The sequence below is a fragment of the Lithobates pipiens genome, unplaced genomic scaffold, assembly GCF_037356315.1.
Source record: "Lithobates pipiens isolate NorthernLeopardFrog02 unplaced genomic scaffold, aLitPip1_a1.2 Scaffold_27, whole genome shotgun sequence".
NCBI lineage: Eukaryota > Metazoa > Chordata > Amphibia > Anura > Ranidae > Lithobates > Lithobates pipiens.
Window position 1 is genome coordinate 138,258,249 of NW_027507788.1, and position 144,179 is coordinate 138,402,427.

At 43.7% G+C, this 144,179-nt stretch overlaps 1 protein-coding gene, 2 long non-coding RNA genes and 1 pseudogene across 4 annotated transcripts in view; 1 reads left to right on the plus strand and 3 right to left on the minus strand.

Moving 5' to 3' along the window:
- Positions 1 to 8,281, minus strand: part of CDC42EP5 (CDC42 effector protein 5) — a 53,051-nt gene extending 44,770 nt beyond the window's left edge. The window contains exons 1-2 of one of the 2 annotated variants that reach the window (XM_077457556.1): positions 8,086 to 8,281; positions 7,554 to 7,756 (exon numbers count right to left, since the gene is read on the minus strand). The gene's annotated coding sequence lies outside the window, so the exon portion shown is untranslated. Of the gene's footprint in view, positions 1 to 7,553; positions 7,787 to 8,085 lie in introns of both variants that reach the window. The other variant, XM_077457555.1, reaches the window with a different exon arrangement.
- Positions 8,282 to 28,506: 20,225 nt separating this feature from the next.
- LOC143933229 (uncharacterized) lies at positions 28,507 to 106,658 on the minus strand. The gene is made up of 2 exons (XR_013263064.1): positions 106,548 to 106,658; positions 28,507 to 28,798 (listed from the first exon to the last, which is right to left on the minus strand). It is a non-coding gene; the product is annotated as an uncharacterized LOC143933229 (long non-coding RNA).
- LOC143934668 (U2 spliceosomal RNA) lies at positions 29,048 to 29,129 on the minus strand (annotated as a pseudogene).
- On the plus strand, positions 71,939 to 72,795 carry LOC143933228 (uncharacterized). The gene is made up of 2 exons (XR_013263063.1): positions 71,939 to 72,126; positions 72,360 to 72,795. It is a non-coding gene; the product is annotated as an uncharacterized LOC143933228 (long non-coding RNA).
- Positions 106,659 to 144,179: the final 37,521 nt, after the last annotated feature.

Genomic DNA, 144,179 nt, shown 5'->3' on the forward strand with positions numbered 1-144,179 from the left:
GTTATTGATTGAACTGTTTCTTGTTAATTATATATTCAAAAATAAGATGTTATAAATAAAATAACGGTTTATTTATGACATCTGCCATTGAACGTAGAGCAACTTAAGCTTCATGTACACGGGACGTTTAACCTCTCCTGAATGATTTAACTTGACAGCTAGAAACCAGTGTCTAAAAGCATCCATTTAGCTGCATTCCTGTTCTAACATGACTGCTCACCAGTGCACAAAGCAAGGTCCATACTGCAAGCCAGGCCTTCTCGTCCACATCAGTGCCTGACCTCACAAATGCGCTTCTGTGCGTGTAGAGGCAGATGTCCTAATACTTTTGACAATATAGTGTGTCTAGATAGAGCTTTTAGTACCACTTTAGGAATACACACTTTAAAGCGGAGTTACACCAAGAAATGGAAATTCCGCGGATCAGATTCCTCCCCCCACTCCGATGCCACATTTGGCACCTTTCAGGGGGGAGAGGGGAGTGGATATCTGGCAAATCCAGATATCTGCTCCCAATTCCGGGGAAAGATCGCCGCACAAAGTATGCAATGTCGAGCCCCTTCTCACCCCCCCACCCCTGCCCCCTGCTGCCTTCTGACAGCAGGGACCATTCAGAACGCACAGCATGACTCATGCATGCGCAGTAGGAAACAAGCGGTGAAGCCGCAAGGAGCCGAGGGATGGGTCAGCTGGGATGGGTCGGCTTCGGTGCCGACATCGCAGCCTACCCAGACAGGCAAGTGTCCTTATATTAAAAGTCAGCCGCTACAGTAGTTGTAGCAGATGACTTTAAAAAAAAAAAAAAAAGTGTTTTTAAAACATTGAACTCCACTTTAATCTTTTTTTGTTGTTGTTTTTCTTTTTAGCAGAGTTTAGTGTAATTTTAAAGTTTTGCAGCTGCTTGTTTACTGTAAGCAGGAAATATTACAGCCACGTAATACATACTCACAGACAAAACAAAGTGACACAGTACACATTCAATACACTATCATAAAAGAATAGGTCTATTTCCCTATCAAGACTACCCACCCCCACCACATGGTAATCAGGGCCTTCACAGAGCCGGTTCCCAGGAAGGAGATCTGCATTTATTGGATTATTATAAGTAGAGGAATAATGACTGGTAAGAATAGCTTTCACCCCGTGTCCTGCTGAAAACACAAATGTCACAAACCAACTGGTAGAAATTAAAATGATGACATTAGTCTGCTTTCACATTTAATAAGATCCCCTATGGCTCTGGAAACACATCCTGTGTGTAATAATTCAAGGCTGAGCTGTTTACAACACACTCAATGACAGCTAGTCTAACTATGAGAATTGTTTATGGGGATGGAAAGCCCATGCAGGAAACGCCTTCCGATGACGCTCATACCTACATGTAATGTGAATATGTAATCCAGGCCAGACTCTATAAAAATCAATGTTGCAGGAACTGTACAATATAAAATATGGATTCCTATACACCATTTACATAAAAGTATATGACAACTCATGCATGATTTTGTATCAACCTTTAAAGCTGAACTCCAAGCAAACTGCTAAATACAAAGTTGTAACATATTATTCCAGAAGGGTTTTTGTTCAATTCAGCCAATCTTGTGGTCTAGAAACAAATGCAAAGACAGATCAGTGAGCGTACTTGTCTCTAATGCAGTTAATCAAACTTGGTCACTGCCCTAGCTTTTGAACTGAAAAATAATGCATCATTGTCACAAAAGTGAAATCATCATTCTGCTCTCTCCTCCTGTCAGCATTCACTCAGTGTTACAATGACAGCACTGTGCAAACAGAGCTGTGCCGTCCTCTTCCAATCCTGTGCAGGGAAATGCCTTGCTGAACCCCAACTTTAGCGCTCAACCCACCAATCTGATATTGCTTGTGTTAGAGCAAAGTAGAGTTTTGCTGTATTGTGGTATCAGATTTTTTTTTTCCCCCACAACGTGCAGCAACAAAATTAGCAGGTCAGGTATTTTTTCCTTTTATTTTATCGGTTGACACTTCTGCACCATTTTACAGAACGCAGAGAACCAAGTACATATCACTCTCAGACCCCTAAAGGAACTTATGGTCCTATGCTACGACCCCAGTCTTCCATAGAAATTTTGTAATATAAAAAGGTTTCCCAGAGCCCCATGGGTATTCTAAAAAGAGCAAACAAGAATAAGGGACCTAGACCTATAAGAATGTTAAATGTAGAATCTCTATATAAAAGCAAACGCTGGTCAGAAAAATGAAAAACATCAAAAATGATTGCTCCGATAGCATTGCTTGCAACAACCTTCAGACAACAAGTCAAAGTCAAACCCACATCCTATGAAACAGTGCCAAAAAAAAAACTTTTTTGTTTTTGATAGAGTGGAGAATAGTTAAAATTCCTCTGAGGGTTTTTTATCATTTCCATATGTGTCCCCACTGAGTTGTTTACCTTTCTACCTACCCCTACAACACTAGGCATGAAATGAGAAGAGCAGTCATAATCACCTGCACAGGATACAGACAGTGATAACCTTTGCTCATGCTAGGAGGTTTAACTGTTTGTGTCTCCCTTTTTGTCCTGACAGGTGAGGAGGAATCTCCCCCATAAGTACACAATAAAAACCTAACAGAGGCTCTAACCCTTCCAAACTATCAAAAACAAAAGAAAAGGTTTTGGTTGGAGTTTGGCTTTAAGGCAGCCAACCAGATGGTGATATTCCAAAAAGGTATCTATGACAGCTTGGAGTATGAAACAAACATCAACCTTCTGCACCAGCTGCTACATCTTCACAGATCCTATAATCCAACTCTGTGTTATTGGCCTCATTAACTAACATATATAGACTCTTCAGAACTTAATACCAAGGTTCGGGAATTTAATGTAATTAGTAACGTTTTAGGGTGTACTCATGATAGGTATTTTAACCGTGTCCTGGGCACAGTTCATCCCATTAGTTCAGCTAGTTTGTGTAGTATAAGTGCTCCAAAATGTGCCAGGGGCATTGTTAAGCATACTATGCTTGAGATCGTTAGAAAAATATGATCTGGGGCATGCTTCACTTGGAAGTCCAAAACCGTTTACTTCAAATATCTCTATAGATCACCAAGTACAGAAGCAGAGATCTGGCTGACAGGGGTGATGATCTAAGTGTGCCCAGGAACCCTTCCTTTCAAGCACAGACCAATGAGGGAGAGAGGATAAATCATAAATTGGGCATAGTTATGATCAAGCTTGCCCATTGTGAGCGTGCCCGTTAACTCCCAGGGTGCCCATAGACATCTGATGGCAACAAAAGTGTATATACAAAAGGCAACTGCTTTTGGCTGCCACACATGGAACCTTGACAACAGGACTCAGGCTACATTAACTTTTGTATATAACCAAAGAATATTTCTAAATTGAATTTAATCAATTTAATGTATTTGTGCTCAAATAGGCCCATCTAGTCAAAATTAAAAACCCACCACCCTCTATACCTAAACAGAATTTATTTGATAGAAACCCTATATGCAAGAAGTCCTGTATCCAGAAGTAAAATACACAGGCAGGACTGTAAGCTGCTTCTTCCTATAGTCACTGAGAAGAGCATTCCTATTGTCACAGAAGTTGATAAACGTCTCCAGGCCCGGCTAGGAGGAAAGCCCCCAGGCCGGGTAAGGAGGAAAGCTATACTGCTTACACTGCATGCTAATTAGGACACAATAGTCACCTTCTGGTTCACATGTTGCCCAGGCCATTGACTGTGATTCCATTACAATCCTAATTATCATCTGCTATTCCCAACACCACATGTCAGCACTGACTTCCTGTGTTAATGATCTCCCAGTCTGACACCCTGCGCTGGGCCCCAGCAGACTCCAGGGTTCAGGAAGCCTCTTGGCTAGAACTCAAAAAGGTCCAATAATTCAGCTTAGTCTCTAAGTAATACTGCGTTGATCTTTCCTAGTTGGCAGCAATCTGTTCGCTGTTAAACACATATTCTGGCTCAGGTTTATTATACATCGCTGTCCTGCATAGTCTCTTTGTACTAATTGCATAATTGAAAATGCTGACTTCTAGGAAACTATGTGTTTCCACATGATCTGACCAATTCAGAGGTGAAGCAAACTATCACATGCTTTAATCATTTTTCACCTATACTTCAACCAGACATTTTCAGTACCTTCTACATAAGCCACTTTCAACTAGGGTTTCCTCTCCATGTTCCTTGAGCTGTGGCCCATTGACCCGTTTTATGGTGTCTCTGTAGTTCCAGGGTCAATGCCACTTGGCAGAGCCACGAACATAACTCCAATGACCTTTTAAATGGTCTGTAAGGGGGCATCCTTCACACTGACCTCCAGGAAATAATTTCAGAAGGCACTCCCTGAAAATTATTTCAAGGGTTCCTCTGGGGTAAAATGGTTGAGAAAAGTTGATCTATATCATTGCCCTTTGTAGGTCTTTACTGTATGAACCAATATTTGTACAAATAAAATGTTTTTGGCCCCATTCAATCTTTAGTGTTTTTCCGCTCGATTCCCTCTGCCAATGCTGCAGAAGCAATGCTGTTTGTTAAGTTTTGAAAATGATAGATAGTAGCTGATTGGTTGCTATGCACAGATTAATATGCCACACGTGGGAAAAGTGGATTTTGTGCGATAGTTAAGAATCACAATGTGTGATGGCGAATTATCAATTGGAGCAGTTTTCACCACGTAATCCCATAATCTGTTTATGAATACAATTGTAATTTGATCAAAATTATCTCAGTGCTGCCTTTGAATGCAAAATAATTACAACTTTCCTCCCTGGCCTATTGACTGTTTGATTGAATCAGATCTAAATCAAGCCTGTGTCAACCAGATAAGACATTCAGATGAATAAGATACATGGTGGCTTATGCATGGGGCTCTCCTATGGTAGCCACTCACAAAGAGGAACTAAAGGCTAAAATAAATAAATAAATAAATAAAATTGCAACCAGACAGGCTCCTTATTGCAGAAGGCACACCAATCAGGCAAAATATTCTGACCACCCATCTAATATTGTGTAGGCCACCAAGGCATGACTTCACTAGACTTCTGAAGTTGTGCTGTGGTATCTGGCACCAAGCTGGCAGTAGCAGATCAAAGCCTCTGCCAGCTTACCTTCTTCCCATAGTGCATCCTGGTGCCATCTCTTCCCCAGGTAAGCAACAAACACGCACCCAGCCATCCACATCACATGATCCAACATCGTCATCTAACAGAAATACATGGCTCATCAAACCAGGCCACCTTCTTCCATTTCTCCATGGTCCAGTTCTAATGCTCATATGCCAATTATAGGTACATTTGGCTGTGGACACAGCTCAGCATGGGCACCCTGACCAGTCTGTGGCTCCGCAGCCCCATACACCACAAACCGCAATGCACTGTGTATTCTGACACCTATCAGAACCAGGATTAACTTTTTCAGGGATTTGAGCTAAGGCAGCTCTTCTATTGGCTCAGACTATATGAACCAGCCTTGGACCCCATGTGCATCAATGAGCCTTGACTGCCCATGACTCTGTCACCAATTTTCCTTCCTTGGACCAATTGGTAGATCCTGACCGAGGAACATCTGCAGTTTTGGAGATGCTTGGACCTACGCATCTAGCCATTACAGTGTGGCCCTTGTAAAAGTTGCTCAAATCCTTACACTTGCTATTTTTTTCTGCTATCAAACAGGACTTTAGAGACAACATGCTCACTTGTTGCCCAATACATCCCAGCCCCCTTTCAGATGCCATTGTAATGAGATAATCTATTCTTTTACTTTACCGGTCAGTGGTCATAATGTTATGACTGATCAATCTAAAAATAATTATTACAATTTGCCGACCACCCTATAGCGGTTTAGTGTGTGTGTGTGTGTGTGTATGTGTAATATATATATAGCACTGATTACTGTATTAGTGTCATTGGTCCCCAAAAAAAGGTGTCAGTTAGTATCCAATCGTCTGCCACAATCCCACTGCCATTACAAGTAAAAAATAAATTAAACATTCCATCAATATACGCTTATTGGGATTTTTTTTTTTCGCAAAAATATCTAGCAGATTACATATTGTAAAAAAATCGCATTTCTTCATCAATTTAGGACTTAATTTTAAATTGGATATGTTTTATGGCAAAAAGTAAAAAAACTTATTTTTTCAAATTTATGTTTATAGCACAGAAAATAAAATGGAGGTAATCAAATACCACTAAAAGAAAGCTCTATTTGTGGGTGGGGGGGGGACAAATTTTATTTGGGTACAGCATTGCATGACTGTATAATTGTCACTTAAAGTGGAGCTCCACTCAAAACGAGGAAGCTCTGCTTATTGCCTTCTGGTGGTACCCGATTTTGACAGATTCCCACTCTCACTTCTGGCTGACTTTGACTGAATTCATCCGAAAGTTCAGCCCCTTCCGCCAGGACATTCCCAAAGCACAGCGCAATAGAGAACCGGCTGTGTAGCTGCAAGGCTTCATTGCCGAATTCACTTACTCAAGGTGACAGCACCCTGAGAGCAGACTGGAAAAAAAATTAAAAATCAACTAGGGCGAGGACACTGCTGGATTTGTGGACAGGTAAAGTGTCCTAATATTAAAAGTTAGCAGGCTACAGGATTTGTAGCTGCTGACTTATTTTTTTCTGAAGGAGCCTAGAGCTCCGCTTTAAAGAGGAAACAGCAGTCTGCTCACATAATTTGTAATAAAAACCATCTTTGCCATTCTGCAGCTTCCCTCCAACCACTTTGAATATTTTAAATATACTGTTATTCTGTACTTGCCAAATATGCTGCAGAAATCTCCCTCCACTAAATCAGTCTGCATCTATTTGAACTGGGGGCAACTGAAGCTGCTGCCTGTTCACTTCTTGGATTGACACACACACACACACACACACACACCTCTCCAGCTATGCAGCTCTCATTGGCCCTCTTCTGACTCATCCCCCCTCCCTTCCTGGCAAACTCTCACCAGAGTGAGAGAACTGTGCATGATGTCATAAGCCTAAGCTTTTTTTATCAGACAAGAAGCAGGAAGTGGGCTGTATATGGTATTTACTGACAGAAAAAAATATTTTACTATTCAAAGTTAAATCAACAAGGGCAGAGGATTTAATAGATGGAAAGATGAAAAAAAAAATTACAGAAGGTCCGCTTTAAAGTAGTGCGGTGCTGTGTTGCAAAAAAAAAAAAAAAAAAAAAAAAAAGGAAGAAGAAAAAGTATAATATTAGAAATTAGATATATATATATATATACACACACACACACACACACACATTATATATATATATCTAATGTTATACTTTTTCCTTTTTTTTTTTTTACAACTTCAGCTCTTTTTTGCAACACAGCACTGCACTACTTTAAAGAGGATATATATATATATATATATATATATATATATATATATATATATATATATATATATATAAACAGTAAGTGCTGCACATTCCTATTCAACGGTTTGCAGATTCAATCGCTTTGATCGATCAGCCAATAAACTCATAGCAAAGAAGTTCCCATTTAATGGAGTGACAAAGGCACGTCTAGGAGTTGAGAAGTCACTCACCTTGTAGAAGTTGATGACAATAATCCAGAAATTCCTTTTATCCCAAACTGCTATATAATCCAAGTTTTTAACAATCCAGCAGAGTGTAGTGTCCCCTGGGGGGTGATCCGGGTGTCACCCAGCACAGGCTCCGGGCTCCTTGTCCTCTGATCCGGACTCCTTGTCCTCTGATCCTCTGGCTGATATCACTCTGGATAGGGGGACTTCAAAAGAGAACTCCAGATCAGCGAGGACTATGGAATAAAACAATGCAGGCTCAACAATCACACAACACAACACAGCCCCCCCCCCCCCCCCCCCCCAGACAATGGACACTGCTGATTACAAAACAATGCTTTTAAAAATAATCAACACTATTATTATTGTCGATCTCTATAGAACAAGCAGCTAAACTCGCCAACTCGCCCTGATCACACATAGGGAACACATAGGGATTACACAGGGAAGTTTAATAATAAATCATTTGTACAGCAGAGGAATCGTGCTGTGTATTCTGACATATGTGTGTAGACAATGCATAGTGCTGACTTACCTGGCAGAGATCAGGGCTCGCAGTCCATGATGGCAGGCTGGGATGGATGGATGGGGTAATAGACTAGCCCGGCTCTCGCACACTCTCATAGGAAAGACTGGAGCCGCGTTCAGCACACAGCAAGCTAAACTTCATCCGCCCCGCCCCCTTCCTGCTCTGGATTCACTGGGGCGGGTGACGTCACACATCCCGAAAGTTTCCCAAGTGTTGTGTGTGAGGAGAGGGAGCCGTCCATGGCCGGGCGGGAGGGCGAACAAATGGCTGCTTGTGTGTGTGAGGGGCTGGGATGGAGGACTGTGATGTGTGAGACAAATATGTGTGTAAATCTATGGAGGAGAAGAGGTCTATAGAGGAAGCCATGCTCCTTCCTCGGTGGGTTGGCCGACCCTTGGCCTCCAGACCATTGTTGGAATTTCCTGAAACTGTTTTTAGTGTAATTTCTTCCAGATTGAGAGATTTGCATTGTAATTGATGCCTGAGGGCTGTGAGCGAGGAGAGGCCTAGAAAGACACAAATACGTCCTAACAGAGCGAGGAGAGGCCTAGAAAGACACAAATACGTCCTAACTGAGTGAGGAGAGACCTAGAAAGACACAAATACGTCCTAACGGAGCGAGGAGAGACCTAGAGAGACACAAATATGTCCTAACGGAGCGAGGAGAGACCTAGAGAGACACAAATATGTCCTAACGGAGCGAGGAGAGACACAAATACGTCCTAACTGAGTGAGGAGAGACACAAATACATCCTAACGGAACAAGGAGAGGCCTAGAGAGACACAAATACGTCCTAACTGAGGAGAGACCTAGAGAGACACAAATACATCCTAACCGAGCGAAGAGAGACCTAGAGAGACACAAATACGTCCTAACCGAGCGAAGAGAGACCTAGAGAGACACAAATACGTCCTAACTGAGTGAGGAGAGACACAAATACATCCTAACGGAACGAGGAGAGGCCTAGAGAGACACAAATACGTCCTAACTGAGGAGAGACCTAGAGAGACACAAATACGTCCTAACGGAGCGAGGAGAGGCATAGAAAGACACATACATCCTAACGGAGCGAGGAGAGGCATAGAAACACACAAATACGTCCTAACAGAGCGAGGAGAGGCCTAGAAAGACACAAATACATCCTAACGGAGCGAGGAGAGGCATAGAAACGCACAAATACATCTCTAACGGAGCGAGGAGAGGCCGTCCACCTTCAAATACGTCCTACTTGTCTGACTTTTCTTTGTATTCCTTCCATAGGAATATATTCCTGTGTATTATAGACAGGATTAGGAGGACATTTATGAATCTTCACCCAACAGGGACATTGATATCGTTCTGAAGGGGGTTCAGCACATACGTTCTCACTAAAGCCCAACTCTGGGCTCAACCCCTCCCCCCCCCCCCCAAATATCTGTGCAGGGAGGGCAACCGCATTGTAAAGGGTTAAATCTGGATTTTTAGCCTTACTATTTTATTGACCTAACCTCCCTGTAATGAAGGATGTCCCATACCATGCAGGCAGCTTGGTCCTGGAGACATCTTCATGGCAGGGGTGCCCCGTCCTCTTCCTGTCTTTGAACTTTTGCCATGCAGGGGGTTAAAAATTGAGTTTCCAGACTGAATTCATCAGTAAAAGTTTTCTACATGGACCTGCCCCCGTCCTCCCCTCTCATATGTTCAGGAAAGTTCTTTAGCTTTGGTTCACATTGATGCTACTTTGAAATCGTGCTACTTGACTTGAAGTAGTAAGATTTCAGGTGCTACTTGAAAGACATCTGTGTAGCTTCATGCACAGATGTCTATTGAAGTCACACCCAAAATTGGCAAAAGTACTGCAGGAACTATATTTTCAAATCGGTATGGCGCTGCAAAGTCGGCGTTGCACCAATCGGAACGGTGCCATTGCTGGAAATAGGCTGCAACTTGTCATGTGATTTGACCTGTCAAATCTCCGAGGACTTTCACACCGGAATGGTGCGCTGGCAGGACGCTAAAAAAAGTCCTGCTAGCAGCATCTTTGGAGCGTTGTATACACCACTCCTTCACCACTCCTGCCTATTGAAATCAGTGGGGCGCCGGCATAGTGTTGCTGTAGCAGCTCTTTGGGGTGGTTTTTACCCCTTTCCTGGCCACTAGCAGGGGTTAAAACCACCCCGCTAGCAGCCGTATAGCGCTGCTAAAACGACAGTGAAGCAGCGCTAAAATGGCACCGGGTGCCAGCAGTGTGAAAGGGGCCTTACAGCCACCTCTGATTCAGAGGATAAGTATTTGAACAGAGTTAGGCATGCTGTGTCTCCAAGCATTGAACTTTCAAGTGAAATAGATAAAGGGCAGGCTGGTAAAGTGCACGATGCAAGCACTGACAGTGGGTGTTGCAATATCAGCCACAAACAATTAGAGAAAAATAGTCCCAGAAGAAATGTCAGATCCTTTATGGCCACCTTCTAATTCAGTAGTGCCTATCACCCCCCTATTTACAGCACAACCAGATATTAACCACTTGAGCCCTGGAAAGTTTTACCCCCTTGATGGGCACTTTTTGCGATATAGCAATGCGTTACTTAGGCTGACAATTGCACAGTCGTACGACCCAAATAAAATGTGTTCCCTGGGTGTGTTTACAAACTGTATAGGGGATGGGCCGCTTGGGACAACACACAGATCCATTTTCCTGCATAGCAGGAAGACAAGATCCTGTGTCATCCCCTGTCAGAACAGAGATCTGCCTTGTTTACATTCGGCAGATCCCCTTTCTGTCTCTGCAGGGAATGATCGCGGGCAACCATGGAGTTCCGCCCAACCCGCTGATTGGCTCCCTCGCTGGCCAATTGGTGCGTGTGTCCACAAGAGCGAGTGCACAAACCGCTGTACTGGTATGGTGATTCACGCAGCCGAGCCACCTTGCCGAAGTATAACTGCGGCAGGTGGTCAGCAAGTGGTTAATGTGGAAACAAAATATTTTACACCTATTTAATATTTTAATTTTTTCCACCAAAGAACTATTCATTGTAGAGTTGTCAGGGAAATAGGCGCATCCCTATGCGCAATTTCGCAAGGTTAGCGAATCAGCATAGGCAAGTTCGTGCTAACGCGTGTTACACAAAGGCGCAGTGTGTTTTCTAAACGTTGGCCTGGCGTTGCGATCAGGCGAACACACGATAATGTGTCTATACGAACGCAAATGCGCAACAATGTCGCGGTCATACGTACGCATGTGTGTAACGACGCACGTACGACGTGACACAGGCGCCTTGTCTGTTTAAACGCTCCTCTGACAATGCTGCATTGCTGGATTATCGTCAGCTTCTCCTGTATACCTGTGTTCGTGATTTCTGCTACCTGATCTTCTGTGTACCGACCCGGCTTGTTTGACCCGCTTCTGTTTGATCTCCTGGCTCTTATTACCGGCTTGCACCCGAATTCTCCTTGTTTGCTTCCTGTATTGACCCCGGCTTGGCTTACAGACTCCGAATACTCCTGTCTCCTGTTTTGGACTTCTGGCTTCGATCTATGGACTGACTTACCGTGTTTGACTCCTGGGCTGGCCTGGCCTTGACTCTGCTTCTGGACTCCCGTTGTCCTTCCTTTGGACATCCTAAGCACTCCAGAGACTTGCTCTACCCAGTTCCTGATACCAGCTGCTATTACCAGGCAACCCGTGCTTCTGTGGGCACTGCATCCCTGTGTCACCTTCAGGGTTGTGCTGCACTCGGCCACAAGGGGAGCCCTCTCAGCATCTCGGCCTCCCATCAAATCTCTGACAAGAGTAATGTAGTCTTTATGCCAGATAGTTCATTGCCAGGAATCCAGATTCTTCTTATGTCAGACCATTTGATTGGATGTCTATCACTGCTTCGGCTTATAAAAATTTCCAGGCCTGATTCTGAACATGGGAACCACAATTGAACTAAAATCACATTGGTTGACATAACCATGCCTATCTTTACTTCAGTCATGGCCAGTACACAATATCAAATCTTAATGGGATTTTTTTTCATTTTCGTGACAATTCTCTGTGCCTTCCAAAAAGTGAACCCGCATCTGATAGGCTCCACAGAATTAGGCCATTCATCAATTTCTTTTCGAAAAGTCTCACACCCCAGAAAAATATCAATGTTGACAAAGTAGAAATATAAGCAAAGCTTTTTTTCCATCTTGAATAGATTAAGGGAGCCAAGACAGGAAGTGCTGGTTGTCTCCAGAATCCCTGGAACTAGTGTCCATGTTGGAAGATTTCCTCCTTTTCCTGTTTTGATGACAACCCTAAATTTGGAATTTTCTTTCACTTTTTGGGGATATTAGGCTGGCCATACATTATACAATTTTCCTATACAACTTTCCTTTAGATTTACCAAAACCATATAAAATTAGGTCAAATCTAAACACTTTTAATTGGTATGCAATCAGGGAGACCTTTACACTAAATAGTTGAAGATAAATCTAAAGGAAATTGAATAAGAAAATTGTATAATGTATGGCCAGCTTAAGGCCGCGTACACACGGGCGGACTGTATGGCGTACTTAGTCCGTCGAAACACATTTCAGCGGACAGTCCGCTTGTGTGTGGGCTTCAGCGGACTTTTTCAGCGTGCAGTCTGGCGTACTAAGTATTTCTGATTTTTCGAAATTCTGTCCGTCGTACTTTGGTTTCAGCGGACAATCCGCTCGTCAGTAGGCTAGTTCGACGGACTAAGAATGGCGCATGCTCAGAAAGGATTTACACGGCGGAAGGGTGCTTTGCTGTGTATTGGACTTCCTATTTCTAGTCCCGTCGTACGTGCTGTACACGTCATCGCGCAAGCTTTCGACAGACTGTTTGTGCATCCGTGTGTGGTCAAGTCCGTTCAGTCGAAAGTATGACGGACTGTCCGTCGGATTGTATGACAGACTAAGTACACCATACAGTCCGCTCGTGTGTACGCGGCATTACAGTAAACATGAGAAAACGAGAGGGCGAATCTCCCTTACCGGGGTGCAAACACAGTGAGGACCTTTATATTACCCTTATTTCAATAGGCAAACCACCTCTATGTCGACAATTATAATTTCAAACATCTTTTTCTCAAACACACCATAATATGTGGTACAATGTGACCAAATAGCAAAGGCTTTCCTCAAAGACTTGTCCACACAAAGCTGGAAAGGGGGAGTCAGCAAGTTTGCGTAATGAGGGAAGGTAGGCATCTAAATGGAAAGATAAACTGAATGTTTATGTCCTTTCATCTATCCATCCAGATACCTCAGGAAAGTGCTGTGCAATCTACATATGGGGTTTAGATGTAGATTCCCAAACAACCAGATGATGAAACTCCACTTGGCCACCCAAAGATCAAGGTACTGATATTCATCTATTTATTTCAATTGGCTATATGCAGTCATGGGCAAAAATATTTGCGCCATTGCAATCCTGTCAGTTAATGCACCACTTCCGCAGAACATTGTTGCAATTACAAATGTTTAGGCAATCTCATGTTTATTTATTTTGTTTGTATTGGCATGACACAAAAGAGTGGAAAAGCCAAATCACATTTCCACGCAAATCTACAAACATGGACTGGACAAAATTATTGGCACCTTCTCAAAATTATAACAGTTGTATTCCAAGTTTGTGATGCTCCTGTAATTTTTAATTAAACTCGCCTGTTTTAATTAATAGTGCTGACAATATGGAAATCATGGCAGCAACCAGTTAAAATGATGAAAAATGTACTCAACCTTTCTGTTTATGTGTCTGTGTGCCACAGGGAGCATGGATAAGAGAAAGAGCAGCAAATAATTACCTGAAGATTTGAAAACAAAAATTGTGAAAAAGCATGGACAATCTCAAAGTTTCAAGTCCATCTTCAGAGATCTTAAAGTGGTTGTAAACTCAGAATGTTTTCATCTTAATGCATTAAAAAAAAAGAGAGACAAAAAGCCTTCTGTGTGTAGAAGCCCCCCTAATACTTACTTGAGCTCCATCTCTCTCCAGTGATGTCCACTAGTGCCTCAGCTGCCTGGGACTCTCCCTCCTGATTGGCAGTACCACTGCTGTATCTCAGACAATCAGGAGAGAGAGGGGGCAGGGCTGAACGACAGTTGCGCCATAGCAAGCTGCTTTCTTTGGGTGCACTCGACAGGAGGGAGGGACCCAAAAAGAGGAGGATCCGGGCTGCTCTGTGCAAAACCACTGCAACAGAGCAGATAAGTATGACATGTTTATTATCAGTGGCATTGTTAGGGGGTGGCTTTTGTGGCTATAGCCCCGAATCTGGGGCCCATAGCCCTGAGTCTCTGCAGGAGTCCCCGAGGGGAGGGGAGGCTCTCTGGGGACCCTGATGAAAAGGGGGAGGCTCTCTGGGGATACACACATGTATATTACTGTATATACATGTGTATGCCCACCCAAGCATATGACTTTCTTTACTACACTGCTATGGTCTCTAGTCCCAGATCTTTTGTAGACCTAGCAATGAAAATTGCATGGGCGTGCGACGCTGTACCCTAATAAAATAGATGTCATTTTTTCCCACAAATAGAGCATTCTTTTGGTGATATTTGATAACCTCTGCATTTTAAATTTTTTGCGCTATAAACAAAAAAGAGCAACTTTTTTTTTTTTTACTAGTAATGGTGGTGATCAGTGATTTTTAGTAGGACTGTGACATCACAGCAAACAAATCGAACACTTTTGACATTATTACAGTGATCAGAGCTAAAAATAGGTACTGTCACTGTAGAAATGACACTGGCAGGGAAGGGGTTAACACTAGGGGGCAATCAAAGGGTTACTGTAATTCATGTGCTCAGTGTCCTGCAAGGGGCCGGATAAGATGGACGGCGGCGGCATGGATAAGGGAGGCCGAGGACGGGTCGCCCCTGGTCTTAAGTTTTCATAATTGCACACATTAAAGCCTCGTTCATACCAGGGCACCCCATGCATCTTGCTAATGTGAACCTAAAAACACATGGTACCGCAGCACCATGCGTTTTGGACATTTCTCACGCATAGGGCAGCCAATGAAATTATTAAGCTGCACTAAACGTGACACATAGGAACACTTAGAAACTTGCAAAAATCTTGTGTGCCCTGTTTTACCTGCTTGTGTGAACGAAGCCTTGTTAATCTGCTTTATTTTGGACCCTTGTTTTTTTCCTCTCTGATTTATTTTTTTGTTTTTTTTTTATTTTTATTTTTTTTGCAGTTGTATTTTATAATACCACAGAGACAATGTTTAATGTTCCCAGCTTTTGATAGAGTGTTGTTTAGTTTTTGTGATACTCAAGATACAATGTTATAATCAGTCCAAACATTGAAAAAAATCTACATTCACCATACTCAGGAAGAGACGCAGAATTTGTTTTGGGATGTAGTTCTAAGTATACCTACAGTATCTCACAAAAGTGAGTCACATTTTTGTGAATATTTTATTATAGCTTTTCATGTGACAACACTGAAGAAATTACACTTTGTTACAATGTAAAGTGCAGCTTGTATAACAGTGTAAATTTGTTGTCCACTCAAAATAACTCAACACACAGCCATTAATGTCTAAACCGCTGGAAACAAAAGTGAGTACACCCCTAAGTGAAAATGGGCCCCAAGTGTAAATATTTTGTGTGGCCACCATTATTTTCCAGCACTGCCTTAACCCTCTTGGGCATGGAGTTCACCAGAGCTTCACAGGTTGTCATTGGAGACCTCTTCCACTCCTCCATGATGACATCACAGAGCTGGTGGATGTTAGCGAGCTTGCCCACCTCCACCTTTCATTTGAGGATGCCCCACAGATGCTGAATAGGGTTTAGGTCTGGAGACATGCTTGGCCAGTCCATCACTTTTACCTTCCGCTTCTTTGGCAAAGCAGTAGTTGTCTTGGAGGTGTGTTTGGGGTCATTATCATGTTGGAATACTACCCTGCGGTCCAGTCTCCAAAGGGAGGGGATCATGCTCTGCTTCATTATGTCACAGTACATGTTGGCATTCAACCTCTGGATATGACGCTGAGTACATGCACTCAACTTCTTTGGTCGACCATGGCAAGGACTGTTCTGAGTGGAACTTGTCCTGTTAAACCGCTGTATAGTCTTGTATAGTCTTGGCCACCGTGCTGCAGCTCAGTTTCAGGGTCTTGACAATCTTCTTATAGCCTAGGCCATCTTTATGTAGAACAACAATTCTTTTATTCAGATCCTCAGAGCGTTCTTTGCCATGAGGTGCCATGTTGAACTTCCAGTGACCAGTATTAGAGAGTGAGGGTGAATTTAACACACCTGCTCCCTATTCACACCTGAGACCTTGTAACACTCATATGACACCAGAGAGGGAAAATGGCTAATTGGGCCCAATTTTCACTTAGGGGTGTACTCACTTTTGTTGCCAGTGGTTTAGACATTAATGGTTGTGTGTTGAGTTATTTTGAGGGGACAGCAAATTTACACTGTTATACAATCTGTACGCTCACTACTTTACATTGTAGCAAAGTATCATTTCTTCAGTGTTGTCACATGAAATTATATAATATATTTACAAAAATGTGAGGGGTGTACTCACTTTTGTGAGATACTGTATGCCCTGAGAAACATATTATTTAAAGGGGAGTTCCACCCAATGCACAGTGCGCACCCGGCTGTGAAGCCGAAAGCTGTCACAGCTGGGTGCCCACACTTGTAATCCCGGTGCCGGAGAGAACTGAGGGCGAGAACCGAGGGTTCAGGTGACTACATCGCTGGATCGTGGGACAAGTGAGTGTGTGTTTATTACACTTTTTGTAGCTGCTGACTTTTAATAAACACAAAAACAGAATCTGGGTTCTCTGTACCTCTTAGCAAATACCTTGGAGTGTCTGCAGGTGTTTTTACCTTCCGGGCACTTCAGGACCTCCAAACATGTGATATATTGTCAGACAATCCGATCTGTCATTTATGTTCCTTGAAAGCCTGAAGGTGCTTTATATTTAGATTTTTATATACATACTCAGGAGAGGCAACAGAATGTGCTTTTGTAATTATGTCTATGTTATGTATGAGAAATTTGTTAAAATAACTACTGTACTTTGTGGGGGGGAAAAAGGGAATTTAATTAAAAACACTGTGGCAAGAAATGAGATCTTTAAAATACTTACCACACCTCTTACTAAATACTTTGGGGTATCTTCTTTCCAAAAAAATGTAATTTTGAGGATTATGGAACTAAAATTAGCAGTTAGATTTTACCATAATTGTAGACTCTGTAACATTCATACAAAAAGAACGTAGAAGAATACATTTGGCCTAAAATTATGAAGAAAATATTTGATATGTTTTATATATGTTAATATATGATATATAACATATACACACACACACACACACACACACACACACACACACACACACACACACATATATATATATATATATATATATATATATATATATATATATATATGTATATATATATATATATATATGTATATGTTAACAAAAGTAAAGGACACAGTTGTTTTTATTTTTATTTTTTTAAAGCTCTGTATATTTTCCTTTTTATGTAGTAAATAAAAAACAGTGTCACCAAAGGAAATATCTGTCTGTCTCAAAGTATATGAATTGAATATGGCTACAATGTTGTAAGATCAAGTAGCTGTCAGCCAAACTCTGAGTGCTGGAAACCTTAAAATGTAATGGTAATAAAGGGGGTGTACCATGCTGGCACTGAGGTTTGGTTTAAGAGACACTGTCAGTTGAATGAAAAGAATCCTGAAAAAAAAACAGCAATAGAAAGTGAAGCTGTGGTAGTTGCCACCTGCCTGTACATTGTATCAAACCTTCGCTCTCTTGCAGTGCTAAACCAATGCTAGAATCTTCAGCAGCTGAGACTGTGTTGGATGCATGTGTCTCCCGGCTGCCCACTGTAGCTCCCCCACCCCAACAACTAGAACACCAGAGAACTGCTGCTACGCTGTCAAGTGAGCAGGCTGGTGGCCTATGTACCCCAAAATAAAATAAAATAATAATGCAAATGTATATTGGGCTAGCTTCATATCACTGTGTGTGGGAAATGTCAGCAAAAATGTGTAGGGGTGCCTTTTAATTTTTCTTTCTTTTATTGAAATGCAAAAGATGAGCAGATGCCAAATTCCCACACAGGGTGCCTTAAATCTTTTATCCCCTTTACGTATTGGCAATTGCTGTGCACTTTTGCATGCTCCAAACCATGTGGTGCTGTGGCAACCTACAGTTCATTACAGTGCAATTTCACAAAAGGGCCATGGACATCTTTCCACAGGTTTCTTGGGTTAGGGCAGTCCATTTAAATAAATGGGCTGCCCTACATGTAACACGCAGCCCGTACAGATGCACAAAAAACGTAGGCCATTTGCATATTAGCATGCTCTTGAAAAATGCTGTGGAGTATATTTCTGTTGTAAGGCTTTCTAGACTTTGATATGATCTTTGACCTAACTGGCTGATTATAATTGCATTCAAAAAAATTGTGTATGTGTAGACGTACTTTGACTTCTGCAGGTGCTCACTGTCTGATCGATTTCTAGGTTTAAAATTCTTCTTTTAGGGTGTCTGCATAGTACACAAACACCTGTCTGCACGCCTTCATTTCGATGTGTCGGGATTATGAAACTTACTATTAAAAACTTTGAACAGTGATATTTTAAATACTTTGTACACTTTCAAATGTTTTAGTTGTTTTAACCGGTGTAGTTATATTACTTAACCACTACAATACAGGGCACTTTCACCCCCTTCCTTCCCAGCCCAATTTTCAGCTTTCAGCGCTCTAGCGCTTTCAGTGACAATTGCGCGGTCATGCTACACTGTACCCAAATGAAATTGTTATCATTTTGTTCGCACAAATAGAGCTTTATTTTGGTGTTATTTATTCACGACTCCGTTTTTTTTTTTTTTTTGCGATACAAGCGCAAAAAAAGCGGAAATTTGGAAAAAAAACAATATTTTCTTTTTTCTATTTGAAAAGAAATCCAATAAAATCAAATTTTGTCATAAATTTAAGCCAAAATGTATTCTGCTACATGTTTTTGGTAAAAAAAATTCCGTTAAGTGTATAATAATTGGTTTGTGTGATCACGGACATATGTACGCAAATGATCATGTACATATGTGTGCAGGTGATCACGTACATATGTGTGCAGATAATCATTGGGACATGTGATTTTAGTGGGACATATGTGGGGGACATGTTTTTATTATTAGGGACATGTGTTTTTATTATTTGGGGACATGTATGTTTTGGGGACATGTGTGTTTTGGGGACATATGTGGGGACTGTGTTTGTACTGTGTGGTGTGTTGTGTGTTTACACTACACTGATGATCAGTGAGTAAAAAGCTGTAAAAAGCAGCCCATACTCACTGATCATCAGCCGGCTGCAGCGTTCTGCTCTCCTCTCCTCAGCGGTGACTTCCGTGTGAGGAGAGGAGAGCCGGTTGCCTAGCAACCGGCTGTTTGTTTACATCACATGACGGCCGTGATTGGACACGGCCGTCATGTGATCAGGAGGGCCAATCACAGAGCCCTCCTGTCGATCTGAGATGTGCCGTGTCCGGGTGACACGAGCACATCGGGATCGCGCCGCTGCGCAGGCATGCGCGCGCGCGATCCCGCTACTCCTGAATGACGTTCCTGAACGTCCTATCAGGAGTAGACGGCTCCCACCCGGCCGTATATATGCATTGGCCGGGTGGGAAGTGGTTAAAGAGGAAGTAAACCCTGATGAGTTTACTTCCTCTTTCATTCCCTGCAAAGGCAAAGCATAATAGACTACTATGCATCGCATAGTAGTCCATTATGTATCACTTACCTGATACAGGAGCCAGCGATGTCACCGCTGTCCCCTGTAGTCCGGCGCATACATCTTCTCGGTGGGGTCTCGCTGCTCCGCTGTCATTCGGCGAAGCCGCGATGATGTCACTTTCGCACATGCGCACGGGAGCCGACACACGCGGCATCTTCGTTTGCCGCGCTCAGTGCGCCTGCGCGCCGCTGTCTACGGCGCATGCACTGTAGACAGCGGTGCCTGTCTTTCGGCAAATATCTCCTAAACCGTGTAGGTTTAGGAGATATTTCTTGGACCTACAGGTAAGCCTTAATCTAGGCTTACCTGTAGGTCAAAGTGTGTTGTAAGGGTTTACAACCACTTTAAGTTTGTTTGCATTACTTTGTAATGATGGGTACATATGTTGTGGCTGCAGTTTGTAGAGTCATGGCTGATCACTTCACCTATGTCCATGTATTCATTCATTTAGCTTGTCCCTAGGGAAAGGCAACTTCTTGTTCCAAATGAAACAGTGTCCAGAGCATGCCTTGCCATTTATTCTGTGTTGCATCACAAATGTGGGGGTGCTATTGCTAGAAATTCCAACGTCAAATTATTATGGCATATGACACAAAAAATGGCCTAGTAGAAATCCACTGGGAACCACTAAGTAGCTCCTGAATGTTTAGGCAGAAACAAAATTGTAAAACCAAATGCTTAATATGTGATGTCAAAGAAACAGTTTACCACTTAATAAACTCACAAAAAGAAAATGTAATATCACAAATCAGTATATAGTTAAAGTGTTACTAAACAGAAAAATCTGTCTATATATGCAGCAAAGCATGCTTGTTATACTCACTGTGGGACCTAAGGGGTTAATCCTCCGAATAGTGTAAAAAGGCTGTTTGATCCTGTCTTCTCTTAGATTTCTCCTGGGTTTAGTAAAATTTGAATACTCTAATGGAATCTGTTCAGTGGGTAGCCAACACCAGGGGGGTTGCTAGGCCTGCAAAAGATCTTTGGCTAGAGCCCATAACAGCGGTCACCAACGGGGGGAGGGGAGGGGGGCACCTGGGTGGTAAGCAATTTTTCATGGTCAATGGCTGGTGTCAGCACTTTAATCATCACGGCACCATGGTTAATATAGTGTCAGGGTAATTTAAGAGCATTCTTTCTATTGTTACATTGTAATATATAAAAGTGGTTCAACTCACCATAATGCAGGATTAATGGGAGCCCTGGGCGTGTCCCTTGCCATATCTCCAGCCACCAGATGCAGCTTGTGACTTGCCACTGTCGCCTGAAACCAGATGTGGGTTGTCACTTGCCCCGTCACCTGCCACCAGATGTGGGTTGTCACTTGCCCCGTCATCTGCCACCAGATGTGGATGATTGCTTGCCACGTGGCCTGCCACCAGATGTGGATGATCGCTTGCCGCGTCACCTGCCACCAGATGTGGATGATCACTTTGTACGTCGCCTGCCACAATGTTTAGATTGTCACTTGCCATGCCAGATAGTGCCACCAAGTGTGCATTAGTGGCAGGCTGGCAGCACTGGTCCATTTAGCACAGAGGCAGATGCAGTTGTCTGGCGCCACTGCCTTTGTTGGATCAGCTTTCTGGAATTTGTTGTTCCGAAGGGGCTCTGAAATACAACGAGGGTTGACTCCAGGTCCCAAGATCCTTTGCTTTGTTACAGGCCGGGGGGGGGGGATGCAGGTTTCAGTTGTTGTTTCAGGAGAGCGATGATGCGGGGCAGGCAGTGAGAGATGTCATCTCGCTGCTCCCTGCCCCACCTCCGACATTGACAAGGCCTGTGCTGTGAGAGTGGAAGAGCAGTGATGTGGGGCGAGCGGAGAGAGATGATGTCTCATGCGCCTGCTGGCTCTCTCATGCAGCCCGCCTGCCGCACCCACGGCCCGGATACAGAGAGGCCATGACATGTTGGTTAGGCAGGGACCCCTGCGGCAAGAGACCCTGGGCTATGGGCCCCAGATTTGGGGCTGTAGTCTCAATAGCCACCTCCTGGCGATGGCACTGGCCAACACAATTCAAATAAATGCTACGCTGACAGGTGGGCGCTGCAGCCCTCAAATTAGGATAGAATACTTCATCTAAGATGCACAGAAGGGGAGAGAGAAAAAACAGGCACAAAAGCCACCATTAAAAAACAAACACTTTATTAAAACATTGTAAGTTGCACTTACAAGAGCAAGTAGGAGACAGGCAGAAGTGACAAGATTTTCAGCACTGGGTCTCAGTCTCCGACATGATGCTGATGAAAAGGCAGTGGGAAATGCATTCATTGACTGTGCATGCTTCTAGAGTGAGGACATTCCCTGTCATCATGGCCAATTTCCGATTGGAGTCCTGGCTTCTATACAGTGACACCCAGCGCCCTATACCATCTCTTTGACTGTCACTTGTTGGCTTCCCTCATGGTCAGGCGCGGAACCCCCGGTGCTACGAATCTTAAATCTTCTGTCTCTGCTATTTGCTCTTGCGAGTACCTTTACAATGTTTTAATAAAGTGTTTCTCTCTCCCCTCAAATGATTGTGGCCTGGAAGAACAAAGTGTAGCCATTGGAGCACCTAATAGTGAAAGCATGGTTATTGATAAATACAGTTCTCTACTATGGCAAAACATTTTTAAATGGTGTTTTCCAGCTGTCAGTTCCTTAAAGTAGCCTTAAAGTGTGAACCTGACATTGGGGTAGGTTTGCTAGTGGCTCATGTAGTGCGCCGTGGCCAAATATGGAGCTAATGGTGCTGTGGTTTGAAAGTGACATGCCTACAGTAGATTAAATTATTTAGCAATATTGTACTAAAAACAGTACTGATGTAACAATACCAACTTGGGTGGGCGCAACAGTGGGCTGAGGCTTCTGGAGGGTGCTGAGGGACTTTATGGGATGGGGCATTGTGGGAGGCTTGTTGCGCTGTGCTGGGGGTCTTGTCATGGCTTTGTAAGCATTGTAGCTTGTTAGGAACTCTGCAAGTGGTTAGGGGGCTAAAGGTCACTGTGGCAGGTATGGGCTGTGGACTTCTCAGTAGAGGAGTGCAGGAAGGTGCACTTTTGAGGGTAGATAAGCACTCACCAGATAGTGAAACATCCCTTTCTTCTTGTCTCTGGTTATGTTATAGATAAGAATTCGATTTCACTTACCTGCAGGTTCCAATGTCACAGTAGGTCTGTGTCTTGCTCTGCATCAGGGAAAACATTGATTTCCAATTCTGGGCAGATTGTTGTGTCGAAAGGCAGAATAAATCTGGAGGAAACCCTTACCGCCTGGAGGCCTGACAGGGAAACTAGTCAGCCAGAGTCTCCAAGCCAGATCTGGAAAGTTCTCAGCTATGTTGTAAGGACAGGACAACAGAAAACCTCCCACTATTATCCTCTCCATAAGAGAGGGATGAGGTGCTTTGTAGTCCATGTTTTTCTGGTATTAAATAGATTGAGGAACAGTTAAAACCTCTATTAAGTTTAAGTAATATACCATACAAGGATATATTCCCCTCGCCTTCTATTCTATCTGCTACCCATTACCAGCACAGCATGTGAGCGAAAATCTATTGTCAGGGGACACAGACAGGAAATTAAAACTTTATTGAGATTCTTATCCTTCCCTGTACCTTTGAAAAAGTTTTTTTATTGCCACCCATGTCCCTTTTGAGAAGATATTCCACCACTCCCTGTCCAGGTACCTGTCAATTAGACAGGAAACAAGAATAAAGGATACAGTAAAAAAAAAAAAAAGACAGACTAAAGCCCTACACTACAGATTGCGTGAAAAAAAAAGACCGCTTCATACAAGGTTAGTGCAGCTATCTTCCCCGCTGAGCTTTTGTGTTCTGACAGGGAGATGCCCCCCCCCCCATCAGAACATTCTGATCAGTGTTGGCAGAGCCATTGGCTGAAAGTGCGGATCAGGAATCAGTCGGCTGCTGGTTTTCCAGCATGCACGTCCGACAGAAGGCGGCCGAAATTCTGCCCATGTGTACGGGGCTTAAACCTTCTTTCACACTATTCAAAATCCTTGACCCAAAGCTTGATTTATTTTTTGCTTTATATGCATTTGTTTAACTGTAGAGCTTATGCACTAAATCTCAGTGTGCAAATAACTCAAATTCGCAACTCCCATGGAGCAGGAGGGGGTGCTGGTTTAGCAGGAGGAGGGTAATAGTGATCATGGTAAGTTCTCGGATCGGATCTGCCTAATGAACTATTTATTCCATGTGAAAGTAGTTAGTCAGCCCCATTTCTATGCGGCCTACTCAATGAAACTAAATCACTGCCTGCTTGGATGCCAACTGTCATTGTCTTATCATAGACTATTACTAGCTATGCATGCACTAAATTTCTGGCTGTCTGAATACCTTATTTGCATCTGATTGAATGCAGTCACTGTTTGGCCAACAATTTTACACCAAGCTCATTTTGATTTCCCAGTAGAAGTGCCTTTAGGGCCACCCATGCATCACATTTACACTAAACTGTGTAAATAGACAAATCTCAAATTTTGGCATGAGTTGGCTACAATTTTACCTGTAGCTGTTTAGGTTGATTTACTAAAACTGGAGAGTGCAAAATCTGGCGCAGCTGTGCATGGTAGCCAATCAGCTTCTAACTTCAGCCTGTTCAATTAAGCCTTGACAACAAACCTGGAAGCTGCTTGGTTTCTATGCAGAACTGTACTAGATTTTGCACGCTTCAGTTTTAGTAAGTCAACCCATTGTGTAATGGCTGTAAAGATAGCGTAATATGCACTTACCAACCATATGTTAAGCTGTCATCACTGTCAACTACATAAGCTAATGCTAATTTTTCTGTTTTCCAAAAGTTTAGAAGTTCAAAAGTTCAGACGTACTTTGGTCTTTCTACATAAGCTATGAAATTAGGAATAGAAGCTTAAAGTTCTGTTGCATTGTTTTTCAAAATGTGGGTAAGGCATAACTACATTACACAACAAAGATTTGATCAAGATTGTACCAACATCTGATACCTCAGCTCCCGATCGTACCATTTGCAATGTATGTAAAATAAGTCATTGGGCAGGACCATAAAGTGCTCTATTAGAACCCTATTTTGTTATTTCATTGTTAGGCACTGCCAATGCTGCATGCCACTGTTTTGTACAAGTGGTCTATGAGATGTAGGGATCATTTTCTGTTACCACGAATGGTCTGGATCCGATAGAGGATTTGCAGTTTCACTTAAAATCACTTTGAAATAACAGATGTGTTCACCTTATATTAAACATATCATAAACACTGATGTGTGTTAAAAAATTAATTTCCAAATAATATGCAGAAGCTATATTACATAAAATATATACAGTAGCTGCATCTAAACAATTTAGTAAGCATTTCATTTGGCATTCTTCATAGAGTTAAATAACTGAAGGACAGGCATAGCTTTGTTTTCCCTTAAAACTTGGTGATACGGACAGTTTCACATAACTATTTTGGTTCCGCAGAAAACTCAAACAGATGTATTCATCTCACAATCTTTAAGCTTGTGACTTCATTTAAGTAGCTATTTTTTCTTATTATAAAAGTACAATAAGTTAATTCAGTGCCAGGAGCTTGTTGTGACTCTACTTCACAGTTTATAATTCTGTTATATGGATTTGCTTTCATTGAAAATAATATGTATGACACTAAACACATTTTTGTTGGGGTTATTGGAAATAAAAACTATGGATTAATTCATCTGTACGAATTTGAAATAACTGATTTTGTAGAGGCAGATAGTTAATACTTAAATGGGACCTGGTTTAAAGGAAAACCCTACATTCATTTAAAAATAACACATACAGTATACAGCAGTTGTTATGCATGTTATTTTTAAATCTAATATTAAGTCGCCTTTATATTTTTATTTTCAACTAGATCATTTTCCAAAACCAGCAAAAATATTAAATGTGGATTCCTTGTAAATAAAAAATTTTTTTTGAAGCATGTTAAAGAACATGTTCAAAAAAGGCGATTTCCTGATAACACAGAGGCTGGTCACAGCTAGCAGACTTTTACTACTTGGTAAGAAGTGACTGGATTCATGTGCAGGTTTAAACAGAACAGCAGCAGATACAACTTTTCAATTAAGTTTTCTAAACTCAATACAATGTATTTTATAGCCCCCTGGAGATAGTTGCTTTTTAAAACTAAAAGTTACATTTTAATAAGTGTTACTCTATGTAGCCAATGGGTTTCATGTATTATTGTGTCTGAAGTGGGACTATATCTAGCTTTTTAATGCCACTGAAAAATGCTACTAAATGTCACCTAATAAGATAAAGATAAATTAGCCCTGTACGCAGATGACACCCTGCTATGCTTAGACGATTGCTTCTTCTCGCTGCAAGCTGCACTTCATTTAGTTAATGAGTTCAGTAAATACTCTGGGATTAGGATCAACTGGGAAAAATCCATCCTCCTTCCCCTTGGTCAACTGCAATCTAGGTCTGACACTAATACGCTGCATAAGTGAGTTAATAAGTTTAAAGGAGTTGTAAAGGCAGAAGTTTTTTTTAACTTAATGCATTCTATGCATTAAGATAAAACAACTTCTGTGTGCAGCAGCCTCCCCAGCACCTCCTAATTACTTACCTGCGCCCCATCTCTCTCCAGCAATGTCTATGAGTGTCTTAGCTGTCTGAGACTCTCCTCCTTGGCTGAGACACAGCAGCGGCACCATTGGCTCCCATGGCTGTCAATCAAAGTCAGTTAGCCAATCAGCGGCAAGAGGGGGCGAGGGCAGGGATCTGTGTCTGAATAGACACACAGAGCTGTGACTTGGCTCGTGTGCCCCCATAGTAACCTGCTTGCTGTGAGGCACTCGACAGGAGGGAGGGGCCAGAAACAGCGAAGAGGCACCCAAGAAGAGGAGGATCCAGGCACTCTGTGCAAAACCAACTGCACGAAGGAGGTAAGTATAACATGTTTGTTATTGTTTTTTTTTTTAAACAAGTCTTTACAATCACTTTAAGTATTTGGGGATAAAAATTGGCAGAAACATCTAGTTCTTTCTTGATCTTACTGTCACCTCACTTACGATCCTTCTCTCAGAGATGTACAACATGGATAACTTTTTCTTGCCAAATTAGAATGCACTGCTCTTTTCTTTGTATGGGGCGAGAAAGACTCCTCGCCTCACTAAGAAGACCCTACCACTTGCCCAATGAGGTTTCTCTCTTGCAGTCTTTCCCTTATACTATTGGGCAACAGTCTCAGTCACCATAAGATGGTGGTTCCTCAGCCAAGGGACAACCCAGCAGTCACTTTGGAGCCACTCTTAGAATCTAGTTTTCCATGGCCTCCATACTTACTCTTCATTCACTTGTCAGCCGAGAATCACTATCATAGTTTGGAATCAGGTGAGGGAACAGTGCCGTACACCCCTGTCTGTCTCCCTTCACACTCCCCTGTGGCCTAATCTTACTCTTCCCCAATTGTGGGTTCTGCCTGATTCAAAAAATTCGGGCTACCCTAGGTGTTATAGCATTGGAACACATTTTCAAGGGCAGGTTGAAGAGTTTTGCTAAACTTAAGATGAAATAAAAACTCCCCACTTGGATATTGTTTAGATTCAAGAGCGATGAGGAAACCCTCAGTCAAATTGACCAGACTTTATCAGAAGTGGCAGACTGGTCTGCCGGATTTGTCAGAAAATGACTGTATACATCATTACACTACTAATATGGTTTCTGCCAAAGACGAGTTTATACAAACAAAATTTCTCCATAGTACAGTCCATGTACCCCTCACTGCCTAGCCACCATCTGCCCTACAATTAGTCCCTTATGTACTAGGTGTCAGCTGACCGAAGGCACATTTTTTAATGTGGTTTGGACCTGCCCTAAGAGTCGTCCCTTTAGGGAAGCTGTACTTGGGTTATTAATTTTTCTTTTTTTAAAGTCTGTGGTTTGTGAATGCACTCCAAAAACTCGACCAGGTGCAAAAAAAAAGTGCACACCAAAAAGTGCAGCACAAAGTGCACAGGGTGTACATAAGGTCCTCCAAAAGGAAGGGACCTTTGCCCTGATCCTCTGGGGCATTGGGCTCCAGACGGGGACTAAGGTACTTTACATGGACTATCTGGCCGAACCCAGACAGAACCCTTTCTCTGGGAGGTCTGCCGAAACAGATGACCCCAAGTACTAGGTGGTGCTCCTCTCGAAGGGAGACCCCATGAGAGAGGGCGAACCAAGCCAGAAGCCCATGTCCAACCCCTCCCAAGACGTTCAGGGGAGGCCCGAGGACCTACACCCTACTAATCAAATGTGAAACGTGTACAAACCCAACAACCCAAAAAAATGCATCAAGTGACAAACAAGACAATAATATAAAGATGGGGAAAAGGGAAGTGGAGAAGGTGCAATGGTGCCATTGTTATGGTGCAATGGCCGGCCCTGAGGCTATGAATAAAAATTCCTCTGTTCCTGGTCAAAAGGCCTCTCCGAAGAGGCAGGTGTGAAAAAAATGTGTGTGGTGCAGTGGTCAAGGTGCCGGTAAGACTTAAAGTGTCCCTTTCACAGTGAGTAATTATGGCACCCTGGACTGCTACTCCAGGAGCACATGCACTATGGGCTTTCTTCGGGACCCGGTCTTTGGCCAGACCCAGTGCCTCTCCATTCCTATCTGTCAGAAGCCATGAAATGAGACAGAAGTACAGTTAAATCACACTTGTTTAATAATAAAAGTAAATAGAACAAATGTAGTCAAAACATATTCAGAGTTCAGGAACCGGAACGAATAGTCAGACAAGCCAAAAGTCAGGGAGCCGGAGATGAGCGTGGTAAAACAGCAAGCAGGGTCTGGAGCCAGAAGGGATGTCGGCCAAGCAAGTCTTTTAACAGGAATGCACAAGAGCGTCTCTGTGATGTTGACTAAGGTGAAGGCAGAGATCCTCTGGGCTGGATGGCAGGACTGACGAGCAGGATATCATCAACAGCTGGGTACCTGTGGAGAGATAGGAGCTGGCAATTAGCTGACAGCTGAGTGGCCAGCTCAGAGAAGGAAGGGCTGAGCCCATCCCTGACACTATCAGCAGGTAACCCTTCCGGCTTTCTCTAGAGGAGACCTATTAACAGCCCTATGTTCATCGAGCAGTCTGGTTTCGGCTTTCCCCGATACTAACTGTCCAGGTTACCATTGCACCAAGTGGATTTGCATAGCCACCACCACCCCCAACCCACCGCCTTATGCTAGGGACAGTATCACAGCGCCACCACTTGGTAACTAATAAGAACAGATACTAAACTTGATCTTAGCCAAAAGGCTGAGAAGTGACTATTAATGCTACCTGTGATCTAGCCTTAAAGCAGAACTTTAGCAGAAATTTTTTTTTTCAGAAGAGTTGTCCAAGAGCCAAGGTCCACTTGTGGAGAGCTTCAGAAAGACCTGGAATTAGCAAGCACAATTGTTTTAAAGAAAACAATAAGTAATGCACTCAACCACCATGTGTATGCACACTCACCACGCAATACTCCATTGCTGAAGCTCATTTAAATTTTGCTGCACAACATTTAGACAAGCCTGTAAAATGCTGGGAGACTATAGTCTGGTTAGATGAGACCAAATTGAACTATTTTGATGCCACAATACACACCATGTTTGGAGGTCAAATGGCACTACACATCACCTCAAAAACACCATACCAACAGTGAAGTCTGGAGGTGGGAAACATCATTGTGTGGAGCTGTTTTTCCCCATACGGTACTGGTAAACTTCATATCTTGGAAGGAAGGATGAATGGGAAAATGTACGAAGACATTCTTGATAAAAATCTGCTGGTGGTGAAAATTTCATGTCAATAGCACCTTTAGAAATATATTTACCTAGAAAAATGGTGTCGTGTTCAATACTTATTTTACCCGCTCTAATATATACTATACATATACACTCACCGGCCACTTTATTACGTATACATTGCTAGTCCTGGATTGGCTCCCCTTTTGCTTTCAGAACTGTCTTACTGTCATAATTACTATGTAACTATGTAATTGTTCATGGCATAGATTCAACAAGGTGTTGAAAACATTCCTCAGAGATTTTGGTCCATATTGATATGATAGCATCACGCCGTTGCTGCAAATTTGTCAGCTGCTCATCCATGATGCAAATTTTTAATTCCACCACATTACAAAGCTCTATTGGATTGAAATCTGGTGAACTCCTTGTCATATGTAAGAAACCAGTTTGAGATGATTTGAGCTTTGTGACAGTGCATTCTCCTGCTGGAAGTAGCCATCAGAAGATGGGTACACCGAAGTCATAAAGGGATGGACATGGTCAGCAACAATATTCAGGTAGGCTGTGGCATTTATAGATGCTCAATTGGTATAAGGGGCCCAAAGTGTGAAGAAAGAAATTATCCCCCGAACCATTACACCCGGCAGGGTGAATCCATGCTTTCATATTGTTTATGCTAAACTCTAACCCAGCCATCTGAATGTTGCAGCTGAAATCGAGAATCATCAGACTAGGCAACGTTTTTCCAATCTTCTATTGTCCAATTTTGGTGAGCCTTTGCAAATTGTAGCTTCAGTTTCCTGTTCTTAGCTGAGCAGAGTGGCACCGGGTGTGGTTTTCTGCTGCTGTAGCCCAACTGTTGCAAGGTTCAATGTTTTGTGCTTTCAATGATGGTATTCTGCATATGTTGATTGTAACAAGTGGTTATTTGAGTTACTGTTGCCATTCTATCATCTCAAACCAGTCTGCCCATTCTCCTCTGACATTGAAAAGGCATTTCCATCCACACAGCTGCTGCTCACTGGATATTTTCTCTTTTTTCAGAAAACATTTTTTGTAAACCCTAGAGATGGTTGTGCGTAAAAAATCCCAGTAGATCAGCAGCTTTTTAAATACTCAGACTAACCCATCTGGCACCAACAACCATGCCACATTCAAAGTCCCTTAAATACCCTTTGTCCCCCATTCTGATGCTCAGTTTGAACTTCAACAAGTCTTCTTCACCACGTCATGAGCCAGCATGAAGTGATCTAGCTGGATTCAATTTTCTGACTAAAGTTCTACTTTAAGGGGGGTGTGGCCGGATGTTGATGGGAGTGGAAGTGTGTGAGGAGTGAGAGCATGGTGCCGCTCTGCCCCTTCGTTACCCTGCTTGCTCTGATGTCCTTGCTCTGATCCCCCTCGATTATCCGAACGGCGGTAGCTTGCTTGTGCGGTTCGTGCTGGAGCACGGGGATTGCTGGCGTTCGTGTGGAGCGATCGGAACGGGGGCCGAGAGTCTCGTGAGATCTCGAGCGGCTCCTGGACTCCCGCAACCCTGCAGAGCTCCTCCCTTCGCTCCGTTCGAGCTTGGTGCTCGACACGTGTGGCGTGTCCGGCACCTTAGGCTCTGGGCAGCGGGTTGGTTGGCGCATGGTGTGGAGGTGAGAGGGGACTCCTGTGTAGAGCTCCCTCTCCCCTGCCTTCCCCCGCTCTCCCCCCCCTGTTTACTGCTCTCGGTAGACTAGTTGGAGTGGCTGATGAGATAAGAGGCAGCGAATTGCAAGTTACACTTGCAGCACTGCATGTCTTTTGTTTCTTTTGGAGAGAGAGTGGAATACCCGGATAGCTTGGATGCCTTGCATGGACCTGTGGAACGCTATATGGCTATGAACCAGCAATTAAGATAAGTGCTTTTTCTCTTTCTTGTTCCCAGCTGCTCTTGAAGTAAACCACTGATTGGAACTGCGGTATTTTGAATATTATGCTGATATATACAAACAATAATAGTTTGCTATAGCACTGAATCCGTTGCTTGAGGACTGAGCAAGTGTCATCTACACAAAGAGGGACAATACAACAGCTCGGCTCCCTCCCTCTCCCCCTCTTTTTTTTTTTTTTATATTATTTCTTCCCTGTCTGTTCAGTTGATAAGTGGAAGTTGATTATTTGCATGGTGGGCTTACTCGTGGCTATTTAAGCTAATTATGTCTAGAAAAAGGTCCCCTGAGGACCAAATACCTGCAGAGGGTCAACAAATCACCCGTGCCGCTAAGGACAAAACCAACCAAATGTCGGCAGCAGCAGCGGCAGCGGCAAAACTGGAGCGCTATGCCCACTCTGGCCCAGCCTCACCCAGCAATTCAAGCTCTCAGCAGGGAAATTTATATAATAAAGACATCAAAAATTCTTCTACTGATAGAAGGAGTCAAGGCCAGTGTCTGGCCAACCCCATCTTACCAGCAGCTAAATCGGGGGGCAGTAGGGGAGGGGGAGGAGGAAAGCTTCCAATAGCAACAATAAATTTGGAAACAACGCTAAGTAGCTCCCATGCATTGATGCCGAGTAATGTGGATGAGGAACCCACATTAAGAGACATTTTGAACGCAATTAAGGAATGTAAGAACTCGATATCCAATTTTGATGAACAGCTAAGATATATAAAGGAGGAACTACTGTCCATGAGACAGGAATTGAATAGGACTATACTAAGAACTACCGAGCTCGAGGAACGCATGGGTGCGATGGAGGATGAGCTGAGGCCTATGAGGCTGGAAATTGAGTCATTTAAAAAAGAAGCTATCATACAAGCGGATAAACTTGACGAGATGGAGAATAGGAATCGGCGAAATAATATCAGGGTGCTAGGTCTCCCTGAACATTGTGAGGGGACTGATTTGATAGGCTTCCTTGAGGGGTGGTTCCGAGAACTCTTCGGGGCGGCAACATTTACTCCGATATTTGCAATAGAGCGGGCACATCGTACCCCGGGAAAAACCCGACATATTGGGGAGCGTCCTAGGCCTATAATGCTTAAGATTCTTAATTATCAGGATAAAGTGTCCCTACTGCGAGAGGCCAGAATGAGGGGAGACATCAGGTTTAAGGGAGCTAGGATTTCTTTGTATCCTGATTTTTCTCCTGACCTCCAGAAAAGAAGAGCCGAATTTATACCAGTCAAAAGAGAAATGGTTAAATATAAGTTAGAATATGCACTCCTCTATCCAGCCCGCCTAAGGGTAATCGCACTAGGAAAAACGCTCTTTTTCAACACGTCAAAGGAAGCATCCCAATGGCTAGATGAAATAAAAAAAGATTTATGAATATATGTTATAGGGCAGATAGATGGTTTTTAAGGGATTTGGGGGTATATACTTTTGGGGGGGTGGATAGGAATAAGGGGTAAACTTGTTGGAAGGGGTGTTTTTTTTTTTTTTTCTTTTTTCCCTTTGATATTATGCACAATATGGGTGGGGGGCAGGGGCCGAGCAGCAAGGGTGTGTGGAGTACAAGTGGAGATGTGTAGTGGGGGACAGAGGGTCCCTATGAGTGGGCAAAGATTGGGGGTGAAAGCACTTAGTAGGATTGGTATGAGTGAGTGGTGGGAGGGTTGTAAGAAGGCCACAAATGTACCCCTAGGGGGTAGCCCTAAGGGGCAAGGGGGGTGGGAGAGGGAGGTTGGTGAAAGGGGAGGGGGGAGAGTTGAGGTGGGAAGGAGGGGAAAGGGAACAACAATAAAAATAACACAAGGACACATACATTTGGGTGGGAGAGTTGGGAAGGGAGGGTGGGGTAAGGGAATGATAATAAAAGTAATACAAGGATATATAAATTTGGGTAAGAGAATGATAATAAAAATAATACAAAGATACATAAGTTTGGAGATGCACTATTTAGGAGGGGATGGGAGAAAATGGTATGCATTATATAGAGTATATGTATGTAAGATTAAGGGGAAGGGAAAGGGAGGGGAAGGTTTTCTCCTTTTTTTTTTTCTCTTTTCTGGTATTAATATATTTATACACTTTCTTCACCGTTTTTTTTTGTTATTTTCAAAACTGCCCAATTTTTAGGTTATTAAGTAGTGATGCAGGGGAAAAGAATTAGGATAGTATCATGGAATGTGCGGGGCCTGGGAGATCCGACCAAAAGAAAAGTGGTCTTGTCAGCTTTAGAGGGTAAAGGACCCGGATTATTATGCCTTCAGGAGACCCACTTAACGGGCGATACGATTCGGTGCCTACAAGGTCGGAAATTCCAGACCCAGTTCCACTCCATGTTCTCAACCTATGCAAGAGGGGTTAGCATCCTTGTTGACAGGGCGATTCGTTTCTCCTGCTATAATAGCCGTATAGATGTAGAGGGTAGGTATATTTTTTTATATTGCCAAATTGAAAATAGTCCCTACGTGATAGCCAACATATATGTCCCTCCTCCATCTAAATTGGAGATTTTATACAAGCTATTAGCCTTTGTAATAGATAAACCTGATATCCCGGTGATAGCAGTAGGGGACTTTAATGAGGTCTTGGATAAATCCTTGGACAGGTTTCCAACTGGAAAAACATCAACGGTGAAAGATGAAACGAGGTTAGCTCGTTTCCTAATTGAAGCTGGCCTATGCGATGCATGGCGCACTCGGTACCCGGGGGAGCGACAATACTCTTGTTACTCCGCAACTTTCTCTACACTATCAAGACTCGATATGGCTTTGGTTAACAACAGTGCGATGTTACGAGTGGATGAGGTAGAATATGGCCCGAGAGGAGTCTCGGACCATTCCCCCCTAATATTGACACTTTGCGTAGGCAAGAAACAATACTCTGGCCAATGGAAAATGGACCCCGTATGGTTGGAATTAATGAAGGATACGGATCGGGTGACAACCATGTTAAAGGAGTTCATTGAGGTCAATATGGGCACAGCATCAGTGGGGGTCATCTGGGACTCTTTAAAGGCCTTTTTAAGAGGTCTTTTTATTCAACAAATCGCTAGAAGTAGGGCCGAGATGAAAAAGCAGGAAGAGGAAGCCATAAAGGCGGTATTAGAGACAGAAAGACAGTACATTATGAATCCGAATCCTACTACACAGAAGGCTTGGCTGGATAAACAGCAAGAATTTAAGACAATTATTAGGTATAAGATGGACAATAGACGTATACTGCAGAAGCAAGCAAATTTCGGGGAGGGAGAAAGAGTGGGGCGAATGCTGTCATTCTTGGTTAAAGTAAATACGGCACCCTCAGCGATAATATCAATTAGAACCCTAGAGGGAGAGATTACTTCTGAACCATCCATTATCAATAATATATTCTATCATTACTATAGTTCACTGTATAAATCCCAAGGAGGAAGTGAAGGGGGAGCTATAGCGGCCTTTTTGGGGAATCTGAATATGCCAACAGTAATAGCAGAAGACTTAGCAGTTTTGGAGGCCCCAATTACTATCGAGGAACTCCAAAGAGCGGTGGCAGAGATGCCTAACTTAAAAGCACCAGGACCCGACGGTTTACCAATCGAGGTCTATAAGAGATATGGGGAGGTCCTGCTCCCACAACTATTGGAGACATCGAAGCAGTCCTTGCAGTGTGGAGACTTGCCTTCCTCGATGTTGGAAGCCACGATAGTGGTGATTCCTAAAGAGGATAAAGACCCAATGGACCCGGCCTCATATCGTCCGATCTCGCTTTTGGGATCCGATGTTAAAATATTAGCAAAAGTGCTCGCAACACGCCTAAAAAGAATTGTCCACAAGCTCATTCACCCTGACCAATCGGGTTTTATCCCGAATAGATCTACTAGTATCAATATCCGTAGACTGTTTTTGAATACCCAGATTCCAGTAGATAATGGAGGCCCCAGAGCAGTTTTGACTCTGGATGCAGCCAAAGCATTCGACAGCCTCGAATGGGAATATTTATTCAAAGTGCTTATCAGATTTGGGTTCGGACCAAATTTTCTTAAATGGATAAAACTGCTCTATACGGACCCAAGAGCGAAAATTAAAATTAATAATGAGCTGTCTGAGACTTTTCTATTGGAACGAGGTACAAGGCAGGGGTGCCCTCTCTCCCCCTTATTGTTTGTTTTGGCAGTGGAGCCATTAGCCATCGCTATTAGGGCTAGCCCTGATATACAGGGATTTAGGAGAGGACAGGTAGAGGAAAAAATTGCATTATTTGCTGATGACATTCTGCTTTTCCTGGGGGATGCTCAGGCCTCGGTGAAAACGGCAATGAAGATGATTAGAGAATTTGGTCTCATATCAGGATTGACCATTAACTGGGATAAGTCCGCTTTGTTGCCGCTGGAACCGGGGTTCATTTGCGCTCCCCAAGAGATTCAGAATTTGAAACAGGTTGAGAAGTTTAAATACTTAGTGGTGTGGATTACTAGGGACGTAAATTCTTACCTGGAAGATAATTTATCTCCTCTCCTAGTAAAATTAAAACAAAAGGCCGATATCTGGAGTCGCCTCCCCCTCTCGATGGCGGGCCGCTGCAATCTGGTCAAGATGGTATGGCTCCCTCAAATTTTGTACTTCCTTCATAACTCACCAATATGGATTGGGGAAGGATGGTTTAAGAAAATAGAATCCTTATTTAGACTTCTTATATGGAAAAAGGGCCCTTCGAGGATTAGCTTACGGACCTTGCAGCTCCCGTTGGAACAAGGGGGGTTGGCGATCCCATATCCTAGACTCTATTACTTAGCGGCCCAGCTACAGCATTTAGCTGGAGCGAGGGCAATAAGTGAAGCTAATCCCTGCCACAGGCTGTTAATGCTAGGCTGTCCGCACAAGATGCTTGTGGAGGCGTTAGAGGCAAATTCATTTAATATGCACTGCCCAACAATTACTCAGGCAGTTAAACTATGGAAAACAGTTAAGGCCTTACTAGGATATCAGAAGATATCCGTGTTGGCTCCCTTATGGGATAATAGAAACCTAGACGAGCTATTTAAAGTGGAAAGATGTAGGGAATGGGAAACTCAAGGGATACATAGGCTAGAGCAAATTGTCCAGGGTTCAGCTATTAGATCATTTTTTGACCTAAGATCTGAATTCTCTCTATCAAACCGCTCATTCTACAAATATCTCCAGATCAGACACGCAATTCAGGCCCAATTTAGATCGCAGGAGATACAGTTGATCCAGGTCCCGGTGATATCTCAAATTATGTCTCGAGATACGCTCAAAGGCTTGATTACGCTTATATACGCTAGGCTGGGGGACAAATTGTTAGATCAAAGCGATATGATTAAAAGTAAAATGAAATGGGAGAGTGATGTGGGTCCAGTGTCCATACCCGATTGGGAGTGGATAATGTAATAGGGAACCAAGGTTTCTATTTCTCCGGCACAGAAAGCTTCTCAACTCTTTTTTTTTCACCGGGTATATTATACACCTAGGAAAATGTTTAAAATGGGATGGAGGGATAATGATCAGTGCCCCAGATGCGGACAGATTGGAGATTTCATTCATATGTTCTGGAGGTGCCCGAAACTTTTTAGATACTGGACACGAGTTATAGATCATGTGAATGAGATTTTCGGGTTGACACTAGAGGCAACAGTGAGGACTTGCTTGTTGGCTATACCGGAGGGATATAATATCTCTAAAAATATATTTGCACCAGTTACTAGATGCCTTTTCCAGGCAAGGAAGTTAATTGCCCAGAACTGGCAAGCACACTCTAGCCCACTACCAGAAATATGGTTGGCCAATATAAGAAAAAATATTGGTAATGAAAGGGTTTTCTTTTTTAAGCAGGGTAATGGTAAGGAGTTCAAAAAGATATGGGGCTCTGGATTGGGAAAATTAGGGATCCCCCTATAAGTAATTGTGATAGAACAAGTGCTCTTTAGCTTGTATATTTTTACCACCTATTCTTATTATGTATTTTATTGTTTAGTATGTCTTCTTATGAGCTGGGGATAGGGGGGGGGGGGGGGGGGGGGAGTAGGGAGAGGGAAACCTGTATTAGATATGAGGTACCAGGATAATAGATACCGCCATGATGGGTAGTTTACAAACACTAGGGGATCTTTTTCTATCTTTGTATTTAAATTAAATGACACAAAATCTTTATGTGATTATACTAAGTCAAATATTTGTACAACTAAATACGCCACGATGATGTGGAATTGGGAATGAGACACGAGTGAGCGACAAGCTGAACCTAGTCTCTGGTATAGAAACACTGATGTGGCAAAAAAAAAAAAAAAAGTTCTACTTTAAGCTTGGATCCTAAGGTATTGCTCTTGGGTGTCCTGAATGATGCAGAACTGAGCCACTATGTGAAATTGTTTATCTTTTATACTACCTTTATGCTCGTAAGGAAAATCTTATAAAAGCAGAAGTCTCCCCTACCTCCTACTGTATCTTCCTGGTGTTCTACCATCAGCAGTTTTTTTGCCCCTTTATTAATTGCCATATGAAAGTCACAATTGTCCCCCAAAAATTGACAAAATTTGGTCAACCTGGATTGACTCATGAGGTGTGAATAATGCTGTATTTGACTAGGCTGTTTCCATATTATGTCTTTCTTTGGTCATTTCTCTCTTAGTTCCTGCCCACTCCCTCCTCTTTCTTTCCTTCATTGTCTGTATTTGATGCTCTTAACCATTAAATGTTTCAAAAAATCCTTCAATTGAGATGAACTTTTGTACTAGACACTCCTATGTATACATTTAAGAATTTACATAGTAGATCTAGAGGGATTTACTTTTATGAGGGTTTAATACAGCTGTAATTATTGTTCTTCCTAAAATGGCAGCCAATATACTTTTTAGAGCAAAGTTGCACAATAGCCAACACATTACAGCCATTTCTTTACCTGTATTTTCAGACACATATTTCTAAACATTATAATAGTTCTTTCGCATGTTTTTTTTCTTTAAGTCCACTGGGAAAAAAAGAAAAGAAAAAACTGACTTCATGTCATAATTTGCTTGTGCAATCTCTAGTTTTAGCAACAACTTTGTAAGTCAAGTGTCTTCCCGACTGGATCTAAAATCTAAAATATAAATAGATTTAGGTATACTTTTTACTACTGCACTGCTTGTAAATCTAAATGACCTTGTGCAATCAGACTGTAGCATGTGTGGCCAGCTTTAGCCCACCACAGTGTGGACATATATTTCTAAACATGTGACAAAAAGTTTTGACCACTTGAAATGTTGAGAGCTCATTAGTCAGCTTTTTTTCTGGGTGTCAAACTCACAATGACAGCCTGTGAATAGACCTATTTACATGATTCCCCCCAGACTTAGAACTCACTGCTGCAGGCACAGCTCTTTGACATAGGTCCACCCACTGTGCCTCTCTTGAAGACCTCCTATGTTCTCCTAATCTCCATTTATTTAATGGCTGATTAAAACGGCTTCTGTGAAGTCACCTCCCACTGAGAAGTACACAAGACTGTGTGTATTTTCAGGTGATTAAGTGAAATTTTAATTACATCACATTTTTGGTTTAAGAATGCTTTGTTGCTGATCGTGAAGAAAAAGGTGATTTATGAAATTCTGAAAAGGATCAGAAAAACAATACTGTATTATATTAAATAAAATATTTAAACAAATTAGATATGCAAGCACATTTAAAGAAAATATTATTGGCTGTCCTTGATAACTGCTTTGTTTTTGCTCCTTTTTTGTTTGCTCCGATCTGAATCTGGGGCAGGGACTGCCCGAGATTCAAACCATGTATGAGCAGGCTAATTGTACCCAAGCTGATCGATCAACTTGTGTACAAACAGCCTGTTGGATTTTTCATGTGATTATAACCATTCGCAATAATCTCTGTGTTCTCCCAGCAGGGATGGATCCCCACGTTCCCGCATCAGTAGAACCCAAAACCTTCACGGGAGGGATTTCCCCATCAGCAATGACTGATTCGTGTTTTCAGGAAAGAAAATTGCACAATCTATGGTTGGCTTAATTCCTTTTTTTTAGGAGGTAAAAATAAACGCCACGTGGTTAAAGAAGAATTCCAGATATGGATATGTTACAGTCACATTTGGCCAGCATGGACCAATGTAACTATACATATGTCATACCTGGCTGATGCCCCTGGGAGCTGATTTGTCAGTGACATTACGCTCCTCATCTTGTCCATTCACTGAATAGTGCCCCTGCCGAATTGTCAACCCTCCTGTGTTCACAATGAAGCAGGTCAGCCACTTGGCGTGGGACTCGGAAGCAAGTAAGATCACTGTAGTAGCACGGTCTACTTTAGTAAACGCCATCTTCCAGGGGCACCACCCAGGTATGGTATATGCATAGCCACTTTGGGCCAAGCTGGACCAGTGTAACTATGTCTAAAATATTCATACATGGAATTCCTCTTTAAAGATTTAGATTAATTAGGAAACTTCTCCTTGGACAAACATTAGTTGCCTAATAGGAAGAAAAGGATATCTCAGTGGATAGATCTTGACTGTCGGAAATAGCTGACACAGCAATCCACACACAGTGACACAGTCCATCCTAAGGGCTCAAACCAGTAAAAGCTTGTCCCTCTAGCCCTATAAGGAAAGCACTAAGCAGTCATTGTATACTGCAGAACTTGGGTATATTTTGGAATATTACTGGCCAGTTATTCGTTAACTGACAGCTAGTGTATATGTGGAATTTCTGTCACTATTGTGAAGCCGGGGATTGCTGTTACGTACCTAACAAATACATCATATCACAGCTGTTAATGATTATTGTTGGTCCCCAAGATCTGTGTAGCAAACTACAATAATTTCCCTGTTATAAAGATAGCACAGACAGGGAGGTAGCTTTATGGAATGTCATCAGAGGCTATCAACAGACAAAGGCCCAAACTCCCTGGGCCCTGCAAGGAGCAGGCAAAAGGTTTTCAAACTTGTCCGACTGTTCCCAAGTGTTTGCTGCTGACACAGACAAAAGACCATCCACAGATTAAATGACTGTGATCTCAAGACTGTGGTCTATAGTTATTTTGGCACAGCCTTTAGCACAACTATGTAATAGCACTCATGGCTTTTATAGGGAAAGCTGGACTATATATATTTATTTTACATTTAAAATGAATACACTGATGTTCTTTTATCCTTCTTTTCAATACTTGTTTTTACAATAAACATTTATAACAGGGTGCTTCAATGACAATGGCTTGCAGAACATGATAGTCTCAGCGCTTCATATTTTCTGCTACTGTGGACAGAAAATGAAAATAGATCTGCTAGGGGGGAGTAAAGGAGGTGTATCTTTCCCTCTAAAACTGTCCCATTCCTGCTGAATCAGCTGAAATTGGTTCCATGGGTGGCACTGTTGGCTTTTGTTAAAATTCTAAGGCAAACCATAAATTAATCGTTTTTCTTCCCTTCCATGGGTGCAGAGAAAGAAATTCCCCCATCAACACCGAATGCCTTCTGCAGCGCTATTGTATCCTGCTGAGAATGGGGGCACGAGGAGCCTTCCCGGCTGGCAGAATACAATGATTACTGCTAACTGCTATAGCTGCTGGCAGTAACCACATGTAGAAAAATCAGACAGACTGGCTACACTGGATTGATAGACTTGGGTACAATCACCTTGCCAATACTTAGATCGAATTTTGGCTGGTGCCTGCTGATCTGGCCAAATTTCGATCCACGTCTGGCCGACTTAGGCATCCAATCAAATGCAGGCATCGTTTGAGTATTCTGACCTCAGGAGGTAGCCAGTGATAATGCTATCAAACTGTAACCTCTTTATGGGTAGATAACAGGAGTGTGGAGCTAGAGTTCAGAAGGCTGCTTACTAATGCAGAGTGAGATCTTTATCAGGACATTGGATGCTCTAAATTAGCAGATGGGTACCACATGCCCCAAGCAACATTCCTCCCTGTTCACACCACTCTGAACGCTGTTTTCTATCGCTAATAGACAGGAGTTTTACTATGTCTCAGGCTGACCATCTCCCTACTAATTCCTTTTCAATTCACAATAGAAAGGACATTACTAAAACACAGGTTTATCAATGCTTCACTAACGCTGCTCCAGCTGCAGATAATTATCAACCACACTTTGAAGAATATTAACAGATCTGATCATCTTCTTCCTCAAATTCTCTCATTGTCATGCTGCTTCCTCCTAGACCTTAATCTCTGCACTTTTGGTCTCTCTCATTATTTAGTCATTGTGAATCCATTCCCTTTGCAATTGCCTACATTACATCAACCAAACACAAATAATGCAAATAATGACATTAGATATCAGTTTTAACTTTTTAAATTGTATACAATTGACCTTAAGGTTAAGGTTTACCTTTGGAACACACTACATGTTCCACCCATTTTTTGGGTGGAATATGTAATATGTTCCAGATCCTGCCCCCTCTCCCCCGAATGAGGTACAGGCTGAAAGCAGGAGGACATGCTTTCCAGAGCCCATGTCCTGCAAGAACATGCATTTATTATTTCTTCTGTAAAGGTGGGATTAGCCTTTAAAACAAATTGAGTTTTGTTTGATGGAAACTTGTCTAAGGAAAATAGGAGACTACCATTGTTTTAATAATCCAGATCAGTAGCTGAAGCATTAACACCGTGTGGTAAGCATGATAGTCACGCAACTATTACTTTCAAATGGAAATCAGCAATGGCAGCCCCATATTTGCATTACCATTTTTTAGTTTAGACATTTTGTAGATGATTCAGCATTGTATTTAGCAACCTGACTATTGTCCTTTAATGTATTAATATTGATGAGAATTTTATACTAATACGATCATGTTCATATCTACACTATATCTATCAATCTATGTCTAATGTATTAATAAATGCATTTTATCTTTCCTCCCTAGCATATCCATGACAAGTGTGAAACTGCACATTCAGAAAAAAACATTATAAGGTTAAACCAGCCTTTGACTGCCTGGCAAATGGTAATCAGTGACTCTTTGCCCCAGCAGCACAGGGTGATGAAATTTCGTAACAAGGGCTAAAATAAATACATAGTTCTTGTTTGTTATCTTAGTAATGATTTGGTTTTAATGGCAGAAAGAGAAAAGCTGCCAAAAAGTTTGAGTCTTGGAGCCAGTTATTTTCTTTGTTGCTATGTAATGAAGATATATAAGTAGAGGAAGTTTGATCAGTATGATGGAGAGAAGGGATTAGCCTGGCACAGCTGGAAACCTTCAGGATTACCTGAACCTGAGATACTAGAAGAATTAACCTTTTAGTTGCACAAGCCAAAAGGGAAATTATTTTCCCTTCACAATATGTGCTGCATGCTACTGTTAAAAGTCCAAGCCTCAGTGTACACCTCAGCACAATCTCTCTGTGCCCACCATTTCTAGGAGCCATTTAAAGGGAATGTCTACACCAGTGATGGCAATCCTTGGCACCCCAGATGTTTTGGAACTACATTTCCCATGATGCTCATGCACTCTGCAGTGTAGATGAGCATCATGGGAAATGTAGTTCCAAAACATCTGGGGTGCCAAGGTTCGCCATCACTGGTCTAGGCATTTTAATTGTATTTGCCAAATGCAATGTAAGGGATTAGTTGCATATAGCAAGAGAAAAAAAAACAATGAAAGTGACATCAAAATGTATATTGTATCAAAATGGCTCTTTATTGAGTGAACGGGGACTGCAATAACCTCAAAACAATTTAGGGCACTTTTATCCTCAAAGAGCCATAATGAAATTTTTATTTTGACATCCATTTCTATGACTTGGTACTCACACCATACTGACTGATTTATTAAAAAAAAAATGGAGAACAGGAAAATAATTGTCAGTTTTTGAAATGATCTGCTTATATTCCTTATTAAAACAGGTCCAGATGAATTGGTGTTTTTTTCCAACAAATCAAGTAAAGGACATTGAAGAGTGAGCAGTGTACACAAATTACAGAAGGCCTGTGAGTAAAGCCTCGTACACGCGATCAGAGTTTTGGGATGACCGTTTGTCTGTTTTTTGTTGCATGCTAGTCTCTGTTAGGGCTGGGCTCAGCCCTTCCTTCTCTGAGCTGGCCGCTTAGCTGTCGGCTAATTGCCGGCTCCTATCTCTCCACATTTACTCAGCTGTTGATAATATCCTGCTCGTCAGTCCTGCCTACTTAAGCTGTCCAGTCCAGAGGTTCTCTTGGTCCACATCGTAGAAACTATCTGCTGTGATACAGTTGAACACATGCTTTGCTGACGTCCCTTCTGGCTCCAGATCCTGCTTGCTGTTCCACTACATTGATCCCTGACTTCTGGCTTGGCTGACTATCCGTTCAGGTTACCGAACTTTGGCAATGTTTTGACTACATTTGTTCTTTTTACTTTTATTATTAAACACTTGCCAAATGGCACTTAAACTCCCCTCCTGCCCAGGCCAATTTTCAGCTTTCAGTGCTCTCTCATTTTGAATGACAATTACTCAGTCATGTAATACTGTACCCAAATTAATTTTTTGTCCCTTTTTCATATAAATAGAGATTTCTTTTGGTGGAATTTTCTCACCTCTGGGTTTTTTATTTTTTGCGCTATAAATGAAAAAAGACCGAACATTTTGAAAAAAAAAAACACATTTTTCTTAGTTTCTAGTTTTAAATAAATTTTGAAAATTATAAATTTTTCTTCATGAATTTTGGCCACAATTTATACTGCTACAGATCTTTGGTAAAAAATAATCCAAATTAGGGGATATTATTTGGTCTGTGTGAAAGTTAGAGAGTCTACAAGCTGTGGTGCAAATCATAAATCTCATCTAATTTCTTGCGACCCGAACAGGCCAGGAAAGTACAAATACCCCCCCAAATGACCCCTTTTTTTGAAAGTAGACATTCCAAGGTATTTAGTAAGATGCATGGTGATGTTTTTAATGTTGTCATTTTTTCCCACAACTCTTTGCAAAATGAAGATTTGTTTTTTCCCACAAAATTGTCATTGTAATAGGTTATTTCTCTCACATGGCATGTGTATACCACAAATGACGCCCCAAAAATACATTCTGCTACTCCTCCTAAGTATAGCACTACCACATATGTGGGACTTTTTCACAGCCTAGCCACATAGAGAGGCCCAGCATGCAGGGAGCACCAACAGGTGTTCTAGGAGCATAAATGACACATATAACTTGTTGACTACCTATTACACTTTTGAAGGCCCTGGAGCACCAGGACAATGGAAATGCCCACAAAGTGCCCCCATTTTGGAAGGCTAATACCCCAAGGTATAATCTGTGAGGCATAATGAGTCTTTTGAATGGTTCATTTTTTTCCAGAAGTTTTTGGAAATGTGGGAAAAAAATGAAACTGCATTTTTTTTTAAAGCAAAGTTGTCCATTAATAAGATATTTCCAACACATAGCATGTACATAGCACAGGGTAAACAAAAGATTACCTGTGGTTTTAGTAGCGCAGTTGTCCACAGGAGGATAGCAAAAGCAAACGCAATTGTCCAGTCAACAGGCAGGAATACTGATAGTCATTCATTTTATTCCTTTTGTGTTTACATTTTTACATAAATAATACAGTGACCAATGTAAGCACCCCTGTCGGTGTTAAATGGTTTTTCTCAACTCTCTAACTGCTACTTTGTCTGAAAAGCTTAGTCTGTTGAAGGATGTTGAAAAACAACAGATTTACTGGCTGTATCACAAGGTGAAAATAAAGGGAAAAAGCCTAAAAACAACTAATGCAGCCACCTCATGTACAGTGGTGTGAAAAAGTGTTTGCCCCCTTCCTCATTTCCTGTTCCTTTGCATGTTTGTCACACTTAAGTGTTTCGGAACATCAAACCAATTTAAACAATAGTCAAGGACAACACAAGTAAACACAAAATGCAATTTGTAAATGAAGGTGTTTATTATTAAAGGTGAAAAAAAATCCAAACCATCATGGCCCTGTGTGAAAAAGTGATTGCCCCCTAAACCTAATAACTGGTTGGGCCACCCTTAGCAGCAACAACTGCAACCAAGCGTTTGCGATAACGTGCAATGAGGCTTTTACAGCGTCCTGGAGGAATTTTGGCCCACTCATCTTTGCAGAATTGTCCTAATTCAGTTACATTGGAGGGTTTTCGAGCATGAACGGCCTTTTTAAGGTCATACCACAACATCTCAATAGGATTCAGGTCAGGACTTTGGCTAGGCCACTCCAAAGTCTTCATTTTGTTTTTCTTCAGCCATTCGGTGGTGGACTTGCTGGTGTGTTTAGGATCATTGTCCTGCTGCAGAACCCAAGTTCGTTTCAGCTTGAGTACACGAACAGATGGTTGGACATTCTCCTTCAGGATCTCTTGGTAGACAGCAGAATTCATAGTTCCTTTTATCACGGCAAGTCTTCCAGGTCCTGAAGCAGCAAAACAGCCCCAGACCATCACACTACCACCACCATATTTTACTGTTGGTATAATGTTCTTTTTATGAAATGCAGTGTTCCTTCTACGCCAGATATACTTGGACACACACCTTCCAAAGAGTTCCACTTTTGTCTCATCGGTCCACAGAATGTTGTCCCAAAAGTCTTGGGGATCATCAAGATGTGTTGTGGAGAAATTGAGACGAGCTTTGATGTTCTTTTTGCTCAGCAGTGGTTTTCTCCTTGGAACTCTGCCATGCAGGCCATTTTTGCCCAGTCTTTTCCTGATGGTGGAGGCATGAACGCTGACCTTAACTGAGGCAAGTGAGGCCTGCAGTTCCTTGGACGTTGTTGTGGGGTCTTTTGTGACCTCTTGGATGAGTCGTCGCTGCGCTCTTGGGGTAATTTTGGGCGGCCGGCCACTCCTGGGAAGGTTCACCACTGTTCCATGTCTTCGCCATTTGTGGATAATGGTTCTCACTGTGGTTCGCTGGATTCCCAAAGCTTTGGAAATGGCTTTATAACCCTTTCCAGACTGATAGATCTCAATTACTTTCTTTCTCAATTGTTCCTGAATTTCTTTGGGTCTCGGCATGATGTGTAGCTTTTAAGGATCTTCTGGTGGACCTTACTGTGTCAAGCAGCTCCTATTTAAGTGATGCCTTGATTGTGAACAGGTGTGGCAATAATCAGGCCTCTGGGTGTGGCTAGAGAAATTGAACTCAGGTGTAGACAACCACAGTTATAGTATGTTTTAACAAGGGGGGCAATCACTTTTTCACACAGGGCCATGATGGTTTGGATTTTTTTCACCTTTAATAATAAACACCTTCATTTACAAATTGCATTTTGTGTTTACTTGTGTTGTCCTTGACTATTGTTTAAATTGGTTTGATGTTCCGAAACACTTAAGTGTGACAAACATGCAAAGGAACAGGAAATGAGGAAGGGGGCAAACACTTTTTCACACCACTGTAGAAAGTTGTTGAACTGCAATGTAATATGTTTTTGGGTTTAATACATCTTTAAAGTGTATCTATGATCAAAATAAAAAATAAAATATTAATTTTCAAATTGTATTCCAGTTATTTCTAGCCTACTCCTATTACTCTGAACAATTATCTTAACATTTGTAAACTTACTTTTTAAAGATCCCCACACATTTACTTCCTTGAATTCTGTGACACCTATTCACTATGTATTATGAGAATTACCAAAGCTTGTTTTATTAACTATGTCCCTGATTTTAAGGGATTGTCCCTCATTTGGAACAAAGTCCCTCTGTCCCTCTGTCCCTCTTTCCTCCTCATTTGTCTCAAATTTTTTGTCTGCTCTGTATAGTTGTATATAAAATGTACTACTTATCTATTTAAAAGTGTTTAAGACCACTTTCACACTGGGGCTGCTTGTGCATTCGCAGTAAAGTGCCATTCATTTTAGCGGCACTTTACCGCTGTTTAAGAGACGCTTTTACGCCACAGTTCGGCTGCTAGCAGAGAGCTTTTAACCCCAAAATAGGGGTTAAAATCTCCCATGTTGTAGCGCTTCGGAAATGTTGCCCATTCATTGCAATGGGCTGGGGTGTTTTGGGAGCGCTGTGTACAGCACTCCCAAATCGCCCCAGAGATGCTGCTTGCAGGACTTTTTCTAACGTCCCATGAGAGTACCGCCCAGGTGTGAAAGAACCCATTGTAATGAAAGGGAGGCAGTTTTCAGGCGCTTTATAGGCGCTATTTCTAGCGCTAAAACGCCTGAAAACTTCCTCAGTGTGAAAGGGGTCTTACAGTGCTTACAATTCATCCATTTTCTAAATTACTGCATTTGTAAATTCCAAAAGCCAATATGAAGGAATAGTTGAGGTTAAAAAAACATTTTTGTTTAACCAATAATTTTTTTGTATAATTCTCCTTTTAAGGGGTGGTACATACATTTGCTTCTCATTTCAGAAAGTTGGGAAGCATGCTATAGAGTAGCCTTTCTCTACCTTTTCACCTTTTCAACACAGAGGAACCCTTGAAATAGTTCTCCAGTTTCGAGGAACCCCTGCTAAAAATTAGAAATCTACAACTCATGGTACATTAGTGTGATGGTCAGTGAGAGGAATGGTCCTTACACTTGTGGTCATTGGGATAATTACCTCCTTACAAATCGCTAAAAATATCAATGGTGTGAGTGGGAACTTATCTGAGAGGCAGAAATTGCCCAGTGCTAAAGGAACCCCTAGCAACCTCTGGAGGAACCCTAGGGTTCCACGGAACCCTGGTTGAGAATCACTGCTATAGAGGTTCAGATAGGAGTAGTTTCAGGAGACAAAATCAGAACAGGAATCACTGTTTGCAGGTGGCAAATTACCATGGGATATCTAGTCCTTAAAGATTGAAAGTAAATCTCAGAGGAGAAGCTACAAACCATGCAGGGAGTCCTGGAAGTTGTGAAATGAGATGACCAGCAGACAGGCAGATCCCACAACATGAAAGGAGATTTTTTTAAAGTAAGCTTTGTATTGCTATTAAAACGCTCATGTTATGAAATGAAAGATGTGCTCTAAAATCATGCACAGATGCAGTCACATAGTTATCAGCCTCCCATATTTTATTAAGGCACCTCATTATGGGCTCACTTCTTCTTTTGTACCTCTGTGTAGTAGTACAGGCTCTATATATGTTATATAGGTCCCTGGAGGGCATCTACTGGTACAGTGCAAAAATGTGAAGGAGGACCCTCTTCTATCCTGGCCAATATGCTTCCCATGGGTTACATACTCTATACAGTTGGAGTGTAAACCAATGATGAGATTCAAATATCTATGGGCATGTTAAAAATACATCATGTTTCAGCTTTAAGAAATAGTAAGCTGTTTTATTTATGTTTTTTTTTTTACAAATCGTGAACTGTTTGTAGACATGATTCCCATGTTATTCTCACTTTAGACAAAACCAACAATTCACCTTTGCCATTATATAATAAAACCTTATTGAGCATTGCAATATAATGATATAGGGAAAATCCTGCCAGACACTCTAACCTACAAATTAAATGTAATTAGTGGCAAAGAGCAGAGCTGACAACTGTGAATTACTCTCATGTGACTAAATGGAATTGAATGTATTTTAATTTAAAATGAGGGTTTCGACATTCTAATGCCCACTGCTCATCAGAGCTGCTCCAGGGTCATCAGGACCTAGACAAAGGTCCTTTTGTGCCTGGATTCACACATAGCCTGTAGGTGTTTTTGATAGTTTTCTTGTTAGCTCTGTGTATTCATGCGACTGGCATTGTTTACTTCTTTCTAGATAAAGAAAGTTTCCAGAGACAGACGCCATTGTTGGCTAGCTTTGCTGGCCAGGTATTCAGAGCAATACACACCTTCTATTATCAGAAGCTGTAATCATTAGAGAAAGGAAGGCTCTGATCCTAAACTCTGACGTGTGTCCTTCTGATACAGGTTATTCTACTTCACACCTCTTGGATGCCTTTTTGGTTTTGCAAATTGTCCCCTTTGTCCTTTCTTGCCATAATCAGGTGTCTGCCTGTAACTTTTTATCTACTCATAGCTTGCACTGTGCACCCAGAGTTCTGTATCCTAAAGCATAGTACACCCTGCTAGTTTTTTTTTTTTTTTCATTCAACCCAAAAAAAAACCTGACAGCTCAAGTTTGAGCAGATGTACTAATACTCCAAAGTTACTACCCTGCTGTCAGCCATTGTCTGAGAGCACTGATTGGGAACCGGTCAACAGACCTTTTTCGGTCATACCCCTGTGACAAAATGGACAACTTCTGTCACACCGGCTGCCGTACACACAGGACGAATGTCGGCCGGTTTCTGTTGACCTGGCCGATGCTGCCTGGTATTCAGCCCTTGCGTAAGGGGCTTAACCACACACTTCCAAGGATCTTGAAAGCAGACCTTTATTACATTAAAGCTGTAGAAAAAAAAAACACCCGTAGAAAAAAGTTAGAAAATATATATCCAGTACACCCCTCACATTTTTGTAAATATTTTATTATATCTTTTCATGTAACAACACTGAAGAAACACTTTGCTACAATGTAAAGTAGTGAGTCTACAGCTTGTATAACAGTGTAAATTTGCTGTCCCCTCAAAATAACTCAACACACAGCCATTAATGTCTAAACCGCTGGCAACAAAAGTGAGTACACCCCTAAGTGAAAATGTCCAAACTGAGCACAATTAGCCATTTTCCCTCCCCAGTGTCATGTCACTCATTAGTGTTGCAAGGTCTCTGGTGTGAATGGGGAGCAGGTGTGTTAAATTTGGTGTTATCACTCTCACTCTCTCATACTGGTCACTGGAAGTTCAACATGGCAAAGAACTCTCTGAGGATCTGAAAAAAAGAATTGTTGCTTTACATAAAGATGGCCTAGGTTATAAGAAGATTGCCAAGATGCTGAAACTGAGCTGCAGCACAGTGACCAAGACCATACAGTGGTTTAACAGGACAGGTTTCACCAAAGAAGTTGAGTGCATGTACTCAGCGTCATATCCAGAGGTTGTCTTGGGAAATCGACATATGAGCGTTGCCAGCATTGCTGCAGAGATTGAAAGGGGGGGGGGGGGGGCTGCATGTCTGTGGTCCCAGAAGGAAGCCTCTTCTAAAGATGATGCACAAGAAAGCCTGCAGACAGTTTGCTGAAGACAAGCAGACTAAGGATATGGATTACTGGAACCATGTCCTGTCCTGTGGTCTGATGAGACCAAGATAAACTTAATTGGTTCAGATGGTGCCAAGCGTGTGTAGTGGCAACCAGGTAAGGAGTACAAAGACAAGTGTGTCTTGCCTACAAGTGGTGGGAGTGTCATGGTCTGGGGCTGCATGAGTGCTGCCGGCACTGGGGAGCTACAGTTCATTAAGGGAACCATGGATACCAACATGTACTGTGACATACTGAAGCAAAGCATGATCCCCCTCCCTTCAGAGACTGGGCCGCAGGGCAGTATTCCAACATAACGACCCCAAAAACACCTCCACGACGACCACTGCCTTGCTAAAGAAGCTGAGGGTAAAGGTGATGGACTGGCCAAGCATGTCTCCAGACCTAAACCCTATTGAGCATCTGTGGGGCATCCTCAAACGGAAGGTAGAGGAGTGCAAGGTCTCTAACATCCACCAGGTCCATGATGTTGTCATGGAGGAGTGGAAGAGGACTCCAGTGGTAACCTGTGAAGCTCTGGCGAACTCCATGCTCAACAGGATTAAGGCAGTGCTGGAAAATAATAGTGACTACACAAAATATTGACACTTTGGGCCCAGTTTGGACATTTTCACTTAGGGGTGTACTCACTTTTGTTGCCAGCGGTTTAGACATTAATGGCTGTGTGTTGAGTTATTTTGAGGGGACAGCAAATTTACACTGTTGTACAAGGTGTACACTCACTACTTTACATTGTAGCAAAGTGTCGTTTCTTCAGTGTTGTCACATGAAAAGCTATAATAAAATATTTACAAAAATCTGTGGGGTGTACTCACTTTTGTGAGATACTGTACCTTACACCTGGGTTCTTCCTGCAGAGACTAGGCAGGTGTCATGATCCTTTCAGGAAGATTCAAGATTCTCTTGAGATCCCAAATCTCAAGCGAAGGCATTGCTGCATTGTGCTAAAGCAGTATTTCTCTATAATTTTTCAATCAAGGCACCCTTAAAGATTATGCACAATTTCAGGGCACCCCATTCTAAATGTGGAAAACTAAACTAAATATAATGCAACTAATCCACACATGTAGGACACCCAACATTAGAGGTGATGTATTCTTCAAAAGCAAATACAACTTTGCACACTGGTCCTGGCTAATATTCTAACAATTCTCTTCTCCCTCAGTTTCTCAATAGGGATGAGCTTCGTGTTCGAGTCGAACATCGGCTGTTTGTCCGTTCGACGAAGTCTGAATATTTTGGTCCGTTCGCGCCAAATTCATGTGGCGCTCACGGCCCACAATGCACTGCGATGGCGCAGTGCATTGCCGGCTCATGATTGGCCAAGCATGCACTGTGACCCTGCATGCTTTGCCAATCGCAGCGCCAGCAGCAAGGAGAGCCATGAATGATAGCTCAGGCTGTGTAGTGCACGCCCCACACTATATAAGGCCGCCAGCGCGGCGGCCTTGTGTAGTGTGTTGGCGTCTGAAGCAGTGGGTGTTCTGTGTACCTTCAACACAGTACACACCGATCGTTTTCGGCCGATTTTCGATCTTGCTGTTGTGTAGTGGTTGTTGTCTGCGTGCCCTGACCGCAGTATACACCGCTATATTCACCTCACCTATATAGCTAGTGATCTATCTTTTATAATAGAGCTTGCAGTCAGTAGTGTTAGGAGCTAGTGCGTGCTGTCTGCGTGCTCTGTACCCAGTACATACCGCTATATCCACCTACATAGCTGTTCTCTATTTGAGCCCACTTGCCATCTGCAGGAGTTATTGGAAGTTGTGTGTGCCTCGAGCACAGCACAGTATACATCTGTATATACCCCTTTATCTCTGGTGTTCTATAATAAAGGCATCTGCAGGAGTTAGTGGGTGTTCTGTGTACCTTCAACACAGTACACACCGATCGTTTTCGGACGATTTTCGATCTTGCTGTTGTGTAGTGGTTGTTGTCTGCGTGCCCTGACCGCAGTATACGCCGCTATATTCACCTCACCTATATAGCTAGTGATCTATCTTTTATAATAGAGCTTGCAGTCAGTAGTGTTAGGAGCTAGTGCGTGCTGTCTGCGTGCTCTGTACCCAGTACATACCGCTATATCCACCTACATAGCTCTTCTCTATTTGAGACCACTTGCCATCTGCAGGAGTTATTGGAAGTTGTGTGTGCCTCCAGCACAGCACAGTATACATCTGTATATACCCCTTTATCTCTGGTGTTCTATAATAAAGGCATCTGCAGGAGTTAGTGGGTGTTGTGTGCCTCTAGCACAATATACACTACCCAACTGCTTTTTTACCCAACTCCCTTCAGGCCATTACCATGTCTGGAAGGCCAGCAAGGAGAGGCAGACAGGCGCGAGCCGAAAAAAGAGGGCAAGCAGGCTCTGTGTCCAGAGACAACAGTGCTGGTCGTGGACGCAGTGCATTGTCATCAGCACGTGGCCATGGGGCATGCTTGTCCTTCTTTTCAGCAGCTGGACATGTTGAGCCGCAACATGCCAATGACTTGGTAGAGTGGATGACCAAGCCCTCTTCATCCTCCTCATCCTCTCTCACCCAGTCTCAGGGTACTAGCAAAGCAGCTGCCAACGCATCGTCTTCCCTCCTCTCAATGTCATCATCAATGACTCCTTCCCTAGACCCACCACGTCCTCCTGAGGAGTCTCCTGAACTCTTTGAGCACAGTGTTGGGTACATGCTCCAGGAGGATGCCCAGTGTTTTGTGGGCTCTGATGATGACACTCAGCTAGAGGAAGGCAGTAGCGTGAGCGCAGAGAGAGGGGATGCTCAAGAAGGACAGCAATCTGGCAGTCATGTTCCACAAGCTGCAGCATACTGCCAGGTTTGCTACAGCGATGAAGAGGGAGGGGATGATGAGGGCACTGACTCCACGTGGGTGCCTGGAAGGAGGGAGGAGGAGGCACATGTCCAACGAGGCAGGATGCCCTCCGGGGGCCAGCTTAGGGGCAGCACACCGACTGAATCACACCGCAGAGCTCCGCCTGTGCAGGGCGCTGCCTCTGCGCGTTATTCTAAAAGTTCTTTTGGGTGGGCTTTTTCTTGAGACGAGTGCATCAGATCGCACAGCTGCTATTTGCAACATATGTCTCAAGCGTATCTCGCGTGGCCAAAACATCAGCCGCTTGGGCACCACATGCTTGACCAGACATATGTTGACCTGCCATGCAGCTCGTTGGCAAGCGTACCTCAAAGACCCACACCAAAGAACAAAGCGGACCTCTCCTTGCTCCTCATCAGCTGGCATCTCCAACCCCACTAGACCTTCAGTCCTCTCTGAAACCTGCTCTGAGAGGAATGAAGGTGTAGAATTAGGTGTGTCACAGCCAAGTGCTTCCGGGAACTCTGCTAGCGGTACACCCACGTCTGATTATAGCAGGCAAATGTCCCTGCCCCAGCTGCTGGACTGGCGAAAGAAGTTCACTCCCAGCCATCCACATGCCCAGCGGTTGAATGCTAGCTTGGCTAAATTGCTAGCACTTCAACTGCTGCCTTTTCAGTTGGTAGACTCAGCCCCCTTCCGTGAGTTTGTACAATGTGCGGTTCCTCAGTGGCAGGTCCCCAAACGCCACTTTTTCTCACGGAAGGCGATTCCGGCTCTCTACCGGCATGTGGAAGGCAATGTCCTTGCCTCGCTGGACAGGGCGGTCAGCGGTAAGGTGCATATTACTGCTGACTCATGGTCCAGCAGGCATGGACAGGGACGTTACCTGTCTTTCACGGCCCATTGGGTCACTCTTCTGGCTGCTGGGAAGGATGCAGGACAAGGTGCAGTAGTGTTGGAGGTTGTTCCGCCACCATGCCTCCAAAATGCTACTATTGGTTGTGACACACCTCTCTCCTCCACCCCCTCCTCCTCTTCTTCCTCCATGGCCTCTTCCAGTGCTCTGTCCTCAGAACCAGCGGTGCTTCATAGGCGTTCCAGGGGCTACGCAAGTACGCAGGCAAAACGATGCCATGCCGTGCTTGCGCTGGTTTGTTTGGGGGACAGGAGCCACACTGGGGCGGATGTTTTGTCAGCTCTGCAGGGGCAGGCCGAGAGGTGGTTGACGCCACGCCAGCTTAAGCCAGGAATGGTGGTTTGTGACAATGGCACCAACCTCCTCTCCGCCCTCCGACAGGGACAACTGACCCATGTGCCCTGTGTAGCTCACGTCCTTAACCTGGTGGTGCAGCGGTTCTTGGGCAGGTACCCCGGCTTACAGGATGTCCTGAAGCAGGCCAGGAAAGTCTGTGTGCATTTCCGCCGATCATTTAATGCCTGTGCTCGGCTGGCTGAGCTCCAAAAGGAGTTGAACCTGCCCAAGAACCGCCTTATATGTGACATGCCCACCAGATGGAACTCAACGTTGGCCATGCTGCAGCGACTGCACACGCAGCAGAGGGCCATCAATGAGTACCTGTGCGACTACGGCACCAGGACAGGGTCAGGGGAGCTCGTTTTTTTCTCACCACGCCAGTGGGGCATGATCAGGGATGCATGCACTGTCCTGTCACCGTTTGAGGAGGCCACAAGGATGGTGAGCAGTGACAGTGCATGCATCAGTGACACTGTACCTCTTGTCCACCTCTTGGAGCATACGCTGCGTGGAATAATGGACAGGGCACTTGAGGCAGACCAGAGGCAGGAAGAGGAGGACTTCCTTGCCTCTCAAGGCCCCCTTTATCCAGACAGTGTTCCTGCTGTGCCACCCATCACACAGGAAGAGGATGAGGAGGAGGAAGAGGAGGATGATTGTGTCAGCATGGAGGTGGAGGCTGGCACTCAGCATCAGCAGCAGCAGCAGCAGTCTTCTAGGGATGATTTACAGTCCCAAGAAACACGTGGACTTGTACGTGGCTGGGAGGAGGTAGCTGCGGATCATGTTGTCCTTAGTGACCCAGAGGACTCCGGACCGAATGCCTCAGCTAACCTACGCTGCATGGCCTCCCTGATCCTGCAAAGCCTGCGGAAGGATCCTCGTATTCTTCGGATCAGGAGAGGGACCATTACTGGCTGGCCACTCTCCTTGATCCACGGTACAAGGGTAAGGTTGCCGACCTTATCTTGCCATCGCAGAGGGAGCAGAGGATGAGACATCTCCGGGAGGCCTTGCAGAAAGGTCTGTGCAACGCGTTCCCAGAGACTGGGAGGTTACAAACTCCTGGTCCTGGACAACGTGTTGCTGAGGCATCGGTCAGAAGGAGCGGTGGAGAAGGTTGCCGTCTGACTGATGCTTTCAGACAATTTTTTAGTCCGCAGCCCCAAGGTATGATCGGTTCCAGCACCCATCGCCAGCGTCTGATTTACATGGTGCAGGAATACCTAGGGGCAAGGTCAGACCTGGACACCTTTCCCACCGAAAATCCTCTGGCTTACTGGGTCTTGAGGATGGATCACTGGCCAGAGCTTGCACAGTATGCAATTGAGCTACTGGCCTGTCCTGCATCCAGCGTTCTTTCGGAACGCACCTTCAGTGCTGCTGGTGGCTTTGTTACCGATCACAGGGTGCGCCTGTCCACCGAATCAGTTGATCGACTGACCTTCATCAAGATGAATCAGTCTTGGATCACCCACAGCTACCAAGCACCTGAAGCTGATGTAACAGAATAATTTTTTTTGAAATATCACATCCCTTCAAGACTGCCTATGCTGATGCTGAGTGACTGTCCTGTTATGTTGATTGTCTATCCTCTTCCTCCTCCGCTGATATGTTGGAAGAACATTTATGGTTCTGGTTGATGCCATCAGCCCAATTTTTCTGCCCCTGTTTAACAGGGGCGTTTAAGTACAATTTTTGATGCAATGCTTTGCAGCAGGGCTAATTCCTGCAATCAAACAAGAGTATATGGGAGAGGTTGCAGTGTGGTGGCACCAGCACCAGTGCCTAAGGCCCAATTTTTCTGCCCCTGTTTAACAGGGGCGTTTAAGTACAATTTTTGATGCAATGCTTTGCAGCAGGGCTAATTCCTGCAATAAAACTAGAGTATATGGCAGAGGTTGCAGTGTGGTGGCACCAGCACCAGTGCCTAAGGCCCAATTTTTCTGCCCCTGTTTAACAGGGGCGTTTAATTACAATTTTTGATGCAATGCTTTGCAGCAGGGCTAATTCCTGCAATAAAACTAGAGTATATGGAAGAGGTTGCAGTGTGGTGGCACCAGCAGCAGTGCCTAAGGCCAAAATTTTCTGCCCCTGTTTAACAGGGACATGTAATTACAATTCTTGATATAATATTTCACAGGAGGGCCCCTTCCTGTGCCCACCCAGAGTAACGGTGAGGACTTATAGTGTTGTGGCACCAGCACCACAACCACCAAAGGTCAATTTTTCTACCACTGTTCAACAATGGCATGTAATTACAATTCTTGCTATAATCGTTCACAGCAGGGCGCTCCAGCGCCCACCAAGAGTCACTTTGAGGGCTTACAATGTTGTGGCAAAACCAACACCTTGTTCCACCATTTCTGCAGAGCATATAGGGCAGGCCCCTACTTTCAAACATCCAATTTACAAACATCTCCTACTTGCAAACGGAAGGAGACAACAGCAAGTGAGATGAAAAAAGATGGACGACAAAACAAATTATACAGGGGTGATAACCCTTCCCTATGTTTTCCAAAAAGCTTAAAAATAGTTTTTTTGACTGGAGCTACACTTTAAAAATGTACCAGTTGAAAATTACAAACAGATTCAACTTAACACAACAAACCTACACAGTCCCTGTCTTGTTTGCACCGCCTGTATACTGCTGTTCTGAGTATATAGGGCCTGGGGGCCACACGCATTTCCTTTTTTTAATATGGGTACAGGGTTCGCCTTAATATGCGTACAAGACCCAAATAGGCTGGTAATGGGCAGGGAGGGCTACCCGTGCCATTTTTCTCAATGATTTTCAACCATATTGCAGGAACCAGATATAACATTAAAACCGCAAGCAGTTTTAAATGGTGTTATTTCCGTTTAATGTCATTTTGTGCAGGGACTGTTCTAAACACGGGAAACACGTGGCACTTCACAGGCATACTACAGACACCCCCCAGGCACCATATTTAAAGGAATATTTTTTTTTCACTTTAATCGTCATTAAAATCAGTGCTCCCGCCAAAACGGCCATTTTTAAAAACATTTTAGGCATTGACCCATGTCCCCTGGGGCAGGAGCCAGGTCCCCAAACCCTTTTTAGGACAGTATCTTGCATATTAGCCGTTAAAATTAGCACTTTTAATTTCGAACATTCGAGTCCCATAGACTTCAATGGGGTTCTAAAGTTCGTTCGAATTTGGGGTCCGTTCGAAAGTTCTGGTGCGAACCGAACCGGGGGGTGTTCGGCTCATCCCTATTTCTCAACCTTACTCAGCTAATGTGGCCCCATTGCTGGCGGAGAGAGGAGGAAACGAAGATGCTGCACAGGTGCTTGACTTCCTCCTTAGCAACCGATTAAATTATTGGTTGTTAGGATGCTGGCAGCTAGAAGGTTCTAATGGTGCATAATAAAAAACAGTAGCTTTGTGTAACTAAAAGGCAGGCTTTATCCACCTGGTGGCTTGTATACAATTTTTGGGCATTTTGCCAAGGCACCCTTGAAGAAACCTGAAGGCACCCTGGTTGAAAAAGGCTTTGCTAAAGCATCAAACTGTGATATTCTGGATACTCAGAGTTCCCGTGATGCTGCTGGTCCCCGCCACATTCTGGGACCTGTGTGTGTCCCAGAAGATAATGGGCCATTCAGAAAGCGCCGCACGACAGGAAACTGGCAGTGAAGCCTGGAGGCTCCACTGCCGGTTTCCCTTAGTTCCAATGGCGGCGCCTGCACCCAAGCAGATGGACGGATCAGCCTGGGGGGCTGACGTCGCGGGCTCCCTGGACATAAGTGTCCTTATTAAAAGTCAGCAGCTGCAGTATTTGTAGACGCTGACTTTAAAAAAAAATTGTGACTGGAACACTGCTTTAAGTGTGTTAATCCCATACAATTCTAAAAACATATTTTTGTGATAGCGGTCCTTTAAAAAAATGGCTTTGTTTGTAAAAACATGCAGCAAAAATAACACATTTTATCATGCTTTTGGAGGTGAATACATACTGTACATAGTGCATAGAAGAATAAAACTTGAACCAGATTAATAGACGCAAATTTTGCTGCTGTAGAAACCAGCAAGCTGAGATTTCACCAAGGGAAGGAAATAGGGAGGGGTGGAAGTAGTGGAATGGCTTGCAAAGAATTACAGTGACAATGCAGAGGCACATTAAGGTGTCACTAGTGCATTGTTTTACAAAGTACCAGAAGAACTAGCTTTGAAATAAAATAATAAGCACAGTGTCATATCCTTCCTTTTCCGAAAAGAGTATTTGTGGATTGAAAAGTGCCAATTCCTATGAGTAGGCACTTCCTTTATTTGCGGCGACAAGGAAGAGAGAAGCAATATATTGCCATTAAATCACTTTATGGTCTATCACAGTGATGGCGAATCTTGGCACCCCAGATGTTTTGAAACTACATTTCCCATGATGCTCATCCAGTCTGCAGTGTAGTTGAGCATCATGGGAACTTTAGTTCCAAAACATCTGGGGTGCCAAGGTTCGCTATCACTAGTCTATCATATGGGTATGTATATATTATAGATACTGCCAAGAAGATCTGTGAGTGCACAAGACATAGATATAGGAGGAAGGTCAGTTGTACAGGCATGATCCAACCTTCATCCAGCACCTGTGATGGTAGGCACTGTTAATTTGTCAGTGGATGGTTGATGAGGGAGGAGAGTGGCACATGTACATGCTGTACCTTCTACTTTTCTCAAGCTGAGCAGCAACAACTGGTTTTCTAGCCTATCCATAAAGGTACCTTATTGCTCACTGATTGGTTGTTAGAGGTTACTGCACATCATAACCTCTGAATCAAATTGAGGTTACTGCACATCATAATCTCTGCATCAAATTGCGGGTGTGAGCAAACTGCACTAGCATTGAGGGTGTACTATGTACAGAGTGCAGGGTTGAGGGGTGCACTACATAAAGAGTGCATAGTTGAAAGGTGTGCTACATACAAGGTTGAAGGGTGCACTATGTACAGAATGCAGCATTCAGGGGTACGCTAGGCACAGAGTGCAGGGTTGGGAGGGGGTGTGCTAGGTGCAGAGTGCAAGGCTGAGGGGTGCACTATGTGCAGAATGCTGGGTTGAGGGGTGCACTATGTGCGGGGTTGAGGGAAACACTATCTGCAGAGTGCTGGGTTCATGGCTGCACTACATACAGTGTGCAGGGTTCAGGGGTGGGTGCAGAGTGCAGGAGTGAGGTGGGTGCAGAGTGCAGGGGGTGAAGTGAGTGCAGGGGGTGAGGCTCTCCTCCCCCCAGATTCCAGTAGAGAGCTCCACAATCCCCTCCGTCCCAAGTACAAGGCAAGACTCTGCTCCCACAAAACCCCCATTCCAGTACAGAGTTTTCCTCTGTCCCAAATGCTACTCACAGCATGTTATCCTCCGATGTCTGTGCAGCCTGCCAGAGGCAGCTTCCAGAGCCTTCCAGAGGCAGCTTCCTCTGTGCAGATTCCACGCCCCCTTCCTCCTCTGCTCTCATAGATCGTGTGTGTACCAGAATGATTAGAGCGGCCATCGGGAGAGGAGCGCAATCACTTGGAAATACAGAAGCAGCGATTCTGTGTTTCCAAGTGACATTAGCGAGCAGCCAACATGCGACCAGCACCGGAGATGGCCGAACTCCAGCGGGCAGCACGGGGCTTAAGAGGCAGGCTGTGCTGGCCCCCCCAACAATGACAGGGCCCCCGGACAGCTGCCCCTTTTGCCCTGTAATAAAGATGGTCCTGCCCATGTCTTTAACAAGCTGTTGGACTCCAGACAGGTGTTGCTTCCACTACTAAATCCAGAAAGATTCTCACTACATGTATCAGGGTGTTGCTGAACCTCTCACATGCCCCATTGCCTTGTGGTTGGTATGGAGCAGTGTGTAGCTTTTTAATGCCTAGTAAGTGACAGAAGTAAAAAGGCAAAAGTATTTCCACACCATCTGGGTGGTGTCACAAATTGGGGCTCCTGCTAGGGTCAGAGTGGCTGACTGGGACTAGTTACAGAAGCTGGGTAAATGGTGCAGAAAGCCATGAAATAGACACATAGTGCTTGGCGTGGCTTCTTGCTATCCCTTTCCATGTTGTACAATACCTGGTTGATCCTGCCTGTTCCTGTGTTCCCCTCTGTAATCTGACTATGCTTACCATGGCTGCTGTTCCATGATAGCATGGTCACTTTACGTCCCTCCGTCATCCTGTTGTGTGTGCAGCATCTCTACATCTCCCCCTCCCTATCATTTCCATAGTCTGTGCATGAAGGCAATTTCCTCCCCTACTCCTCCCCTTTCCTCCTGCCTTCATTGAGTTCCTATTTCCATGCAGCTGCTAGTCCCACTATCAGAATACAATATGTCAGCTGGGAGGATTTCTCCATCCATCTTCCTTATGTGGATGGAGGAATCTATACATTTTTTCCATCAGCCAGAAAATTAGTTATCTATGGCCACCTTAAGGGAAAAGAAATAAAAGGGAAAAAAACGAAAGGAGAAAAAGAGTTGAGTCTGAATTAAGAGGTCAAAAGTAGTATGTCAAAACTTTGTGGGCTGCAGTAGGTCATCCATGTTTGCCATATTTTAAACAATTAGGCTCTATGCACACTGGCTTAAAAAACTTTGCTTCTACAGGAGTTTTGAGTTCTGCCTGTAGAAGCAGCTCAAAATTATCCTTTGTGTCCATGCACATTAGGACGTTTACAAGGTATATTTTAAGTTCAACATTTAGAAGCAGGAAAAAAAACCTTTCTGGTTCGCGTTTCTGATTGGAGCTCACTGGCAGAATAAAATTAAAACTCTTCTAAACTCATGTAGACTTTGTACAAAAAATGCTCTATATGAGAACAGACGTTTTTTTTAAGACCAGTGTGCATGGAGCTTTAATTATGAGTATCTTTTATTATAGCAGTTCATTTTTCATTGGCCATTGTACCAGTAGTTCTTTGTTTTACTTCTTTAAGTAGGAGTTTTCCATGTTCTCACTATGGTTTGCTTAATAGCCATCAATGAGTGATCTGAGTTTTCTGATTTAATTTTCTATAGTATGGCTTCACATGGGTTTTTAACCTGATTACATGATAGTACAGAGTAAATTAATTTACACTCAAGTTAGTGATTTCATGTTATTCTGCTGCTGACATACAGGTTATTATTGAAAGTTACACAGGTTATGTGTGGAAACTGAACACAAAGATCTAGCAGGAACACAGAGCAACAGTTGAATAAAATGGGAAATTTATCTTTGAGGGCCCACTTACTGCTTTGCAGTGTGTTATTGTGCATTATGTTGCACATTAACATTTCTGTTTCAAAGCAGCCTTTTGAATAAAATAGGCTGCCAACACACCCTAATATAACAAAAATACAGATGTGACCCTTTTCTTGTACTGCATCACAACTCACTGACTTGGTGTTTTGGGGTGCCATTTAAAATGAATGGTAATAGAGTAATAGAGTTCAGGAGTGCACTGCGTACAGATGGCAGAGTTCAGGAGTGCACTGTGTACAGAGGACAAAGTTCAGGAGTGCACTCATGCTGTGTACAGAGGACAGGCACTGTATGCAGAGGGCAGAGTTCAGGAGTGTGCATCTCACATGCTACTTTACAAGCAATAAAGACTCTCCACCTCAGTAGTATAGAGCTCTCCCTCACAAGTTTTCCCCAACAGAGCTCTACTTCCACCCATAGACAGGAGCAGCTACAACTTACATTGTGTGGAGGGTGCAGGCTGCTGCCACAAGACTAGAGCAGCTGGAAACATCCCCCACTGATGCGCTGTTGTAAACACAGCCCAGCACTCCCGGCTTGAAGCACAGGGCCAGCTGGAGGTGGTACATTGCAGATCATAGCAGAGTGCACTGGTGCCCAACTCCCAGACAGAAACTTCCAGGGCTGGTAATGGGATTTAGCAGCAGGAGCAGATGCAGCTCTGCTCCCAAAATAGGATGGATTGCTACATGTGTAAAGGGCACTGTGCCCTGCACATACTTGCATCCTTTATGATATGCCACTGGCGCACAGGGTGATTAGGGTGTTCCCAGGCACACCCCATGCGCAGGCCTATGCTGGGAGATGTACCAAAGGAAAGAAAAAAATAATCATTCAATGGAGAGAGGCCATTTTGGAATGACTCAAACTGCAGCATGTAAAATGCAATTCCTTTAAATAACATGCTTGGGTGATGCTTTAAAGCTATGTGTGACATTACAGACTAGGGATGAGCCGAACACCCCCCTGTTCGGTTCGCACCAGAACCTGCGAACAGACCTAAACGCAGGTTTCCGTTACATCGGAGGGGGCGGGGTCACCCACACGTCACTGGGGAACCCCTGGCTTCCCTCTCCAGCGTCAGAGGGGCGGGGTCAGGTGACGGGTGGCCCCGCCCTCCCAATATAAGAAACGTCAGCGCTGTGCTCTCTGCAGTGTCTCCGGAGAGGAGACAGAAGAAGGATGTATGGACAGCGCTGGACTGAGAGATTCCCCCGTCGCTGGATATGATCATCCATCGCTGGACCCTGGAGATCCGTCGCTGGATAGCAAGAGTGGATTAGCACTGCTGGAATCTTTTTTTTTTTTTTTTTTCATTTTTAATAAAGGAATTTTTCAAAAGTGTGTTTGTCTTATTTAACCATTTTGACACTTTCTTTGTGAAATGGTAGGGGTACACCCTTACCATTTCAAACAGGGGGGGGGCCGGGATCTGGGGGTCCCCTTGTTAAAGGGGGCTTACAGATTCTGATAAGCCCCCCGCCCGCAGACCCTCACAACCAACGGCCAGGGTTGTGAGGATGAGGCCCTTGTCCTTATCAACATGGGGACAAGGTGCTTTGAGGGGTCACAGACCCCCAAAGCATCCTCCCAATGTTGAGGGTATGTGGCCTGGTACGGTTCAGGAGGGAGGGGGGGGGGGGCGCTCTCTCGTCCCCCCCTCTTTTCCTGCGGCCTGCCAGGTTGCGTGCTCGGATAAAGGGTCTGATATGGATTTTTAGGGGGACCCCCACGTCAATTTTTTTTAAAAATTTGATGCGGGGTTCCCCTTAATATCCATATCAGACCTGAAGGGTCTGGTATGGATATTTGGGGGGACCCCCACGTCAATTTTTTTTTTAAATTTGACACGGGGTTCCCCTTAATATCCATGTCAGACCTGAAGGGCCTGGTAATTGAATTTAGGGGAACCCCCACGCTTTTTTTTTTTTTAATCAATGAATGAATGAATTGTCGGCTAATACAGAGAACACTCATTGAGTGTTCTCTGTATTACGGAGACCCGACAATTTAGCCGCAAGTGATTTTAAAGGACTTTTTTTCCTGCACAAATGACACTTTGTGCAGCGACAGTTCTAAGCACCAGAAAAATGCGCCCCTTCACAGGCATACTATAGATACCCCCCAGCTACGAAATTTAAAGGAATATTACACTTTTATTGTTTCACTTTAATCATTATTAAAATCACTGCTCCTGAAAAAACGGCCGTTTTTAAAACTTTTTTTTGCATTGATCCATGTCCCCTGGGGCAGGACCCGGGTCCCCAAACACTTTTTAGGACAGTAATCTGCATATTACCCTTTAAAATGAGCACTTTAGATTTCTCCCATAGACTTGTATAGGGTGTTCCGGCTTTTCGAATTTTCTGCGAAAAGCCCAAATTGTTCACTGTTTGCTGAACAGGCGAACAGGCAATGTTCGAGTAGAACATGAGTTCGACTCGAACTCGAAGCTCATCCCTATTACAGACCATTATGACTTTTGGAGAGTGTGTAATTTTCTGCCATCACAAAAATTGCATTTCATTCCAAACAGCATCATGAAGGCCAATTAACACACCAGATCGGTCAGGGATACATTTATAGAGAAATTTAAAGCAGGGTTAGGTTATAAAAAAATACACATAATTCATTATAATTATAATTATAAATAATTATCAATGATCAATACTGAGAGACAATTTTGCTCCCTTATACGCTAATCTATCCATGGGCCTTTGGGAGCGTCAATATATTTGGCAAAACAACCCATACTCTAAACATCTCATTTATTACGGCAGGTACATAGATGACATCATAATCATCTGGAATGGCTCCATTAACGACATTCAGGATTTTGTCAATCATTGCAATACCAACCCCCATGGCCTCAGTTTCACATGTATTAAAGACCCAGATAAATTAGCCTCTCGATCTTGAACCCTACTATGTCAATGACGAAATACATACTAAAAACGATTGTAAACCATCAGCTGGCCACTCACTACTAAACTACAAAAGCTGCCACTACCACAAGTAAAAAAATAATATACCAAAAGGACAATTCTTCTGTCTGAGGCGTAATTGTACCAATATGACAGACTATACAGAACAAAGCAACCTACTAACAAACTCAGGGATGAGGGCTATACCGAGTCATTGATCAAACAAGCTTACACTCAGTATTCACAAGACGTTCCCACTAAAATAGATAAAGGTACATTTGACCAATCTGTTTGTTTTACCACCAGATTCCATTCTGATTACAAAAAATGGATTGAGCAAGCACCAAAACAGAGACTACTGTCTGGAAGTGCCCAAAGTAAATGCCAAAGGGCATTATGTAGCCTCAGACAGCAGACTGGGCTCCAGAGGGTCTGCAAAGATCAGTAACTGGACTACTTTCATATTCGTGAAAGAAATAAACAAAATGTATACGCTTAGGTGTATGCGTGGCTGCTGCCTCCCCTGAAAAACTCCACAAAGTGAAGAAAGTGATAGATAAAATAAATATGTAAGAGGTAAATTGGTGCTGTCACAAAATAAGTGTGAATTTGACCGTTGCGGTTTGATCATATGCTAAAGTATCTTCCTTATGGATTATGCAGCAAATTCACAAAGAAGTGCAAGTGCTATTAGTAAAATAAACCAATATTCCACTTAGTGATATAAATCAATATATATGCGGAAAAAAAATCAATAGCCTAGTAATGAGGTAATTTCATATACATGACATTTCTAGCATAAACTTTAAATAATAATCAAAAAAGGTTTTTTTTAAAGGTAAACCAAGCCTAAGAGAGTGGGATGTTAACGGTGCAATAAATCAAACTATATTCATATTAAAAAAATTACAAAATTTATTTATACATAGTTGATAAAAACAGAGCAGTGATCTGTATAATCATACTGAGGTTATATACAACTTTGTGGTCCAATAGATGGTAAAGTTGAGGTAGTTGCGATTGATTTATCCCGACATGTTTCGCTTAATGCTTCATCAGAGGATAAGCCAACTACCAACATAATAAATTCAAAAAGAGAAAACATAGATTAATTACACAAAGTACATTTCATTATACATAGTTCATACAGGTAATCGGCATATATAGTGTTTAAAGGACACGAGTAAGGTTCAAAAAAATGATGGAAATATGCTCACCCCCATTTTACCGACCCATTCGTACCCCAGGAAAAGTTATATGACTACCAGATGGATAGAAGAATGCAGGGCAACAAGTACAGCAGCCAGGCAATATAGCTGGAGAGGGCATAGACGGCGGCTAATTGGGACAGAAAAATTATATCATATGTCAGCCTACTATTTATACATAAGAGCTATGTTGTTATTTTATTTTATACTATAGTCAATATATAGGAGTAACCTATAGCCTTTTTAAAAAAATATTTTATTCTAGTATAGCAGTCATTTTCAAATTTTTTGCATTTTTAATTTAAATAAATATTTTATACTAGTGGGGCCCAATTACTTTTTATTTAAATACATACCACTTACATTTACTGACGATAAAGTAGAGTTTCCTTAATATGTTTTATTTCCCAGATTTTATATTATGTCCACCAAAGTATATAGGGAATTCTCCTTCAAATTAAGATAAGCCCAGAATGATAGCACACTTACATGGGCTCTACAACCTGTTTGCACGATATCTAGGAAGGAAAAATGCATTTACCATTAATTAAAGTGTGAAAAAAGAAAGAAATTCATTCTCAGCAATAAAATGTTAAAGTTACTAACCAGCCAGCAAACGTGGACCTCCTCCTAGCACGGCTCCCCCACAATAGAGCCGAATGTTTTGTGTCCCAATATATATACCGCCGTCCATCGAGCCGGCGTCTGACGTCACCGGCTCGATGCGGACGTAAACAGCGGCAGTGCGCATGCGCGAGAGAGCCATTAGGGGAATCTGGAGACTACATTTCCCACAAGGCCTCGGTGCAAACACCGGTATTCAGGGAAACGTATAGGAGGGGACAGCCAGAGCGCAGCTAATGCAATGCTCTGGCTAGCACCCTCATATTGCTCCAAGAGTGTATGTTTCCCTGTCTCGCACGCAGGGATCACCGCTAACCGGTGGGCAACCCGCCAAACCAGATAAAATCCGATCCAGTAAAGGTGCCCTCGGGCGTCCATATGCTCCTCTCCAATGCCAAAGTGCCAAAAGCTGCCGACCAGGAGTCATGCATCATAATTACATGCGATACTCAAACAATCATGAGTCGCATGACAGACCACACATGGGGAATGGAAATTGTTTTTAAATAAAAGCCGGGGGAGCAAAGAGATATATGTTTATATACCCCAATATATCAATCGGTGCAATCGCGATAATGGACCAAATTAATCGCGAAATCCGTATATATATTTATTAGAAAACCCCATTTCGTGTCCCAAAAACAAAATTCACAGTCTATTTTAATATCAATAATCTAGGATATCACAGACAACTATAAATATATCCGATATATCAGAATGATATATAATTACCGTATATACTCGAGTATAGGCCGACCCGAATATAAGCCGAGGCCCCCAATTTACCCCCAAAAAAACTGGCAAACTTATTGACTCGTGTATAAGCCGAGGGTGAGACATGCCTGTCCATCCCTGTGTGTGTGTCCGTCCATCCCTGTGTGTCCGTCCATCCCTGTGTGTCCGTCCATCCCTGTGTGTCCGTCCATCCATCCCTGTGTGTGTGTGTGTCCATCCATCCATCCATCCCTGTGTGTGTGTGTCTCCATCCATCCATCCATCCATCCCTGTGTGTGTCTCCATCCATCCATCCATCCATCCCTGTGTGTGTGTGTCTCCATCCATCCATCCATCCATCCCTGTGTGTGTCTCCATCCGTGTGTGTGTGTGTGTGTGTGTGTGTGTGTGTGTGTGTGTGTGTGTGTGTCCAGCCTACCTTTGTCCCGAGCCTCCGTCCCATGCCTTGCCTCCTTGCCTCCGTCCCGTGCCGTGCCTTGCCTCCTTGCATCCGTCCCGTGTCGTGCCTTGCCTTGCCCCCGTCCCGTCCCGTCCCGTGCCGTGCCGTGCCTTGCCTTGCCTCCGTCCCGTGCCCTCTTCGTCGGCGGCCATTGTAAAGTTCAAAAGCTGCGCCGCCGCCTTCGCCTGTGATAGGCGGAACACTGAATTTCCCAGCAGCCTGTGTTCCGCCTATCACAGACGTCGTATCATCCTCGTCCGTAGTACGAGGATGATACGATGTCCGTGATAGGCGGAACACAGGCTGCTGGGAAATTCAGTGTTCCGCCTATCACAGGCGAAGGCGGAGCCGGAGGCGCGGCTTTTGAATAGAATGGCCGCTGTCTGTCTGCTCGACACGCTGATCGAGCGGGCAGACAGCGATGACTCGAGTATAAGCCGAGGGGGGCACTTTCAGCCTCAAAAAAGAGGCTGAAAATCTCGGCTTATACTCGAGTATATACGGTATGTAAATAATAATTAATAAAAAACAGGACAAAACAAAACAAAACTAAACAAGGGAAAAACACAGCAAATATCCCCCCCCCCCCACACCCCACCCAGACCAAAGATCCTCAAAGAAAGGATCGATAACTCAAATTTTCATTAAACCCAGGGAATATTATTGCCTTTAACTTATATATCCATCTTGCTTCTATTTGTAAAAGTTTTTTGTCAACACTCCCCCCTCTTGAAGAGAGTGGGACATGATCTAAAGCCTGGAATCTAATATAGTCTGGGTTAAAGTCATGATGTAGGCCTATATGCCTACCAATTGCTGTGGTCATTTTTCTATTAAGAATTGGTTTTATATGGTCTCTCATCCGTATTGCGAAGGCTCTTTTTGTTTTGCCTATGTAAAATCCTCCACACCGGCACTGCGCCAAATACACTATGCCAAGTGTGGAGCAGGTCACACAGGATTTTAATTGGTGCCAATTTCCATTTGGTAATTTAAATCTACTACAGCTAGCCATATATCTGCACATATCACAATGTCCGCATGGGTAGGAGCCAAATTTCCCTATTTTGGGTTCATTATCACAGTCAATATAATGACTATGTACCAAACGGTCCTTCAAAGAGGGAGCCCGTTTGTAGGTGATCTCAGGGTATTCATTAACATATTTCTTCACAACTGGGTCGGCCAATAATAGAGGCCAAAATGTCTGTATTATATCTCTAAATTTTTTATTTTGATTAGAATGTTGGGTAACTAATCTTACAGTTTTAGCTATTTTAGCAGGTTTTTTAGTAAAAATAAGGGTATTTCTATCTTTCTGTTGGACTAGATTATATGCTTTTTTCAGGCATTTATGGGTATATCCACGTACTATTAGCCTATCATGTAACTCTCTAGCTGCTAATTTATAATCTGATTCCTGACTGCAATTTCGTTTGAGCCTGAGATACTGACTATACGGTATAGATCTTATCAGAGATGGTGGATGTGAGCTTTTGGCATGTAGAATAGTATTTCCAGCCGTCGGTTTCCTAAAGATAGAGGAGGTCAATAGGCCTTCAGAGTCAACATGGATCTTTAGGTCTAAAAATTCCACCTCCCTTCTGTCATATTTGAGAGTAAAATAGAGGTTATAGTCATTAATCAAAATTTGTTGAAAAAATTGGTTTAATTCAATTTCAGTTCCAGACCAAAAAATAAGAATATCATCCAAATACCTATACCAGGCAAGGACCTTTTCAATCATTGGTATCATATCTTCTCGCGAAAATAGTTCTTTTTCCCATCCCCCCAGGTACAGGTTGGCATACGATGGGGCACATTTGGTCCCCATCGCAACCCCCTGCACCTGGAGGTAATGGGTCTGATCAAACTGGAAAATATTGTGTCTAAGCACAAAATTCAACAGTTCAACTGTTGAACTGTTGAATTTTGTGCTTAGACACAATATTTTCCAGTTTGATCAGACCCATTACCTCCAGGTGCAGGGGGTTGCGATGGGGACCAAATGTGCCCCATCGTATGCCAACCTGTACCTGGGGGGATGGGAAAAAGAACTATTTTCGCGAGAAGATATGATACCAATGATTGAAAAGGTCCTTGCCTGGTATAGGTATTTGGATGATATTCTTATTTTTTGGTCTGGAACTGAAATTGAATTAAACCAATTTTTTCAACAAATTTTGATTAATGACTATAACCTCTATTTTACTCTCAAATATGACAGAAGGGAGGTGGAATTTTTAGACCTAAAGATCCATGTTGACTCTGAAGGCCTATTGACCTCCTCTATCTTTAGGAAACCGACGGCTGGAAATACTATTCTACATGCCAAAAGCTCACATCCACCATCTCTGATAAGATCTATACCGTATAGTCAGTATCTCAGGCTCAAACGAAATTGCAGTCAGGAATCAGATTATAAATTAGCAGCTAGAGAGTTACATGATAGGCTAATAGTACGTGGATATACCCATAAATGCCTGAAAAAAGCATATAATCTAGTCCAACAGAAAGATAGAAATACCCTTATTTTTACTAAAAAACCTGCTAAAATAGCTAAAACTGTAAGATTAGTTACCCAACATTCTAATCAAAATAAAAAATTTAGAGATATAATACAGACATTTTGGCCTCTATTATTGGCCGACCCAGTTGTGAAGAAATATGTTAATGAATACCCTGAGATCACCTACAAACGGGCTCCCTCTTTGAAGGACCGTTTGGTACATAGTCATTATATTGACTGTGATAATGAACCCAAAATAGGGAAATTTGGCTCCTACCCATGCGGACATTGTGATATGTGCAGATATATGGCTAGCTGTAGTAGATTTAAATTACCAAATGGAAATTGGCACCAATTAAAATCCTGTGTGACCTGCTCCACACTTGGCATAGTGTATTTGGCGCAGTGCCGGTGTGGAGGATTTTACATAGGCAAAACAAAAAGAGCCTTCGCAATACGGATGAGAGACCATATAAAACCAATTCTTAATAGAAAAATGACCACAGCAATTGGTAGGCATATAGGCCTACATCATGACTTTAACCCAGACTATATTAGATTCCAGGCTTTAGATCATGTCCCACTCTCTTCAAGAGGGGGGAGTGTTGACAAAAAACTTTTACAAATAGAAGCAAGATGGATATATAAGTTAAAGGCAATAATATTCCCTGGGTTTAATGAAAATTTGAGTTATCGATCCTTTCTTTGAGGATCTTTGGTCTGGGTGGGGTGTGGGGGGGGGGGGGGGATATTTGCTGTGTTTTTCCCTTGTTTAGTTTTGTTTTGTTTTGTCCTGTTTTTTATTAATTATTATTTACATAATTATATATCATTCTGATATATCGGATATATTTATAGTTGTCTGTGATATCCTAGATTATTGATATTAAAATAGACTGTGAATTTTGTTTTTGGGACACGAAATGGGGTTTTCTAATAAATATATATACGGATTTCGCGATTAATTTGGTCCATTATCGCGATTGCACCGATTGATATATTGGGGTATATAAACATATATCTCTTTGCTCCCCCGGCTTTTATTTAAAAACAATTTCCATTCCCCATGTGTGGTCTGTCATGCGACTCATGATTGTTTGAGTATCGCATGTAATTATGATGCATGACTCCTGGTCGGCAGCTTTTGGCACTTTGGCATTGGAGAGGAGCATATGGACGCCCGAGGGCACCTTTACTGGATCGGATTTTATCTGGTTTGGCGGGTTGCCCACCGGTTAGCGGTGATCCCTGCGTGCGAGACAGGGAAACATACACTCTTGGAGCAATATGAGGGTGCTAGCCAGAGCATTGCATTAGCTGCGCTCTGGCTGTCCCCTCCTATACGTTTCCCTGAATACCGGTGTTTGCACCGAGGCCTTGTGGGAAATGTAGTCTCCAGATTCCCCTAATGGCTCTCTCGCGCATGCGCACTGCCGCTGTTTACGTCCGCATCGAGCCGGTGACGTCAGACGCCGGCTCGATGGGCGGCGGTATATATATTGGGACACAAAACATTCGGCTCTATTGTGGGGGAGCCGTGCTAGGAGGAGGTCCACGTTTGCTGGCTGGTTAGTAACTTTAACATTTTATTGCTGAGAATGAATTTCTTTCTTTTTTCACACTTTAATTAATGGTAAATGCATTTTTCCTTCCTAGATATCGTGCAAACAGGTTGTAGAGCCCATGTGAGTGTGCTATCATTCTGGGCTTATCTTAATTTGAAGGAGAATTCCCTATATACTTTGGTGGACATAATATAAAATCTGGGAAATAAAACATATTAAGGAAACTCTACTTTATCGTCAGTAAATGTAAGTGGTATGTATTTAAATAAAAAGTAATTGGGCCCCACTAGTATAAAATATTTATTTAAATTAAAAATGCAAAAAATTTGAAAATGACTGCTATACTAGAATAAAATATTTTTTTAAAAAGGCTATAGGTTACTCCTATATATTGACTATAGTATAAAATAAAATAACAACATAGCTCTTATGTATAAATAGTAGGCTGACATATGATATAATTTTTCTGTCCCAATTAGCCGCCGTCTATGCCCTCTCCAGCTATATTGCCTGGCTGCTGTACTTGTTGCCCTGCATTCTTCTATCCATCTGGTAGTCATATAACTTTTCCTGGGGTACGAATGGGTCGGTAAAATGGGGGTGAGCATATTTCCATCATTTTTTTGAACCTTACTCGTGTCCTTTAAACACTATATATGCCGATTACCTGTATGAACTATGTATAATGAAATGTACTTTGTGTAATTAATCTATGTTTTCTCTTTTTGAATTTATTATGTTGGTAGTTGGCTTATCCTCTGATGAAGCATTAAGCGAAACATGTCGGGATAAATCAATCGCAACTACCTCAACTTTACCATCTATTGGACCACAAAGTTGTATATAACCTCAGTATGATTATACAGATCACTGCTCTGTTTTTATGAACTATGTATAAATAAATTTTGTAATTTTTTTAATATGAATATAGTTTGATTTATTGCACCGTTAACATCCCACTCTCTTAGGCTTGGTTTACCTTTAAAAAAAACCTTTTTTGATATTTCTAAAAAGGGATGAGGTGTCAATTAATGGGGTACTGATGGAGGTTTGAATCATTTCGTTGTTTGACTTTAAATAATAATGTATAATATATAAAAATGGATCAATAGATATAATGTCCTTTAAGTCAGTGGTCATCAACCCTGTCCTCAGGGCCCACTAACAGGCCAGATTTGCAAGATAATTGAAATACATCAAAAGTGATATCATTTGCTGCTCAGCAGAGGTGTAACTAGAAACCTCAGGGCCCCGTTGCAAGAAATCAGGATGGACCAGGCCCCCCCCCGAAAAGCATGATTTTGATACTATATTTTTCTCCACTGTACAACAAAGTAAAACATTTTTGTTTCTGATTTCAACTTACCATAACTGTCAAGAGGAAGCTTCTATTAACAACAACCTTATCCGTGCCCAAAAATGCAGCCTGCCTGTGTCCACCAGTGCAGCCTGTGTTCCCAGTGCACAGGCATGAACTGGCCATCGGGACTACCGGAAGTTTCACGGTGGGCCGAATGGCTCAGTGGGCCAGTCAGGTGCAGTCCTGGAGCCGCTCCTCTCTGACAGTGAGTGGTCGCGATCTCACTCCTGTCAGGAGGAGCTGCTTCTGTCACTTGCTGGAGAGGGCATTAGGCATTATGCTCCCTCCAGCCTGCAGGGGGAGATAGTTGGCAGACTTTCCTTCCTCTCTCCCCTTATCATTTGTTATCACTTGAATGGAGAGAGGAACAGAAGCTGCCTTCAAAACTGTGAGTACATGTGGGAGGGGGAGGAGAGGGAGGACACTGATGTGAAGGGGTTTTTTTTTTTTAATAACATTTTATTGAAAAAAGAGTGTATTACAGAGTGGTGTAATCAGCAAGTACAAAATTTTTTTCGGATAATGTACAAGTTAGATAGATTAACAAAATAGATCACATATTGGTGCAGGAGCACAAGTATCATAAGCCAAGAACAGAGAGTACCCCTCTCCCTTTCAAAAGATAGAAGGGTATGAGGAAGCTTTGGCTGGATGGATCTGATAATAATAAGGCACTATGTTAACCTCATAAAGAAACAGGGTATAATACAAATCAAAATGAAAGCTGTGAGGAGGGGGGGGGGGGGGTTCTCAAGTCCGCGATCCTGTTGTGGGTAGCTATCCGGTAGTAGAGAGGGTTTTAGTTGGCAAAGGTCCTTTATAGACAAAGGAGTGTTCATCAAGGTGAGTTCGTTCTTGAGGAGTGAGCTGCGATATAATAAAAGAGTCCCATCTGCTGTGGAAGCGCCGTTTGGCTGACTTGTGAGCCAGATTGGTGTTGAGTTTGTCATGGAATAGAAACTGCAGGAGATCTCTGTTGACCTGGGAGACGGAGGGTTTGGAAGTAGAAGTCCAGTTGGCCAATATGGCCCTCCTTGCTAGCAGGAGACAGATCAAGGCCCATTCCTTCCCCTGTGGGCTGAGAGTGGTTGACCAAGGAAGTAGTGTAGGATCCCAGTGCCCGAAGATAAGGAGTAGCGGGTCTTTAGGAAGCTGTAGCAGCGTAATCTGAAATACATATGCCAGGATTTGGTCCCAAAAAGCAGAGATAAAAGTGCAGGTCCAAAAGCTGTGCGTAAGAGAAGGCTTAGGTTGGTGACACAAAGGGCATAATGACGACGAGGCTGAACGTGGTTGGGTGGATGGGAGGAAGGGAATATGCGCTCGGTGAGCAATTTTCAGCTGGGTTTCCCTCCAAGACTCGTTCGGAACCAAGTTGTATACGGAGTTGAGGCCGTGAAGTATCTTGTCCACTATGTCATCATCCGGGAAGTCTTTTGCCCATTGGACATTGAGGATGAATCCAGAGAAGGTGTTGTTTTTAAAAGTAGCGGCTTGTAAATGTCGTAAATCTTGTAGGAGTCCTTTTGTATGAGTGTCTCGAGGAATGATGATGTAAATCTCGTGGATTCGTCTCTGCAGGCTTTATGAAGAAAACTAAGACATTGCCCATAGTGGAAGGCAGATGCATCGGTGAGAGAGAATTTGGCGGCCAGGGAACGAAACGGTATTGCTCGGCCTGAATCTGGATCACAAAGGGAGAAGAAAGTAGTGAGACCCTTTTGACGCCACAAATCAAAAGGCTGGCATTCCAGTCCTGGGGAAAAACTCGGGTTGCCCTGTATCGGGAGGAATTTTGAGATGAAAGGAGAGAGTCGGAGGCATTTCCTCGCCTCCCTCCAGGCAATAGCGGTATCTCTTATTAAAAGGTTGTGTTGATGCGGTGTCGGTAGAGATTTCCACTTACAGTGAAGAAGAGCTGTTAGGGAGTAGGGGCGAACCATTTCAGCCTTCAGCTGGTAGTTAGAGCAGTGGGATTTTTGGGTTATCCAGTCCATGCCCACCCTCAAAAGACAAGCAAGGTTATACAATCTGAGGTTTGGAAGACTAATACCGCCTTCGGTCCTGGGAAGATGGAGTTTTGAGAAGGCTATGCGTGGTCGCTTGTTTCGCCAGATACATTTTGATATCGCAGAGTTCAAAATTTTGGAATCTTTGTGTCTTATAAGTAAAGGTATCGTCTGGAGAGGGTACAGTAGGCGTGCGAAACTGACCATTTTCACCAAATGGCATCTTCCCAGGAGCGAGAGGGGCAGATCCATCCAGTTGTCTAATTTTAGAGTAATTAATACGTAAACCTGAACATTTTCTGAATTGGTCAAAGGTGCATTTTATTGTGGGCATGTCTGCGGATGGATTAGCGGAGAAAATGAGGACATCATCTGCAAAAAGAGATGTCCTCAGTTCCTGTTCCCCTATTTTTATGCCATGTAGTGGGGCTACTGTTAACAGATATCTGGAAAGTGGTTCCAGAGCTATATTAAAGAAGAGAGGGGATAGGGGGCAGCCCTGTCTCGTGCCTTTGTGTAGACGAAATTTGCTTGAGAGGAGGCCGGCGGCCACTAGTCTGGCTGCTGGTGAGGCGTACATGGAGCTTATTAAGTGAAAAAAAGGGCCAGAGAATCCCATTTTGCTCAAAACCATGGAAAGCCACTCGAAACTCACGTTGTCAAAAGCCTTTTCAGTGTCAAGAGTAATAATGGCAAAGTTACCCTTTGGGTTGCATCTGGCATGTTCTAGCGCCATCATCACCTTTCTGATGTTAATCGATGCCGTTCTGCCCTTTACAAAGCCGGACTGGGCAGGATGGATCAGAAAAGGGATGATGTTGGCCAGTCTCGTGGCTACTATTTTGGAAAGAATTTTGACATCGAGATTTAGAAGTGAGATGGGCCTGTAAGAGCCGGGTTCTTGTGGATCCTTCCCCTTTTTTTCTAGTAATTTAACGATTGCCTGGTTGCCCGTGGGTAAATAGGGGCCACCAGACCACATGTGGTGATATACATCTTTAAGAGTAGGTGCTAAGAGCGAGTTCAGGGATTTGTAAAATTCGCCTGTTAGGCCGTCTGGGCCCGGGGCTTTAGAGGAGGCTAAGTTACGGATCGTGGAGGTTATTTCTGAAAGAGAGATGGGGGCGTTAAGGGAGTCTAGTTGTGAGGAGGATATTTTGGTCAGCTCCACTTTGTCCAGGAAGTAGCGTGCCGAATGTTTGTCAATGGGGTCAGCTGCATAAAGCGCAGAGTAATAGCGCAGCATGGCCGAGTTTATACCTTTTTGCGTGGTTGTTACTGTGCCATCCGGCTCACGGATAGAGGGGATGATAGTTGGGCGGTAGGGTCCCTTGCATAGTTGGGCTAGAAGTTTACCTGCCTTGTTCCCAAATTTATGGAGAGTGGCATCAAGGTGAGCTCTCTTGGTAGATTCCAGGGTGTCGGCCCAGGTGTCAAAAGACTGTTTGGCTATTTGCCAAGCAGTCCAGTTTTCAGGGGAGTCATGAGTATAGAGCGCTCGTTGAGCCTGGTGAAGTCTGGAACTGGAGGTGTTATAATTAAGGTGTGCGTTTTTTTTTAAGGATGATGCATAGGAAATGATGCTTGAGGAAAGCTTTCCCCGCATCCCAGAACAGATTTGAGTTGTCAGAGTGAGTCGCATTCATTTGCGTATAAAGAAGCCATTCTTTTGTGATGTAGGTATGGAAGTCCGCATTATGTTGGAGGAAGGAGGGAAAACGCCAGATTTTGGGATTAGGGTGGATGTGAGGGGTCTCCACGGATACAGAAATGTGAGCATGGTCAGAGATAGCTATATCGTGAATCTCCGCTTCTGGGAGTAGGGGGAGTAAATCGTTGGAGCAGAATAAATAATCAATCCTGGTGAAGACATTGTGTGGGTGAGAGTAGAAGGAGAATTCCCTATCGGTCGAGTGGTGCAGCCGCCATACGTCATGGAGGCGAAGAGATTCCATTGTTAATGCTAGCATCGTGATGTTTATGGGGGTTGGGAGTGGGTTGTGGCGCAGGTGAGAGGATCTGTCATCCAGCGGGTGTATCATAGAATTAAAATCACCCCCAACGAGCTGGGGAAGTTGGGGATAGCGTAGAAGCCAAGTGGTTAGTGTGTTGAAGAATTGCTTCGTGGGGCTGTTAGGGGCATAAATGTTAGATAATACTAGCTCTTTCGTCCCTATAAGGACGCAAATAGATATAAGTCTACCCTGGTTATCCGTGTCAGTAGATAGGATTTTACATGAAAGATGCTTGTGTATGAGGATAAGAACTCCTGCTTTACGGCCAAGGGCCTCAGAGCCAACCACCGTACCAACCCAGAGTTTCCTCATCCGAGCAAAGTCGGGTGAGGAAAGGTGGGACTCCTGAAGCAACACTATATCTGTCTTGAGCTGTTTGAGATGGCGAAGGACCTTCATTCTTTTAAAGGGGGAACAAAGGCCCTTCACATTCCACGAGATTATTCGCAGCATGGTTGGATTTTAATGGAGATATGTGTTACATGTAATAGAGTTACTAGGATGCGGGAACCTGGGTGTGAGAGATAAGCTACACTGGAGCAAGCCTGTTGGGCCCTAGGTAAGGGGGTAACAGGTGATGACGCATCAAAAGCGGCCTGAGTGGGGAGAAGGAGAGAGTGAGGCCGCTTACACACGCGGGGACTGTTCGCTCAACTTTGTCCGCTGAACAGTGTTTCGGCGGACAGTCCGCTCGTGTGTGGGCTTCAGCGGACAGTTTCAGCGGACAGTCTGACGAACAAAGTTTTTCGGAAATTCCGAAAAACTGTCCGCTGAAACTTGGTTTGAGCGGACAGTCCGCCCGTGTGTAGGCTTGTTCGTCAAACTAAGTCTCGCGCATGCTCAGAAAGAATTTACACGCCGAAGGTTGCATTGCAGTGTATAGGACGTCGTTTTCTAGTCCCGTCATATGCGCCGTTCACGTCATCGCGCACGGTTTCAGCGGACTGTTCGTTCGTCGTGTGTGGGCAAGTCCGTCCATGCTAATTTTGAGCGGACTGTCCGCTGAAACTGTTTGACGAACAAAGTTGAGCGAACAGTCCCCGCGTGTGTACGCGGCCTAAGGGGGGGGGGGGGGGAATGAATACCAAAAGTAGAGTAGACAGAAATAAATACAAAAATTAACCAACTTCGCTTTTTTCCGCATGGGGATCACTGTGAAGACCAGCTCCCATAACCAGCCCCGTGTCTGATGTGAGGGAATAGGAAATATCATCAGTGCAGTCGGGACATCAGAGCGTGCTTAAAGGTTAGCACAGAGATACCTAGGGTAAGAGCACATGCGTGCTTGCAGAAAGAACCAAACAGTCAGTATCATTGAATACATAAAACATTTTTAGATACGATATTAAGAAAACGTCCAAAAAAAGAAACAGGAGGACAACAGAAAAAAAAATGAGAACCGGGATGCAGGTAGAAGCAACCCCATAACTTTTCAACCCAAAACGGATACTACCTGAGAGGTGTGGACGGTCCAGGAGGGAAAGTCCAAGATCAGTTCACCTTGCCCAGGTAGGAGGGGTGGACAGGCAGGGCCACAAAACAAGACGGGGTTGTGAGAGGAGACAACGTTGACATCTTTGCCCCTCAACGTGCAGTTGAGCCGTGTTGCGTTGGACCTGAGGTCCTGAAGCGCTTGGGAGAGTCTTTTCTCGGGCTCCTTTGGTCCAGAGCCCGGTTGACTGGGGCGGCTTTGGGTGTGGGGCTGGGGTGAGAGCCCAAGCATAGGGATTTCAGGAAGGAAGATGCCTCTTCTGGATCTTGAAAAGAGAGTTGCTCGCCGATGGGTGTTTTGATCCGCAGAACGGCCGGGAACGCCAGGGTAAACTTAAATTGTCGTTGGTGAAGTTCTGTGCTGAAAGGCCTTACGTTTCTTGGAGACGTCCACCGAGTAGTCGGCAAAGATCAAAATTTTGATTCCATCAAGCTGCAAGGATCTGGACTGTCGGTATTGCTGCAGTATGGCGGCCTTGTCTGAATAGTTGAGGTATTTAGCATTTATCGGGCGTGGGGATTTGCGTTCAGAGTTGAAGGCTCCCACACGGTGTGCACGTTCCAAGGTACATGGGCCTCCCAGACCCAGTGCTTCAGGGATGCGATGGGCACAGAGCTCTGATAGAGCAAATTGGTGAAGCGATTCGGGTATTCCTACAAATCGCAGGTTGCTCCTCCTGGACCTATTTTCGAGGTCATCGAGTTTTTCTAGTATATATTTGTTCGTTCTGTCTTGGGCATGTTCCAGAGATTGTGTCTGGTAGAGTTCTTCTTCAAGATTAGAGATACAGTGTTTTGCCTCATTCAATCTAGAGGCATGTTCCCCTAGCTGAGTCTGAAACTTTTGCATGCCTGAGCTGACAGCCTTCTCCACTGAAGCAGCAATCATAGGAGAGAGGAGAGCAGCTACAGTCTGGGCCAGGAGTTCAGTGTGTTGGTCTTGTAATGGCGGAGGTATGTGAGGCTGCTGAATAAATGGAGATGTTGCAGGGCCAGAGGATGGTGGAGGGTCCTGGGGCTGTTGAGGTAGCGTGGCCCTGAGATTTGGCTGTGTTGTGGGCTGATCGCCTACCTCCATTGCTGGCGCCATCTCCACTGTGTGGGCCGCACCGGTCGGATCCGTGTAGGCCGAAGCCGGGGCCTCAATTTGCGGCTGAGCCGGCCGCGCGGTGGCGGTCGCGTACGATCGTGGCCCGTTTTTTCGACAAACCGCTCCATCTCGTGACCGGAGTCATAGGGAAGGCGGCTGGAGGTGTTTAGGGCGAAAAACGCAGATTTTGCAGGCCAAAAAGAAGGGCAGTTTGCGGGAGCTGTGAGGAGAGACAGATACTCCATGCGGCGCCGGAACCGGAAGTTGAAGGGGGCTTCTGATGGGGACTCTAATGTGCAGGGGGCTGCTGGTGGGCACTCCAATGTGAAGGGGGCTGCTGATGGGGACTCCAATGTGAAGGGGGCTTCTGATGGGGACTCTGATGTGAAGGGGGCTTCTGATGGGGACTCTGATGTGAAGGGGGCTGCTGATGGGGACTCTGATGTGAAGGGGGCTGCTGATGGGGACTCTGATGGGAAGGTGGTGGGGACACATTGATATAAGGGGGATGCTGTTGGGGACACTCAAAATTAAAGTGGTCCTGTCATGATGAAGTCAAGGGCCAAATTTTTGTCCCAGTCCAGCCCTGCCAGTGCACCCTGTATCACCAATGCAACCTGTGTCCCCAGTGCAGCCTGTGTAACCGGTGCAGCCTGTGTCACCAATGCAACCTGTGTCCCCAATGCAGCCTGTGTCACCAGTGCAACCTGTGTCCCCAATGCAACCTATGTCCCCAGTGCAGCCTGTGTCACCAGTGCAGCCTGTGTCCCCAGTGCAGTCTGTGTCCCCAAGTGCAGCCTGTGTCCCCAGTGCAGCCTGTGTCCCCAGTGTAACCTGTGCCACCAATGCAGTCTGTGTCCCCAGTGCAGCCTATGTCCCCAGTGCAGCCTGTGTCCCCAGTGCAGCCTGTGTCCCCAGTGCAGCCTGTGTCCCCAGTGCAGTCTGTGTCCCCAGTGCAGTCTGTCACCAGTGCAGCCTGTGTCCCCAGTGCAACTTGTGTCCCCAGTGCAGCCTGTGTCACCAATGCCGCCTGTGTCACCAATGCAGCCCTGTGTCACGAATGCAGTGGTGGTACTGGAGGGGGGGTGGTGGTACTGGAGGGGAATGGCAGTGGTAGTGGAGGGGGGTAATGGTGATACTGGAAGGGGGGTGGTGGTACTGGAGGTGGATGGTGGTGGTACTGGAGGGCGGTGGTGGTGGTACTGGAGGGGGGGTGGTGGTGGTACTGGAGGGGGGGGTGGTGGTGGTACTGGAGGGGGGTGGTGGTAATGGAGGGGGGGTAGTGGTGGTAATGGAGGGGGACCTCTTACTGATCCCATCCCCCCACCACCACCACCACCACCACTTATCTCATCCCTATCCCCCCACCCCCCATCACCTCTGTTGTAGAGGGGATGGGGGATAGGGATAAGATCAGTGGTGGTGGTGGAGGGATGGGATCAGTAAGAGGTAGAGCCGCAGAGGTGATGGAGGTTGGGATTGATCGATTGCAATGCAAAATGGTGACTTAACGCCAATCAATCGATTCCCCCTCCTCAGAAATTATCCTTCACAGCGTGCCTCCTCCAGGAACCACCACCATAGGTACTCTACACACTGCGCAGTTGCAGAGGGGTGAGCTCCTCCCGGGCCTTCACTGAATTGGTCTGCTGAGTTTTTTCCTTGTCCGCCCTGCCTCTGGATAGGTGGGAGCGGAGCCCGCAAACAGTCTCTCAGCGCTTCTCTCTCACGGTCTCTTCCCTCATAGCGGGTGAATGCCCCCTTCCCCATGGCATGAACCCGACAGTCAGACACGGACACACACCCTGGACATTCAGGTGGACCCCTCACGCAGTGGGCGGGCGGGTGGCCGGTGGGCCCCCTGAAATGGCGAAGAACTACAGGGCCCAGTCGCACTTGCTACTCTTGCGACCCTGATAATTCCGCCACTGCTACTCAGTGATTGCAGTATTCTAGTCTGCATCTCCCGAAGGTAATACATAAAACCTGGCCTGTTAGTGGGCCCTGAGGACAGGGTTGATGACCACTGCTTTAAGTGACACTGTAAAGTGACTGGTAAAAAAAATGTCTTGTAAATTATTTTCCAAAGTGACAAAATAAATCACATGTTCCATGCAAAGTAGTGAGTAACACTTGTGCTCCCCTCTCGGTTCCACACTCACCAGACAGCTGCACCTCTGCAGGGGTAAAACGCATATAATCAGTTCTATCCTTAATCCTGATGTCCAAAGGAATGGTCTCCTTCACAATGTATCAGATCGCGGGATATCCACATATGGATGGAGAGAATAAACACTCATTGTGTAATCCGATAGGGAATTTATTGTATCAAAATATATAAAAAAGCACTACAAACTTGCTGGGAACAAATAAAAACAGCAAGTCCGTAGGTCTGGGATGGAGTGCGTTCCACAGACTAGGTATAACGAAAACAGAAGTACCAGAAGTGACGTGATTGCATATCAAGCTACGCCTTAAGCGCTTTGTCATCAGATGCCGTCAGAAGTGGTGCCATCTTGGTATACCTCACATCTTTTATAGTAGGCAGAGTGGCCAGACTAGCCCCTTGTAATCATCCATACTAATCCAAAAGTCACAGGGTTATAAGAACACTTTATTGCGTGGCAGAGAGATAACTCACGTGAAAAGTATCACTACTTAACACGGTTGATTAGGTCAAAAACAATTAAAAAACAAAAACAAATCAAAGCAAAAACACTTCACATTAAATAATCAAATCCACAAGGAAGAGAGTGGGGACTGCAAAGGAGCTCCCAACCCCCCCCCCCCCTCCAGTGGCCGGAAAGGGAACTAAATGAAGAATTTTATTTTCCCAGGCAACTCCTTGTACTCTATCACAAACCAGATATTATCTTGTAAAACTTTCAATGTATATAAACTTGGTGACTCCAATCAATTGAATGAATAACATATTAATCCATAACAAAAGATATATTGCATATGAAATACAATTATAAATATAAAAAATATATATGTGAATTATAAATAAAAACATCATAACTGGTCAGGAGGTAACCACCATAAAAATAAATAGATAATTTACGAATGGTGGTATGAGTATACCCAATGTATCCCACCCAAGTGGTCATCAGAGAAAACTAATCAAGAAAACTATGAACTATGCGGCAAAAAAAGTTCCTAAGTAACATCTCACCCCAGGATTTAAAATTTGAAATGAAACAATTGAGGTCAATATCAACGTTGAGGCCTCCAGGATATAAAGACCCCAACCAATATATCCACTTAGTTTCATTTTGTGATACCTTTATCCTCTTATTATCACCTCTCCAATGATCTTTATTTTGATCTATTCCATAAAACGTCCTACAGCTAAAGGAACAAGCCCCTTTTTGTGATTCGGCACTGCGTCGCTTTAACTGACAATTGCGGGGTCGTACGACGTGGCTCCCAAACAAAATTGGCGTGATTTTGTTCCCACAAATAGAGCTTTCTTTTGGTGGTATTTGATCACTTCTGCGCTTTTTATTTTTTGCGCTATAAACAAAAATAGAGCGACAATTTTTTAAAAAATTCAGTATTTTTTACTTTTTGCTATAATAAATTTCCCCCAAAAATATATAAAAAAAATTTTTTTCCTCAGTTTAGGCCGATACGTATTCTTCTACATATTTTTGGTAAAAAAATCAAAAAAAATCGCAATAAGCGTTTATTGATTGGTTTGCGCAAAAGTTATAGCGTATAAAACATAGGGGATAGTTTTATGGCATTTTTATTTATTTAATTTTTTTACCAGTAATGGCGGCGATCAGTGATTTTTATTGTGACTGCGCCATTATGGCGGACATGTTGGACAATTTTGACACATTTTTGGGACCATTGGCATTAATACAGCAATCAGTGCGATTAAAAATGCACTGATTACTGTAAAAAGTGTAGGGGTTAAGTGTGTGTGTTTTTAACTGTAGGGGGCGTGGCTTGGCGTCTGACATCAGTGGTCATCTTTCCCTATAAAAGGGAACAGACGATCAGTGACAGCCTCACTAGGAAGCACGAGGAGAGGTTTGTTTACACTTACCTCTCCTTGTTCTTCAGCTCTGGTCCCGGGACCATGGTCACGGAGCTCAGGACTAGGTCGCAAGTGCCCCGCCGGCGGCGTGCGCGACCCACGGCTGGGCACTTAAAGGGCAACGTACCCGTACGTGCTTGTTCCCAGCCATGCCATTCTGCCGACGTATATCGGCGTGAGGCGGTCCTTAAGCGGTTAAAGTGTCTAGAGACCTTTCCTTATATTATTTATGTGTTCTCTAATCCTCACACATAGTGGTCCTGCCTACGTACTGTAAGTGGCATGGGCACTCAATAACATACGTGACGTGTTTATTTTTACAGGTAATTAATTATTTTATTTGGTATTCTTTATTTGTAATTCTAGATCGGAAAGAAAATTTTCCTCTGCAGTTTCTTGCTTACTCTACATGGTAAACATTTCTGACACCTGTAGAACCCTTTCATATCTGAGAACAGTTTGACGTTTTTTGGGGCATCGGTGACATTATGAACTAGATGGTTCCTGAGAGTGGGTTGTTTTTTTTTTGGAAGAATCTTGGATAGAACCTTATCTGTTTCCAAAATAGGCCAATACTTCCTAACAATATATTTAACCCCCCTGACGGTCTTCCCGAGTCTGGCTCGGGGTGGAATTTTTGTACCATTAGCGGTAACCCCGAGCCAGACTCGGGACTGCATCACTGGATCCAGGAGGAGGTTTACTTACCTTTTCCTTTGGATCCAGCGTTGTCTCCCCGCTGTACGAGCGAGCCATGCCTCGCTCGATCTATCACGGAGCCGACCTCCATGCCCTGCGAGCGTTGCGACGCACGGGGACGGAGAACGGCGCCAAATTCAAAAAGTGAAACAGACAGTATACATACAGTATAATGTAATCTTACAGATTACATTGCTGTATGTAAATATTTCACATCTCCTTTGTCCCTAGTGGTCTGTCCAGTGCCCTGCATGCAGTTTTATATAATAAAAACTGTTCTTTATGCCTGGAAACTGGAGATTGTCCATAGCAACCAAACTGTCATTTTACATCAAAAATGGTTTTAGACCAGCTAGAAAACAGCGATAATAAATTGTAATCACTTGCAGAATTGAGCGATAGTGATTTGTGGGGAGATCCGTCATCAAATACTGAAAAGTAATGACAGTGACAATTCTGCAACTGAGCAAATTTCTGTGTTTTTGATTTGATTACATTATTGAATAATTTTTATTATTGTTATATTATTATTTGGTACAATTATTTATAGTTATTTATTATATTATAATTTATGATTTCATTTTTCAAACTTTATCATACCTGGGATGTCTGCTAGACTCTGGTTTGGACAGATTTAAGAGAGTTATTCCTAAGAATTACAGAACTACTATATAAAACGCCAAATTTTCATGCAAAATAATGGTACCGCTTTTAGCACCTAAAATCCGAAATAATCGTACCACCAGGGAGGCTAACTGACTGATAATGCTTGTTAAAACCAGTTATAAAGGCTATATTGGTATAAAGTTCTGTGTTCTTGTCTTTCTTCACTAGCAATGCATTCCTACTCATACTTCAATTCATTAGGTTCTTATTTTGATATCCCTTCTCCTCAGATTTTTTAATCATGGAATCAGCTTGCATGTCTAAATCTTCAAAAGTGCAACAGTTCCTACGCAACCTCATTAGTTCACCTTTCAGAATATTTCTATTTAGGATAATAGCAGCTTGAGGTTGGTATCCATTATGGTCTGTTGGTTTGAAGAAGGTTCTAGTGTGTAGACTGTTTCCACTTTTGTATATTTGCAGGTCTAGGTAATCTGTTGATAGTCCCACTTCCCATTGAAGGAGATTCCATACTTGTTGTGATTGATCTCACCAAGAAAGACTTCCAAAGATTCTACTGACCCTTCCCAAAGAATAATCACATCATCTATGTATCTTTGGTAGAATTTGATTTGTATTAATTTATTTCCATAGATGTGTGCTTCCTCCCACATGCTCATAAAGAGGTTGGTGACCCTGGGAGCATAATAAGCTACCATTGATATGCCTTTGGTTTGAACGTAGTCATTTTTCTTATACCAGACATAATTACTCTCCATGGTCATTTTGAGGCCTTTAAGGATGAACCCAATCTGCTCTTGTCTTAACTCTGTGTTCTCATGTAATTCCTTCTCCACTCCCTTTAAACCATCTTTCTGTACTATACTGGTGTACAGTGAATTAACGTCTATTGTGGCCAGAAGACAATTCTCAGCACCTGTGATGAGGGATGGGCAAACGGTTCATCCTGAGTATAAGTTCGGGCCGAACTTTGGTTGTTCGAATGTTCCTGCAAACACAGAACAATATGCGGTGTGAGGAGAAAATTCGGAACACCGTTAAAGTCCATGGGACATTAACATGAAAAATCAAAAGTGTTCATTCTAAAGGCTTTTATGCAAGTTATTGTCATAAAAATTGTTTGGGGACCCGGGTCATGCCCCAGGGGACATGTATCAATGAAAATGTTTTTTTTTTTAAAAACTGATATTTTTTCGGGAGCAGTGATTTTAATGCTTAAAGTGAAACAATAAAAGTGAAATATTCCTTTAAATTTTCGTACCTGTCTATAGTATGCCTGTAAAGTGGCGTATTTTGCTGTGGTTAGAACAGTCCCTGCACAAAATGACATTTCTAAAGGAAAAAAAGTAAAAATCATTAAAAAAATACAGCATGCGATCCCCACAGTCCATTACCAGACCCTTTTGTACTAATATGAATATTAAGGGAAACCCCTGAACCAAAATAAAAAAAAAATTGCGGGGGGGTCCCCCCAAATTCAATACCAGGCCCTTCAGGATTGGTATGGATATTAAGGGGAACCCTGCACCAATTCTTTTTAAAAAATGGTGTAGGGGTCCCCCTCAAAATCCATACCAGACCCTTCAGGTTTGTTGTGTCAGTTTTGACACTTTTTTGGGACTATTGACATTTAGATAGTGATCAGTGCTAAAAATAGCCACTGATTACTGTGTAAATGTCACTAGCAGGGAAGGAGTTAACACTAGGGACCATTTCTAACTGTATGGGGGCTAGGCTGACTGGAGGAAGAGACAGATCGCTGTTCCTAATCACTAGGAACAGACGATCTGTCTCTCCTCCCCTGACGGAACGGGGATCTGTTTGTTTACACTGACAGATTCTTATTTTGGCTGTCTCTGAAGCAATTGCAGGTGACCAGCGAGTCTGCCGGACCCGCTGATTGGTTCCCCCACTCATGAATGGGCGCGCGTGAGTGCATGCCCACAAATCGATGAGTACATATCCAACGTACAATGATGGCGATTCGTACAGGGAAGCCAACTTGACGCAGTACAACTGCGGCTGGCGGTCGGTAACTAGTTAAGTCACACAGGTGTGACAGTGGCAACTAAGTAGCTTAAACAGTTATGGGAATACAGAGAACCCATCATATTAAGTGGCTCCTGTAAGGGTAAGCACAACATTTGGAAGCTCGTCCAGGATATCTCTGTTCTGCAAGCATACCACCAATAAAATGAGCTTGAGACAGTCAACATGGACCCTGCTGCTGCAACCCATTGATGGGAGGAGCAAAGTGGCCAGTGGGAGTCAAGCATAGTGGTCTACATTCCAGGAGTTGCCTGGACTGGGGAGCAGTTTTGGCAAATGGTGACAGCACTCTCTTCTGATCAGAAAGTGTTCATACTGGACTTGAAAACAGACCAAGTGTCTCCCTGCATGTATGTGCTACTACAGTGGAGAAACTGAATTCCTGCATGCTTCCAAAGTGCCAGTCTCCAACTAGCCAATGAAGCTGAGGCCCGCTTGATTCAGCTGAGAGTGCCAGACACCAAGCCAGGTGTTCCAGCCAGACCATACCAGAGCCTGAAGCAGTTGCTACCTCATGCACTAGTTTCTTGGGGTTCCCTCCTACATCCTCTCGGTAAAGCTGGTAGAAAATTTGCTGAAGAATACATCCACACCAGTCAACTATGGGTACAGAAAACTTCAATTCTTCTCTGGGAAGATCCCCACACCCTTGCAGAAAGATGACTTTGACACCTGGCTAGAGCAAACTGTGCAAGCTGTTGAAGAATGAGAGTAGGGGATGCTGTAAAAAGACAGAGGGTAATTGAAAGTCTTTGATCTTCAGCCTCAGAATTTATTCAGAACTTGATGCGAGACAACCCTGACTGCACTGTGGCAGAATGTTTAGAAGGTGGAGAACTGTGCAGACTGATATACCTCTTTGAGCACATCTATCAAGAAGACGGAGAGAATTTTTCGGCCTTTGTCACACCTCTATATAAATATCTTTCAAGTCATCATGAAGCACCGAATGGAGGCAGAAGCCTTAAAGCACTGACTCAAGTTCTGAAATGAGCACAACCTTTAGATCCGATAATGCTCAAGCTTCAGGCAAGAGACCAGAATGACCCTTTGACCTACTCCCAACTGATAAAAACAATTTGGGAGGAGGAAGCCAAGACCCAAAAGTGGCATAAGCAAGGTGCTGTGACACTACTTACTCTAGTACCAGTGTGGAGACTGACATGGAGAGTAGGCTGTCCCCAACTATTGAGGCTTTGACTCAGGCTGTAATCCAGATGGCCCAATCACACTCCACCCTACAGAAAATCTTCTCTGACATCTAGAAGAATTTTGGGCAGGTGGTATAGACTCAAGTGGGGATGCAAATGTCTCTAATATACAATGGACAGTGGTTGCCTTGGCTTCCAGAGGGAAGGCAACAGAGGAGCTAAATTACACAATGACAATCTTCTTCCGGAAAGAAGCTTGGCACTTCAAAGCACAATGCCTGAGGCGAAGAGCTCCACCTGATGTTGCAGAAGAAGTCCTATCAATGTTACAGAAGCTGCTATCTGGAAAGCCAGTGGGAAACTATAGAGGGCCCCCTACAACAGCTAGCTCCAAATTGAAAGAAGTGAGGAAACAACACCTTACAGGGGGCCCCGCTGCTATTTCTAAGCAACCATCCAGCTCACTCTCCTTGACTTCGGGTGGGCACTCCTAGAAAAACACCAGCAAAATCAAAAGCCCACTAAGATTGGGGTACAAGTAGAAACTGCAAAACCGGGTGCCCTAGCTGCTCCGAGCAAAATCTCTGGCAAGTTAGTAGGACCCTCTCCCATTTTACCAGCCATATGTGGAAGGCATCTACACAAAGGCTCTTCTGAATACAGGAGCACAGGTGACCATGTTATACCAGGACTTTTACAACAACAACTTAAATATCTACCTCCAAGATGTTTGATACCCTAGCTGAGTTGTGCCCTCGTTCAGGGCTAAAAGGAACTTTTTGCTAGTGGGGATGAACACTGATCTTGTGAAGAGACTGCTCACTTCACTTTAAGCAAGAAATGACTCAACAACAAAAAGTGTCCATCCCATGCTACAGCAAATGTTCCAGCGCCCCAGCCCAAATGTTAAGGAAGAAGAAGTTGTGGTGGATTAGACAGAGGTGAGATGATACTGCAGCCAGAAGAGGTGGCATGTCTACGAGCTTCAGTTAAGTTCAGCAGTGATAAACCAGAGCCCTTTGTTGTCCTTGAATTCAATTCTCAGGGAAAGGACAAAAGAATGGAGTTGATCCCTGAAGTTGTGTCAACCAGGGCTTTACAATGAAGTCATGGGTAGATTCTGGACTGCAGCACAAGCCGATCAAGGGGCCTGGCCAATGAACTATGGCCGGGACATGACTGATTGACTGAGCAAATGACAGAAGAGAGCTCTGTGTTTGTAAACACATGGCTCTATACAGAGAGCAGCGATGTGCTGGAGTAAAAACTGGCACACTGCATAGTAAAAATAGTACACACAGTAAACATTGTTAGGCACACAGTTGATTGCACTTACATGTCAACCTCTTTTCAGCCAGTGTCTTTAGTATAGTGACAGTGTATATTATTAGCACTTATCACTGTTTTAGTGTCTCTGGTGATGTCAGTGTCAATAAGTCAGTTCCCCAAGCATCAGTTAGTGTCATATTTCATGCCACACTATCATAGTCCCACTATAAGTCACTGATCACCTCCATTACTAGTATAAAAATTTAATAAATAAAAATTCCAATATACACTATATTACCAAAAGTATTGGGATGCCTGCCATTTCACACACATGAACTTTAACCACTTAAAGTGGTTGTAAACCCTTACAACACACTTTGACCTACAGGTAAGCCTAGATTAAGGCTTACCTGTAGGTCCAAGAAATATCTCCTAAACCTATACGGTTTAGGAGATATTTGCCCGAAGACAGGCACCGCTGTCTACGGCGCATGCGCCGTAGACAGCGGCGCGCAGGCGCACTGAGCGCGGCATTTTAAACGACGGAGCTGCCGCGCGTGTTGGCTCCCGTGCGCATGCACGGGAGTGACGTCATCGCGGCTTCGCCGAATGACAGCGGCGGAGCTGCGAGACCCCACTGAGAAGATGGATGCGCCGGACTACAGGGGACAGCGGTGACTTCAGGTAAGTGACACATAATGGACTACTATGCAATGCATAGTAGTCCATTATGCTTTGCCTTTGCAGGGAATGAAAGAGGAAGTAAACTCATCAGGGTTTACTTCCTCTTTAAGGATCGGGCCTATTTTTCAAACTTGTTGTTTACAAATTAAATAAATTTTTTTGCTAGAAAATTACTTAGAACCCCCAATCAATATATATATATATTTTCTAACACCCTAGAGAATAAAATGGCAGTCGTTGCAATGCTTTTTTTCACATCGTATTTACGTAGCAGGCCGCGTACACACGCGGGGACTGTTCGCCCAACTTTGTCCGCTGAACAGTGTTTCGGCAACAGTCCGCTCGTGTGTGGGCTTTCAGCGGACAGTTTCAGCGAACAGTCCGCTGAACAAGGTTTTTCGGAAATTCCGAAAAACTGTCCGCTGAAACTTTGTTTCAGCGAACAGTCCCCTCGTGTGTAGGCTTGTTCGTCAAACTAAGTTCCGCACATGCTCAGAAAGGATTTACACGCCGAAAGTTATAATGCAGTGTATAGGACGTCGTATTTTTCGTCCCGTCGTACGTGCCGTTCACGTCATCGCGCACGGTTTCAGCAAACTGTTCGTCCGTCGTGTGTGGCCATGTCCGTCCATGCTAATTTTGAGCGGACTGTTTGCCGAAACTGTTTGACGGACAAAGTTGGGCGAACAGTCCCCGCGTGTGTACGCGGCCGCAGTCTTACAAGTGCACTTTTTTGGAAAAAAAAAAAATCACCTTTTTTAAATAACAAATAAGACAACAATAAAGTTAACCCATTTTTTTTTTAAATTGTGAAAGATGATGTTACGCTAAGTAGATTGATAACAAACATGTCACGCTTCAAAGTTGCACCTGCTCGTGGAATGGCGACAAACTTTTACCCTTAAAAATCTCCATAGGCGAAGTTTAAATAATTCTACAGGTTGCATGTTTTGAGTTACAGAGGAAGTCTAGGGCTAGAATTGTTGCGCTCGCTCTAATGATCATGGCGATACCTCACATGCGTGGTTTGAACACCGTTTTCATATGAGGGCGTTACTCACGTATGTGTTTGCTTCTCCACACAAGCTTGTTGGGATGGGGGCGTTTACATTTTTTTAATTATTTTTATTATGTTACTTTTTATTTTTTATTTTGACACTGTTCTTTAAAAAAAAAAAGAAAGTGTCACTTTTATTCCTATTAAAAGGAATGGGGTCAAAAAGATGTCAGATCTCATATCTACACTACAATAAAAAAAGAAATAAATTAAATGTCCTTTGAAAAAAAAAAAATGTTGCTTTAAGAGCTATAGGCGGAAGGGATGTTTTGACGTCCCTTCCGCCCTGCAGTGGTATGGAGACGGGTGGGGGCCATCTTCCCCTCACTCATGTCCACACCTAACAGGGAGAAGGACGCAATTGCCTCTGCTGCTGTTGATGGCTCCGGTAAGAGGCGGAAGGCACCAGAGAGTGGTGGAAGCCCTCTCCCGCTGCCGATAAAAGTGATCCTGCGGCGGATCCGCTGCAGAGACCACTTTTATCTGAAAATGGACTTCCCGCTGAAGAAGAGGATACCAGGGTTATGGTAGCTAGCTGCTGCCATAACAACGATATCCCTCTGCAAACAGCGAAAGTATAATGACGGCCGGCAGTCTGGAAGTGGTTAATGGCATCCCAGTCTTAGTCCGTAGGGTTCAATATTGAGTTGGCCCACCCTTTGCAGCTAGGGATGAGCCGAACACCCCCCGGTTCGGTTCGCACCAGAACTTGCGAACGACCCCCGCGTTCGTTACGAACGTTAGAACCCCATTGAAGTCTATGGGACTCGAACGTTCGAAATGGAAAGTGCTAATTTTAACGGCTAATATGCAAGATAGTGTCCTAAAAAGGGTTTGGGGACCTGCCTCCTGCCTCAGGGGACATGGGTCACTGCAAAAAAAAGTTTTAAAAACGGCCGTTTTGGCGGGAGCACTGATTTTAATGACGATTAAAGTGAAAAAAAAAGGTGAAATATTCCTTTAAATATGGTGCCTGGGGGGTGTCTGTAGTATGCCTGTGAAGTGCCACGTGTTTCCCGTGTTTAGAACAGTCCCTGCACAAAATGACATTAAACGGAAATAACACCATTTAAAACTGCTTGCGGTTTTAATGTTATATCTGGTTCCTGCAATATGGTTAAAAATCATTGAGAAAAATGGCATGGGTAGCCCTCCCTGCCCATTACCAGCCTATTTGGGTCTTGTACGCATATTAAGGGGAACCCCGTACCCATATTAAAAAAAGGAAATGCGTGTGGCCCCCAGGCCCTATATACTCAGAACAGCAGTATACAGGCGGTGCAAACAAGACAGGGACTGTGTAGGTTTGTTGTGTTAAGTTGAATCTGTTTGTAATTTTCAACCGGTACATTTTTAAAGTGTAGCTCCAGTCAAAAAAACTATTTTTAAGCTTTTTGGAAAACATAGGGAAGGGTTATCACCCCTGTATAATTTGTTTTGTCGTCCATCTTTTTTCATCTCACTTGCTGCTGTCTCCTTGCGTTTGCAAGTAGGAGATGTTTGTAAGTTGGATGTTTGAAAGTAGGGGCCTGCCCTATATTATAGCGGTATGTACTGGGTACAGAGCACGCAGACAGCACGCACTATCTCCTAACACTACTGACTGCAAGCTCTATTATTAACCACTTGACCACTGGGCACTTAAACACCCTTAATAACCAGACCAATTTTCAGCTTTCGGTGCCCTCACATTTTGAATGACAATTACTCAGTCATGCAACACTGGACCTATAGGAAATGTTTGTCCTTTTTTCACACAAATAGAGCTTTCTTTTGGTGGTATTTAATCACCTCTCAGTTTTTTATTTTTTGTGCTATAAAAGAAAAAAGACCGAAAATTCTGCGAAAAAATTAATTTTTCTTCGTTTCTGTTATAAAATTTAGCAGATTAGTAATTTTTTCTTCATAAATTTTGGACAAAATTCATACTACTACATATCTTTGGTAAAAATAAGTACAAATTGGTGGATATTATTTGGTCTTTGTGAAAGTTATAGAGTCCACAAGCTATGGTGCCAATATCTGAAAATTGATCACACCTGAAGTACTGACGGCCTATTTCCTTTTTTTTTTTTCACAAAATTGTCATATTATCAGGTTATTTCACACACACAGCATATGCATACCACAAATTACACCCCAAAACACATTCTGCTATTACTCCCGAGTACGGCGATACCACATGTGTGAGACTTTTACACAGCGTGGCCACATACAGAGGCCCAACATGCAGGGAGCGCCATCAGGCGTTCTGGAGCACCCAGGCCAATTCTGACATTTCTCTCCTACATCATTTATTTGCTAGAAAATTACAGAGAACCCCAAAACATTATATATATATTTTTTTTTTAGCAAAGACCCTGGAGAATACAATGGTGGTCGTTGCAAATTTTTATCTCACACGGTATTTGCGCAGCAATTTTTCAAACGTGTTTTTTGGGGGGAAAAACAGTTTTGTGCTTAAAAAACAAACAAAAAAAACAGTACAGTTAGCCCAATGTTTGCATAAAGTGAAAGATGAAGTTATGCTGAGTAAATAGATATCAAACATGTCACTCTTCAAAATTGCACATGCCCGTGGAATGGCGCCAAACGTCGCTACTTAAAAAATCCCCATAGGCGACGCTTTAATTTTTTTTTTACTGGTTACATGTTTTGAGTTGCAGAGGAGGTCTAGGACTAGAATTATTGCTCTCGCTCTAACGTTCTCGGCGATACCTCACATGTGTGGTTTGAACACCGTTTTCATATGTGGGCGGGGCTTACGCATGCGTTCGCTTCTGCATGCGAGCACATGGGGACATGGGCGCTTTAATTTTTTTTTTTTATTGTTCATTTTACTTTATTTATTTTAGTTTGACATTTTTTTCCCCAAAAATATATTTTTGATCACTTTTATTCCTATTACAAGGAATGTAAACATCCCTTGTAATAGGAATATGGGGTGACAGGTCCTCTTTACAGTGAAATCTGGGGGTCAATATGACCCCACATCTCACCTCTAGGCTGGGAAGCCTGAAATAAAAAATAAAAAAAAGATTCTGGCTTTGATCGTACTGGCGAGTTGGTAGAAGCACCGGAGGGCGGTGAGGGGTGGGGGGCGTCTATGGCTGGGTATTTCAGGGTATCACCGAGTATGGCTGGGTATCTCCGAGTATGGCTGGGTATGGCAATTTATGGCAGGGTATTGCAGAGTATTGGGGGGTACTCCAGAGTAATGGCAGGGTACTGCAGAGTAATGGGGGTTACTGCAGAGTAATGGGGGGTACTGCAGAGTAATGGCAGGGTACTGCAGAGTAATGGCAGGGTACTGCACTGCAGAGTAATGGCGGGGTGCTGCAGAGTAATGGCGGGTACTGCAGAGTATTGGGGGTACTGCAGAGTAATGGGGGGTACTGCAGAGTAATGGCAGGGTACTGCAGAGTAATGGGGGGTACTGCAGAGTAATGGCAGGGTACTGCAGAGTAATGGCAGGGTACTGCACTGCAGAGTAATGGCGGGGTACTGCAGAGTAATGGCGGGTACTGCAGAGTATTGGGGGGTACTGCAGAGTATTGGGGGGTACTGCAGAGTAATGGGGGGTACTCCAGGGGGCGCGCGAGAGCAGAATTCTGGGAGGCCGTTAATTAACGGCCTCTCAGAGTTAAACAACCGCCCTGAAGCCGTTAATCGGCAATGGGCAGTTGTTAAGTGGTTAAAGCTAGATCACTAGCTATATAGGTGAGGTGAATATAGTGGTGTATACTGCGGTCAGGGCACAGACAACAACCACTACACAGCAGCAAGATAGGAAATCAGCCAAAAACGATCGGTGTGTACTGTGTTGAAGGTACACAGTACACCCACTGCTTCAGATGCTAACACACTACACGAGGCCGCCTCAAAGGCGGCCTTATATAGTGTGGGGCGTGCACTACACAGCCTGAGCTATGATTGGCCACAGGCAGGATGCCTGTGGCCAATCATGGCTCTCCTCGCTGCTGGCGCTGCGATTGGCCAAGCATGCGGGGTCACAGTGCATGCTTGGCCAATCATGGGGCAGCAATGCACTGCGCCACCGCAGTGCATTGTGGTCTGCGCACGCGCCACTCGAATTTTGACGCGAACGGCCCAAACGTACGGAATTCGCCGAACGCCCGAACAGCCAATGTTCGAGTCGAACGTACGTTCGACTCGAACACGAAGCTCATCCCTATTTGCAGCTATAACAGCTTCAACTCTTATGGGAAGGCTTTCCACAATCTTCCAGAAGTGTATTTGTGAGGTCAGGCACTGTGGACAAGAAGGACCGGCTCACAGTCTCTGCTCTAATTCATCCCAGTCGGGTTGAGGTCAGAACACTGTGCAGACCAGTCAAGTTCCTCCATCCCAAACTCGCTCATCCATGTCTTTATGGACCTTGCTTTGTGCACTGGTGCACATTCATGTTGGAACAGGAAGGGGCCATCTCCAAACTGTTCCACAAAGTTGGGAGCGTGACATTTTGCAAAATGTCTTTCCAAAATTACACCTTAACCAGTTGCCGACCGCCGCACGCCGATGTACGTCGGTACAATGGCACGGGCAGGCATAAGGACATACATGTACGTCCCTTGCCTCCCGCGGGTCGGGGGCCCGATCGGGCCCCCGCCCGGTGCCTGCGGCGGTCGGAATTCGTACGGGAGCGATCCCGGACGAGGGGACGGCCATTCATTCATGGCCACCCCCTCGCGATCGCTCCCGACGAATAGAAATCCCCGGTGACATCACTTCCTCTCCTGTAATGTAAACACAGGAGAGGAAGTGATGTATTCTCTCCTCCGTGTCGGTATTTTTCGTTCCGACACGGAGGAGAACGGATCAGTAAGTTGCACCAACACTCACACACACAGTAGAACATGCCAGGCACACTCACACCCCCCCTTTACCCCCCGATCACCCCCCCAATTACCCCTGCCCCCCAGTCACAGTGACACCAATGTCATTTTTTTTTTTTTTTTTTTTTTTTTTTGCATTGGTGTCATTTGTGACTGTAATAACTGTTAGGGCAGTTAGAGTTAGCCCCCTTTAGTTCTAATGTACCCCCCTAACCCCCCCAATAAAGGTTTAACCCCGTGATCACCCCCCGTCGCCAGTGTCACTAAGGCTGGGTTCACATTGCAGCGGTTTATGAGAACGAATGTGATTCGCACCGCACTGCAGTGCAAATCACATCCGATCTCTGTGCGATTCGAGTTCAGCCATTCGCCGCACCCGCCGCACCCGCCACACCCGCCGCACCCGCCGCAAATTCGCACGGGACCCTTTTTTTGGCCCGCAGCAGAATCGGATCGCATGGGTGTTCACACCATGCGATCCGAGTTTGCAGATCGCACTGCGATATGCGAACTGATCTGGGGGTGTCAGTAACATTTCACTGACACTCCCAGCAGTTCGCATAGGGCAGTGTGAACTGCCGCCGGGAGGCATGCGATGCGGGAACCCGCCGCGGATTCGCGGCGTTTCCGCATCGCTCCAGTGTGAACCCAGCCTAATAAGCGATCATTTTTCTGATCGCCGTATTAGTGTCACAGGTGACGCTAGTTAGGCAGGTAGGTATTTAGGTTCGCCGCAGCTTTTTATAGCGCCAGGGACCCCCATATACTACCGCATAAAGCCCCCTGATTGCCCCCTAGTTAACCCTTTCACCAGTGATCACCATATAACTGTTACAGGTGACGCTGGTTGGTTAGTTATTTTTTTATAGTTTCAGGGCACCCGCCATTTATTACCTAATAAAGGTTTAACCCCCTGATCACCCGGCGGGTGTCATTTGTGACTAATAACTGTTAGGGCAGTTAGGGTTAGCCCCCTTTAGTTATAAGGTACCCCCCTAACCCCCCCAATAAAGGTTTAACCCCGTGATCACCCCCCGTCGCCAGTGTCACTAAGGCTGGGTTCACATTGCAGCGGTTTATGAGAACGGATGTGATTCGCACCGCACTGCAGTGCAAATCACATCCGATCTCTGTGCGATTCGAGTTCAGCCATTCGCCGCACCCGCCGCACCCGCCGCAAATTCGCACGGGACCCTTTTTTTGGCCCGCAGCAGAATCGGATCGCATGGGTGTTCACACCATGCGATCCGAGTTTGCAGATCGCACTGCGATATGCGAACTGATCTGGGGGTGTCAGTAACATTTCACTGACACTCCCAGCAGTTCGCATAGGGCAGTGTGAACTGCCGCCGGGAGGCATGCGATGCGGGAACCCGCCGCGCATTCGTGGCGTTCCCGCATCGCTCCAGTGTGAACCCAGCCTAATAAGCGATCGTTTTTCTGATCGCTGTATTAGTGTCACAGGTGACGCTAGTTAGGCAGGTAGGTATTTAGGTTCGCTGCAGCTTTTTATAGCGCCAGGGACCCCCATATACTACCGCATAAAGCCCCCTGATTGCCCCCTAGTTAACCCTTTCACCAGTGATCACCATATAACTGTTACAGGTGACGCTGGTTGGTTAGTTATTTTTTTATAGTTTCAGGGCACCCGCCATTTATTACCTAGTCTCACTAGTGTACCCCTAAATTTAGGGGTGTCTACTTTCCAAAATGGGGTCATTTGGGGGGGGTTTGTGCCATCTTGGCATTTTATGGCCTTCAAAACTGTAACGCCCTTAGAAAGCCTGAAGGCGGTGCTTGGTTTTCGGGGCCCCGTACGCGGCTAGGCTCCCAAAAAGTCCCACATATGTGGTATCCCCATACTCAGGAGAAGCAGCAGAATTTATTTTGGGGTGTCATTTCACATATGCCCATGGCATGCGTGAGCAATATATCATTTAGTGACAACTTTGTGAAAAAAAAAAAAAAAAAAAAAAGTTTGTAATTTTCCCGCAACTTGTGGCAAAATATAAAATATTCCATGGACTCAACATGCCTCTCAGCAAATAGCTTGGGGTGTCTACTTTCTAAAATGGGGTCATTTGTGGGGGTTTTGTGCCATCTTGGCATTTTATGGCCTTCAAAACTGTAATAGGTAGTGAGGAGTGAAATCAAAAAATTACGCCCTTAGAAAGCCTGAAGGCGGTGCTTGGTTTTCGGGGCCCCGTACGCGGCTAGGCTCCCAAAAAGTCCCACATATGTGGTATCCCCGTACTCAGGAGAAGCAGCAGAATTTATTTTGGGGTGTCATTTCACATATGCCCATGGCATGCATGAGCAATATATCATTTAGTGACAACTTTGTTAAAAAAAAAAAAAAAAAAAAAAAGTTTGTAATTTTCCCGCAACTTGTGGCAAAATATAAAATATTCCATGAACTCAACATGCCTCTCAGCAAATAGCTTGGGGTGTCTACTTTCTAAAATGGGGTCATTTGTGGGGGTTTTGTGCCATCTTGGCATTTTATGGCCTTCAAAACTGTAATAGGTAGTGAGAAGTGAACTCAAAAATTTACGCCCTTAGAAAGCCTGAAGGCGGTGCTTGGTTTTCGGGGCCCCGTACGCGGCTAGGCTCCCAAAAAGTCCCACATATGTGGTATCCCCATACTCAGGAGAAGCAGCAGAATTTATTTTGGGGTGTCATTTCACATACGCCCATAGCATGTGTGAGCAATATATCATTTAGTGACAACTTTGTGTAAAAAAAAAAAAAAATTTTTTTTTTTGTCATTATTCAATCGCTTGAGGCAAAAAAATAAAATATTCAATGGGCTCAACATGCCTCTTATCAATTTCCTTAGGGGGTCTACTTTCCAAAATGGGGTCATTTGGGGGGGTTTTGTACTGCCCTGCCATTTTAGCACCTCAAGAAATGAGATAGGCAGTCGTAAACTAAAAGCTGCGTAAATTCCAGAAAACGTACCTTAGTTTGTAGATGTGACAACTTTTGCGCAAACCAATAAATATACAATTATTGACTTTTTTTTTACCAAAGACATGTGGCTGAATACATTTTGGCCTAAATGTATGACTAAAATTGAGTTTATTGGATTTTTCTAATAACAAAAAGTAGAAAATATCATTTTTTTTCAAAATTTGCGGTCTTTTTACGTTTATATCGCAAAAAATAAAAATCGCAGAGGCAATCAAATACCATCAAAAGAAAGCTCTATTTGTGGGAAGAAAAGGACGCAAATTTTGTTTGGGTACAACATTGCATGACCGCGCAATTACCAGTTAAAGCAGCGCAGTGCCAAAGTGTAAAAAGACCTCTGGTCATTTACCAGCAAAATGGTCCGGTCTGAAAGTGGTTAAGAGTTCCCTTCACTGGAACTAAGGGGCCAAACCCAATCCCTGAAAAACAACCCTACACCATAATCCCCCCAATCCCTCCACCAATGATTTACAAAATAAAAAATAAAATAAAAAAACAGTGATGATCAAATACCACCAAATGAAAGTTCTATTTGTGTGAAAAACGTGATTTAATTTTTATTTGGGTACATCGTTGCATAACCACACAATTACCAGTTAAAATAGCGCAGTGTTAAATAGCATAAAATGGCCTGGTCACGAAGGGGGTAAACCTCATATGGCTACTAACCTAATTTTACCTCCCATTGTATATCAAAAGCTATGTACCAGGTTGTGGACATCTATATAGTACTGGACTCAGTTCCTTCTTTGGGACCAAAGATTGTTTAGTGTGGGGAGTGTGTAGCCAGGTGCCCACTGGCTGTGTGATCCCTTGCTCATCCCCCATCCACAGTAATCATTGCCAGACCCAGACGGGGAACACTGACACTGCGTGTGCAGAGAGAGTTGTGTGTTTTCCTGCCCAGTCATCCCTCTTTTTCCTACTGGAGCTGTGGGCAGTGACATACAGTACAACAAAGGAAAGACTTGATGATGTAGCTGCACAGAGGACACTGGGATATGTGGTGTTTTAGGGACTGCTGCAATCTGACTGACTTCAATACACACAATGCCCTGCATGAAGAGGTAGAGTGCACAGGACTTTTAATGGGCAATTTACCTGTGGTCTGGACAGTGTGTGCAGGTCATGAGAGAGTATACAGACCTTTGGCCATGTCCTATGCCTACACCGGAGGCTTTTAGAGTACAGAGTGGGGGTAAGGGCTACACTGATAAGTGAAAAAAAATCAAAAAGGAATTGTGAAGCATGTTAAAAATGCATTGCAGCGCAACACATTGTAAATATGCATGCCAGCATCTGTGAAATATTCATCTATTATTGCACTTGCTATAAAGAGTACAAAGTCTTAGGCCTCATTCACACGAGTCAGGTCCGCTTCCACAGAGTCCGCCTCTGTCCGCCAGCTCAGCGGGAGATCTCTCCATTTATTTCCCCTGAGCCAGCGGATGACAGGTCTTTCTCTGCTCACTGAGTGGGGAGGGGCTTGTCGAGCACCGCTAGTTTCTATGGAGAGATCGGATGAAAACAGACAGCATGTCCGTTTTCATCAGATCTCACCCGATCTGATCTGTCAGCAAAGGATCCGAACGTAGGGCCATCCATCTGCTTTTGGTGGATCGGACTGGGACATGTCACCGCTGACATCCGTTGCTCCATAGACTAGCATGGAGCGCCTGTTCATGTCCACCGTCAAAACTGACAGGCGGACCTGAACGGTCTGACAGTGTGAAAGGGGCCATAAAGTGAATGTATAATGTTATTGATAAACTTGCAAAGGAGAACAGCTTGCTATAAATAAGCTTACGCACAGCTGCACAGTCCCTCTATACCAGCAGTATTGTTCTGTACCTTTATATTACGTACACCACTGTTGTAGTTGTCCTTAGACCAGCTTAATGTTATCACCACACTCAAATTACAGTTTGAAAAATGAGAGTGAACAACACCAAAAATGTTAACAAATGTCAAAGCAAAAACATTCAAATCTAAATATGTGCTCCTTGAAAATAGCATAATTTGGCTCTTAGAATAGGCTAACCCCAAATAGTAATAGGAGGAATAATCTCATTCTCATCTCAACATGGGTGGCTTTGTGACATCAAGATCATTCAAAAGCAATCAGGATAACCTATCTTTCAAAATAATTTGCTTTATTTCATAACATAATTTTTAAAGTAATTCCATTAAGAAGTACAGGCTTACAGAAAACACAACAAAAATTGGTCATTAACCACTTAAGCCCCGGACCAATTGTCAGCCTAAGGACTAGAGGTCTTTTTACAATTTCGCACTGCACTGTTTTAACTGGTAATTGCGCGGTCATGCAATGTTGTACCCAAACGAAATTTGCATCCTTTTCTTCCCACAAATAGAGCTTTCTTTTGATGGTATTTGATTGCCTCTGCGATATTTATTTTTTACGATATAAAAGGAAAAAGACTGAAAATTAAAAAAAAAAAAATATTTTCTACTTTTTGTTATAAGAAAAATCGAATATACGGTACTAAATTTTAGTCATACATTTAGGCCAAAATGTATTCAGCCACATGTCTTTAGTAAAAAAAATGTCAATAAGCGTATATTTATTGGTTTGCGCAAAAGTTATAGCGTCTACAAACTAGAGTACATTTTCTGGAATTTACACAGCTTTTAATTTATGACTGCCTATCTCAATTCTTGAGGTGCTAAAATGAAAGGGCAGTACAAACCCCCCCAAATGACCCCATTTTGGAAAGTAGACACCCCAAGGAAATTGCTGAGGGGCATGTTGAGCCCATTGAATATTTTTTTTTTGTCCGAAGTGATTAAATAATGACACAAAAAAAAAAGTTTACAAAAAGTTGTCACTAAATGATATATTGCTCACACATGCCATAGTTATATGTGGAATTGCACCCCAAAATATATTCTACTGCTTCTCCTGAGTAAGGGGATACCACATATGTGGGATTTTTTGGGAGCCTACCGCGTACGGCACCCAGAAAACCAATCACTGCCTTCAGGATTTCTAAGGGTGCAAATTTTTGATTTTACTCCTCACTACCTATCACAGTTTCGAAGGCCATAAAATGCCAAAATAGCACAAAACCCCCCCAAATGACCCCATTTTGGAAAGTAGACACCCCAAGCTATTTACTGAGAGGCATGTTGAGTCCATAAAATATTTTATATTTTGCCACAAGTTGCAGGAATATTAAAATTTTTTTTTTTTTTTGCACAAAGTTGTCACTAAATGATATATTGCTCACACATGCTATGGGCATAAGTGAAATTACACCACAAAATAAATTCTGCTGCTTCTCCCGAGTACGGGGATACCACATGTGGGGGACTTTTTGGGAGCCTAGCCACGTACAGGACCCCGAAAACCAAGCACTGCCTTCAGGATTTAAATATAAAACGCTACCAAAAAAAACTGTTAGCGATCGCAGGGATCAAGCCTGACTCTGCGAACGCTGCAGTTATGTGTTTAGTGTTTTGTAAGTGACAGTGATCGATCGATTGATACTGCACTTGGGTGGGCTGGGTTGAGGGGCAAAACGCAGGTACTAGCAGGTATCTGGGCTGATCCCGCTAACAATGCATTTTTTTGGAACCCTAAACTGCTGGGGATGCTAGTATAGATCTGATCAGTCAGATATTGATCTGTTCAGATTCTATACCACTACGGGAGGTGTATGCTTTGCGTGTGGGTGTTAGCGGTACTGGCACTAACCTAGCGCTGCCTGGGGCTACGCAGACCCTGATCCTAAAACCTAATTGATATCACCCGCCGGGTGATCAGGGGGTTAAACCTTTATTGGGTAATAAATGGTGGGTGCCCTGATGCTATAAAAAGCAAACTAACTAACCAGAGTCACCCGTAACACTTATACGGTGATCACTGGTGAAAGGGTTAACTAGGGGCAATCAGGGGCTTAAAATCTTTATTAGGTAGTATATGGGAGTCCCTGACGCTATATAAAAACCTGACGGGGAACCTAAATACCTTTATTGGGGGGGGGGGGTAGGGGGCTACCCTGGACCTAACACTGGACCTAACACTAACTGCCCTGACACTTTTTACTGTCACAACTGACACTAAATGCAGTGATCAGTAAATAAATGATCACTGCAATCAGTGACACTGTGGGATCGGGGGCGATCGGGGGGGTTGATCGGGGGTGATTTGTGTGCCTATGTGTACCTACAGTGTAGTGATTGGTGCACTTACCATGTGTTCTCCTCCGGTCAAAAAGACCCCCCTAGGAGAATGACATCACTTCCTCCCTGCCTGTGTTTACACTACACAGGCAGGGGAAGCTTCTCATTCGCCAGGAGCGATCGAGAGGTGATGGCCAGAAACCAACGGCTATCCCTCATCCCGAATCGCTCCTGAAGCGAAACGGACCGCCGCATCCAGCTTGTGCCTGTCGGTGCCATTGTGCCGACGTACATTTACATACGGCGGTCCTTAAAGTGGTTGTATACTCGATTTTTTAACTTTTACCTACAGGAAAGCCTATAATAAGGCTTACCTGTAGGTAAAAAAAATATCTCCTAAACCTGTATGGTTTAGGAGATATCCCCCTCGGTATGCGCCGCTGACTGCAGCGGCGCATGCGCACAAGGGGATTCTCAGCCTGAAAATCCGGCAGTGGCCGGCGGCCGGAATGAAATCTCCCGCGCGCATGATATCGCGGCTCCGGCCACTCACAGCGCCGGAGCCGCGATACCCGGAAGAAACGCCGAGGGAGCATGTCAGCTCCCTCGGCGTGGATCGGGCCAGATGTCGGGGCCTCGTTCTAAGGTAAGTATTTCATAATGAGCTAGTATGCAGTGCATACTAGCTCATTATGCCTTTTGCTTTGCAGGTTTAAAAAAAATAAAATGTGCGGGTTTACTACCGCTTTAAGTGGTTAAGCAATTAAGAACATGGAATAAAGTAGCTGGCTTGGAAGACTTCACTTAACTCAATTTCCATTCAAAAGGACATAATAACTGGAACATTCGGTGGCCCTGTGTCCACTCTGTGTCCTTCTGCAGAGTAAATAAATGGGAATCAGAAGAGAATAATACAGACAAGATGTTTCATAATAGCAACTATACAGAAACCTGATCTTATGTCTAGTTTAATCGCCTGTAAGTCTCTTCTAATCTCACAGTCCTGCTGCTAATAGGCTAAGTTTAAAAGGCTTTAATAGTTTGTACCAAGGGTTCACACAAAGACAACATCCCATTTCTATAATAACAGCACAGCAAGAGGTCTTTCAAACAAAAATTTAATATGACTGCCATTGTTTGTTCGTTCATTAGTTGAAAATGGTTTGTGACTTGCGATTTGTGATAATGCAGAGTGTCTCTTGTCAAAGAGTATTAGCTATTAAAAGGAACATAAAGCTGGCCATACATAGCCCAAAAAAAGTTAAGTTACCCCGTTCTAGTGTTTCTTGTGACTACTGGGCTGTGCAGGGGTGCAGTAATGAGTATATCCAATCATCATTGTTGATCATTGTTAAATAATCAGCCTCTACAATTGATTTTGACTACCCTAATGCCGCATACACGCGGCCAGACTTTCTGGCAGACTAGGTCCGATGGAATCAGTCTGTCGGACAATCCGATCATGTGGGGGCTAATCCGATAATTTTTCATTTTAAAAATCCGATGGACCTAGAAATAGAACATGTTTCAAATCAATTCCTATAGGGGAAAACCGTTCGTCTGTATGCTGGTCCAACAGACCAAATACGACGCAAGGGAAGCTATTGACTACTGGCTATTGAACTTCCTTTTCTAGTCCCATTTTATGTTATCACGTTCAAAATAAACAGACTTTCGAACGGACTTAGTACGTTCGTGTGTGGCCAAGTCCATTTGTTCGGAAGTCCATCGGAACTCCGCTGAGAAGTCCATCGGGAAGACTATCAGACCTAGTCTGCCGGAAAGTCCGGTCGTGTATACTTGGCATAAGGATTATAACATGCAAGGTGTATGATAATATTCATGACTCCAAATGGTGTGACAAATTTTAGAGTGTATGCAAACCCTAAGGCCTCAGTCACACAGGCAGTGAAATACATACGTTTATATGCATTTATAGAAAATTGCAAAATGCATGCAGAGATTTTAAATTACAGTTCACACAATGGGGTAGATTTACGAAAGGCAAATACAGTTGCAATCATTGTCCCCAGAGCTTAGTATATGTGGTGAAGCTCTGCTGACTTCCATCATCCAATCATGTGCAGGCAAGTCTATTTGCTTTTAGTAAATCCACCCAAGGGAATTTGTGCATTTAGGTTACCTGCACTTTGCACTGCACTCAGAATTTCAAGTAAATGTAGGTACATTTAAATATGGGAAACATGAAATAGGAAGTATTATGTTTATTTATAGTTCCCAGAGCAATTTCTATGTGTTTAAATAAAACAAATGCTGGGAGCTTGTATGAATTTAGCCTAAAGTTGATGTAAAATTCATTACTTGAGGGGACACAGGAATCAGAGACAATTGGGATAATACTGCCACTGACAGGAGGATTTGAACACTGGCAAACAATGATCTGCTGGTAAAACCCCTCCCACTCCCAGTATGCTTCAGTTTTGTAGAAAAGCAATACTAGGAGCACGATCATAAACACATGGGGGTGAACCTGTGCTCCTCCATGAATGCCAAGAAATTGATTTTACGGTAAATAGAAAAATTCAATTTTCTTTCTTGTTCGTTGTGAAAACACAGGTTTCAGAAACAATTTGGATGTCCAAAAGCAGTTCAGCTGATGGGTGGGCAACAACCATAAAACACTAACAGGTCCTATAACAACCCACAAACTTAGAGTGGCCTGCAGCTAAAAGAGCTGTCTGAAGGACCTTCTGCCTGAAGCTGGCATCAGGTGAGGATTGAATAACCCCCTGGTAAAACAGAGAATGTGTTAACAGATGACCAGCCTTGCAGATGTGGGAAACAGTAGTTTGATTACGAAAAGGCAAAAAAGCACTCACAGGCCAAGTAAAGCACATCCTAACAGGAAAGGATGGAACCTTATGCTGAAGACCATACTACTGAATGATGATCTGCTTGTGGCACCAAGAAATGATGGAGCAAAAAAAGACCATCAAGGATGTTAAAGAGATGCTTGGTCTTTTTAATTGAAGCAATTGCTGTGAGATAAATATGCACAACACATACTACATCAAGATAGTGAAGAGAAATTTACGTCAGATGCATTTAAAGTGGCTGTACCGTCTGAAATGACAAGCCTCAAGTTATACACAGGGATGAAACAAATCCTACATAAGTTTTACCTGATTATCTGCAGCCCTCTCTTTTCTATAGCCTTCTAAAATACACAGATCAAAGATTTTCTCTCATCTCCAGCAGGCAAGGGACACGGATCTGACTTCAAACACTGCAAAAAATAGAACAGGGAGCTGAGTTTAATCTTAGACCTGAGTGGAGGAAAAAGATACAACCCTCCACACATTCTCATAAGGAAACTTGTACAGCTGAGCCTGTCAATCCCCTTCTGTGTGCCTGAGGGGTGGTGGGGCTGCCTCCCAAGATTCTGTGGTGTCAGGCTAACCTGTCAGAAGTAACTAATGTACATAGCAGAGAGAATAGAGAGGAGATAAAAGTACACTCAGTGCTTTGGATTGAAGCTAGCACACAATATAGAGGGATATGCTCTGTTAATTTTTCATTTCAAAGGTTTAGACCCATTCTAAGCTGGAGGGAGGAATGGAAGAACAATGTCCTGGTTAAGCTGAAAGGCCAAAACCAACTTCGGAAGGAAGGGAGCTCTGGGCCTCAACACCACCTTGTCCTTATGAAAAAACAAAAATGGTTCTTTGCTGAACAGGGCTGCCAGCTCAGAAACATGCCTCACAGGGGTGATGGTGAGAAGGAAGACAACCTTGTGAGTAAGAGTGAAAACAACAATATACAGTTGTGCTCATAAGTTTACATACCCTGGCAGAATTTATGATTTCTTGGCCATTTTTCAGAGAATATGAATGATAACACAAAAACATTTCTTCAGTGTTTGGCTCAAGCCATTTATTATTATTACTTTTTTTTTTTTAAATCATAATGACAACAGAAACTAATCAAATGACCCTGATAAAAAGTTTATATACCCCAGTGATTTTGGCCTGATAACATGTACACAAGTTGACACAAAGGGGTGCGTATAAAAGGTCAATGAGTTTCTGGACTCCTGACAGACCCTTGCATCTTTCATCCAGTACTGCACTGACGTTTCTGGATTCTGAGTCATGGAGAAAGCAAAAGAATTGTCAAAGGATCTGTGGGAAAAGGTAGTTGAACTGTATAAAACAGGAAAGGGATATAAAAAGATATCCAATTTCTTTTAAAATGAAATCTCTTCCATCAAAACTAAGAAACAAAATTACATTCTTCATAACATGTAATAAGCAGTTGATTTATGAGCATCCATGAAATTATCAATGCCTTGGTGTTCTGTGTCTCTCTTTGACAGTCCATTTACAGTGCCTCGATAAAGTATTCATACCCTGTAAATCTTGTACATTTTGTTATGTAGCAACCATAAACATAAATGTATTTTATTGGGATTTTATGTGATAGACTAACACATAATTGGGAAGTGGAAGGAAAATGATAAATATTTTTCCAAATTTTTTGCAAATAAATATGTGAAAAGTGTGGCGTGCATTTGTATTGAGCCCCCTACTCTGATACCTCTAACTAAAACCTAGTGGAACCAGTTGTCTTCATAAGTCACCTAATTAGCAAATAAAATCCACCTGTGTGTAATTTATTCTCAATATAAATACAACTGTTCTATGAAGCCCTCCGAGGTTTTTTAGAAAACCTTAGTAAATAAACAGCTTAATGAAGGCCAAGGAACAAACCAGACAGGTCAGGTATAAAGTTGTGGAGAAGTTTAAAGCATTGTTACGTTACATAAAAATATTCCAAGCTTTGAACATTTAACAGAGCACTGTTCAATCCATCATCTGAAATAGAAAGAGTATGGCAAGATATGGAAAGATTATGGCACAACTGCAAACCTACCAAGACATGGCCGTCCACCTAAACTGACAGGCCAGGCAAGAATAGCATTAGTCAGAGAAGCAGCCAAGAGGCCCATGGTAACTCTGGAAGAGTTGCAGTGATCCACAGCTCAGGTGGAGAATTTGTCCACAGGACAACTATCATTCGTGTGCTCCACAGATCTGGCCTTTATGGAAGAGTGGAATGTAGAAAGCCATTGTTGAAAGAAAGCCACAAGAAGTCCAGTTTGCAGTTTGGGAGAAGCCAAGTGGGGGACATAGCAAACATGTGGAAGAAGATGCTCTGGTCAGATGAGATCAAAATGTAACTTCCTGGCCTAAAAGCAAAACGTTATATGTTGTGGAAAACTAACACTGCACATCACCCTGACCACACCATCCCCACCGTGAAACATGGTGGTGGCAGCATCATATTGTGGGGATGCTATTCTTCAGCAGGGACAGGGAAACTGGTCAGAGGTGATGGGAAGATGGATGGAGCCAAATACAGGGCAATCTTAGAAGAAAATCTGTTACAGTCTTCAAAAGACTTGAGACTATGGCAGAGGTTCACCATCCAGCAAGACAATGACCCTAAACATACAGCTAGAGCTACAATGGAATGGTTTAGATCAAAGCATATTAGTGTGTTAAAATGGCCCAGTCAAAGTCCAGACCTAAATCCAATTGAGAATCTGTGCTAAGACTTGAAAATTGCTATTCACAGATGCTCTCCATCCAATCTGACAGAGCTTGAGCTATTTTGCAAACAAGAATGGGCAAAAATGTCACGCCATAAATGTGCAAAGCTGGTAGAGACATACCCAAAAAGACTTGCAGCTGTAATTGCAGTGAAAGGTGGTTCTACAAAGTATTGACACAGGGGGGCTGAATACAAATGCACGCCACACTTTTCACATATTTATTTGTAAAAAAATTTAAACCATTTAGCATTTCCCTTTTACTTCACAATTATGTGCCACTTTGTTTTGGTCTATCACATAAAATCCAAATAAAATACATTATGTTTTTTGGTTGTAATATGACAAAATTTGTAAAATTTTCAAGGGGTATGAATACTTTTTCAAGGCACTGTAAGATGCTTCACACTTTCAGTGTGTTCTTCCTAATTTCTCCACTTAAAGTGCTAACAGGATTCCTGAGGGAACATCTCTGAAGGTTACATGATTACCCAAGGGCATGGAGATTCTCAGAATCTGGCCTACATGGTGGTGCAGTTCTGTTATCACATGAAGCAGAGTAAAGCTTCCTGGGGGAACGTGGCCCAACGGTTACATGATTCCCCCAGGGCAATGAGATTCTCAGAATCTGGTCTACATGGTGGTGTAGTTCTGCTATCACACAGAGCAGAGTAAAGCTGTCCATGCACTGATCAAAATTCAACCAGTCCCTGCTGAGCCAATTTAAAAGAAACCAATCTGCTGATGGATTTTTGTTTTGCTTTGTATATTAAAAATGAATTAAATAGTGTTTTTGGTTTGTGATGCTCAAATGCAGTATTGTTTCACTTTAAAACAACACAGGTACTTGAATCTGTCAGTGCTGGACATTGGGATCGGAACGTCCATACTGAACACTCCTTTCTCAGTGCTCTCCCTTCCTTCCTGGCCCCTGCCCCCCACACACTGACACGCACGTGGCCATGGAATTTTGTAGTAGGGGTGGGCGGAACACGATGTGGAATTGAGAGACTAATTTCTCATCAGTTCTACCTGGCTGCTGATTGACCGTGCACTGCAGTGGGTGGATCCATCTATTCTATAAAGTGGCCTTCAAATCTGCATACTGTCAATTAAAAGCCAGGGCAAACCTGATGAAGAACTAGTCTCTCAGTTCCCCATTTTCCGCATTGTGTTTTGTCCACCCATTGACACAAGTATTTTCCTATAAATGGGCATCTCCTTACTTGGGTAATGACATTGCCATTATCCCTGGCCCGTTTGCTTACATTTATGAGTGAATGGGGCTAGGGGTGGAATATGACAGAAAGCCCTTGAACCATGCAATTGAGTGCAATGCTATCAAATTAAAAACTGATTGACAGACTCTCATTACCCCTGGTGAGTCTTTACCCTAAGGAGAGAGTGTGGCCCATCACACCTTTGGAGCACTTCTGTTTAAACAAGTAAGCACAATATTTTCTGTTCAAGTTATATGGACTGAATACTTGTTTGATATAATGTTATGGACAGAAAATAATGCACATTACACAGTGGTATAACCATATTTATTAGGTTGCAGCACATCCATAGCGCTGATCAATTTGGAATATTAACACTAGATACAAATATTGAAATCACTCCATTGCCACACCCGTAACTGATATAGAACACAAAAAAACAACCTTTTGGTTCAAACTTTAGAGGCAAATTTGGACCACACAATTTATAAAAAAAACTATATTTTATTTATATGTAGAAAAAGTATAAAACTAACATCAGAACACAATTAAAAACATGTACATATCTGTGCAAAATATGGCCCATCACGGCCTAAAGTTCTAAAAATGCATACATAGTATCAGCTGCGTGAGCCCCTGTGCGTCAACGTGTTTTGCTGATCTGCTTCCTACAAGGTATAGGAAGAAACAGGCCTCACTATGTAAACAGAAAGACACAACAATTTAAATATATCCATTTTTTATACATAGAGGTTTTTATATATCAATCTTAGGTCTATTCATGTATCTATATATTGACTATGTCTGAGCATGAGCACATATACAAAAAGAGTCTTCCCTGGGTTGATTTGAATAGAAGTCGCACCGCAAGTCGGATCATGATGATCCGACTTGCGGTGCAACTTGTATGCCCCCTTTTTTGACCTGCCGCAGCCCGGCAGGCCAGAATGGGGGGGACGATTGAGGACCCCCCCGGATCATACCAGGCCACATGCCCACAACATGGGGGGGTGGGTGCTTTGGGGCAGGGGGGCCCTGCGCTCCTCCCACCCCAAAGCACCTTGTCCTCATGTTGATGAGGACAAGGGCTCCTTCCCGACAACCCTGTGCCAATCACGGCAAGCAATGTATTCTATTAATGAATACAAAGCCTGCTCGGATTGGCAGAGGCTGTAATATCATCAGCCCGCGCCTCTCTGAATCTCAAAGCCAATCCGTGCAGGCTTTGTATTCATTAATAGAATACATCGCTTGCCATGATTGGCTCGGCGCGGTACACTGTAATACTGTATACAGTATGTTACCGAATGCGGCTACCCCTCGGCTCCTCTTCCCTCCACGCCCACCTCGCCATTCAACACCGGAGATTTGGTTTGAAGCACCCGACCCTCCATCTGGCACCCGACCCTCCATCAGTGGATTTTGCCAGGCATATGAAGTATTTACCACCACAGCACTGCTTCACAAAGCTTGTGATTAAATTGCACAGACTTATTGCTGTTTCAGTATGTTACCTAAGCTACTAGACAGACTAGTCGAAAGGGGGTCGTCTTATAGGGTGAGCATATGTCAAAAGCAACGTAGGGGGCCGCCTTATACGCCCAGTCGCCTTATACACCGGCAAATACGGTACACACGATCGGAATGTTCGACAACAAGTTTTGAAATTTGAGAACCTGCTGTCAAACATTTGTTGGTGGAAATTCCGACAACAAATGTTCTATGCAGCATACACATGGTCGGACTTTCCGACAACAAGCTCACATCCAACATTTGTTGTCGGAAAACCCTATTGTGTGTACAGGGCATAAGTGGTCACAGGATATGCACCAAATTATCGCCTTCAGCAATCACTGAGGTTGAACAAAATGAGGGGTCATAGATTAAGGAAGTATATTAGTATATCATGCTTGTTCGATATGTGTAGTCCATTAATTAATTATTAAAGACCACCTCCATATATAGTAACTGACATATACAGTAGTTATATATATATATATATATATATATATATATATTATATGACTAATTTTATGTATGTTTTCACTCAAAAAGAGTAATGCCCCATACACACGATCGGATTTTCCGACAACAAATGTTGAATGTGAGCTTGTCGGCTGAAAATCCGACCGTGTGTATGCTCCATTGAACATTTGTTGTCGGACTTTCCACCAACAAATGTTGGCTAGCAGGTTCTCAAATTTTCCACCAACAAAACGTTGTTGTCGGAATTTTTCGGTCATGTGTACAAGTCCGACGCACAAAAGTTCACACATGCTCGGAATCAAGCAGAAGGAGCTATTGAACTGCCTTTTTCTCAGCTCGTCGCGTACGTCAACACATTCCCACTTTCTTCCATGGTTTTGTTGTCGGAAAGTCTGATCGTTTATATGGGGTATAAGACGACAAATGTCCCGTACACACGATCGGAATTTCTGACGGGAAATGTTCGATGTGAGCTTGTTATCGGAAAGTCTGACTGTGTGTATGCTCCATCAAACATTTGCTGTCGGAATTTCCGCACACAAATGTTTGAGAGCAGGTTCTCAAATTTTCCAATAACAAAACTTGTTGTCGGAAAGTCCGATCGTGTGTACACAAGTCCGTCACACAAATGTTCACGCATTCTCTGAATTAAGCAGAAGGAGCCACAATGGTTATTGAACTTCCTTTTTCTCAGGTCGTCATACGTGTTGTACGTCACCGCATTCTTACGTTCGGAATTTTGGGCCAACATTTGTGTGACCGTGTGTATGCAAGACAAGTTTGAGCCAACATCCTTTGGAAAAAAATCCACAGTTGTGTTGTCGGAAAATCCGATTGTGTGTACGTGGCATTACACAATAACAAAACATTATGTCCTCAAAAGTTTCCATGCGTTTAAAGATTGGTGGGTAGACAGACGTATAGTAGCTGCACGATAAGTTTGCCAAATGATAACATTTATAACCGTCAGAATCGTAGCCAAATTTCCGTAGCTTTACATCAGCTACAGGGTTAATCACAGCGGGCCCCAGAATGCGGTTTGCATACAGGGACAAGGTGCAGAAGATGTACTGCCCGATCAAGGTGGCCTATAGAAAAAATAAAGCATTGAGGCAATTCAGCAAAAAAGATCCCATTAACTTATCAAAAAGGGCGATTTAAAAAATAAAAAATATAAATGAATGAACACCAAACAGGCAAAACTGAGAGGGGATAAAATCAAAAGATACTTTTCCCCTTTTTCCCTATTGAGGGCATAAAGAGTATTGTCAAATGTAAGAGGTTCCAAGCATTAGCTAAAGATTTATAAAAAAAAGGCCTAAAGCTTAGAACATCATGTAAGCCAGGGAAGGTGGTGGCTTTCAAGTCATACACCCATTTTGTTTCTCTGCAAAGTACTTTCTGATCAAAGTTGCCTCCTCTGGGGTCTTCACAGACCCTATCCAGGGCTTCAAACTTGAAAACAAAAAGGTCATATTTATGTATAAATGCTATATGATGGCCAAGCGGGCTGTTCAGTAGACCATTGGTAGCATAGTACATGTGGTCCTTCATCCTCTACCAAAATGGTCTGAGGCCGCGTACACACGGGCGGACTGTTCGCCCAACTTTGTCCGCTGAACAGTGTTTGGGCGGACAGTCCGCTCGTGTGTGGGCTTTCAGCGGACAGTTTCAGCGGACAGTTTGACGGACAAGGTTTTTCGGAATTTCCGAAAAACTGTCCGCTGAAACCTTGTTTCAGCGAACAGTCCGCTCGTGTGTAGGCTTGTTCGTCAAACAAAGTTGCGCGCATGCTCAGAAAGGATTTTCACGCCGAAAGCTATAATGCAGTGTATAGGACGTCGTATTTTTCGTCCCGTCGTACGTGCCGTTCACGTCATCGCGCACGGTTTCAGCAAACTGTTCGTCCGTCGTGTGTGGCCATGTCCGTCCATGCTAAGTTTGAGCGGGCTGTTTGCCGAAACTGTTGGACGGACAAAGTTGGGCGAACAGTCCGCGCGTGTGTACGCGGCCTGATGGTTTTGCCAATGTAGAAAGCACCACATTGGCATATTATTATTATACATAGAATAGAATATTAACACAAGTCACATGGTACAATAAACATACTGCCATCAATTTGGATTAGTATATCTGTGGAACACAGTTCATTTTAATTTTAGTTGGGCACATTCATAGCATTGGGAATTTTGAGTTTTTTTTTTGGTCTTAATTTCCTCCAGTTTTGTAATCTGCAAACAGGTGGCAGTACTTTAAGAATCTTTTACTCCCATAGCGACAGGTTCTTAAATTGGTAGTAGTTACAACTACCTGAATTTGTCACCCTTATAGGTAATATGCCAAAAACGGGCACACATGCTTCCTTGAATTAGGTGCAGGTAGTTCTAAAGGAAACCCTGACTCTGCAGCCCAGGGAATCCAGCGAAGGGCAATGGCTAATTAGACTGTAGAAGCTGGCCTGAGCAGCAAACCGTACAGTGAATGACTTCATTGCACTCCATCACCAGGGTTGGAAGTAGGGGTCTGGAAGGCTGTGTGGTAGCTGTCACAGGCAAGCCATTTAGCATTATTACACCGTGCTAATAATGCTAAAATTAAATTGTAACACCAAGGAGGGCAGCAGACTGAAAGACACAAGGCCTGAAAAGTCAATAAATAAAAATGTCCAGTTGGATTTTGAAGTGGCCGGAGTGGGAAGGCCTTGACCACAGCCTAGTGTAAAATCTGACCCTGAAAGTAATGTGAAATGTTAAAAACTGGAAGATGTAGGAGTTTAATGTAGTCCTTAACATTGATCAAAATCCACTTTGATATTGAATAGTTGACAAATCCAGACACATTTGGACATTCTGTTGGTCACCACACCATTCAAAACTTTAGCCTGGTTGTATAGTTAAATCTTTGAAAAGCTGGGCTTCCTGAACAAAACTCAAAGAAGGATAGTCTGAATGTATATGGCCAGTCCATAGAAACATTTTGATTATGCCACAAGTATGAACATGAAGCAAAACTAAACAGCAATCCAAACACAGCTATGTTTGTTGACCCAGCTTAATGGAAGCTACCAATTTTTACTGAATGGTCTTTCTTAAAGAGTAATAGTCTATATAGTTTTAGCTTTTTTTACTCATTGTCAATATTATACAATAAAATCTGGAGGCTCTGGAGCTTTTGCAAGCCTGGGAAAATGTGCAGATTTAATGAACCATGTGGTCCTTATCTGTCATCAGCTTTCTTGTTATTGTGTTGCTATTCTGGCCTCTGAGGTTGGTTACCTGATCATTTTACTGTTCACTTCCCCCCTAGTCTTGCACGTGTTGGAAGAGAAACTGAACTGTTATATTTCTAAAAACTAAAGGAGTGGAGTGCTTACCCAATTAATTATCCTGAGGGTTTCTATGTTTATTAAATCATACCTAAGGTCAGACAGAACTGCTGCACACCAGCCATCCAGAGGCAAACCAAGTTTCATCAAGCATTGACTTTCAGGGAAAGAATGGGAACTTATGGCATTGGGAGCAAACACATGCAACTGACTATTTCAGGGTCACTTTCCTGTGGTCTAAACAATGTAGACCACACAAATTGTGCTGAAGCCTCGCAAAGATTGGTGGACCTGGTAAATTGTAGTAGTGGTCTTAAAGGATACATATAAACATACTGTTTACAGGCAATCACTGAGTTACAAACATCCAAATGACTCATACTTACAAAAGGAGGGAGACAATAGGAAGTGAGAAGAAATCTACTCCTACTCCTACTCCTAGGAATTCTGTACATAGGATTTTCCGACAATAAAAACTTGGATTTTTTCCCGAAGGATGTTGGCTCAAACTTGTCTTCCATACACACGGTCACGCAAATGTCGGAAATTCCGAACATCAAGAACGCGGTGATGTACAACACGTGAAAAATGAAGTTCAATAGCCAGTGCGGCACTTCTGCTTGATTCCGAGTATGCGTGGGCTTTTGTGCGTCAAAATTGTGTGCACACGCTCAGAACCTGAGAAAATTTGAGAACCTGCTGTCAAACATTTGGTGGCAGAAATTCCGACAACAAATGTTCTATGGAGCATACACACAGTTGGACTTTCCAACAACAAGCTCACATCCAACATTTGTTGTCGGAAAATCCTATCGTGTGTACAGGGCATTAGAGTTATTATGGGAAAAGGATGCCTCCACTGAAGCTTTATCACCAACCCTTGTTTCCACAACCCCAAATTTTTTAAATCCAATTGCCACAGGGACAGGAAGTCAAGTGAAATCTTCTGAACAGGGGCACAGACAGCAAAAAAAAAAAAAAACATTATAGGGGTTTTAACGCTTCCCTATGCTATCCAAAAAATGTACAAGTATATTTGGCTGGCGTTACACTTAAAAATGTACCTGTTCCAACTCAACTTAAGAACAAACCTACAGACCTTATCTTGTTTGTAACCCAGGGAATGTCTGTACTTGCCATTTGTGCTAAAAAAGGTGACTTTAATGTGGAGTTCCACCCAAACGGAGGTTGTGCTTTAGGCACTCCCCCTCCTTCCTGACACTTTTTTTGGGGGGGAGCACAACTCGCACATGTGCATGCGCACCTGGCTGTGAAGCTGCAAGCTGTTCAGGTGGCCACAGCTCCGCTGGGGAGAGGAGAGGGAGAGAAGCGACAGTTCGGATGACCACATCTCTGAATCCTGAGACAGGTGAGTGTGTGTCTTACAAGCTGAACAAAAGGACACGTTCCCTCTGGACCTGTATGAGGTAGAGGATCTAATTGGCATGCAGAGAATGAAGAGAAAGAAGGTAGTGGTCAGGTTATTGAGTAGAAAGGAGGCAGCCATACCATATAGTGGGGCAGTATCATGGAATTGTTAAAATAGACCAAGATATACACTCACCGGCCACTTTACTAGGTACACCTGTTCAATTGCTTGGTAACATAAATTGCCAATCAGCCAATCACATGGCAGCAAATAAATGCATTTAGGCATCTAGACACTGTAAAGATGACTTGCTGAAATTCAAACTGAGCATCAGAATGGGGAAGAAAGAGGATTTAAGTGACTTTGAATGTGTCATGGTTGTTGGTGCCAGACAGACTGGTCTGAGTATTTTAAAAACTGCTGATCTACTGGGATTTTCACACACAACTATCTCTAGGGTTTACAGAGAATGGCCTGAAAAAGATAAAATATCCAGTGAGTGGCAGTTGTGTGGACAAAAATGCCTTGTTGATCAGAGAGAGAGAGGTCAGAGGAGCATGGGTAGACTTGTTTGACATGATAGAAAGGCAACAGTAACTCAAATAACCACTCAATACAACCAAAGTGTGCAGAATACCATCTCTAAATGCACAACACATTGAACGTTGAAGTGGATGGGCTACAGTAGCAAAATACCACACCCGGTGCCACTCCTGTCAGCTAAGAACAGGAAACTGAGGCTACAATTTGGCTCACCAAAATTGGACAATAGAAGATTGGAACAATGTTGCCTGGTCTGATGAGTCTCGATTTCAGCTGCGACATTCAGATGGTGGGGTCAGAGTTTAGTGTAAACAATATGAAAGCATGGATCCATCCTGTCTTGTATCAATGGTTCAGGCTGGTGGTGGTGGTGGTGCAATGGTGCTCTATTAAGCCCAGCACTTTTCACTGATCGATGTCTAAATGGGGAAATACCTTCATTCAGAGCTAGCTGCTCAATACAATTGGCCAATACCTTCCTGATCAACAGGTATATTTGCAATGATCAAATATATAATAAAACTTTTTAAATGATCTATTTAACAGACCAAAAGTGAGCAAATAAGAGAAGTCTATTATTAGACGTTTCATTCTCTTTCCTTTCTTTTTCTAAAAGTCTTGTGCCAAAAACCTATCGCCTCCACTCTTCTTAAATAGCAATCTGGGATTCATATTAGGCAAGGTGAATGTAATGTACAATTTAAACTCCCATTCTTGTCCATCATAACCAATTCTGCTTCATACCAATCCAATGCTTTCAGATGTAATATTCTGTTTCAGTCTAGTTTCTCATGTCCCAGAACCTTTATATAGCAGGAGGACATTGTAAAAAAAACAGGAAGTCATTATTTTTAATGAAAATGATCCCGCTTCAGCTATTTAAAACATATGTTTTCTAGCAGGGTGGTATATCCTGTTTCTCAGCCCTATTTTCTCTCCAAAGTTAACATGTATTATGCTCTCTATTCAGAATAGTAATACAGCCATTAAAGTGTTATGCTGTGTGTACAGCTGAATCCATAAGAAAAAAAAGGCACCTATAAATGGTTAAATATGTTCATCCTGCACTTTTATTTATCAAGGCAGTAATAGTAAATGAAAACAGAATCAATACAGGAAGGCTGTATAGCAGAAAACAAAACATCTGCTTGTCTGAGCCACTAAGGTAGGCCATACATGATTCATTTTTGTTTGTTCAACCAGTGGGCTGAACATAAAAAATAACTGATTCCCCCATTCACACATTCAATGTGGATGGGGGAATCACTCCCACTAAGCTATTGTATTCTGCTGGTGGGGAGCCTTCCCAGAAATACAGTGCCTTGAAAACGTATTCACCCCCCCCCCCGGCTTTTTACCTAATTTGTTACATTACGACCTTTAGTTCAATGTTTTTTTTAATCTGAATTATATGTGATAGATCAGAACACAATAGTCTAAGTTGAAGTAAAATTCGAAAAATATCTACAAAAAAATAGTTTTCAGAAATAAAAAACTGATAATTGGCATGTGCATATGTATTCATCCCCTTTATTATGAAGCCCATAAAAAGCTCTGGTGCAACCAATTACCTTCAGAAGTCACATAATCAGTGAAATGATGTCCACCTGTGTGCAATCCAAGTGTCACATGATCTGTCATTACATATACACACCTTTTTGAAAGGCCCCAGAGGCTGTAACACCTAAGCAAGAGGCACCACTAACCAAACACTGCCATGAAGACCAAGGAACTCTCCAAACAAGTAAGGAACAATGTTGTTGAGAAGTACAAGTCAGGGTTAGGTTAAAAAAAATATCCAAATCTTTGATGATCCCTAGGAGCACCATCAAATCCATTATAACCAAATGGAAAAAACATGGCACAACAGCAAACCTTGCAAGAGACGGGCACACACCAAAACTCACGGACCGGGCAAGGAAGGCATTAGAGTTCCACAGCAGACACTGGAGTATGTGTACATAGGACAACAATAAGCCGTACGCTCCACAGAGTTGGGCTTTATGGCAGAGTGGCCAGAAGAAATACATTACTTTCAGCAAAAAACAAAATGGCACGTTTTGAGTTTGTGAAAAGGCATGTGGGAGACTCCAAAAATGTATGGAGGAAGGTGCTCTGGTCTGATGAGACTAACATTTAACTTTTTGGCCATCGAAGAAGATGCTATGCCTGGTGCAAACCCAACACATCACATCACCCAAAAAACACCATTCCCACAGTGAAACATGGTGGTGGCAGCATCATGCTGTGGGAATGTTTTTCAGCAGTCGGGACTGGGAAACTGGTCAGAGTTGAGGGAAAGATGGTAGGGTGTAAATACAGGTATATTCTTGAGCAAAACCTGTAGCACTCTGTGTGATTTGAGGCTAGGACAGAGGTTCACCTTCCAGCAGGACAATGACCCCAAACACACTGCTAAAGCAACACTTGAGTGGTTTAAGGGGAAACATGTAAATGTGTTGGAATGGCCTAGTCAAAGCCCAGACCTCAATCCAATAGAAAATCTGTGGTCAGACTTAAAGATTGCTGTTCACAAGCGCAAACCATCCAACTTGAAGGAGCTGGAGCAGTTTTGCAAGGAGGAATGGGCAAAAATCCCAGTGGTAAGATGTAGCAAGATTATTGAGACTTATCCAAAGTGACTTGGAGCTGTGATAGCTGCAAAAGGTGACTCTACAGTGAATAATTATGCACACTGACTTTTTCTTTTATTTTGTCCTATTTGTTGTTTTCTTCACAATAAAACAAAAGTTGTGGGCATGTTCTCTAAATTAAATTATGCAAATCCTCAAACAATCCAAGTTAATTCCAGGTTGTAAGGGCAACAAAACACGAAAAATGCCAAGGGGGGTAAATACTTTTGCAAGGCACTGCATACATTGATCAGTATTGCCAGCTAAAGCTGGCGGCACTGATCAATCGGGAAAAACCCAGTAGGCTGGTGGTACATAAGTGGAATGATAGATCAACTGATCGAATGATAGATCAACCAGCTATCCGATACATGGATTCAAATTTGGTCCCTGTTGAACTGGCTGAATTTGAATCCATGTATGACCGGCGTAACAAAACTTCCATCTGTTCCTGACTAACAGGGTGCCCCTAATTGGTTCCCCAACACCCCCTGATGGGTTCCCCAGGCTACTTTCACACTGAGGTTCTTTACAGGCGCTATAATGCTAAAAATAACGCCTGCAAATCGCCTTGAAAGAGCCTCTCCTCTCACTCCAATGTGAAAGCCAGAGGGTTTAGCGCTGGAAAACAATTTTTGATAGATAAAAAGTGCATTTTATATACAGCTATATAGATCAGACCAAAATGAGGGACAAATGAGGAGGAATGAGGGGCAGATGGACATTGTTCCAAATCAGGGACAGTCCCTCAAAATCAGGGACAGTCCCTCAAAATCAGGGACAGTTGGGAGCTATGCTTAAGGGGTTAATCCTCTGCATTGTGTAAAAAGGCTGTTTGATCCCATCTTATCTGATCCTCCCCTTCTTCCACAGCCCCCATTCTATCTGCCGATAGAACATTGGGGGCAAGCTGCACATGCTCAGTTTGGTGCGTATTGCTAGAGAGTTTTTTTATTTCTTGGGAGAGTGCATGTGATCAGCACAGGGCCAATAAGCACTGTTCAGAAAGAGGGTCAGGGGTCCTGCAGCCTCATAGGACAATCAGAGAAGACTGAAAACTTGTCCTACTAGCTTTAACCAGACACTGATAGAAGTCAAAAGACTGCTCTAACTGCTGATGAGGTTCCTGGGTTTACTAACACTTTAAAGCTTATTTAATGACTTTTACTTTAGCAAAATTACACTTTATGTTAACTTTATCATAATGAACCATGGAGAAACAAATGTGTTTCTGGTTTCCCAAAACATCTTATGTAATCCGACCTCTTTTATCACTATATGAAGTTTGCACAGAGATATGTTGTCTATCTGAAATAAATAAAAGCCTAGTTTAGAGGAAAAACAGCTGGCACATATCAACGTGGTCCCATAGGTCAACGCCACACAAACTGCTTCCAGTCAAAAAGACTGCAAGAATAACATAAGAAAATAAAGCAGTCCTTATGGTGCTGGAACATTACAATAACTGGAACAAGTTTGGAAGAAACTGATCCTATTTTAGAGATGGATTTCCTTTCCTGATTTCCAAGCCAAAAGCTGGAAACTTTGTTATAATGAAATATGAAATGACTCATATTACACTATTGCACTCTGCTGCATGCAAAGGAGTAAAAACAGATTAAAGTGACAGTTTATTGGCCAAAAACACACTAAGCAGTTTACTCGCTCAAAAATATACTATGAATAAAAGGTGGGTGGGAGATGTTTAAAAATATAACAATTTATTAAATAATCCCAGTGGAAAAATAACATCACTCCTAAGAATGTGTGTTACACATGTCTCAGACTGTTTTTATTTGCGTGGTTTTTTTTAGTTTTATTTTATTAGGTTAGGTTAGCTGCAGACTAGTAGATGGATGAGGTACATCTACTATAAAAAGTTTATTCCTGTTCTGTAATGAGCAAAGAAATATAGCGGTTTTGTACGAACTTTCTTTCCTTGTTTATTATATTGAGGGCATAAAAATACATAATTAAATTGATATTTTGTATTCTCAGTTTTATTTGGGAGATGGAACTACATGTTAACCTCTGAATGTTTGTGGGTAAATCCAAGAACAAACTTTAATGCGATTGTAAACGATCACCTTGTAAAACAACCCATTCAATTTAAAATTGAAATGAAAGGCAAAACATTTGTGTATAGATATAACAAGAATGATAAATACTTTTTTCCCCTTTTTTTTATTGTTTTGTTTTTATTAGTTTTGCAATCAAAAAATACAAAACCCAAAAAACCACTACTAGTGCAACCAGTAATAAAAGTACAAACAGTACAAAAACAGTAATAAATCAGTACAAAATCCAAAACCCAGTCACCTTCCCCCCAGTGCAATACCACCCAGGAGTGATGACCAGATCATAGATTTAAACCTTGGACAAAAACAGTATGACATAAAAAATACTTTAATATCCACATAACAACCAATGTCTACTAACAGCGAAAGGAAAGCCTACAAGTACACTGTTCATAACCTAAAGCCATGTACCATAAAACAACCAGCACCCAAAGCACATAGAGATGGACGAACTTCCGACGGGACGTTTTGCGAACGCGGCCAAAAGTTTGTGAACCGCAAAGTTTGCGGCGGGCCCCATTGACTTCAATGGCAGGCGAACTTTAAAAACCTACAGGTCATATTTTCAGCCACAAAATACTTACTAGCTGTGCACACATAGTCCCACCACATGGCCACTGGCATAACAAAAGTATGAAGTGAATCTGGGATCGACAACGACAAGCATTCTTTTTTTATCTGTGAAATTTTGACAATTCGGGACTCAGGAGCGCATGAAGGCAATGGAGGAGAGGAAAGGTCAGGGTAGGCTATGATAGAGAGCATTGACACCAGCACCGAGATAGAGAGCACTGACACCAGCACCAGCACCGAGATAGAGAGAGAGCACTGACACCAGCACCGTGATAGAGACCACTGACACCAGCACCGTGATAGAGAGCACTGACACCAGCACCGTGATAGAGAGCACTGACACCAGCACCGAGATAGAGAGCACTGACACTAGCACCGAGAGAGAGCACTGACACCAGCACTGTGATAGAGAGCACCGACACCAGCACCAGCATCGAGATAGAGAGAGAGAGCACTGACACCAGCACCGAGATAGAGAGCACTGACACCAGCACCAAGATAGAGAGCACTGACACCAGCACCAAGATAGAGAGCACTGACACCAGCACCAAGTTAGAGAGCACTGACACCAGCACCAAGATAGAGAGCACTGAGACCACACCAGCACCGAGATAGAGAGCACTGACAGCAGCACTGATACCAACAACTCGCTGCTGGGCCCCAAAAATATGACACCGCTCAACCACTTCAAACAGGAGGGTACGGGCATATAGTACAGTGTGCTTTTTTTGTACAAGGAAGTGAGCCAAAGGTAGAAAAAAGGTCTGTGTGCTCGATATTATAAATAGTTTATAGAGATATACATGGTCTACTGGTCACATGTGTTGAATTCCTCCGAGATCCATGCCTCATTCATTTTTAGAAATGTGAGGTAGTCAACACTGTCGTGAGCTGGACGAGTGTGCTTATCGGTCACGATCCCCCCTGCTGTGCTAAACGTCCTTTCGGACAGGACACTGGACGAGGGGCAAGCCAACAGTTCCATTGCAAATTGGGCAAGCTCTGGCCAGAGGTCAAGCCTGCCCACCCAGTAGTGCAGGGGTTCATCACTCCTCAGAGCTTCCACATCGGCCGTTAACCCGATGTAGTTGGACACCTGTCGGTCTAGGCGTTCCCTGATGCTGGATCCGAATGAGACCTGTCAATGGGTCGGCTGAAAGAATGACCTCATATCAGAAGTCACCAACACATCTTCAAACCGCCCTCTTCTTGCAGGCGCTGTTGGATTGGGACCCACAACTCTTTCTCTGGGAGTGGGAATTCCTCCTGTGCCAGCGCATGCAAAAGCAGAATGCAGCATTTCTCGAAGCAAGGCCTGGAAGTGCTCCATTCTGATAGCCCTCTGTGACGGTGGTAACATTTTCGCCATTTTGTGTTTGTACCGGGGGTCTAAGTACGTTGCCACTCAGTACTGGTCCTTGACCCTTATGCTTTTTATACGGGGGTCCCTGTTAAAACACTGGAGCATGAAGGCCCCCATTTGCACTAAACTGGAAGCAGTGTGGCCTGGCTCCTGCTCATCATGCAGGATAATGTCGTCCTCCTCGTTCTCCTCTCCCCATCCATGCACAACAACAGGGATCCCAGAAAGGTTTAAAGCATGCTCTTCCTGCTCCTCCTCATCCACCCCGGCACCATCCTCCTCTGACTCCTCTTCTCTTCAGACTCCTGTTGTTGACTTGTCTCAGATAGAGTAGCTCCCCCGGGAATTCATCCAGCATTGCGACTTCCTCATCTTCCTGCTCCTGCTCCTCCACGGCTTGATCAATGACATGACGCAATGCACGTGTCATAAAGAAGGCATAAAGTACCATGTCACTGATGGCGCCATGGCTGCGACTGACCAGTTTGGTGATCTCATCAAATGGCTGCAGAAGTCTCCATGCATCACGCAAGAGCAGCCACTGGTGTGGTGAAAAAGAAACCAAGCTCCCCAGAACCTGTTCTGCCGCAGAGTTCATACAGGTAGATGACGTTAACTGCACATTTCTGCTGGAGCAGCCTATCAAGCATATAGAAGGTTGAGTTTCATCACATCAGGCAATCGCAAATAAGACGTCTGACCAGCAGATTGTGTCGCCGCTGAATGTCAGCAAGGCGAGCCATGGCTGCGTAAGATCTTCTGAAATGGGCCGAGATTTTCCTTGCCTGCCACAAGATGTCCTGGACCCCAGGGTATTTGACAACGAATCGCTGCACGACCAAGTTTAAGACATGTGCCATGCATGGCACGTGCGTAATTTTGCCCTGTTTCAATGCGCTAAGCTGATTGGCACCATTGTCACACACCACTTTACCAACTGTCAAATGGAGCGGTGTTAGCCACTGATCTGCCTGTGAACGCAAATCTGAAAGGAGTGCAGGGCCAGTGTGGCTCTTGGCTTCCAGGCACGACAGACGCGGCACAGTATGGCAACATCTCACCTGGCATGTCGAATAGGTTCTGGGGAGCTTGGGTGGCGCAGCGGAAGAGACACTAGCAGCGGAAAAGGAGGAGTCAGCCGAGGAGGAGAGGGAGGAGGATGGAGTAGGAGGAGGAGAAGAAGAGCCAGGCCTGCATGCAATCCGTGGCGGTAAAACCAAACATACACGGGTGCCACGGGTTACATGCTTGACGGCCGTCAGAAGGTTCACCCAGTGGGCAGTAAAAGTGATATACCTTCCCTGCCTGCGTTTGCTAGACCACGTGTCTGTGGTCAGATGTATCTTGGCACCGACACTGTGTGCCAGAGATACATTCACTTGCCGCTGAACATGGCTATATAGCTCTGGGATGCCCGTCTGTGAGAAATACTTCCTTCCTGGGACCTTCCATTGTGGTGTTCCAATGGCCACAAATTTTCGAAAGGCCTCTGAGTCCACCAGTTTATATGGCAGTAGTTGGCGGGCTATCAGTTCTGACAAGCCAGCCGTCAACCGTTGGGCAAGAAGGTTGTCCAACGTCATCATTTTTTTACGCTCAAACATTTGGCCCATGGAAGCTTGCCTTTTTCCAGAAAAACGCGAGGATGGCATTATGGAAGTTGGAGTGGAGGACAATTGTGAGGAGAGAGGAGAAGGAGAAGTAGAAAACGAGGCTGGACGGTGAGAGCCTGAAGTGTGGCTTTGTGTGTTCCGTTGCTCCCACTGGGCTTGGTGATGGCAGCTCATGTGCCTTCTTAAGGTGGTCGTCCCTAGGTGAGTGTTGGGCTTACCGCGACTTATGCTTTGACTGCAAAGATTGCAGATGGGAACACTATTGTCAGCAGCGGACACGTTAAAAAAAGCCCACACTGCAGATCCATGTGCCGGCGTCCTGGGAGCGCCAGATGTGACCGTACATGGTTGATGCCTCGCCCCTGATACAGTCGCAGTCTGCTTTGTCCCTCCTGTGCAATTTAAGTTCTTTCTGCTTTTCCTCCCTATCTGCTGGTCCATATCTCCCTCTGAACTCCCCTCCTCTTCCTCTCTTGTGGGCACCCACGTGACATCACTAGACACGTCATCATCGACGTCACCTTCCCCACCGCTATAATTAGAGATCTCGGAGTAGGCAGCAACAATGGGGACCAACCTCCTCCTTGGGCTGATCTGGGTACTGTCATCAGACTGCTGAGTGGTGGTTGTTGCTACCTCCTCTTCCTGATCCAATGCCAAGAGTGGCTGCGCATTGGACATGTCTTGATATGGATCAGAAAATAATTCCTGTGACTCAAGCGGAACGTATATGGTGGTGTTGGTGGTAGTGTCTTCGGGGGTGCACACAGCAGAGAGTGAAGAAGAGGGTGCAGATCGAGAGGATGAGGAGGGTACAGAAGAGTAAGGCTGAGTGAGCCACTCAACCAAGTCTGGTGCGTCCTTTGACGTAATCGCACGCACCTTCTGCAATTTGTCACTTTGGCTCAAGCCTGTTGCTCCTGCCCTACCCCTACCACCTGCCTCTTCCTCTGCCTGTCATTTTTTAAATGACCCTGTAACAAAAGTCTCTAGAGAAGTACAGTATGTATGTGGAAGAAGTTATATAACCCCCCCGCTTCAATCTGTCGTTTTTGGGGGCTGCTGGTCTATCACACCAGTTATAATACTTTTTTTTTATTGCGTTTGTCACTCTTTGTAGTATCGCTGCAAAACTGCTCAGCAGTCACAATGCTGCACAGTGGAAATGCACTATACTATGGTTTCTATATGTGAAAGTATTTTATACACACCTATATACTGCACACCAAATAGTACACATATACCAGTCCTTAAAAGGACCTTTGTGGACCTAGTAGCTAGTGATTTGCAGACTGTCCCTCAGTCCCTACACTGATAAAAGACTGCTGCAGAAACGAGCAGTAATCTGCAGCACAGCAGTGCACCACAACCCTATATATTGTACACCTATACCAGTCCTTAAAAGGACCTTTGTGGACCTAGTAGCTAGTGATTTGCAGACTGTCCCTCAGTCCCTACACTGATAAAAGACAGCTGCAGAATCAGGCAGCAGTCAGAAGCAGTTCACCAGCACCCTATATACTGTACACCTATACCAGTCCTTTAAAAGGACCTTTGTGGACCTAATAGTAATAGCTAGCTAGTGATTAAACTGACTGTCCCTGCTCCACACAGCGTCCTGTCCCTACACTGACAAAAGACAGCTGAAAACACCATCACAGCAGTGCACTGAACCCTATATACTGTACTACACCTATACCAGTCCTTAAAAGGATTTTTGTGGACCTAATAGCTTGTGATTTGTGTCACTACAGTCTCTCCCTGCTCCACACAGTGTCCTGTCCCTACACTGACATAAGACAGAATGTAAAATGGCCGCCAGATCAGGTCTATTTATAAGGTAGGGGGAATGTCCAATTGTCCATGTGCTGAAATGTCTCAATTGGCTGTCCTGTACCCCATGATGGATGTGTCATCATGGGTCAAAGTTCTTTCACACTGTAAACACATATGTCCGCCGGGCGAACAGGGCCAATAGTCCGCCGGTTTGGCGTGAACCGACCGCCGGGCGAACCGCGAGGCCATCCCTAAAAGCAAATTGTTTTTGACAGATTTCATCACCTGGTGTCAAAGCCAGACTAGCCTCATGTCAAGGTGGAAGAGTCAGATATCCAACTTGCCATACATTTCCAAACTTTTTAAACTTTTTTGGACAGCCTCTGTTTAGTAGCTTTGTAAAATGATAATGCCTTATAAATTAAAGCTTTCCAAAAGTCTAGTGATGGGGCAGCCATTTTTTTCCAATGCAGGAGAATTATTTTCCATGTATAAAAAAAATTGACAGATAATAGGGTTCTCTGAGCTCTCAATGGGCCCCCCTTTTTTTTTTTATAGGTTTTCACATTCCCTCTATTCTTAGCTGCATAGGGAGGGGAAGCAGTAACACACTGAGCTTCCCAGTGAAAGGCTGTGCGGGGGGGGGGGGGGGGGTGTCCAGCACAGCTAGAGAACTGACCACAGTAAGCTCCCTTGCTTAGTGTGGTCAGTTTTTAATAGAAAAGCAAAGGGGCTGGCTGGAACACCAGGGATTCCACACAAAAGAAACAATACAAATGCTTTTTGTATCCTTTTTTTCATACAAGTACATGGCACAGCAGGCATATTTTAGGAATATGAAATGCAGGGGTAACAAACACTAGAGAGTTTACATAGAAGAAGGCTCTCTGTAGATCAAGTAACATGGAGAAATCTCCCCATTTTCATTCTAGGCTGTAACATTGTAGACGGTAAAAGCTCTGTATATAAAGTACGTTGTTTCAAAGGACATTATGAATTTAGTTTTCACAATCCTAAACAACTAACTTGATTGTTGCCTGTTAAAAAAATGGAATGTTGTGGCTCGGGGGAGATGACGGAAAAATGTATTGCCATGCTGGCAATAACATGAGAACATGAGCCCAATCTAGAAATGATAAAATACACACAGGCCTCCACCACTAAAAAATTCAATATTGAGAGAAATCCACAATCCTCATACTTCTATTCAGAAAAGTCTGTTTCCCAGCAGAAAGCATGCCAGTACATGGGATTATGTAAACACATATGCTATTTTTTAGCAGTTAAAAGATTAGCTAAACCCTTCAGTTCACCTACAATGTTAGTACAGACACATACAACAACAAGCTCACAGTGTCTCTTCTAATTTTTACATACATTAAAACAATTTTAAAAAATGCTGTTACATTGAAAATATTTTGATTCTAGTAGTTCATCACAATTTAGACTATTTACTAAAGCTGGAGAGTGCAAAATCAAACTCACTTCTGAATACAAATCAGCTTCTAAACTCAGCTTGTTCAATTAAAGCGGAGTTATGACAAAATAAATAAAAATAAAAATTAAAAGTCAGCAGCTACAAATACTGAAGCTGCTGGATTTTAATCATCGGACACTTACCTGTCCCAGGGTCCAGCGATGCGGGGAAATGAAGCCCCGCTCTTCTCCCCTCCTCTCTGTGGCGTCAGCATTGTCACTGTGGGCGCCCGGCTATGGCTTCACAGCCAGGCACGCACTTGAGCTGCGCGTTGTGACATGTCCCAGATGATTGCCAAGTGGGAGGAGAGAGAGGTGAACTTGCTTCCGGCGCCACAGTGCCCCGTGGGAAGTGGGCACTGGAACCCTCTAAAAAGAGGGTTTCCAGTCCCCCCCCCAAAAAAAATGACATGCCACATGTGGCATGTCAGCGGGTCACCGTCCCTTAATGTTCCATATTTGGGCTGAATTCCGCTTTAAGCTTTGGCAATAAAACCTTGAAGCTGATTTGATTTGAAGCTGATTGGTTTAGAAGTGAGCCTGATTTTGCACTCTGCAACTTTAGTAACTAAACCCTAATGAGACTTCACCTTGTCACTGGTCCTGTAGAGGGCAGCAGGTGTTTTGTATACATACTCAAATACCATAAAAAACATGGTGATAATGGACCTAACCTACTTTTTCTCATTACTTGCCTTATGGTTCTATGGTGACCTTTTTAAATAAGGCATTCAGTGGCAGTGCATCCATAAGGGCACACAGGTGCTGCCCACTCTCTCCAGCCACCCCCATATGACCAATGGATAGATCCATGCATTGCATGAATCTATCCATGGCCACTGCTGCCACCCCCTATTCAGGAGCCCGGTCCCTTTTTGGGCTCCAGGCGCCCGAATTACAGTGGCTGGGGTAGTTTTTGAAGCACCTGATTAGAGCCATAGGCTCTAATAGGTGGCACAGTGGCAGCAATCGATAGGCACAGTGTCGGCATTTGATGGGCACAGTGGGAGCATTTGATGGGTACAGTGCCAGCGTTTGATGGGCACAGTGCCAAATTTTGATGGGCACAGTGGCAGAATTTTATGGCACAGTCGCTGTATTTGATGGGCACAGTGACTGCGTTTGATGGCACAGTCAGGCTGCAGCTGATGTTTTTTTTTCAGAATTTTTCAGTTTGTTGGCGCCCCCCAAAAATTTTGAGCACCAGCCACCACTGAAGGCATTTCAATTTTGGGCATATGTTTTTGTTGTATTTTGGCAGTGTATCCACTGTAGAAATTATTATTGCACAGTCCTATATTTATTTATTGACTTATTTATTATTCACCCCGTTTATATGATATTTCAGTATATTGGACACAAGACACTTGCTGCCCTCTGTAGGACCAGTGATAAGGTGAAGCGTCATTGTGATAAACTGTTTGTGTTTGCGCTTTATTACAAGCCATTTTTTTAATTACTCACTTATTATTATAATTATTATTATTATACAGGATTTATATACAGTGGTGTGAAAAAGTGTTTGCCCCCTTCCTCATTTCCTGTTCCTTTGCATGTTTGTCACACTTAAGTGTTTCGGAACATCAAACCAATTTAAACAATAGTCAAGGACAACACAAGTAAACACAAAATGCAATTTGTAAATGAAGGTGTTTATTATTAAAGGTGAAAAAAAATCCAAACCATCATGGCCCTGTGTGAAAAAGTGATTGCCCCCCTAAACCTAATAACTGGTTGGGCCACCCTTAGCAGCAACAACTGCAACCAAGCATTTGCGATAACGTGCAATGAGGCTTTTACAGCGTCCTGGAGGAATTTTGGCCCACTCATCTTTGCAGAATTGTCCTAATTCAGTTACATTAGAGGGTTTTCGAGCATGAACGGCCTTTTTAAGGTCATACCACAACATCTCAATAGGATTCAGGTCAGGACTTTGGCTAGGCCACTCCAAAGTCTTCATTTTGTTTTTCTTCAGCCATTCGGTGGTGGACTTGCTGGTGTGTTTAGGATCATTGTCCTGCTGCAGAACCCAAGTTGGTTTCAGCTTGAGTACACGAACAGATGGTCGGACATTCTCCTTCAGGATCTCTTGGTAGACAGCAGAATTCATAGTTCCTTTTATCACGGCAAGTCTTCCAGGTCCTGAAGCAGCAAAACAGCCCCAGACCATCACACTACCACCACCATATTTTACTGTTGGTATAATGTTCTTTTTATGAAATGCAGTGTTCCTTCTACGCCAGATATACTTGGACACACACCTTCCAAAGAGTTCCACTTTTGTCTCATCGGTCCACAGAATGTTGTTCCAAAAGTCTTGGGGATCATCAAGATGTGTTGTGGAGAAATTGAGACGAGCTTTGATGTTCTTTTTGCTCAGCAGTGGTTTTCTCCTTGGAACTCTGCCATGCAGGCCATTTTTGCCCAGTCTTTTCCTGATGGTGGAGGCATGAACGCTGACCTTAACTGAGGCAAGTGAGGCCTGCAGTTCCTTGGACGTTGTTGTGGGGTCTTTTGTGACCTCTTGGATGAGTCGTCGCTGCGCTCTTGGGGTAATTTTGGGCGGCCGGCCACTCCTGGGAAGGTTCACCACTGTTCCATGTCTTCGCCATTTGTGGATAATGGCTCTCACTGTGGTTCGCTGGATTCCCAAAGCTTTGGAAATGGCTTTATAACCCTTTCCAGACTGATAGATCTCAATTACTTTCTTTCTCAATTGTTCCTGAATTTCTTTGGGTCTCGGCATGATGTGTAGCTTTTAAGGATCTTCTGGTGGACCTTACTGTGTCAAGCAGCTCCTATTTAAGTGATGCCTTGATTGTGAACAGGTGTGGCAATAATCAGGCCTGGGTGTGGCTAGAGAAATTGAACTCAGGTGTGGACAACCACAGTTATAGTATGTTTTAACAAGGGGGGCAATCACTTTTTCACACAGGGCCATGATGGTTTGGATTTTTTTTCACCTTTAATAATAAACACCTTCATTTACAAATTGCATTTTGTGTTTACTTGTGTTGTCCTTGACTATTGTTTAAATTGGTTTGATGTTCCGAAACACTTAAGTGTGACAAACATGCAAAGGAACAGGAAATGAGGAAGGGGGCAAACACTTTTTCACACCACTGTAGCACTAACAGGTTACGCAGCACTTTACAATATAAAAGGGAGACAATACAAATACAATACAATATAATATAAGAGGGTTAAGGTGAGGCCCTGCTCATAAGAGATTACAATCTAATAGGGTGGGGCAAGTGGTACAGAAGGTTGTAACTGTGGGAGATGGGCTGATGGAAGTGATAAACGATTAGTTTAAGGCGTGATAGGCTTCCATGATGAGATGAGTTTTCAGGGATTGCCTAAAGGCAGCCAGAGTAGGAGATAGCCCGACAGATTGAGGTAGAGAGTTCCAGAGGATGGCAAGGCATTGGAGAAGTCCTGGATGCAAACATGTGAGGAGGAGACAAGAGAGCTTGAGAGCAGGAGGTATTGAGAGGAGGTGAAGAGGGCGGTTTGGGTGATTTTTGGAGACAAAATTGGTGATGTAGCTCGGGGCAGAGTTGTGAATGGCTTTTTATGTTATTGTTAGCATTTTGAATTGAATTTGTTGGGCGATGGGAAGACAGTTTAGGGATTGGCAGAGAGGGGTGGCAAACACTGAGCAATTGATAAGGTAGGTGAGTCTGGGAGAGAAGGCTGTGCTTTCTGTGCCCAATGCCCACTCTACTTCTTCACTACCCTGCTACTGTGTAGCTGACTAGAGGAGCAGTGCGGCTGCAGGTTACCTGTTGGCTCTCTTCCTTTACCATGCTGTGATAGGGATTGTGGCTATGTAAAATCCCACTTGATTGTGCTCCCCCATCCCTTCTGGCAATGGCAGTTCAGATCCAATTACGACAAGTGATGATGCAGGGACGCACTGGATACCTTTGCTGCCATTGTGCTTTTGCTGCGCATCACATGGATCCCTGTGCCTTAAGGAGGGGTGGGATCCATCCAGGCATACCTGCCCTTAATATATTCATTCTTATATGTGCTCCTACTATGAAGAATTTTAGAGTTAAGACCACAGTATATACAGAGTTCCCCTGACATGAGCACTATAGCTAACACATATATTTGAAAATGTGTGCAAACAAAACTCTCTTTTTTTAATGTAAACTGTTAGACAGGGTCAAGTTGGTTGTTTTGCAGGCTGGCTGGACAAATGATGATGCGGTCTCTGTGGACTCTGGGACATGTAGTCCTCAAGTGGTGCAGCACAATACAAGCGAATGGAGCCATGGACTTCTATACCTAGATATACTGCACACCAAAAATCAGGGCAGTGCAGCTCGGGGGAATGAAAAAGTGCAGAGTTGTTGCTGTCTGAGTCAGCGCAGAGAACAGACTTGTGAGAGCTGGGCCAGAGCTACTAAGGACCTGCATGAGGATTGGATTCCTGAGAGCTGTGTAGACTTTGGAGCCATGTGCACCAGCAGTGTACAGACTGAATCACAGAGAGTCACTGTGCCCTGGAACAAGAGCTGAGAGTCCTGTTGCTGTGTGTGTCTACTGCCAGTGAGGACTGCATCATGAGGACCTGATCATGAGGACTAAGCCTTCTGAGAAAACCGACCACCAAGCGTATGGGACTGGACCCATTGCATACCAGGAGAGGTGAGTGGAACGATCCAGCCTGATCCCATACTGCCCACAGTTAAAACCCATAGAGACTGCCCCTTACCTAACAGCCCATCAGCTATCCCTGTACAGTCTTAAAGGGACATCATCGAGTGCACCACCTTTCAAATGGGCCCCAATAGTAACCAGGCACCGGGTACTTTACAGTCATTCCCAGGGTTACCTCTCTTAGGAATGTGTACCCCCACCCATTCTTAGGGGTTTATGTGTAGAGTGCACTCTGGAACATTTTTTTTTTAAATAGCTATTGCCAAGAGTTACAGTGAGGTTTTTCTTTGTGCCATTCATACTTTCACAGTTGATTTTGTTCTTACCAATGCTGTGTATATAAGTCTAATGGTGTGGTGTAAGTCAATAGCCATAGGTGAGACTAATATTCCCATCAGGTAATGTAAAATATTAATTGCCTTGTTCACTGTTCTATGCATTGCATTTTTCCTGACTTGCAATGATACATTTACTTTATTCACCATCAAGCATCTTGTTGCCTGTTTCCTATGTGTTAATACAGTTATGATATTACAATGTATACTTTTTTTTATATTTATTTATTGCATTTCCACAATTTTATTAAAAACATAAAAGAAAAAAAGAGAGGGAAAGAGAAAGAAGAAAGAGAAAAAAAAAGGAGAGTAAAAAACCTGCTCATCTCTGTAATCTCCGTGAATATGTTGCATAGCCGTTAAGAGAGAGAGAGGGAGTTTACACTCTCCCCCACCCTTCCCATACTAATATTTCCAAAACCATATTATTTACTTTACATTCCACATAGGTCCCCATTTTTCCCCTTCCTTCCCCCCACCCGCTCCCCCCATTCCTCCCTCCCCCCCCCCCGTGATATTACAATGTATACTAATGCCTAAGCTAACCTAGGATCTTGAAACATGCTAAGATATATCCAGGTATGTCAGTGGGAATGAAGTTGGGCACATCTAAGTATGATTGTATAAATAAATTGCAGCACTGAAAATTATACATTGTTCTAATGCCAAGTAAATAGTAATCAAAACACCAAAAATAAGTGCCAGTATCCACTGTAGTGTAAATTATTTTACAAGAAACAGTCCCATCCAGGTGTATGTGAAGATGTTTCACCAAACACAATCCAAAATTGTGCACTAATGTCCACCAAAGGTAAGACTGCACACTCACCGCTAGGCAGAAAAGCAGCTAATAAAGCTAAATCAGTCAATGGCCACTGGATCCATCCACACAGTATGTCCGACAACGTAGTAAATCCCTTCTCTCCTTGGGGTAGTATGTGCATTACGCACTTTGCTTTACTTTTTTTTTTTAAGTCAGCAGCTACAAATACTGCAGCTGCTGACTTTTAAAATGTGGACACTTACCTGTCCAGGATGCCCGCAATGTTGGTACCCAAAGCAGATCTATCCCTCGGCTGTTGGGTGCTGCCGCTGCCATCCTCGGTAAGGGAATTAGGAATGAAAAATTCACAAAGACATATCAGAATGTGAATCTGAGTGTGACTTGCACTTTAGAAAATAATGAAACACTCTGTGATACTGAGTGAAAGACAATGTATGTGTAAAAGAAAACATATACCGATATATTAAAAGTGACCTAACCTAAGTACCTATACCAAAAATGTGATATATATACATATATATATATATATATATATATATATATATATATATATATATATATATATATATATATATACGGAATATATGACTCCCACATATATTCAACCATGTGAGATGTGCAACAAAAATACTATAAACACGATAAACTTAGTACAACAATAAAGTGACTAAAGAATCGCAAGCAAATTGAATTAACAAAAGTGCTCAATGTAGAAAAAAATGTGAAAAAGCTGTGCTAGCTATGTGAATCCTAAATAGACTTACTACTACATGGATATGTTCCACTGAAATGACGATGCAGTCAAAAGACACATAAAATATATAAACTCTGTGAATAAATGTAGACGTGTGTGTATGCACACAAAGAAATATAACATCCACCTCCTGTATGTTAGCAAACAAATGGTATGTCACAATGGTAAATAAAAAACCTCTAAAAAAGTGTTAAAATGGAATTGTTAATAAGTAACTACGATTCCTATAGAATGGCAACGGTGATACAAATGTTCATATAAGTGGATATATATGGATGTAATTCCCTCTGGATCACTGCGTTGCCTTTAAATGTTAGACAATCATTATGGGTAATGCCTTCATGTACACGAAATAAGAGAGAGAGATGGGGTACTCTTACCAACAGTGGTGGACTCACAAGCTAGTAGCCGTGAGTCAATGGAGCTTATACTGTGTCAGGACTGGCTTAGCCCTTCCTCCTCTGGGCTGGCCGCTCAGCTGTCAGCTAATTGCCAGCTCTCTTCTCTTTTCACAGTTACCAGCTGTTCCCGATGATGCTCGTCTGACCTGCCTATTTAAAGCCTTCCATCTCACTTTTTCTTTGCCTTCACATGGGTCACATCACAAGGAACCATCTCCTGCTGTTTGTTTCAAGACTTGCTTGCTGACATCCCCCCTGGCTTCTTATCCTGCTTGCAGTTGCTCTCCTTGGATAGCTGACTTCTGGCCTGGCTGATTTCCCGATCTGGTTAATGGACTTTGGACTGGCTGACTACACGATCTGGCTACTGGACTCTGGCTATGCTTAACTACGCTTTTTTCTATTTACCTTTTTATTAATAAACAAGTGTGATTTGATTGTACTTCTGTCTCTGTCTGTTTCGTGGTTCCTGACAATACGTGAAGGCCATGAATTCAGAAGATACAGTCAATCCACTTGTTGGTAATATTTTTTCCAGATTGGATGAGCAAGATCACAGCATGGATCAGTTTGCCTTAGCGTTACAAACGCTCCTGAATCGTACGGCTCACCTGGAATCCCCCACGGTGGCTGCTCCGGTACAACCTGAGTCACAGGCCGTCCCTGCTGCTGCGCCAGTCTCTGTGCAGGCACCCACCTTGGGTATAACCTCTTTAAGAGGTATGTCTGGTTCTGCTCCGCTTCCCCAGCGATTTGGGGGCGATCCAGTTCAATGCAGAGGGTTTCTCAATCAGGTTGAGATATACTTCGAAATGCTGCCCCAGGCGTTTCCCACCGACAGAAGCAAAGTAGGTTTTGTGATATCTTTGCTTCCTGAGAGAGCCTTGGCCTGGGCTAACCCTCTATGGGAGATGCAAAAACCTGTTGTCTTGAGTTACCCTCAGTTTGTGGCCTCCTTTAAAAGGGTTTTTGACGTTCCCGCACACTCCGCTTCTGCTGCCAAGTGCCTCATGTCCATCAAACAGAGTACGAGAACTGTTGCCGACTACGCCATTGAATTCCGTACTCTGGCAGCAGAGGTTGCTTGGAACAATGAGGTCCTCGTGGCTGCTTTTTCTCATGGTCTCTCGGATTCCATCAAGGAGGAGATAGCAGCCCGAGATATACCCACTGAGCTGGAGAGCTTGATCTTGTTTGCCATCCTCATTGACTCCAGACTCAGACAAGACTTTCTCTTAAGGAGTGCTTGCGGAAGCCTCCTGTACGCTTGCCTCCGAGCTTTGTAGTCCCACCCATGCCTCCCTCACCTCCCATGTCTCCTGGTACCAAGTTCGCCAATGAAGATGAACCCATGCACCTGGGCTTCACACGTCTCTCTGCGGATTAGAGAGCCTTTAGGAGGAGGGAGAGATTGTGCCTTTATTGTGGCCAGGCAGGTCACTTTTTGAAGTCTTGTCCTACCCATCCAGGGAATGCCTGAACCTTGAGGTCCTGTCATCGACAGACCTTACGTGGCGTTGTTTCGTCCCCAGTTATCCAGAAGGATAAGCCCCTGGTTTTGGTCACCCTTTCTTGGGCTGAGTCGTCCATTGAGATACAGGCTCTAATCGACTCTGGGGCTGCAGGCCTGTTCATTAATGCTGCATTTGTTTCGCAGCACTCGATTCCGCTGCAGCTGCGTGACACTCCACTTGCCATTGAGGCTCTTGACGGGAGACCTTTACAGCCTGCCCATGTGACTCATGAGACGGTTCCGTTGTCCATGGCCATAGGGGCACTTCACCATGAGATAATCCAATTCCAATTTATTTCCTCACCCAGATTTCCGCTGGTTATTGGTTATCCTTGGTTACAGAGGCACAACCCCTCTTTTTATTGGCTCCGTGCTGAGGTTCTCTCCTGGTCACCACAATGCAGTGAGACATGCTTTCTGAAGGTATCCAAGGTCCTGTGCACCGCTTCACACCCCTCCCTTCCGGAGGAGTACCGTGATTTTGGCGATGTCTTTGATAAAGGTCAAGCCGGTAGTTTGCCTCCACACCGGCCTTATGATTGTGCAATTGACCTTCAACCTGGTGCCATACCTCCTCGTGGCCAGGTTTATCCTTTGTCGGTCTTGGAGGATAAGGCCATGGAGGAGTATGTTGCTGATGCACTTTCTCGAGGTTTCATCTGCAAGTCCTCGTCTCCTGCTGGTGCTGGTTTCTTCTTTGTGAAAAAGAAGAGCGGTGAACTGAGACCTTGTATAGATTATAGGGGTTTCAATCGTGTAACGATTAAGAATGTAATCAATGGAATCGGATAAGCAGAGTTATTTGACCGCCTCAACGGTTTTCACAAAGCTTGACCTGAGAGGGGCATACAATCTCGTGCGCAATAAGGAGGACGACGAGTGGAAAACTGCGTTTAATACCAGAACAGGCCATTATGAATACCTTTGTGCATATATGAATGATCCTTCTAGCATATGTCCGTTTGGGTCATAGGCATCCGGTAAGCCTCAAACTTGTTCCAGGTGGTGGTGTTCACACAACGGTGTATTGTACACTTTTTTGGACTTTCTGGAAGGCTTTTGTCTTTCACTCTTCATGCTGAGGGGGACTGTTGATGGTTCCTTGATTGTATTTGTATAGGGGCAACCCTGACAACTAAGCATAAGTTTGCATTTTTTTGTATAGAGGTCTTTGCACATTTATTATATTCATTTCACCTGGCGCGACACTTTTCTTTACATTATGAATACCTGGTAATGCCTTTGTAACGCCCCGGCAGTTTTCCAGGAATTTATTAACGATGTCCTCCGAGATTTGTTGCAATTGTGTGTGGTGGTTTATCACGATGATATCCTCATATTTTCCATGTCCCTGGAGAGCCACCACACAGATGTCTGTCGTGTACTTCAGAAACTAAGAGAGAACAATCTCTATTGTAAACTGGAGAAGTGCGAGTTCCATCGTGAACAGGTTACATTCCTGGGTTATATCATTTCCCCTGCTGGTTTTTCGATGGACCCAGAGAAACTGTCGGCAGTCCTACAGTGGCCTCGACCCGTGGGTTTACGTCCTCTGCAGCGTTTCCTGGGCTTTGCCAACTACTATCGGAAGTTTATTCATAACTTCTCGTCTCTGGTCAAGCCTCTGATTGATATGACCAGAAAGGACGCTAACCCACAGAGTTGGTCTCCGGAGTCCATTAAGGCCTTTGAGACTCTCAAGGCTGCCTTTGTTTCTGCTCCTGTGTTGGCACATCCTGATCCTACGTTGCCTTTTATCCTAGAATTTGATGCATCTGAGACTGAAGTTGGCGCCCTTCTGTCGCAACGTCCTAACTCTGAGAACGCTATGCATCCGTGTCGCTACTTTTCCAAGAAATTGTCACCTGCTGAGTGCAATTATGAGATTGGTGACAGAGAGCTGTTGGCGATCATTTTAGCCCTGAAAGAATGGAGACATCTCCTTGAAGGTACCACTGTGCCCATTCTTATTCTTACTGACCAAAAGAATCTTACATTCTTGTCTGAGGCTAAGCGACTCACTCCCAGAAAGGCGCGATGGGCTCTTTTCTTGTCGAGCTTTAAATGACATTGTCTCATTCTTACCCGGTACTAAGAATGTAAGGGCTGATACCTTGTCACGACAATTTTCCTCCACTTCCAAGTCGGAGTCGGTTCCGGTTCCTATGATTCCTCCTGATCGTATCTTGGCTACGGTTCACACCAGTCTTACTTCTTCTTTGGGTGACAAAATTCTTGCTGCTCAGGTCCATGCTCCTCCTGATAAACCTTGTGACCGCTGCTTTGTCCCAAAGTGTCTCCGTACTGCAGTGCTCCAGACTTACCATTCTCCCAAGGCAGCTAGCCATCCTGGGAAGAATCAACTCATTTGGGCCATCTCCCAACAATTCTGGTGGCCTAGTCTACGGGCTGATGTTTAGGGATGGCCGAACGGTTCGCCCGGCGGTCGTTTCGCAGCGAATTTCGGCTGTTCGCCGTCCACCCGATCGACGGACTATTGCCGCCGTTCACCCGATGGACTTCCGTGTTTACTGTGTAAAAGAACTTTGACCTATGATGACACATCCATCATGAGGTACAGGACAGCCAATTGAGACATTACAGCACATGGACACTTGGACATTCCCCCTAACTTATAAATAGACCCGATCCGGTTTCCATTTTACATTCTTTCTTCTGTCACTATAGGGAGAGGTTGCTGTGTGGAGCAGGGAGAGACTGCAGTGACCCAAATCGCTAGCTATTTGGTCCACAAAAGTTATTTTCAGGACTGGTATAGGTGTTAGGTGTAGTTCAGGATATAGGTTTGAGGCACTGCTGTGCTACTGATTTTTGCAGCAGCCTGTCTTTTGTCAGTGTAGAGAGAGGGACATGATGCTGTGTGCTGCAGGGACAGTCAGTTTAATCATTAGCTGTTACTATTAGGTCCACAAAAGTGCTATTCAAGTTATTGTTCCAGCAGCCTCTGTTTTGTCAGTTTAAATAGGGACAGGCAGGAAGCTGTGTGTGAGGCAGTGAGGGACAGTCAGTTTAATCAGTAGCTGTTACTATTAGGTCCACAAAGGTTCTTTTCAGGACTTGTATGGTAGTAGGCTTGTACACGTATAATATTCTTTCTTCCAAATATAGAAAGAATATTATACTTGACTGCTGCCCTTCTGCTGCAGTAGTCCTTTATCAGTATAGGGACTGAGGTACAGTCTGCTAATCATTCACAACCTACTTGTTCCACAAAGGTCCTTATAAGGACTGGTAAGGTATAGGGTACTAAAGTACATAGGGTTGAGTGAGGTACAGTCTGCTATTCTGTAAGGACTGGTATAGGTCCACAATACATAGGGTTAAGGTGCACTACTGCTGACTGCTGCCCTTCTGCTGCAGTAGTCCTTTATCAGTATAGGGACTGAGGTACAGTCTGCTAATCATTCACAACCTACTTGTTCCACAAAGGTCCTTATAAGGACTGGTAAGGTATAAGGTACTACAGTACATAGGGTTGAGTGAGGTACAGTCTGCTATTCCTTAAGGACTGGTATAGGTCCACAATACATAGGGTTGAGGTGCACTACTGCTGACTGCTGCCCTATACTGCAGCAGTCCTTTATCAGTATAGGGACTGAGAGTTTTGTCACAGGGTCATTTAAAAAATGACAGGCAGAGGAAGAGGCAGGCCCTTCCGCAGGGGTAGGGCAGGAGCAACAGGCTTGAGCCAAAGTGGGAAGTTGCAGAAGGTGCGTTCAATTCATTTAAAGGACGCACCAGACTTGGTTGAGTGGCTCACTCAGCCTTACTCTTCTGCACCCTCCTCATCCTCTCGATCTGCAACCTCTTCTTCACTCTCTGCTATGTGCACCCCCAAAGACACTACCACCAACAACACCACCACCACATACCTTCCGCTTGAGTCACAGGAATTATTTTCCGATAAATATCAAGACATTTCTGATGCGCAGCCACTCTTGGTATTGGATCAGGAAGAGGAGGTAGCAACAACCGCCATTCAGCAGTCTGACGACAGTACCCAGATCAGCCCAAGGAGGAGGTTGGTCCCCGGTGTTGCTGCCTACTCCGAGATCTCTACTTATAGCGGTGGGGAAGGTGACGTAGATGATGACGTGTCTAGTGATGTCACGTGGGTGCCCACAAGAGAGGAAGAGGAGGGGAGTTCAGAGGGAGATATGGACCAGCAGATAGGGAGGAGAAGCAGGAATAACTTACATTGCACAGGAGGGACAAAGCAGACTGCAAATGTATCAGGAGCGGGTAATCGACCATGTACGGTCACATCTGGCGCTCCAAGGACACCGGCACATGGCTCCGCAGTGTGGGCTTTTTTTAACGTGTCCGCTGCTGACAATAGCGTTGCCATCTGCAATCTTTGCAGTCAACGCATTAGTCGCGGTAAGCCCAACACTCACCTAGGGACGACTGCCTTAAGAAGGCACACGAGCAGCCATCACCGAGCCCAGTGGGAGCAACGGAGCACACAAAGCCAGACTCCAGGCTCTCACCGTCCAGCCTCTTCTTCTACTTCTCCTTCTCCTCTCTCCTCACAATTGTCCTCCACTCCACCTTCCATCACGCCAAGCTCACGTTTTTCTGCAAAAAGGCAGGCTTCCGTGGGCCTAATGTTCGAGCGTAAAAAAATGATGACGCCGGATAACCCTCTTGCCCAACGGTTGACGGCTGGCTTGTCAGAACTCATAGCCCGTCAACTACTGCCATATAAACTGGTGGACTCAGAGGCCTTTCACACATTTGTGGCCATTAGAACACCACAACGGAAGGTCCCAGGAAGGAAGTATTTCTCAGAGAAGGGCATCCCAGAGCTATATGGCCATGTTCAGCGGCAAGTGAATGTATCTCTGGCACACAGTGTCGGTGCCAAGATACATCTGACCACAGACACGTGGTCTAGCAAACACGGGCAGGGAAGGTATATCACTTTTACTGCCCACTGGGTGAACCTTCTGACAGCCGTCAAGCATGTAACCCGTGGCACCCGTGTAGATTTGGTTTTACCGCCACGGATTGCATGAAGGCCTGGCTCTTCTCCTCCTCCTACTCCATCCTCCTCCCTCTCCTCCTCGGCTGACTCCTCCTTTTCCGCTGCTAGCCTCTCTTCCGCTGCACCGCCCAAGCTCCCCAGAACCTATTTGACATGTCAGGTGAGACGTTGCATGCCGTGCTGCGTCTGTTGTGCCTGGAAGCCAAGAGCCACACTGGCCCGACACTCCTTTCAGCTTTGCCTTCACAGGCAGATCAGTGGCTAACACCGCTCAATTTGACAGTTGGTAAAGTGGTGTGTGACAACGTTGCCAATCTGCTTAGCGCATTGAAACAGGGCAAAATGATGCACGTGCCATGCATGGCACGCGTCTTAAACTTGGTCGTGCAGCGATTCGTTGTCAAATACCCTGGGGTCCAGGACATCTTGCGGCAGGCAAGGAAAATCTCGGCCCATTTCAGAAGATCTTACACGGCCATGGCTCGCCTTGCTGACATTCAGCGGCGACACAATCTGCCGGTCAGACATCTTATTTGCGATTGCCCGATGCGATGGAACTCAACCTTCTATATGCTTGATAGGCTGCTCCAGCAGAAACGTGCAGTTAACGTCTACCTGTATGAACTCTGCGGCAGAACAGGTTCTGGGGAGCTGTTTTTTTTTTCACCGCGCCAGTGGCTGCTCATGCGCGACGCATGCAGACTTCTGCGCCCATTTGAGGAGATCACCAAACTGGTCAGTCGCAGCCATGGCGCCATCAGTGACATGGTACCTTATGCCTTCTTTATGGAGCGTGCATTGTGTCGTGTCATTGATCAAGCTGTGGAGGAGCAGGAGCGGGAAGATGAGGAAGTCGCAATGCTGGATGAATTCCCAGGGGGGGCTACTCTATCTGAGACAAGTGAACAACAGGAGTCTGAAGAGGAGTCAGAGGAGGATGGTGCCGGGACGGATGAGGAGGAGCAAGAAGAGCATGCTTTAAACCTTTCTAGGATCCCTGTTGTTGTGCGTGGATGGGGAGAGGAGAATGAAGAGGATGACATTATCCTGGATGATGAGCAGGAGCCAGGCCACCACACCGCTTCCAGTTTAGTGCAAATGGGGGCCTTCATGCTCCAGTGTTTTAATAGGGACCCCCGTATAAAAAGCATAAGGGTCAAGGACCAGTACTGGGTGGCAACGTACTTAGACCCCCGGTACAAACACAAAATGGCGGAAATGTTACCGCCGTCACAGAGGGCTGTCAGAATCGAGCACTTCCAGGCCTTGCTTCACGAAATGCTGCATTCTGCTTTTGCGTGCGCTGGCAGAGGAGCAATTCCCACTCCCAGAGAAGGAGTTGCGGGTACCAATCCAATAGCACCTGCAAGAAGAGGCCGGTTTGAAGATGTGTTGGTGACTTCTGATATGAGGTCATTCTTTCAGCCGACCCATCGACAGGTGTCATCCGGATCCAGCATCAGGGAACGCCTAGACCGTCAGGTGTCCGACTACATCGGGTTAACGGCCGATGTGGACGCTCTGAGGAGTGATGAACCCCTGGACAATTGGGTGGGCAGGCTTGACCTCTGGCCAGAGCTTGACCAATTTGCAATCGAACTGTTGGCTTGCCCCTTGTCCAGTGTCCTGTCAGAAAGGACGTTCAGCGCAGCAGGGGGGGTCGTGACCGATAAGCATACTCGCCTAGCTCACGACAGTGTTAACTACCTCACATTTCTAAAAATGAATGAGGCATGGATCTCGGAGGAATTCAACACATGTGACCAGTAGACCATGTATATG